The 144,179-nt window shown below is 45.5% G+C and overlaps 2 protein-coding genes across 3 annotated transcripts; one reads left to right on the forward strand and one right to left on the reverse strand.

The window, feature by feature from the left end:
- The first annotated feature begins 40,652 nt into the window (after positions 1–40,652).
- On the forward strand, positions 40,653–88,284 carry PPT1 (palmitoyl-protein thioesterase 1). The gene is made up of 9 exons (XM_077296159.1): positions 40,653–40,809; positions 40,885–40,994; positions 43,574–43,701; positions 58,359–58,429; positions 61,536–61,638; positions 70,941–71,031; positions 74,290–74,388; positions 74,490–74,561; positions 87,815–88,284. Exons 1-9 carry the CDS (start codon positions 40,701–40,703, stop codon positions 87,935–87,937), a joined length of 906 nt encoding a protein of 301 aa, XP_077152274.1. The 5' UTR covers positions 40,653–40,700; the 3' UTR covers positions 87,938–88,284.
- CAP1 (cyclase associated actin cytoskeleton regulatory protein 1) lies at positions 88,239–115,492 on the reverse strand. 2 transcript variants are annotated; one of them, XM_077296157.1, is made up of 13 exons: positions 115,111–115,492; positions 112,785–112,891; positions 112,594–112,694; positions 110,306–110,383; positions 109,265–109,408; positions 106,407–106,492; positions 106,206–106,311; positions 105,909–106,107; positions 101,567–101,757; positions 97,950–98,073; positions 97,779–97,861; positions 89,131–89,274; positions 88,239–88,978 (listed from the first exon to the last, which is right to left on the reverse strand). In XM_077296157.1, exons 2-13 carry the CDS (start codon positions 112,879–112,881, stop codon positions 88,895–88,897), a joined length of 1,437 nt encoding a protein of 478 aa, XP_077152272.1. In that variant the 5' UTR covers positions 112,882–112,891; positions 115,111–115,492; the 3' UTR covers positions 88,239–88,894. The 2 variants fall into 2 exon arrangements, with proteins under 2 accessions (XP_077152272.1, XP_077152273.1); XM_077296158.1 differs by lacking the exon at positions 115,111–115,492 and adding an exon at positions 114,782–115,078.
- Positions 115,493–144,179: the final 28,687 nt, after the last annotated feature.

Below are 144,179 nucleotides of genomic sequence, written 5' to 3' on the forward strand. Positions count from 1 at the left end.
TGGTGTTTTGAAAGGGTTTTCAGCTGACTGTGTAGTTCCCTTTTCTGTCTTCCTACTATCTAGTAAGCGGACCTCAATTTGCTAAACCTATCTTCATACTTCGTATGTCAATTTCCTCTAAAATCACCGACATTATATGTGGGGGCTACTGTCTGCCTTTTGGGGAAAATTTCTCTAGAGGTAAGCCAGGTCTGTATTTTCCTCTGCTAGGGTCAGTCAGTTCTCCGGCTGGCGCTGGGCGTCTAGGGATAAAACGTAGGCACGCTACCCGGCCACTGTTAGTTGTGTGGTAGGTTTAGCTCACAGTCAGCTCGAGTTCCCATCTTCCAAGAGCTAGTCCTTTGTATGCTTTACTACGGTCTCTTGCCATTGAGAACCATGACAGTTTGGCCGGCCAAGGGTTAAAATAATTGGCAGAAGAAAGGAGAGAAAAGAAGTCTGCAGAGAATTTTTTTTTTTTTTTCCCCCTGAGTTTGCTCATTAGTTGATTCACTAGCATCTCTGCTTACTGCAGCCTTCGTCTCTCTCTCCTTCTAATCCTTGAATGGTTCTGATTTCACCTGATGAAAATGGATCCTCAGAGTTTAGCTACAGGTTTGAATAATCTCGCTATGAATGTTCAAAGTTTACAGGATTTTGTAATTCATGCTCCTATATCTGAACCTAGAGTACCTTTGCCTGAATTTTTCTCCGGGGATAGATCTCGCTTCCAGAATTTCAAACATAATTGTAAATTATTTTTGTCTCTGAGATCTCGCTCCGCTGGAGATCCTGCACAGCAGGTCAGGATTGTAATTTCCTTGCTCCGGGGCGACCCTCAGGATTGGGCATTTGCTTTGGCACCAGGGGATCCTGCGTTGCTCAATGTGGATGCGTTTTTCCTGGCTTTGGGGTTGCTTTATGAGGAACCTCATTTAGAGATTCAGGCTGAAAAAGCCTTGATGGCCCTGTCTCAAGGGCAAGATGAGGCTGAAATATACTGCCAAAAATTTCGTAAGTGGTCTGTGCTTACTCAGTGGAATGAGTGCGCCCTGGCGGCGAATTTCAGAGAGGGTCTCTCTGATGCCATTAAAGATGTTATGGTGGGGTTCCCTGTGCCTGCAGGTCTGAATGAGTCCATGACAATGGCTATTCAGATTGATCGGCGTTTGCGGGAGTGCAAACCTGTGCACCATTTGGCGGTGTCTACTGAGAAGGCGCCAGAGATTATGCAATGTGATAGAATTCTGTCCAGAAGCGAACGACAGAATTTTAGGCGAAAAAATGGGTTATGCTTCTATTGTGGCGATTCAACTCATGTTATATCAGCATGCTCTAAACGTACTAAGAAGGTTGATAAGTCTGTTTCAATTGGTACTTTACAGTCCAAGTTTATTCTATCTGTGACCTTGATTTGCTCTTTATCGTCTATTACCGCGGACGCCTATGTCGACTCTGGCGCCGCTTTGAGTCTTATGGATTGGTCCTTTGCCAAACGCTGTGGGTTTAATTTAGAGCCTCTGGAAGTTCCTATACCTCTGAAGGGTATTGACTCCACGCCATTGGCTAGTAATAAACCACAATACTGGACACAAGTAACTATGCGTATTAATCCGGATCACCAGGAGATTATTCGCTTCCTTGTGTTGTATAATCTACATGATGTGTTGGTGCTTGGATTGCCATGGCTGCAATCTCATAACCCAGTCCTCGACTGGAAAGCAATGTCTGTGTTAAGCTGGGGATGTCAGGGGGCTCATGGGGACGTACCTTTGGTTTCCATTTCGTCATCTATTCCCTCTGAGATTCCGGAATTTTTATCTGATTATCGTGACGTTTTTGAGGAGCCTAAACTTGGTTCACTACCTCCGCACAGAGATTGCGATTGTACTATAGATCTGATTCCGGGCAGTAAGTTTCCAAAGGGTCGTTTATTTAATCTATCTGTGCCTGAACATGCTGCTATGCGGGAATATATTAAGGAGTCCTTGGAAAAGGGACATATTCGTCCTTCGTCATCTCCCTTAGGAGCCGGTTTTTTCTTTGTATCTAAAAAAAGATGGCTCTTTGAGGCCGTGTATTTATTATCGGCTTTTGAATAAAATCACGGTTAAATATCAGTATCCTTTGCCACTGCTTACTGATTTGTTTGCTCGAATAAAGGGGGCCAAGTGGTTCTCTGAGATTGATCTTCGTGGGGCGTATAATTTAGTGCGAATTAAGCAGGGGGATGAGTGGAAAACCGCATTTAATACGCCTGAGGGCCATTTTGAGTATTTAGTAATGCCTTTTGGTCTTTCAAATGCCCCTTCAGTCTTTCAGTCTTTTATGCATGACATTTTCCGTGAATATTTGGATAAATTTATGATTGTATATCCGGATGATATTTTGATTTTTTCGGACGACTGGGACTCTCATGTCCAACAGGTCAGGAGGGTTTTTCAGGTTTTGCGCTCTAATTCCTTGTGTGTAAAGGGTTCTAAGTGCGTTTTTGGGGTTCAAAAGATTTAATTTTTGGGGTACATTTTTTCCCCCTCTTCCATTGAGATGGACCCTGTCAAGGTTCAGGCTATTTGTGATTGGACGCAACCCTCTTCTCTTAAGAGCCTTCAGAAGTTTTTGGGCTTTGCTAATTTTTATCGTCGATTTATAACTGGTTTTTCTGATGTTGCTAAACCGTTGACTGATTTGACTAAGAAGGGTGCTGATGTTGCTGATTGGTCCCCTGCTGCTGTGGAGGCCTTTCGGGAGCTTAAGCGCCGATTTTCTTCCGCCCCTGTATTGCGTCAGCCTGATGTTACTCTTCCTTTTCAGGTTGAGGTCGACGCTTCAGAAATCGGAGCTGGGGCGGTTTTGTCGCAGAAAAGTTCCGACTGCTCCGTGATGAGACCTTGCGCGTTCTTTTCTCGTAAATTTTCGCCCGCTGAGCGAAATTATGACATTGGTAATCGGGAGCTCTTGGCTATGAAGTGGGCTTTTGAGGAGTGGCGTCATTGGCTTGAGGGGGCTAGACATCAGGTGGTGGTATTGACCGACCACAAGAATTTGATTTATCTTGAGTCTGCCAGGCGCCTGAATCCTAGACAGGCGCGCTGGTCGTTATTTTTCTCTCGGTTTAATTTTGTGGTTTCTTACCTACCGGGTTCTAAAAATGTGAAGGCGGATGCCCTTTCTAGGAGTTTTGAGCCTGATTCCCCTGGTAATTCTGAACCTACAGGTATCCTTAAGGATGGAGTGATATTATCTGCTGTTTCCCCAGACTTGCGACGGGTCTTGCAGGAGTTTCAGGCGGATAGACCTGATCGTTGCCCGCCTGGTAGAATGTTTGTTCCTGATGATTGGACCAGTAGAGTCATCTCGGAGGTCCATTCTTCTGCGTTAGCTGGTCATCCTGGAATCTTTGGTACCAGGGATTTGGTGGCTAGGTCCTTCTGGTGGCCTTCCCTGTCGCGAGATGTGCGAGGTTTTGTGCAGTCTTGTGATGTTTGTGCTCGGGCCAAGCCTTGTTGTTCTCGGGCTAGTGGATTGTTGTTATCTTTGCCTATTCCGAAGAGGCCTTGGACTCACATCTCCATGGATTTTATTTCTGATCTCCCTGTTTCTCAGAAGATGTCTGTCATCTGGGTGGTGTGTGACCGTTTCTCTAAGATGGTCCATTTGGTCCCCTTGCCTAAATTGCCTTCCTCATCCGAGCTGGTTCCTCTGTTTTTTCAAAATGTGGTTCGCTTGCATGGTATTCCGGAGAATATCGTGTCTGACAGGGGAACCCAATTCGTGTCTAGATTTTGGCTGTTATGACCCCAATGGCGAGGGTCTCAGAGGAACGTGGAAGTCTGCAGAATACAAAAATCCAGCTCATAGGGCAGTGGTAACTGGGTTGACCATATATCTACTCCTAACGCCAACACTAGAAGTAGCCGGGGATCATTCCTACGTTGATTCTAGATGACACGCGCCAGCCGGAGAATCTAGCTACCCCTAGTAGAGGAAAACAAAGACCTTTCTTGCCTCCAGAGAAGGGGACCCCAAAGCTGGATAGAAGCCCCCCACAAATAATGACGGTGAGGTAAGAGGAAATGACAAACACAGAAATGAACCAGGTTTAGCACAGAGAGGCCCGCTTACTGATAGCAGAATAAAGAAAGGTAACTTATATGGTCAACAAAAACCCTATCAAAATCCACACTGGAAATTCAAGAACCCCCGAACCGTCTAACGGTCCGGGGGGAGAACACCAGCCCCCTAGAGCTTCCAGCAAAGGTCAGGATATAGATTTGGAACAAGCTGGACAAAAATACAAAACCAAAACAAATAGCAAAAAGCAAAAGGCAGACTTAGCTGATATAACTGGAACCAGGATCAGTAGACAAGAGCACAGCAGACTAGCTCTGATAACTACGTTGCCAGGCATAGAACTGAAGGTCCAGGGAGCTTATATAGCAACACCCCTAACTAACGACCCAGGTGCGGATAAAAGGAATGACAGAAAAACCAGAGTCAAAAAACTAGTAACCACTAGAGGGAGCAAAAAGCAAATTCACAACATTTGGCGAGCGTTCTGTGCTAGGATGGGCATTGATTTGTCTTTCTCGTCTGCTTTCCATCCTCAGACTAATGGCCAGACCGAGCGAACTAATCAGACCTTGGAGACTTATTTGAGGTGTTTTGTGTCTGCGGATCAGGATGATTGGGTTGCCTTTTTGCCCTTGGCGGAGTTTGCCCTCAATAATCGGGCTAGTTCTGCCACCTTGGTTTCTCCTTTCTTCTGTAATTCGGGGTTTCATCCTCGTTTCTCTTCCGGTCAGGTGGAGTCTTCGGATTGTCCTGGAGTGGATGCTGTGGTGGAGAGGTTGCATCAGATTTGGGGGCATGTGGTGGACAATTTGAAGTTGTCCCAGGAGAAGACTCAGCATTTTGCCAACCGCCGTCGTCGTGTTGGTCCTCGTCTTTGTGTTGGGGACTTGGTGTGGTTGTCTTCTCGTTTTGTCCCTATGAAGGTTTCTTCTCCTAAGTTTAAGCCTCGGTTCATCGGCCCGTACAAGATATTGGAGATTCTTAACCCTGTGTCCTTTCGTTTGGACCTCCCTGCATCTTTTTCTATTCATAATGTCTTCCATCGGTCATTGTTGCGCAGGTATGAGGTACCGGTTGTGCCTTCCGTTGAGCCTCCTGCTCCGGTGTTGGTTGAGGGTGAGTTGGAGTACGTTGTCGAGAAGATCTTGGACTCCCGTGTTTCCAGACGGAGACTTCAGTATCTGGTCAAGTGGAAGGGCTACGGTCAGGAGGATAATTCTTGGGTGACAGCCTCTGATGTTCATGCCTCCGATTTGGTCCGTGCCTTTCATAGGGCTCATCCTGATCGCCCTGGTGGTTCTGGTGAGGGTTCGGTGCCCCCTCCTTGAGGGGGGGGTACTGTTGTGAATTTGGTTTCTGGGCTCCCCCGGTGGTCACTGGTGGTACTGAACTTGTGTGCTTCATCGCCTCTGTTCACCTGTTTCCATCAGGATGTGGGAGTTTCTATTTAGCCTTGCTCCTCAGTCATTTCTATGCCGGCCAACAATGTTACCAGAAGCCTTTCTGTTGCATGTTCCTGCTCCTAGACTACTATCAGCTAAGTTGGACTTGTAGTCCTAAGTTTGTTTTGCATTTTTGTTCCAGTTCTCTGTGTTTGAATATTTCTGAGGCTGGAAGCTCTTGTGAGCTGAAATTGCCACTCTGGTGTCATGAGTTGATATTAGAGTCTTAAAGTAATTTCAGGATGGTGTTTTGAAAGGGTTTTCAGCTGACTGTGAAGTTCCCTTTTCTGTCTTCCTACTATCTAGTAAGCGGACCTCAATTTGCTAAACCTATCTTCATACTTCGTATGTCAATTTCCTCTAAAATCACCGACATTATATGTGGGGGCTACTGTCTGCCTTTTGGGGAAAATTTCTCTAGAGGTAAGCCAGGTCTGTATTTTCCTCTGCTAGGGTCAGTCAGTTCTCCGGCTGGCGCTGGGCGTCTAGGGATAAAACGTAGGCACGCTACCCGGCCACTGTTAGTTGTGTGGTAGGTTTAGCTCACAGTCAGCTCGAGTTCCCATCTTCCAAGAGCTAGTCCTTTGTATGCTTTACTACGGTCTCTTGCCATTGAGAACCATGACAGGGACAGGATGGAGCGACATGGGGCCAGGAATGAGACATGTTGGGGCCAGGAATGAGACATGTCGGGTCCAGAATGAAGTACACATGGTAGCAGTAAGTAGGACATTATTACTGTAGAGGCTAATTATAGGATATTGTTCCTGCTTTGATATATTTTATTTTTGAAGATACTGTTTTCAGTGGTGGGGTGGGAGGTCCTGTTACTGCTCAGGGTGTCACGGTCGCTTTTTTTCTTAATCTGGCATAGTGTAGAAGTTGGAGAAAAATTGGTGAATGATAACTGTGTTATTTTCTGCAGAGATGAGTGCTGGTTGGAAAAAGTGATGGCGGTCTGTGCTGAATGAAGATGAAGGACTTCAACTAGAGACTAGTGATGAGTAAGTGTACTCGTTGCTCGGGTGACTTCCAAGTATTTATGACTGCTCAGAGATTAGTTTTCATTGTGGCAGCTGAATGATTTACAGCTACTAGCCAGCTTGATTACATGTGGGGATTCCCTAGCAACCAGGCATCCCCCACATGTACTCAGCCAGGCTAGTAGCTGTAAATCATTCAGCTGCCGGGATGAAAACTAAATCTCCGAGCACTCATAAATACTTGGAGGTCACCCGAGCGTGCTCTGGAGAAAGCTGCGTTCTAGCCAGCGAAATGAACGTCGGGGTCCGACATCCGGCCGGGGGTCACCATTATATTGCCTCATTAGCATTGGTAAGCCTTTTCTTTTGTATTTATGTATACCACACTTTGTGATTTACTGTTTCACATGTCTATTTATTTGCAATGGCTCCTTTTGGAGGTGATAATCTGACCATGGCCGTACATTGGCAATTGATCTTTTTACCTTTAATGGGTGACCCTTACCTTCTTGTATTGTCTTGAAGGCCATGTCATAGTGTTATATTGTTTTTAAAAAACTTTTTTGATACATAGTAAAAATTAGATTGTATTTTATAAATTATCACCTGGTGCTCCGTTTTCTCCTTATTTCTCATGTATTTTGGAGTGGGTGTAGATCTTTAAGGAAGGGGGGGGAGTTTCAACTCTGTGCCCTCTCCCCTTGCAATGATTATGCAGCTGAATTCATTATTACTTTATATTATATACAATGTTCTTGTGTATAATATCACTGGTGATCACTTTTATTATCTGTACACTATATACTATATGCAGAGCTCCTGTGTATAATGTCACTGATTGAATTACCTGTACACTGACTCTATATACAGAGCTCCTGTGTATAATATCACCAATGATCCCTGTATTGCCTGTACACTGACACTATATACAGAGCTCCTGTTTAAAAAGGTCACTGGTGATCTCTGTATTACCTGTAGACTGACACTCCTGACACTATACACTGTGTACTATGTACACAGCTCCTGTGTATAATGGCACTTATGGTAATATTAGTATTGTGCTTTTTTATTAATGATTGGTATTGTAGTATTTGGTCACTATGTGGTGGTAATATGTGGTCTGGTCATGGTGTGGCAGTATTTGTTCCTTGTATGTTCTGGTAATATATGGCCTGGTCATAGTGTGGTGGTATTTGTTCCTTGTATGTGGTTTTATTCTGTTTCTATGTGGTGGTAATATGTGGCCCAGCCATGGTGTGGTGGTATTTGTCACCTGTATGTAGTATTATTCGGTCACTATGTGGTGGTAACTTGTGGTCTAGCCATGGTATGATGTATTTGTCCATGTATGTGGTATTATTTGGTCACTATGTGGTGGTAATATGTGGTCTGATCATGGTGTGATGGTACTTGTCTCTTGTATCTGGTATTATTGTTCATTTTAAAAAATGTATGTGACATATTCCCTTAAAGAAACATAAATAAAAATATACCTAAAAAGAGTAGGGCCCAGCCAAAATCTACCTTGTCGTGGTGGCGGCGTTCCTGCGCGTTTTTTTCCGCAGCATGTGCACAGCGTTTTCAGTTTCCCATAGGTTTACATTGAACTGTAAACTCATGGGAAACTGCTGCGGACCCGCAGCTGTAGAAACGCTGCGGATCCGCAGCAAAATCCGCAATGTGTGCACCTACCCTTAAGGTGGCCTGAAAATTTTGCCTGTATGGGTCCCTGAAATTCCTGGTGGCAGCTCTGTATACATATAACATACATACACATACATACAGGGGTGGACATACTACATGTGCAGCTAACACTGAGGGCAATCTGGCCTGTTTATCTGGCCCTGAGGCTCCAGGGGGACCCCTGGCCAGATTGCCCTCATGTGCGGCGGGCAGGGAGTGATCCCTGCAGCTCCGCTGCCTACAGGAGAAAATGGCAGCAGAGCGGAGTTGCAGGGATCCGTCCTGCTTCCTACCCACACTTCCTGTCTGACAAAGCAGCGCGGTTGGATGATGTCAGCATTCAGCGCATGCCTGTGTCAGACAGAAAGCTGCTGGCGGCAATGATGATACTGCATCTGCGGGGAACGTGCGGAGAGGTGAGTGGTGTGTGTATGCGGCTGCAGGGCAACGTGTGGAGAGGTGAGTGATGTGTGTCTGTGTGTGCGTGTGTGTGGGTGCGTGGTGGAGAGGGTAATGGTGGGGATGATGGAGAGGGCAATGATGGGGTGGTGGGGGAGAAGGCAATGATGGAGGTGGTGAAAAGGGGCAATGATGGGAGTAGTGAGGGAAAATGCAATAATAGAGGTGATGGAGAGGGCAATGATGGGATGCTGAGGGAGAAAGCAATGATAGAAGTGGTGGAAAGGGCAATCATAGGGGTTGTGGGTGAGAAGGCAATGATGGAGGTGTTGCAAAGGGCAAAGATGGGGGTGGTGGGGGTGAAGGCAATAATGGAGGTGATTGAGAAGGCAATGATGGGTGGTGGGGGAGAAGGCAATGATGGCGATGATGGAGAGGGCAATGATGGAGGAGGTGGTGGAAAAGGCAATGATGGGGGTAGTGGGGGAGAAGGCAATAATGGAGGCGATGGAGAGCAATGATGGGGGTGGTGGGGGAGAAAGCAATTACAGAGATGGTGGAATGTTATGACCTGGTGGTTAGGAGCACCCGAAGTGACCTGATGGTTAAAATAGAAAACCTGGGACAAGCTCTGAGGAAGTGGTAACTCTACTGACCGCAATCCCTAATCCTATCACACACACTAGAAATAGCCGTGGAGCGTACCTAACTCTCCCTAGACGCCTCTTCACAGCCTAAGAGCTAACTACCCCTAAAGATAGAAATAGTAGCCTACCTTGCCTCAGAGAAATTTCCCAAAGTAAAGGTAGCCCCCCACAAATATTAACTGTGAGTTAAGAGGGAAGTGACAAACACAGGAATGAAACAGATTTTAGCAAAGGAGGCCGAATCTTCTCTAGAAAGACAGAGGATAGCAAAGGGAACTATGCGGTCAGTATAAAAAACTACGAAAACCACGCAGAGTGTGCAAAAAGACCTCCACACCGACTCGCGGTGTGGAGGTGCAGCTCTGCACCCCCAGAGCTTCCAGCTAGCAAGGAAATATCATAATAGCAGGCTGGACTGAAACATAGCATGTACTGAAAAATATATTCAAAAACCAATGAACAGCAAATGACTAGCAAGGACTTAGCTTCTGCTGGAGTTGTCAGGTCATCTGAGAATTCCAAGAGAGATCTGAACCAGTACTGAGACATTGACAGCTGGCATGAACTACCGACCTGGGCAGAGTTAAATAGGGAAGCGAGCAGAAGCAATAAACGAGGGCAGCTGAGAAAGCCAACCTCAAAGATCAGCAGTTCCACTCAAAGCCACCAGAGGGTGTCCAAGGACAGAACTCACCAAAGTACCATTCACGACCACAGGAGGGAGCCCGAGAACGGAATTCACAACAGTGGAAAGGGCAATGATGGAGTGGTGGGGAAGAAGACAATGATGGAGGTGGGGGAGAAGGCAATGATGGGGTTCATGGAGAGGGCAATGATGGGGTGGTAGGGGAGAAAGCAATGATATAGGTGATGGAAAGGGCAATGATGGGGTGGTAGGGGAGAAGGCAATGATGGAGGTGGGGGAGAAGGCAATGATTGGGGTGGTGGAGAGGGCAACGTTGGGGGTGATGGAGAGGGCAATGATGGGATGGTGATGAGGGCAATGATGGGGCTGGTTGAGAAGGCAATGATGGAGGTGATGGAGAGGGCAATGATGGGGGAGAGAACAATGATGGGATGCAGGGGGAGAACAATGAGGGATGTTGAGGATTGGGATCGGAGGAAGGGGGACTTATAATGGACTTATGAACAGGAGGAGGGGAGGAGGACATTAGATATGGATGTAAAATGAATTGAGTGGTGGAGGAGGGTGCTTAACCCTGATAGCGTGCTCCTCCATCTCACAATTTATTGTGATGCTATTGGGGACTTAAAATTTATTGGGGAGTGGGAGAGGAGGCAATAAGGTGCATAGGATGCTTTATAATGAACTGAAAGGTGGGAGAAGAAGCTGTCAGGAACTTGTAATAAATTGGGAGGTGCCGGAGGATGCTCAATATTTGATAGCAACTTCTCCCACCATAAAATTCATTATGATGCTATCAAGGACTAATAATGAATGATGGAGACACAGGACAGGAACTAAGGCTATGTGCACATGTGGCGCCCCAGGGTCCTGGTCCTCACAGAGGCATTGCTTTCCTCCAGGGGAGAGTGATGTTATGTTTGGAGGCAAGGAAGGATAACTGCATCCAGGTACCACAAGCATGCAACACATTCACACTAGGCCACCAGGGGGAGCTTTTGATCCTATTTACTAGGTGACTGCCCATATATATATATAACTGGTAGTCTGTAGGGAAAGAGAGAACGTTCCCGACAGCCATCTGAGGAGGACAGAGGGTCCACGGAGCTGTGCATGCCCTAAGAGCTGCAGCTCCCAGAAAGAAACATTTTGAAAGCAGAATTGTATTGCAGTGAGCGTGCAGGAAAGCAAAGCACAGGAGAGGATACCAGAAGGGGACCAGCCAGGAGCAGGCTGCCTCCATCTCAGGCGCAGATAACCGGTAGCCAGAACACCGAGGTAGTAAGGACCTCTATGCCTTACTTCAGAGACCGTCAGGACAGCTAATTACACGTTACCTGTCCGCACCTACACCCAGGAGGCACGGTGGCACCCCTCAGAGGCCGGGGAGAGCTAGAGTCCCTATAAACAGCCTCAAGCCACCAGTCATATGGGGTTTGTCCTATCCGACTACGGGGGACAGGGAGAGAGACACCACATCTGTGAGGCCCTTATTTGAAGCTTATGCAGTAAGGGACTACACCACTACAGTGCAAGGGAAGGCTATTGATTTCCACCTGGAAATGGGGACTCTGGTCTTGCCTCCGAACTGGCCGGACTCTGCCTGCCCTGTGTGTTGTGAATTCCGCTCTTGGGCTCCCTCCGGTGGTTGTAAGTAGCACTTTTGTGAATTCTGCTCTTGGGCTCCCTCCTGTGGTTTTGAGTGGTATAGCTGCTTCTTGGATTTAGTATCAGCAGCTGCTTCCACTGATCTTCTTTCTGCTCGGCTATTTTAGTCTGGCTTTATCCCTCAATCAATGCCAGTTGCCAATTGTTCTTGCCTGGAGGCACGGCTCTTGGATTTCCCTGACACTCTGACCCGTTCAGCAAAGTTAAGTCCTTGCTTGTCCTTTTGCAGTCCACTTGTTGTGGACTTATTGTTCAGCACATTTATGTTTTGTTCATTTGTCCAGCTTATCAGTATGTATCTATTTAGCTAAGCTGGAAGCTCTGGGCTGCAGATTTTGCCCTCCACACATTTAGTCAGGTGTGGAGATTTTTTGCATATCTCTGCGGTGGACTTTTTCTAGTTTTTATTACTGACCGCACAGTGTTTCTTTCCTTACTGTCTATCTAGCTAGAATTGGCCTCCTTTGCTGAATCTTGTTTCATACTAAGTATGTAATTTCCTTCTCCTCTCACAGCCAATATTTGTGGGGGCTGTCCTATCCTTTGGGGATTTTCTCTGAGGCAAGATAGCTTTCCTGTTTCTACCTTTAGGGGTAGCTAGTTCTCCGGCTGTGACGAGATGTCCAGGGAGTGACAGGAACATTCCACGGCTACTGCTAGTGTTGTGTTAAAGATCAGGGACTGCGGTCTGTATAGTTACCACCTGCCCAGAGCTAGTCGCATGTCGCTCCTAAATTACCAGTCCATAACACCTGTGGTCTGGTGCCCTGGATGCTGAAGCCTTCAGTAAAGGTAAAGAGACTGAAACTTTGTGTCCTCGTTCTTCACTGCGCCATTCACCATTCACCATCTACATACTGGGAAGCCCTGGGGATATACTTCACCTGTGGGAAGGTATACCATCTAGCTGCCATAGCATCACCCCAGCAGACCCATTAAAGCAGCATCAGTCACCCTGATCGAATATCACAGGTGGCGTCACGAACATAAACATTATCCCTTTAAAGACCTTTCCCTTTTATACGGACGTCCCAGGGCCACGGACCGGGTCAGCCACCGTGACATCCCCCTGTGAACCGCAGGACCCGGTACCGAGTAACCCCTTGCCCTGACGGGGCGCTCCACACATGTTCAGGATCTGCAGGAGAAAATTCTGCTGCATATCCTAATGTGTTGGCAAAAAGAAAGTTGCGTAAAATACATTAATTTTTTTCCACATTTTTGCTATGCTTTTGTTACGTATGTTCCCCATTAGTATGGGTAAAATATGCTGCAAGAATTGACATTATGCAGATTTTAATCTGCTGCAATGTGCAAGGAAAAAATAAGCAACGTGTGCATGAGACTTCAGGGATCTCATTAACTTTTCCTGTACTGTAAAACCTTGCATACTTTCCATGTGCACATAGCCTTACAGTTAATTGGGGAGAGTCACAGACTGAATAATTTATATTATTGGGAGTCAGAGATTATAGTTAGTGGGGACACAGTGCTGCTTATCACTTTATATTTTTAACGGTGCATGGCTAATGGTGTATTAATGGTGGAATACATATCTGTATTCAGGGGGAGACACATCTATGTATACAATGTATGTGACCTTGTTATTTTCAGGACTGTGACGATCATCGTGAAAAGATGAGTCGTGGCTGAGAGATGTCGACATGATGGTCTGAGCAGATGGAGAAGAAACAGGAGAAAGCGGCTCTAATCAGATGAGACGTCAGCGGTAAGTGCCTGTATGTAGATATTATTCTGTAACTGCACTGTGTGACGTGGAATGATAAAGTCATCTGTAAAATGCCTTATTCTACATTCTCACATTTGTGTCAAGTGTGCATGTGCTTCCAGGTTTTTTTATTGAATGGCACACGGACTCTAGGTGCATTCACACATACATGAAAGTCACGGATCTGAGAATGAGAGCCATGAGGGTCAGAGAATGTTCTGCTATGATCAGATTTTGAGGATCAGAATAGGACATGCTCAATGCGTCTGTAAAAGCAGGCAGCACACCGACACTGCACACAGATACAGGGATGTAGCCTTATTATGCATAGCACAATCCCTTAGTATATAGTGTACTCACTTATTATGTATAGCAGAGTCCCTTAGTAAATAGTGTACTCACTTATTATTTAGAACACCGTCTTATGTTACATAGTTTCCTCTTTTATTATGTATATCACCGTCTCTTATTACGTACCATTCTCTCTACCATTCAAAAGTTTAGGGTCACTTAGAAATTTCCTTATTTTTGAAAGAAAAGCACTGTTTTTTCCAATGAGGCTAACATTAAATGATTCAGAAATGCACTCTATATATTGTTAATATGGTAAATGACTATTCTAGCTGCAAACGTCTGGTTTGTAGTGATGAGCGAGTATACTCGTTACTTGGGTTTCCCCGAGCATGCTCGGGTGGTCTCCAGGTATTTGGATGTGCTTGGAGATTTCGTTTTCTTCTCAACAGCTGCATGATTTGCGACTGCTAGACAGCTTGCATACATGGGATTCCCTAGCAACCAGGCAACCCCCACATGTACTCAGCCTGTCCAGCAGCCGTAAATCATGCAGCTACATTGACAAAATCTAAATCTCCGAGCACTCACAAATACCCGGAGACCACCTGAGCGTGCTCGGGAAAACCCGAGCAACGAGTATACTCGCTCATCACTACTGGCTTGTAATGCAATATCTTCATATGTGTATAGAGGCCCATTTCCAACAACCATCACTCCATTGTTCTTATGGCACTTTGTGTTTGCTAAATGTGTAAGAAGGCTAATGGATGGTTAGACTACCCTTGAAAACCCTTGTGCGAGAATGTATGCACAGCTGAAAACAGTTTGGCTGATTAGAGAACCCATAAACCTGACCTTCCTTTGAGCTAGTTGAGAATCTGGAGCATTACATTTGTTGGTTCCATTAAACTCTCAAAATGGCCAGAAAAAAAATTTCACGTGCAACTCGACAGTCTATTCTTCTTCTTAGAAATGAAGGCTAATCCATGCGAAAAATTGCCAAGAAACTGAAGATTTCCTACAACCGTGCGTACTACTCCCTTCAGAGGAAAGCACAAACAGGCTCTAACCAGAGTAGAAAGAGAAGTGGGAGGCCCCGCTGCACAACTGAGCAACAAGACAAGTACATTAGAGTCTATAGTGTGAGAAATCGACGCCTCACAGGTCCTCATCTGGCAGCTTCATTAAATAGTACACATAAAATGCCAGTGTCAGTGTCTTTAGTGAAGAGGCGTCTCCGGGATGCTGGCCTTCAGGGCAGAATGGCAAAGAAAAAGTCATAACTGAGACTGGATAATAAACGGAAAAGATTAATATGGGCAAAATAACACAGACATTGGACAGAGAAAGATTGGAAAAAAGTGTTATGGACAGACAAATCCAAGTTTGAGGTGTTTCGATCACACAGAAGAACATTTGTGAGACGCAGAACAACTGAAAAGATGCTGGAAGAGTGCCTGATGCCATCTGTCAAGCATGGTGGAGGTAATGTGATGGTCTGGGGTTGCTTTGGTGCTGGTAAAGTGGGAGATTTATACAAGGTAAAAGAGATATTGAATAAGGAAGGCTATCACTCCATTGTGCAATGTCATGCCATACCCTGTGGACAGCGCTTGATTGGAGCCAATTTCATCCTACAACAGGACAATGACCCAAAGCACACCTCCAAATTATGCAAGAACTATTTAGGGAAGAAGCATGCAGCTGGTATTCTATCTGTAATGGAGTGGCCAGCGCAGTCACCAGATCTCAGCCCCATTGAGCAGTTGTGGGAGCAGCTTGACCGCAAGGCACAATTTAGTGCCCATCAAGCCAAACCAACTTGTGGGAGGGGCTTCTGGAAGCATGGGGTGAAATTTCTCCAGATTACCTCAGCAAATTAACTGCTAGAATGCCAAAGGTCTGCAATGCTGTAATTGCTGCAAAGGGAGCATTCTTTGACGAAAGCAAAATTTGAAGGAGAAAATTATTATTTCAAATAAAAATCTTTTTTCCGAACCTTGTCAATGTCTGCACTAGATTTTAAATCTATTTTGGCAACTCATTTGAATAATAAAAGTATGAGTTTTCATGGAAAACACAAAATTGTCTGGGTAACCCTAAACTTTTGAACGGTAGTGTATATGGTGCCGCCCCTTATTGTATAGCTTCCTCTGCTGTTATATACAGTGCTGTCTCTTACATAATTTATTCTTGTTATTTTTGTTATTCACAGCGCCCACTTTTATTACATAGTCCTCTCTCTTGTTAGATATAAAATGACTGCTGATGGAGCAGCCGGTGACCAGACAACCAGTCCATCAGCTCCTCCATTAAAAAAGAAGCTTTCCCATACTCCATTAGCCATCATTGCATAATATATCTAACAAGACAGGACAGTATGTAATAAAGACACGGCTCTATATAATCTAATATGTAAGGGACAGAGTTGTACATAACAAGAGAAGGCACTGTGTAATAAGGGACAGCAATATACATAATAAAGGAGACTATGCAATATACAGTATATACATGTATGTGTGTGGATAAATATATGCTGTACTACCCGGCTTCGCCCGGGGTAATAACTGCTGTTAGCAAAATAGAATGTGTTAACAAAAATTTATTCTGCACAAAAGAAACACAAAACAAATAGAAATGTAATTATTAAAAGGCAAAAACTAAGCTAATAGAAGCATTTTACAACATATATTTCAACACCAGAGATATTCCACACAGATTTAACTAAATTGGCCAAGTAATGTGAAGTAATCTTCTACTACTTATTCGAGAGCCTTTTGATAAACGACATTCTTAGTTTTTCCTTCAGGTGCAAAGACAAACAGATTTTTGGCTGTTCCAACTCTTGAACAGGCCACATAAAGTTGACCATGAGAAAAGCATGGAGATTGTAAATCTAAGCTAGCTGAAGAGCCCGGCGTTGCCTGGGCATAGTAAATATCTGTGGTTAGTTGTAGCACCTCACTTCTCTTATTTTCCCATCACGCCTCTCATTTTCCCCATCACATCTTTCATTTTCCCCCTCACATCTCTCATTTTCTCCCTCACACCTCTCATTTTCCCCCTCACTCCTCTTATTCCCCCCTCACTCCTCTCATTCCCCCTAACACTTGTCATTTCGACCTCACATCTGTCATTTTCCGATCACTCCACTATTTTCCCTCACTCCTCTCATTTTGCACTCACACCTTTTCATTTTCACCTCACACCTCTCATTTTCACCTCAGTATATACATGTTTGTCATCTCCCTTATATATAGTATACACCTGTATGTCATCTCCTGTATATAGTATATACCTGTATGTCATCTCCCCTGTATATAGTATATACCTGCTGTTTGTCATCTCCCCTGTATATAGTATATACCTGTATGTCATCTCCTCCTATATATAGTATATACCTGTATGTAATCTCCTCCTGTATATAGTATATACCTGTGTCATCTCACCTATATATAGTATATATCTGTGTGTCATCTCCTCCTGTATATAGTATATACCTGTATGTCATCTCCTCCTATACATAGCATATACCTGTATGTCATCTCCTCATGTATATACTATATACCTGTAGGTAATCTGCTCCTGTATATAGTATATACCTGTGTGTCATCTCCTTCTGTATATAGTATATACCTGTATGTCATCTCCTGCTCTATGTAGTATGTACCTGTATGTCATCTCCTCCTGTATTAGACCTCATTCACACGTTATTTGGTCAGTATTTTTACCTCAGTATTTGTAAGCTAAATTGGCAGCCTGATAAATCCCCAGCCAACAGTAAGCCCACCTCCTGGCAGTATATATTAGCTCACACATACACATAATAGACTGGTCATGTGACTGACAGCTGCCGGATTCCTATATGGTACATTTGTTGCTCTTGTAGTTTGTCAGCTTATTAATCAGATTTTTATTTTTGAAGGATAATACCAGACTTGTGTGTGTGTTTTAGGGCGAGTTTCGTGTGTCAAGTTGTGTGTGTTGAGTTGCGTGTGGTGACATGCATGTAGCGACTTTTGTGAGATGAGTTTTGTGTGGCGACATGCGTGTAGCAACTTTTTGTGTGTCGAGTTGCATGTGACAGGTTAGTGTAGCAAGTTGTGTGCAGCAAGTTTTGCGCATGGCGAGTTTTGCGCGTGACGAGTTTTATGTGTGGTGCCTTTTGAGTATGTGCAAGTTTTGTGTGAGGCAACTTTTGCATGTGTTGCAACTTTTGTGCATGTGTCAATTTTTCCGCGTGTGCAAGTTTTGCGTGTGGCGAGTTTTCCATGAGGTGAGTTTTGCACGTGTGGAGAGTTTTGCATGTGGAGAGTTTTGCGCGTGGCGAGTTTTGAGCGGCGACTTTTGTGTTTCAACTTTTATGTGGCGAGGTTGGTGTATGTGTGGTGAAATGTGCGCTGAGGGTGGTATATGTGTTCGAGCACGTGGTAGTGTGTGGCGCATTTTGTGTGTGTGTTCATATCCCCATGGTGGTGTGGTGATTATCCCATGTCGGGGCCCCACCTTAGCAACTGTACAGTATATACTCTTTGGCGCCATCGCTCTCATTCTTTAAGTCCCCCTTGTTCACATCTGGCAGCTGTTAATTTGCCTCCAACACTTTTCCTTTCATTTTTTCCCCATTATGTAGATAGGGGCAAAATTGTTTGGTGAATTGGAAAGCGCGGGATTAAAATTTCACCTCACAACATAGCTTTGACGTTCTCAGGGTCCAGATGTGTGACTGTGCAAAATTTTGTGCCTGTAGCTGCGGCGCCTCCAACACTTTTCCTTTCACTTTTTCCCCATTATGTAGATAGGGGCAAAATTGTTTGGTGAATTGGAAAGCGCGGGGTTAAAATTTCACCTCACAACATAGCCTATGACGCTCTCGGGGTCCAGACGTGTGACTGTGCAAAATTTTGTGGCTGTAGCTGCGACGGTTCAGATGCCAATCCCGGACATACACACATACACACATTCAGCTTTATATATTAGATATATATAAATATATGTAGCTTTGTCGCCATAAAATGTGGGGGGCCCAGATACATTTCTTGCACAGGGGCCCCAAACTGTCAGTGTCTGCCCCTGCATACCTACACATATACAATACATACATACATACACCGTACATAGATGCTGCAGCCTGCTGGGACTTGAGCAGTGGAGGGAGCAGGAGATGCACTGTAAGTCCTGCTCTTCCTACATTATTGTCCCCTGTGTGCTGTGCGGCCCGGGCCTCCAGACTACAGGTGAGCACTCACCATTGGGACTCGCCATGCGGGAGCACCATTGGTGGGGAAAGCGTTCATTGGCTGGCATCTCTCTCCCTGCATGACACGCTCCCTTTTTGAAATCCTGCACTCTGCAAACCACTCTCCAGCTCTGGGTATCCACTTGATTACGAGAGGAAGTGAGAGGGGCCCGATGCTGCATGACACCGGGTCCCTCTCACTCCCGCCCGTAATCATGACTGAGTGGCCCCCGTAGCGGCTACATGGTCTACCGCTATGGGCAGTACGCCCTTGCCTGCAAGGGCCCCTTCCACCTCCGGGCCCCGATGCAGTTGCACTGGCTGCACCGACAGTATATCCGACCCTGGATGGCATGATGGCTTTGTAGTTCATTTATTTCTTTATCCATGTGTGAAAAACACTGATAACTAATGGTAAAAACAGACACACGGACCATACACTGATAACAAACTGATCCAAAACACTGAAGACACTGGTACCATTTTTTCACGTACGTGTTTAAATAAAAATGTGTGAATGATGCTTTAGGGCTCATTCACGTAGTTTTTTTTGTGTACGAGTGCTATCCTTGTTTTTCACGGATAGCACTTGTAACTCTAAGGCTGCCGTCACACTATCAGTATTTGGTCAGTATTTTACATCAGTATTTGTAAGCCAAAACCAGGAATGGGTGATAAATGCAGAAGTGGTGCATATGTTTCTATTATACTTTTCCTCTATTTGTTCCACTCCTGGTTTTGGCTTACAAATACTGATGTAAAATACTGACCAAATACTGATAGTGTGACGGCAGCCTAATAGTGAAGAGGGCTGTTCACAAGTCCATGATTTTCTGCGGATCTAGCAGTCCACACAAATTTGTGAAGACATGTCCAATATTGATCGAGTGTCAGATCAAAATCAGCAATACAAGTCCATGGATCCATCAAAAAAACCAGACAACACTCAGATGTCATACAAGTGCAGTCCAATTTTCACTGACTGATAGGAAAAGGTGGAGAAACCTTTTTTCTTCATGTCCGAGAAAAACTGATGACACTCTGACTAAACTCGGACCAAACTCTGATAAAACTCCAATGAAAGTCTGACCAAAATAACTGATGCAAATCAATCAATTTTTTCATACGTAGAAAATACTTGACTTGAAGGATCCTCAACTGCGGGCTCATTCAGACATCAGTGATTTTTAATGTAAGCAAAAATCTGATTTGTTATCAGTCTTTTATTAAATAAATGTATCTATATTAAATCTTGAAAAGGGAATACAAATACAAATGCGAACACTGAGTACTAGTTGTGCCACAAGTAGTAGGTCAAACATGACCACACAACCATAACAATAAACAGTATTTCCAAAATATTTGAAAACAAAATGAAAGAAGTAGATGCAATCCAAGGTAGAGTCGATGGTAGGACATTGGTTCATCATGATTTAGGATATGCAGACGTGGTGAATAGTTACCTTGAGTCGCGGTGATGCGCCCTCTGCTGGATGAACTCATATGAACTTGAGCGTGGGAACTTTTCCCAGGCTCGAGTTCATATGAGGACATCCAGCAGGGGGTGCATCACCGCGACTCAAGGTAACTACAAGACATTCCCCTGCACTCCATTCATTCCAAAAATTTTACAGACAGGAGCACAGCTGCATTGGCAGAGCTCCTGGGTGTAAAATGATTTGACCCCTTCAGATGGATTTACATTGTGGGACGTGACTGAACGACGGAAGGTATGAGATATTGTTGTTTTTTTATTTTGCCTTTGTTACAGAACGAGGGTCTTCAGGTGGATTACCAGTATAATAAAATATTACAACAACCTTTATTTCATTAAAATACTTTTAAATAATGTGTGTGTGTGTGTTTTATTAACCATTTTTGTACTATTGGATTAATAATGGATAGGTGTCATAATTGACGCCTCTCCATTATTAACCTGGCTTAATGTCACCTTACAATAGCAAGGTGACATTAACCCTTCATTACCCCATATCCCACCGCTACACAGGAGTGGGAAGAGAGTGGCCAAGTGCCAGAATAGGCGCATCTTCCAGATGTGCCTTTTCTGGGGTGGCTGGGGGCAGATGTTTTTAGCCGGGGGGGGCAATAACCATGGACCCTCTCTAGGCTATTAATATCTGCTCTCAGTCACTGGCTTTACCACTCTGGCAGAGAAAATTGCGCGGGAGCCCACGCCAATTTTCCCCGCGATTTAACCCTTTATTTTAGCAGCTACAGTGCCCAAATTTTGCACATACACACTACTAACATTAGTAGTGTGGAATATGCAAAAAAAAGGGATATGAGATGGTTTACTGTATGTAAACCATGTCTCATATCATGTCTGGTTTGTGAAGGAGAGAGGAAAAGCCGGCAATTGAATTACCGGCTTTTCTATAGAACACTGCTGCGTATTCCTCGCAAGTCACACGCATGGTCCGTGTGTAATCCGTATTTTTCTCGCCCCCATAAACTTTCATTGGCAATTTTTTTGCGCAATACGGTGACAAACGCAGCATGCTGTGATTTTCTACGGCCGTACAAGACCATATAATACGGATCCGTAAAATACGTCTGATAGGAGCTGGGCCATAATCATTGTACCGTATGCAATCCGTATTTTCTGCACCTCTCATACGTCCGTAAATCATTGTACCGTATGCAATCCGTATTTTCTGCACCCCTCATACGTCCGTAAATCATTGTACCGTATGCAATCCGTATTTTCTGCACCTCTCATACGTCCGTAAAACTCGCTAGTGTGACGCCGGCGTTTTTTCATACATCAGAGTTTTATCAGACTAGCATCAGAGTGTCATCAGAGGTTAGATTTTTATCAGTTATTTTTACTGATGAGAAAAACAAAAACTTTTTCCTCTTTTTCCTTTTTCTCAGTCAGTGGAAAACAAATAGCACACGGATGGCATCTATGGGTCCGATTGTTTTCATGGACCCATAGACTTTCATTGCAGATTTTGAGCACTTTGATCAATATCAGACATATCACAGTGATTTTTCACAAACCAGTCAGGAAAAAAATCACTGACATGTGAACAGCCCCATAGGCTATCATAAGTATGGGTGCTATCTGTGAAAAACACGTCTCAAACACGTGGTATCTGTGGTTTTTCACAGATAGCATTCATACTCATGATAGATAATGGGGCTGTAACATTTTTTCCCTGGGACTGAGTGGTCCATGCAAAATCATGGAGACATATCCAATAGTGTTGGAACAAACTCAGCAACGTAAGTCTATGGGTCCGTGAAAAAAACCCAGAGAGCATTCAGATGCCATCTATGTGCTGTCTGTTTTTCATGGAATGATAGGAGAAGCTGTAAAAATGTTTTTTTCCCCATCAGATAAAAACTGATGAAAATCTGTCCAAACTATAAAGAAACTGATGACACTCTGGTGAAAATCTGATGATGCTCTGATCAAAAGCACTGATGCTACTAGGACCGATTTTCTCGTATATGAAAATAACTGACGTCTCAATGAGCCCTTAGGGTGGGTGTAGATGACCGTATGTTCTAACTCTGAGAAAAACAGTCTGATTATGCTAAACACACTCTGATCAGACTCAGATCATGAGTTTGATCAGAGTGGGATATGTTTTTCTCAGATGTGGAGAATTATTTTTTAAAGATTCTCCATCTTCTTCATTTAGTCTGTCCCTGAAAATCAAACTGCACTGGGATGTATCCGAGTGCGCACCGATGTTTTCCACGACCTATAGACATGAATAGCTGAGTGTCATCCTATACGAGAGGCAAATTGCACATGCTGTGAGTGGTCCAAGGAACAAATCGGACATGTGAACGGCTACGTTAAATAATATTAGTCCGAGTGTTATCTGACGCTTTGACAGATTGTACTCTAAGCGAAACTACGGTCGTCTGAATGTAGCCTTAAGGTACCTTCACACTAAACGATTTACCAACTATCACGACCAGCGATACGACCTGGCCGTGATCGTTGGTAAGTCGTTGTGTGGTCGCTGGGGAGCTGTTACACAGACAGCTCTCCAGCGACCAACGATGCCGAAGTCCCCGGGTAACCAGGGTAAACGTCGGGTTACTAAGCGCAGGGCCGCGCTTAGTAACCCGATGTTTACCCTGGTTACCATTGTAAATGTAAAAACAACCAAACAGTACATACTCACATTCCGGTGTCACCTTCCTCGCCGTCTGCTTCCCGCACTGACTGTGAGTGCCGGCCGTAAAGTAAAAGCAGAGCACAGCGGTGACGTCACCGCTGTGCTCTGCTTTTACTTTACGGCCGGCACTCAGTCAGTGCGGGAAGCTCTGAGCAGCAGCGTGGACGCCGGGGGACGTGACAGACATCAGAGGGTGAGTATGTACTGTTTTTTTTTTTTACTTTTGCAATGGTAACCAGGGTAAATATCGGGTTACTAAGCGCGGCCCTGCGCTTAGTAACCCGATATTTACCCTGGTTACCATTGTAAAACATCGCTGGTATCGTTGCTTTTGCTGTCAAACACAACAATACACGCCGATCTGACGACCAAATAAAGTTCTGGACTTTCAGCAACGACCAGCGATATCACAGCAGGATCCAGATCGCTGCTGCGTGTCAAACACAACGATATCGCTATCCAGGACGCTGCAACGTCACGGATCGCTATCGTTATCGTTGTTAAGTCGCTTAGTGTGAAGGTACCTTAAGTCCAATGTGTATTGGAGCCTTAAGGCAATTAATGTATAGTGTTAGTGTGCACAAGTCAGGCAGTTTCAGGTTTCAAGTATGGAGTAAAAAGTAAGAAGTATAATTAGAAGACAGTCGATGAATCATAAAATGTAGAACAAGGTACAGTCACAGCGGAAGAGGACTGGAGTCATCTGTAGTAGCCATAGCGAAAATGTTAGCGAAAGTGCTTAGAAAATGTATTATAACATAATATACAGGATCTGTGTACACAGATGAACATATCAGAATTACATTTATCTGGGTTGATCAACGATAAGTGCATTTCATTATTCAAAAATTTGCTTACACGAGTATTGTAGAGCACTCCCAGATGGTAACAGGCGTTATGGCGCCCCTGGCATTTAGGACACTCACCTGCATAATGCTGTATTAAGGCCAAGTTCACAGTACTTGGTCAGTATTTTACCTCAGTATTTTACCTCAGTACAGGGCCAGACTGGCCATCGGGCAGTTCTGGCAAATGCCAGAAGGGTCGGTGGCAGTAGTGGGCCACTCGAGTGTGCTGCTGTCGGCACACTCCCCCCCCCCCCCCCCCCCCCCCCCCCCCCCCGCTGTCAGCACACTCCCGGCCCCGCATTCAACTATACCGGCGTCATAGACGCCGGTACAGTTGAATGCAAAGATGGAGGAGAGAGCGTCTGCTGACGCTCTCTCTCCCATCATTCCCCGCTCTGCCTGCAGCTGACACTGCGGGTGCGCGATGACGTCATATCATCGCGCACCTGCTGTGTGACCGGGCAGACTGCAGCTGCTAAGACCGGAGCCAGGAGCAGCACGGGGCAAGAGGAAAGGTGAGTAGAGTGTTTTTTTTTAATTACTATTATTACAGTATATATCAATGACTGAGTGATAACTGGATTGTGGGGCTATGGGGGGGGCTGCATTACATTCTATGGGGCTGGGCTGCATTACATTCTATGGGGCTGGGCTGCATTACATTCTATGGGGCTGTGCTGCATTACATTCTAAGGGGGGCTGTGCTGCATTACATTCTATGGGGGCTGGGCTGCATTACATTCTATGGGGCTGGGCTGCATACATTCTATGGGGCTGGGCTGCATTACATTCTATGGGGACTGGCTGCATTACATTCTATGGGGACTGGCTGCATTACATTCTATGGGGGCTGGCTGCATTACATTCTATGGGGGCTGGCTGCATTACATTCTATGGGGCTGGGCTGCATTACATTCTATGGGGCTGTGCTGCATTATATTGTATGGTGGCTGGGCTGCATTACATTCTATGGGGCTGGGCTGCATTATATTGTATGGTGGCTGGGCTGCATTACATTCTATGGGGACTGGCTGCATTACATTCTGTGGGGACTGGCTGCATTACATTCTATGGGGCTGTGCTACATTACATTCTATGGGGGCTGTGCTGTATTACATTCTATGGGGGCTGTGCTGTATTACATTCTATGGGGACTGGGCTGTATTCATTCTATGGGGCTGTGCTGTATTACATTCTATGGTGACTGGGCTGTATTACATTCTATGGGGCTGTGCTGTATTACATTCTATGGGGACTGAGCTGTAATGCTGGATACAGCTGTAATTATATGTTATATAGTCGTGTTACACTCCCCTCACTTCTTGTAACCTACAAGTGTACAAAGATATTATACAGTTACCATGTGACAAGTGGGCCTGTGTGACTTCAAATGCCAGGACTGAATTTTAGTCCCAGTCCGGCCCTGCCTCAGTATTTATAAGCCAAAATCAAGAGTGGGTGAGAAATACAGAAGTGGTGCATATGTTTCTATTATACTTTTCCTCTCATTGATGCACTCCTGGTTTTGGCTTACAAATACTGATGTACTATACTGACCAAATACTGATGTCAAATACTGAACATATGAATGTGGCCTAATTCTGGAAGTAGTGTAATATACTCTATGCATCATAAACAGGTAGTTAACATTACGATTAGAGGAAACAGATTATGGAAAGTCAATGTATTGTACCGTTCCTCTCTTTGAAGCACCCCATGTCCACCCCCTATTGTTCATATAATGTGGATATAGCTGTAGATGAATTTGGGATTTCTGAATAAGAATTGCATAAAACCTGGAAATTAACTGGATACTAGTTGGTACATGAAAAAGTTAGGGAGAGGGAATGAAAAATGGGGTATCAACACATAGTCTCCAATTTGAGTGGTGAGGGCAAGACCCTTACGTAGTTGAAAATCTGGAAAAGGGTAGGTCAAATTCAGTTTGGGGGACTGGAAACTCATTGAGGCCTCTTTCAAATGTCAGTGTTTGCTCATTTGTTGAAAAAAAAAAAATGATATTGATGTCATCAGTGTTTTGGATCAGAATGCATCATGTTTGGATAAGTAAATAGATATATTACAAATCTTCTCCTATCCTTTGCAATGTTAATCCCGGATAGCACAAGAACTTTACACTGATAGCATCAATGTGCTATACGTGTTTTTCACAGACCAATAGACTTGTATTTGTACTTTACATCTGTGATGGTTTGGTTCGTGGCTCCCTGCATGCTTCAATATTTCAAGGCGTATTAAGTAGATTATTTAGATGTGCCTTCAGGTCCCTTTCTAGATACAAGGTTGTGTTGCAGAAATGTATATTTATTTTATTCTGGATGTTAGAGAGCGGAATACCAATTAAACTTTCTCATGTATTAAAAAAACTTTTTTTTACTCTTGGTTTTTTAAGGTTAATTTTTCTAGAAATAGTTCAGTGGAGCCTGGGGAAAATCCAAGATTGGAGGTCCCCTTTTTTTGAAAATGCTGATAATAAACGTAGAAATATTTTAGAGCCTGGGTATACAGTTATTATTATTGTTATTTATTATTATAGCGCCATTTTTTCCATGGCGCTTTACATGTGACGAGGGGTATATATAATAAAAACAAGTACAATAATCTTGAACGATACAAGTCACAACTGGAACAGGAGGAGAGAGGACCCTGACCGCGAGGGCTCACAATCTACAAGGCATGGGTGAGAACACAGTAGGTGAGGGTAGAGCTGGTCATGCAGCGGTTTGGTTGATCGGTGGTTACTGCAGGTTGTAGGCTTGTCGGAAGAGGTGGGTCTTCAGGTTCTTTTTGAAGGTTTCGATGGTAGGCGAGAGTCTGATATGTTGTGGTAAAGAGTTCCAGAGTAGGGGGGATGCACGAGAGAAATCTTGTATACGATTGTGGGAAGAGGAGATAAGAGGGGAGTAGAGAAGGAGATCTTGTGAGGATCGGAGGTTGCGTGCAGGTAAGTACCGGGAGACGAGGTCACAGATGTATGGAGGAGATGGCTTTGTATGTCATGGTTAGGGTTTTGTACTGGAGTCTCTGGTTAATGGGGAGCCAGTGAAGGGATTGACAGAGGGGAGAGGCCGGGGAATAGCGGGGGGACAGGTGAATTAGTCGGGCAGCAGAGTTTAGAATAGATTGGAGGGGTGCGAGAGTGTTACAGGGGAGGCCACAGAGCAAGAGGTTACAGTAGTCAAGGCGGGAGATGATGAGGGCATGGACTAGGGTTTTTGCAGATTCTTGGTTTAGGAATGTACGGATCCGTGAAATATTTTTGAGTTGGAGGCGGCAGGAAGTGGAAAGGGCTTGGATATGCGGTTTGAAGGAGAGATCAGTGACGAGGATTACCCCAAGACAGCGGGCTTGTGGGACTGGGGAGAGTGGGCAGCCGTTTACTGTAATGGATAGGTTCGTTGGGGAGGTCGTGTGAGATGGGGGAAAGACGATGAATTCTGTTTTGTCCATGTTAAGTTTTAGAAATCTACAGTTGTTTTACTTTAGCTGCTTTGACTTTTATGGATTTCATGCTTTAATTTCGTGAACATAGAATGTAGTTATATTTACTAATTGTTATGTAAAACATTAATGAATACAGCGGCCATGTATTTACAAACTTACTGCCTCTGTCATTATCTGTAGTGTTACTGAGGTTGAATCCTGGGAGGCTTGGGGGCACTTGAGTTCTCGTGTGCAATTTAATATTGCAGTTTTATGTGATAGCCACTAGATGGCAGCATTTACATGTATATAGGGGTGGAGGAGGGGATGATGGACATATTAGGCCGGTGTCACACTCAGCTTAGGGAAATACAGTCCGTATTTTACAGGCGTAATACGCAGAAACGATCCCAAAACAGTGTTCCGTATGTCATCTGTAAGCAGGGTGTGTCTGCGTATTTTATACATGTTATCCTCCGTATGTAATCCATATGGCATCCGTACTGCGTTTTTTTCTCGCAACCTTGCAAAATGGACATATAATGGATCCATGGGCTCAAATATTCGTGAAAACATATATACAGTCTATATATACTGTATATACAGTACAGACCAAAAGTTTGGACACACCTTCTCATTTAAAGATTTTTCTGTATTTTCATGACTATGAAAATTGAACATTCACACTGAAGGCATCAAAACTATGAATTAACACATGTGGAATTATATACTTAACAAAAAAGTGTGAAACAACTGAATTATGTCTTATATTCTCGGTTCTTCAAAGTAGCCACCTTTTGCTTTGATGACTGCTTTGCACACTCTTGGCATTCTCTTGATGAGCTTCAAGAGGTAGTCACTGGGAATGATTCTCACTTCACAGGTGTGCCCTGTCAGGTTTAATAAGTGGGATTTCTTGCCTTATAAATGGGGTTGGGACCATCAGTTGTGTTGAGCAGAAGTCTGGTGGATACACAGCTGATAGTCCTACTGAATAGACTGTTAGAATTTGTATTATGGCAAGAAAAAAGCAGCGAAGTAAAGAAAAACGAGTGGCCATCATTACTTTAAGAAATGAAGGTCAGTCAGTCCGAAAAATTGGGAAATCTTTGAAAGTGTCCCCAAGTGCAGTTGCAAAAACCATCAAGCACTCAAAGAAACTGGATCACATGAGGACCGCCCCAGGAAAGGAAGACAATGAGTCACCTCTGCTTCTGAGGATAAGTTTATCCGAGTCACCAGCCTCAGAAATGGCAGGTTAACAGCAGCTCAGATTAGAGACCAGGTCAATGCCACACAGAGTTCTAGCAGCAGACACATCTCTACAACAACTGTTAAGAGGAGACTTTGTGCAGCAGGCCTTCATGGTAAAATAGCTGCTAGGAAACCACTGCTAAGGACAGGCAACAAGCAGAAGAGACTTGTTTGGGCTAAAGAACACAAGGAATGGACATTAGACCAGTGGAAATCTGTGCTTTGGTCTGATGAGTCCAAATTTGAGATCTTTGGTTCCAACCACCGTGTCTTTGTGCAACGCAGAAAAGGTGAACGGATGGACTCTACATGCCTGGTTCCCACCGTGAAGCATGGAGGAGAAGGTGTGATGGTGTGGGGGTGCTTTGCTGGTGACACTGTTGGGGATTTATTCAAAATTGAAGGCATACTGAACCAGCATGGCTACCACAGCATCTTGCAGCGGCATGCTATTCCATCCAGTTTGTGTTTAGTTGGACCATCATTTATTTTTCAACAGGACAATGTCCCCAAACACACCTCCAGGCTGTGTAAGGGCTATTTGACCAAGAAGGAGAGTGATGGGTTGCTACGCCAGATGACCTGGCCTCCACAGTCACCAGACCTGAACCCAATCGAGATGGTTTGGGGTGAGCTGGACCGCAGAGTGAATCCAAAAGGGCCAACAAGTGCTAAGCATCTCTGGGAACTCCTTCAAGATTGTTGGAAGACCATTGCCGGTGACTACCTCTTGATGCTCATCAAGAGAATGCCAAGAGTGTGCAAAGCAGTCATCAAAGCAAAAGGTGGCTACTTTGAAGAACCTAGAATATAAGACATATTTTCAGTTGTTCCACACTTTTTTGTTAAGTATATAATTCCACATGTGTTAATTCATAGCTTTGATGCCTTCAGTGGGAATTTACAATTTTCCTAGTCATGAAAATACAGAAAAATCTATAAATGAGAAGATGTGTCCAAACTTTTGGTCTGTACTGTGTATGTATGATATATATATGTCATTGAAATATATATATATATATATATATATATATATATATATATACAGCGCTAGATAGCAGAAAAGCCGGTAATTCAATTGCCGGCTTTTGCTATCTCCTTCCCAAACCCGACATGATATGAGACATGGTTACATACAGTAAACCATTTCATATCCTTTTTTTTTTACATATTCCTCACTAATAATGTTAGTAGAGTCTGTGAACAAAATTTGGGGGCTCTAGCTGTTAAAATAAAGGGTTAAATCACGGAAAAAACTGGCGTGGGCTCCCGCTCAATTTTCTCCGCCAGAATCGAAAAGCCAGTGACTGAGGGCAGATATTAATAGCCTAGAGAGGGACCATGCATGGCTATTCCACCCCCCCCCCCTCCGCTAAAAACATCTGCCCCCAGTCACCCCAGAAAAGGCACATCTGTAAGATGCGCCTATTCTGGCACTTAGCCTCTCTCTTCCCACTCCTGAGTAGTGGTGGGATATGGGGTAATAAGGGGTTAATGTCACCTTGCTATTGTGACATTAAGCCTGGTTAATAATGGAGAGGTGTCAATAAGACACCTATCCATTATTAATCCAATAATATTAAAGGGTTAATAATACACTCATTAAGAATAAAGTATTTTATTGAAATAAAACCACACATGGGGTTGTAAAATCTTTATTATACACTTAATCCACCTGAAGACCCTCATCCTGTAAAAAAAAATAAAATAAAAAAACAACAATATCCCATACCTGTCCGTTGTGCAGTCATTTCCCACTCTGTAAATCCATCTGAAGGGGTTAAATAATTTTACAGCTAGGAGCCTGATAATGCAGCTGTGCTCCTGTCTGTAAAAACTGGGGAATTAATTGAAGCAGGGGAACATAGCATCACAGACTTGCGGAGCTGCGCCCCCTGCTGGTATAAACTCATATGAACTCTAGCGTGGGAATTTTTCTGACTATTTTCTCACGCTAGAGTTCATATGAATTTATACCAGCAGGTTGCGGCTTTGCACACTCTTGGCATTCTCTTGATGAGCTTCAATAGCAAGGTGACATTAACCTTTTATTACCCCATATTCCACCACTACTCGGGAGTGGGAAGAGAGAGGCTAAGTGCCAGAATAGGCACATCTTACAGATGCGCCTTTTCTGGGGGGGCTGGGGCAGATGTTTTTAGCCAGGGGGGGACAATAACCATGGTCCCTCTAGGCTATTAATATCTGCCCTCAGTCACTGGCTTTTCCACTCTGGCGGGGAAAATTGCGCGGGAGCCCATGCCAGTTTTCTTCTGTGATTTAACCCTTTATTTTAACAGCTAGAGCCCTGTTGTGAATTCCGCTCTTGGGCTCCCTCCGGTGGTTGTAAGTGGCATTTTTGTGAATTCTGTTCTTGGGCTCCCTCCTGTGGTTTTGAGTGGTATGGCTGCTTCTGGGATTTAGCATCAGCAGCTGTTTTCACTGATCGTCTTTCTGGCTCGGCTATATTAGTCTGGCCTGTTCCCTCATTCAATGCCAGTTGTCAATTGTTCCAGCCTGGAGTCACGGCTCTTTGGATTTCCCTGACACTCTGACCAGTTCAGCAAAGCTAAGTCCTTGCTTGTCCTTTTGCAGTTCACTTGTTGTGGACTTTGTTGTTCAGCACTTTCTATGTTTTGCTCATTTGTCCAGCTTATCAGTATGAACCTATTTAGCTAAGCTGGAAGCTCTGGGCAGCAGAGTTTGCCATCCACACCTTTAGTCAGGTGTGGAGATTTTTGCATTTCTCTGTGGTGGACTTTTTCTAGTTTTTATTACTGACCGCACAGTGTTCTGTCCTGTACTAATTCTATCTAGCTAGAAGTGGCCTCCTTTGCTAAATCTTGTTTCATACTACGTATGTCATTTCCTTCTCCTCTCACAGTCATTATTTGTGGGGGGCTGTCCTATCCTTTGGGGATTTTCTCTGAGGCAAGATAGCTTTCCTGTTTCTACCTTTAGGGGTAGCTAGTTCTCCGGCTGTGACGAGGTGTCCAGGGAGTGACAGGAACATCCCACGGCTACTGCTAGTGTCTGTGTTAAGATCAGGAACTGCGGTCTGTATAGTTACCACCTGCTCAGAGCTAGTCGCATGTTGCTCCTACATCACCAGACCATAACAGTACAACTGGCCAAAAATGAGCTGAATGCATCTCAAAAGAAGGAAAAGAAAAAGAGTTCTGAGCCATTTTTTTTTCTTTAGTCTGTTTTGTCTTTTTCCTTCCTCTTAATCTCTGGGTGGATTTGGGCGCGGACATGGATGTTCAGGGGTTGTTTTCTCGTGTGGATCAGCTTGCTGCAAGAGTACAGAGTATCCAAGATTATGTTGTTCAGACTCCGGCCTTAGAGCCTAGAATTCCTACTCCGGATTTGTTTTACGGGGATAGATCTAAGTTTTTGAACTTTAAAAATAACTGCAAATTTTTTTTTGCTCTGAAACCCCGTTCCTCTGGTGACCCCATTCAGCAAGTTAAAATGTTAAAATAGTTATTTCTCTGCTGCGTGGTGACCCTCAGGACTGGGCATTCTCCCTTGAGTCAGGGGATCCAGCATTGCTTAATGTAGATGCATTTTTTCAATCGCTCGGATTATTGTATGACGAACCTAACTCTGTAGAGCATGCTGAGAAAACACTTTTGGCCCTGTGTCAGGGTCAGGAAGCGGCAGAATTATACTGCCAGAAATTTAGAAAATGGTCTGTGCTCACTAAATGGAATGAGGATGCTCTGGCAGCAATTTTCAGAAAGGGTCTTTCTGAAGCCCTTAAAGATGTTATGGTGGGGTTCCCCACGACTGTTGGTTTGAGCGAATCTATGTCTCTGGCCATTCAGATTGATCGGCGCCTGCGCGAACGCAAAGTGGTGCACCATATGGCAGCGTCCTCTGAACAGAGTCCTGAGCCTATGCAATGTGATAGGATTCTGACTAGAGCGGAACAGAGGGGATACAGACGTCAGAATGGGCTGTGTTTTTTCTGTGGTGATTCTGCTCATGCTATTTCTGATTGCCCTAAGCGTATTAAGAGGGTCGCTAGATCTGTTACCATTAGTACTGTACAGCCTAAGTTTCTCCTGTCTGTGACCCTGATTTGCTCATTGTCATCTTTTTCTGTCATGGCATTTGTGGATTCAGGCGCTGCTCTGAATTTAATGGACTTAGAATTCGCAAGGCGCTGTGGCTTTTCTTTACAGCCTTTGCAGAGTCCTATTCCCTTGAGGGGTATTGATGCTACACCGTTGGCCAAGAATAAACCTCAGTATTGGACTCAGCTGACTATGTGCATGGCTCCAGCACATCAGGAAGATTGCCGTTTTCTGGTGTTGCATAATTTACATGATGTTGTTGTACTGGGTTTTCCATGGTTATAGGTGCACAATCCTGTGCTGGATTAGAAATCGATGTCTGTGACTAGTTGGGGTTGTCAAGGGGTACATAGTGACGTTCCTTTGATGTCAATTTCCTCTTCCCCCTCTTCTGATGTTCCTGAATTTTTGTCAGATTTCCAGGATGTATTCGATGAGCCCAAGTCCAGTTCCCTTCCTCCACATAGGGACTGTGATTGTGCTATTGACTTGATTCCTGGCTGTAAGTTCCCTAAGGGCCGACTTTTCAATCTGTCTGTGCCAGAGCATACCGCCATGCGGAGTTATGTTAAGGAGTCCTTGGAGAAGGGGCATATTCGGCCGTCTTCGTCACCATTGGGAGCGGGATTCTTTTTTGTTGCCAAGAAGCATGGCTCCTTGAGACCCTGTATTGATTATCGCCTTCTTAATAAAATCACGGTCAAATTCCAATACCCTTTACCTTTGCTCTCTGATTTGTTTGCTAGGGGCTAGTTGGTTTACCAAGATTGACCTTCGAGGGGCATATAATCTTGTTCGTATTAAACAGGGTGACGAATGGAAAACTGCATTTAATACGCCCGAAGGCCATTTTGAATACCTGGTGATGCCTTTCGGGCTTTCTAATGCTCCTTCTGTATTTCAGTCCTTTATGCATGATATTTTCTGCAATTATCTTGATAAATTCTTGATTGTGTATTTGGATGATATTTTGATTTTTTCCAATGATTGGGAGTCTCATGTGAAGCAGGTCAGGATGGTATTCCAGATCCTTCGTGATAATGCTCTATTTGTGAAGGGGTCTAAGTGCCTATTTGGAGTTCAGAAGGTCTCTTTTTTGGGGTTTATTTTTTCTCCTTCATCTATAGAAATGGATCCTGTTAAGGTCCAAGCCATTCATGACTGGATTCAACCCACATCTGTGAAGAGCCTTCAGAAGTTTTTGGGCTTTGCTAATTTTTATCGCCGTTTCATTGCTAACTTCTCTAGTGTGGTTAAACCCCTGACCGATTTGACAAAGAAAGGCGCTGATGTGACAAATTGGTCCTCTGAGGCTGTTGAGGCCTTTCAGGAGCTTAAACGCCAATTTACTTCTGCCCCTGTCTTGCGTCAGCCGGATGTTTCTCTTCCTTTTCAGGTTGAGGTTGACGCTTCTGAGATTGGGGCAGGGGCTGTTTTGTCACAGAGGAATTCTGATGGTTCCTTGATGAAGCCATGTGCCTTCTTTTCCCGTAAATTTTCGCCTGCGGAACGCAATTATGATGTCGGCAATCGGGAGTTGTTGGCTATGAAGTGGGCATTTGAGGAGTGGCGACATTGGCTTGAGGGAGCCAAGCACCGCATTGTGGCCTTGACCGATCATAAGAATCTGATTTACCTCGAGTCGGCCAAGCGGCTGAACCCTAGACTGGCTCGGTGGTCCCTGTTTTTCTCCCGTTTTGACTTTGTGGTCTCATATCTTCCGGGATCTAAGAATGTTAAGGCGGATGCCCTCTGTAGGAGTTTTTTGCCTGATTCTCCTGGAGTCTTTGAGCCGGTTGGCATTCTTAGTGAAGGGGTGATTCTGTCTGCCATCTCCCCTGATTTGCGGCAGGCGCTTCAGGAATTTCAGGCTGATAAACCTGACCGCTGTCCTGTGGGGAAGCTGTTTGTTCCTGATAGATGGACAAGTAAGGTAATTTCTGAGGTCCATTGTTCTGTGTTGGCCGGTCATCCTGGGATTTTTGGTACCAGAGATTTGGTTGCTAGGTCCTTTTGGTGGCCTTCCTTGTCGCGGGATGTGCGTTCTTTTGTGCTGTCCTGTGGGACTTGTGCCCGGGCTAAGCCTTGCTGTTCCCGCGCTAGTGGGTTGCTTTTGCCTTTGCCTGTCCCGGAGAGGCCTTGGACGCATATTTCCATGGATTTTATTTCGGACCTTCCTGTGTCCCAGAGGATGTCTGTTATCTGGGTGGTTTGTGACCGGTTCTCTAAAATGGTCCATTTGGTGCCTTTGCCTAAATTGCCTTCCTCCTCTGATTTGGTTCCATTGTTTTTTCAGCATGTGGTTCGTTTGCATGGCATTCCGGAGAATATTGTGTCTGACAGAGGTTCTCAGTTTGTTTCCAGGTTTTGGAGGGCCTTTTGTGCTAAGATGGGCATTAATTTGTCTTTTTCTTCGGCGTTCCATCCTCAGACAAATGGCCAAACTGAGCGAACTAATCAAACCTTGGAAACCTATTTGAGATGCTTTGTGTCTGCTGATCAGGATGATTGGGTGGCTTTCTTGCCGTTGGCCGAGTTTGCCCTTAATAATCGGGCCAGTTCGGCTACTTTGGTTTCGCCTTTCTTTTGTAATTTTGGTTTCCATCCTCGTTTTTCTTCGGGGCAGGTTGAGCCTTCTGATTGTCCTGGTGTAGATTCCGTGATGGACAGGTTACAGCAGATTTGGACTCATGTGGTAGACAATTTGACGTTGTCTCAGGAAAAGGCTCAGCGTTTTGCTAACTGCCGTCGGTGTGTTGGTCCTCGGCTTCGTGTGGGGGATTTGGTCTGGTTATCCTCTCGTCATGTTCCTATGAAGGTTTCTTCCCCTAAGTTCAAGCCTCGGTTTATTGGTCCTTATAAGATTTCTGAGATTATCAATCCAGTGTCTTTTCGTTTGGCCCTTCCAGCCTCTTTTGCCATCCACAATGTTTTCCATAGATCTTTGTTGCGGAGATATGTGGTACCTGTTGTTCCATCTGTTGATCCTCCTGCCCCGGTGTTGGTTGAGGGGGAGTTGGAATATGTGGTTGAAAAAATTTTGGATTCTCGTTTTTCGAGGCGGAGGCTTCAGTATCTTGTCAAGTGGAAGGGTTATGGCCAAGAGGATAATTCTTGGGTGGTTGCCTCCGATGTCCATGCCGCCGATTTGGTTCGTGCTTTTCATTTGGCTCGTCCTGATTAGCCTGGGGGCTCTGGTGAGGGTTCGGTGACCCCTCCTCAAGGGGGGGGGTACTGTTGTGAATTCTGTTCTTGGGCTCCCTCCTGTGGTTTTGAGTGGTATGGCTGCTTCTGGGATTTAGCATCAGCAGCTGTTTTCACTGATCGTCTTTCTGGCTTGGCTATATTAGTCTGGCCTGTTCCCTCATTCAATGCCAGTTGTCAATTGTTCCAGCCTGGAGTCACGGCTCTTTGGATTTCCCTGACACTCTGACCAGTTCAGCAAAGCTAAGTCCTTGGTTGTCCTTTTGCAGTTCACTTGTTGTGGACTTTGTTGTTCAGCACTTTCTATGTTTTGCTCATTTGTCCAGCTTATCAGTATGAACCTATTTAGCTAAGCTGGAAGCTCTGGGCAGCAGAGTTTGCCCTCCACACCTTTAGTCAGGTGTGGAGATTTTTGCATTTCTCTGTGGTGGACTTTTTCTAGTTTTTATTACTGACCGCACAGTGTTCTGTCCTGTACTAATTCTATCTAGCTAGAAGTGGCCTCCTTTGCTAAATCTTGTTTCATACTACGTATGTCATTTCCTTCTCCTCTCACAGTCATTATTTGTGGGGGGCTGTCCTATCCTTTGGGGATTTTCTCTGAGGCAAGATAGCTTTCCTGTTTCTACCTTTAGGGGTAGCTAGTTCTGCGGCTGTGACGAGGTGTCCAGGGAGTGACAGGAACATCCCACGGCTACTGCTAGTGTCTGTGTTAAGATCAGGAACTGCGGTCTGTATAGTTACCACCTGCTCAGAGCTAGTCGCATGTCGCTCCTACATCACCAGACCATAACAGAGCCCCCAAATTTTGCACACAGACTCTACCAACATTATTAGTGAGGAATATGTAAAAAAAAAAGGGATATGAAATGGTTTACTGTATGTAACCATGTCTCATATCCTGTCGGGTTTGGGAAGGAGATAGCAAAAGCCGGCAATTGAATTACCGGCTTTTCTGCTATCTAGCACTGTATGAAATATAAATATATATACTGTATATATATATATATATATATATATATATATATATATATATATATATATATATATGTGTGTCAATTACATATACTGCATAGATATACACTCACCGGCCACTTTATTAGGTACACCTGTCCAACTTCTTGTTAACACTTAATTTCTAATCAGCCAATCACATGGCGGCAACTCAGTGCATTTAGGCATGTAGACATGGTCAAGACAATCTCCTGCAGTTCAAACCGAGCATCAGTATGGGGAAGAAAGGTGATTTGAGTGCCTTTGAACGTGGCATGGTTGTTGGTGCCAGAAGGGCTGGTCTGAGTATTTCAGAAACTGCTGATCTACTGGGATTTTCACGCACAACCATCTCTAGGGTTTACAGAGAATGGTCCGAAAAAGAAAAAAAATCCAGTGAGCGGCAGTTCTGTGGGCGGAAATGCCTTGTTGATGCCAGAGGTCAGAGGAGAATGGGCAGACTGGTTCGAGCTGATAGAAAGGCAACAGTGACTCAAATCGCCACCCGTTACAACCAAGGTAGGCCTAAGAGCATCTCTGAACGCACAGTGCGTCGAACTTTGAGGCAGATGGGCTACAGCAGCAGAAGACCACACCGGGTACCACTCCTTTCAGCTAAGAACAGGAAACTGAGGCTACAATTTGTACAAGCTCATCGAAATTGGACAGTAGAAGATTGGAAAAACGTTGCTTGGTCTGATGAGTCTCGATTTCTGCTGCGACATTCGGATGAAAGGGTCAGAATTTGGCGTAAACAACATGAAAGCATGGATCCATCCTGCCTTGTATGGAGCATCTTTGGGATGTGCAGCCGACAAATCTGCGGCAACTGTGTGATGCCATCATGTCAATATGGACCAAAATCTCTGAGGAATGCTTCCAGCACATTGTTGAATCTATGCCACGAAGAATTGAGGCAGTTCTGAAGGCAAAAGGGGGTCCAACCCGTTACTAGCATGGTGCACCTAATAAAGTGGCCGGTGAGTGTATATATATCTCCCTATACTACGTGTAGACATTTATTTGATGTATTCTATTCTAACCTGTCAGTGTGATTTTACTGTACACCGCACTGAATTACCGGCTTTTCTCTAGAACACCGCTGCGTATTTCTCGCAAGTCACACTGTTGGTCCGTGTGTAATCCGTATTTTTCTCGCACCCATAGACTTTCAGTGGTGCATTTTTTGCGCAATACGCTGACAAATGCAGCATGCTGCAATTTCACTCGCACACTGAAAGCGGCCGACGAAAAAACTGGGGATGTGAGCTGCCCCATATCAGAATACTGGTCCGAGTGCTATGCGATTTTCTACCGCATAGCACTCGTCCGTATTACAGACTAGTGCGACTCCAGCCTCATAGTAATGATATTGTGGCTGTCAATGTTGACTGGAAGTCACTGTGCTGCATTGATGTGGGAACAGATCACTTTGATGAGAGCAGCCTGGCAGGCACTGTTATGGCGTCATGACAGTAGCTCTCATTTTTTGATGTGGTCCGGAGTGTTTTTATTCAGTTATGCAAATCTGTCCTTACATGTATATATAATGCTTGTTGTTTTTAAAGGGAACCTGTCACTCCCAAAATGGAAGATGAGCTAAGCCCACCGGCATCATGGGCTTATCTACAGCATTCTGTAATGCTGTAGATAAGCCCCGATGTAACCTGAAAGAGGAGAAAAACAGGTTAGATTATACTCACCCAGGGGTGGTCCCTCTGTGGTCCGATCCGATGGGCGTCGCGGTCCGGGGCCTCCCATCTTCTTACAATGACGTCCTCTTCTTGTCTTCTTGCTCCGGCGCAGGCATACTTTGTCTGCCCAGTTGAGGGCAGAGCAAAGTACTGCAGTGTGCAGGCGCTGGGCCTCTCTGACCTTTCCCTGCACCTGCGCACTGCAGTACTTTGCTCTGCCCTCAACAGGGCCGGAGCCGCAGCGTGACTACAAGAAGAGGACGTCATCGTAAGAAGATAGGAGGACCCGGACCGGACCACGACTCCCATTGGACCGGACCTCAGCGGGACCGCCCCTGGGTAAGGATAATCTAACCTCTTTTTCTCATCTTTCAGGATACATCGGGGGCTTATCTACAGCATTCCAGAATGCTGCAGATAAGCCCCTGATGCCGGTGGGTTTAGCTCACCTTCCATTTTGGGGCTGACAGGTTCCCTTTAATGGATGTGTGTGTGGGTCCCCATCTTCTACAGAGCCACCATATAACCAAGTGTCAGCGTCAGGAACGGCGGTTATGTGGTCACAAGTAGACGATGTACATACTCCCGACCACAATCCGACTAGTTGGGCGCGGTCTCACTCAATGCTTTTTATACGAATTTTGTTTGTTTTCCTCTAAATGGAACAGACGATTGTAATATGCAAATGGAAACGTGAACAGAGATTTATGAAATCATGTGGCTGCAACTGTTATATAGGCACCCTGCCTGTCACTGTTATATAGGCACCCTGCCTGTCACTGTTATATAGGCACCCTGCCTGTCACTGTTATATAGGCACCCTGCCTGTCCCTGTGGGTGTCACTGTTATATAGGCACCCTGCCTGTCACTGTTATATAGGCACCCTGCCTGTCACTGTCGGTGTCACTGTTATATAGGCACCCTGCCTGTCCCTGTGGGTGTGACTGTTGTATAGGCACCCTGCCTGTCACTGTCGGTGTCACTGTTATATAGGCACCCTACCTGTCACTGTGGGTGTCACTGTTATATAGGCACCCTGTCCATGTGGGTGTCACTGTTATATAGGCACCCTGCCTGTCCCTGTGGGTGTCACTGTTATATAGGCACCCTGCCTGTCACTGTCGGTGTCACTGTTATATAGGCACCCTGCCTGTCCCTGTGGGTGTGACTGTTGTATAGGCACCCTGCCTGTCACTGTCGGTGTCACTGTTATATAGGCACCCTACCTGTCACTGTGGGTGTCACTGTTATATAGGCACCCTGTCCATGTGGGTGTCACTGTTATATAGGCACCCTGCCTGTCCCTGTGGGTGTCACTGTTATATAGGCACCCTGCCTGTCCCTGTGGGTGTCACTGTTATATAGGCACCCTGCCTGTCACTGTGGGTGTCACTGTTATATAGGCACCCTGCCTGTCCCTGTGGGTGTCACTGTTATATAGGCACCCTGCCTGTCCCTGTGGGTGTCACTGTTATATAGGCACCCTGCCTGTCACTGTTATATAGGCACCCTGCCTGTCACTGTCGGTGTCACTGTTATATAGGCACCCTGCCTGTCCCTGTGGGTGTGACTGTTGTATAGGCACCCTGCCTGTCCCTGTGGGTGTCACTGTTATATAGGCACCCTGCCTGTCCCTGTGGGTGTGACTGTTGTATAGGCACCCTGTCACTGTGGGTGTCACTGTTATATAGGCACCCTGCCTGTCCCTGTGGGTGTCACTGTTATATAGGCACCCTGCCTGTCCCTGTGGGTGTCACTGTTATATAGGCACCCTGCCTGTCCCTGTGGGTGTCACTGTTATATAGGCACCCTGCCTGTCCCTGTGGGTGTCACTGTTATATAGGCACCCTGCCTGTCCCTGTGGGTGTCACTGTTATATAGGCACCCTGCCTGTCCCTGTGTGACTGTGTATGTGAGCCCCCCCGGCTGTCACAGTTATGGGAGCTTCTTGACTGTCACTATTATGGAAGTACCCTGGTGTCACTGTTACAGGAACCCCCCGGGCAGTCACAGTTATGGGGGCACCCGTTTATTCTGTGTTATAGGAGGACTCCTGCAGGGCGGCCACTGATAATACGCTGATAGGATAGACGCCTGTGGCCGCTACAGCTGTACACCGATAACCGCCGTCACAGTTCTGTTGACTCTTCCTGCCAGTTACTTTGCCCCGCCCACATAGCACGTGTCAGCATCATGTGACCACAACAGGAAGTGTCGCTAGCGGGCGCTCCGGTAACATGGAGCGGGTGTGGCTGGCGATCTTTGTGCTCGGGATCGTGGTGGTTTGCGGGGAGCCCTTTCAGGATAACAAAGATCCGCTGCCATTGGTGATATGGCACGGAATGGGTAAGATTGTGGGAGTTCTCTGTGGCGCAGGTTCCTCTTCATTACTGCCTTCCTCACCATAACATGTGTTTTCAGGTGACTCTTGCTGCAACCCCTTCAGTATGGGCGGGATTAAGAAGATGGTGGAGCAGCAAGTCCCTGGAATATATGTCCTGTCCCTGAAGATAGGGAACACTATTGCTGAGGTGAGAGGAGTGGTGAGGGTGCCTGTGTGCGCCGCGCCCTGCATTATATGTATGGTGGGTGCTGGTAGGACATGCCGTGTAGCTGGGTGACGGCTCAGGTGTCTTCGCTTCTCATGGTGATGAGTGTGACGGCATCACGATGTCCGATCGTACAGAAGTGGTGGATCTGGGGCAGAGCCCACATGCCCCTTCCAGGACAGCGCCTTCTTATACTGTCTTCACCGGTGTAAAATAAAGGTAAGTGATGCCTCCCCCACCGGCGACATTCCAGCACAGTCAGCTCCTGGGATAGCGAGATGTAATGTCACATGACCGCTGCAGCCAATCAGCAGTCGGCGATGGACAACTTCACTTACACTTTTCTTTAATGAATCTCAGACGTCCAAAGAAGGTGAGCGCACAGCCCATGAGTGGCCGTCGATTGGCTGCAGTGGTCACTTGCCATAAGAATGTCACTGAGGCCTAACAGCACCGTGGCTGGGACAGTGTGCAAGGTGAGTATGTGTTGTTTTACATTGGGGAATGTAGCACGTAAGGAGGGAGTGACTTTGCAGTGTGTGCCCCTTTACAGTGCAATCTGCATCATATACACCACTGCAGGGCCACCGCTGTCCGATTGGTGATCATTGTATGCTACCTAGTGTACAGAGGACCCGTCACATCTCCTGACAGGTCGCTTTCTGTTTATACTCGTATTCCTTATGGAATAAAAATGCCGGAGCGCTTTTTCTTAGAACGTAGATATTCCTCCTGGAAATACATGGGTAAACCGAGACTTAAAAAAAACCTGTCAGATGGTTCAAGGGTAACATGAAATGCCAAAAGGTACTAGTTGGCGTAGATGTTTGCTATGATTTCTGCCATGGTGTATATTTTTGGAAACCTGTTGGGCTTTGGAAGACCCCTACCCCTTCAGGAAGCGACAGCCTCCATCTCTGATGTGAACAGAGCCTTAGACACACTTCTTCTTAAAGTGCAGCGTTCATATGTGCTAGTTATCTACATGATCGCATCTTCTTGACATCATTAAAAAAAAAAAAAGTAAAGAGACCAACAATTAATGCTTAAGTTGGAACTTTACAAACAGATTGCCTGCCTTGAAAAGTGAGCACACTATAACCCTGTATGCTTACTCATAGGGGACTAACCTACCTACTTGGTCATGACTACCTTCCTACCATTTTGTGATGGTGTTTTTTTTTTTTTTTCCAAAAAATATTTGAAAGCTCAAGTGTCTGACTGAAAAAAAAAAAACCTTTCTCCTACATCCACAAAGAACCACTTTAAATCCATTCACCTCATTCCACAATACATACTGCATTCATTATTAAACAGATTTTAGACCTGATGAGGCTGGCAGACTTGCTTTGACCTTACATTCTAGAACGGCTGAATAATCCTTTCTGAAAGCATTTCTGCTGAATAATAACTAGACCTGGACTTAAAAAAATGCTCTTTGTAGTATCCGGAAGATAAATACACTTTGAAAATACATGTCATATTGGATCAGCCTCAGTGGAACTATTTAATAATGTATGCAGTCTACACTGTGAAATCTGGTAACACATACTTTTTAAAGGGAACCTGTTATGTAAAAATAAAAGTAGAGCAGATATGGGATTAATCTGTACTTTAATAGAGTTCTGAAGCCATGGGTCCACTGCACTGAGAGCCTGACTACCGGGAGGAAATTAACTTTATTCCCCCCAGAAGCCTCCAGATTTCAGTCATAAAGGTGCGGCTTCAGTCACCACTCAATACACAGTGAATGATGCATGTGTCCATGCCCTGGCAGGCACTGACACCTGACCCTGTACTGATGCACTGCCATTCTGGCTGTCAGTCAATGCAGAAGAAAGGTTATAACTGCCCACCGCATGTTATGTATCGAGCGATGACTGAAGCCACACCGGCTACTTCTCTGACTGAAAGCCGGAGGCTGCAGGGAAGAATACAATTCATTTCCTCCCTGTAGCCGGGCTTTCAGTGCAATGGCCGCACAGCTTCAGAACACCATTAGTCTGTTCAAACTAAGTCCCACCGCACCGTTCATCATGGTGAGGCCAATTATTTATTTTCCCCTTCTATCTCCACCCCACCTCTTTTTTTTTGATTGACAGCTCTGGCTTCATAGGGCCAGGGAAGGGTGGGAAGATGTATATAAATGACTGGCCATGCCGTGAAGGACCGTGCACCTGTACTTGGTTTAAGAAATCATTCTGTGCTGACAGTCCCTTTTAACCCCATAGCTGCAGGTTAGTAGCAATTTTTTAAATGACAGGTTTCCTTTCTAGTGTGTGAGTAGATCGCACTTCTGACTACAACGATCATCCAAGCTGAGACTTCCACACATAATAAATGACGGTTAGCTAACTTCATACAGGTCTCATGTCTCTACCTAAAAGCGCTTGTTCTCACAAACCCACTTTAGCTTTGTAACATTACTGGTGACACTTTTCCATTTTCTAATACATCATGGAGCCTTTCGCTTGATAAGTGAGCGCTGTCCATTTTCATGATTGCTACGTAACAAAGTAGCCTTTTTCCCAAACTTTACACTTGTTTGCATTTGTCCCCAGGACATGGAGAACAGCTTCTTTCTGAATGTGAATAAACAACTGGAGATGGTTTGTGAGCAGCTGGCAAAGGACCCCGGACTTCAGAATGGTTACAATGGCATGGGTTTCTCACAGGGTGGGCAGTTTCTGTAAGTAATGCTTCTTCAACTTGTAGTGTATTATTTTTGGAATGTGAAGTTTGCCTCCAGGTCCCCTAATGATAAGCAGATCACAAGAGGGCTGGGTTCAGGAACCCTATACCATTATGCCCTAAGATGAGCATGTAAACAACTATACGACACCTTCAAATTTCAGAGACAATCTATGGGTTATGATAAAAATTGACAAAAGATGAAATTGTAAGCTGTTTCTCAAATGTCATTGGCAAATTGGATTATTTCCATTAGTATTACGGCAATGCATGTTTTACTTTCACTTCACTATCGTGAGCTGTGAGATTCTCTTCTCTGGGAGATTCCAACGCTGAGGAGGAAGTGGACTGTATATAGCATCGACATGAAGTGGAGCCTGGTGCCGACATCTTAAAGAATTTTACACATTGCTCCATATAATGGGAGAATATTTCATTTTTCTTACAAATTAATCTAAAGAAAATCAAAATATGGGAAAGTAACTTGCCAGTGTATCTCTAAGCAGTGAATTCTCTAAACAAAAGTCATATTAAAAGTTTCATCCCCCTCCTGCCAGGAGCTTGAATTTATCAAACCATATAATGGCATGTCCCTGTATATCAGGGGTGGGGAATCTGGGGTCATTTATTGCCCGCAATGACCTTTTCTCTGGCCATTGGTTAGAATCTCTGGGATGGCGGTACTCCAATTTCTCCTTGCCTTTCCTTCACTACAGAACACTGCAGCACGTGCCATGAAGGGTTACATCCAGACACTTGCCAGTGCCAGGATGCAGGTTTGTGGATGGAGTTAGCATGCTATGTGCTCCCATCCCCCCCCCCCCCCAAAAAAAAAAAAAAAGCATCCGCAGCCCCATGTCCCCTGTGATGTATATGCCCCATGTCCCCTGTGATGTATAAGCCCCATGTCTCCTGTGATGTATAAGCCCCATGTCTCCTGTGATGTATATGCCCCATGTCCCCTGTGATGTATAAGCCCCATGTCTCCTGTGATGTATAAGCCCCATGTCTCCTGTGATGTATAAGCCCCATGTCTCCTGTGATGTATAAGCCCCATGTCTCCTGTGATGTATAAGCCCCATGTCTCCTGTGATGTATAAGCCCCATGTCTCCTGTGATGTATAAGCCCCATGTCTCCTGTGATGTATAAGCCCCATGTCTCCTGTGATGTATAAGCCCCATGTCTCCTGTGATGTATAAGCCCCATGTCTCCTGTGATGTATAAGCCCCATGTCTCCTGTGATGTATATGCCCCATGTCTCCTGTGATGTATATGCCCCATGTCTCCTGTGATGTATAAGCCCCATGTCTCCTGTGATGTATAAGCCCCATGTCTCCTGTGATGTATATGCCCCATGTCTCCTGTGATGTATAAGCCCCATGTCTCCTGTGATGTATAAGCCCCATGTCTCCTGTGATGTATATGCCCCATGTCTCCTGTGATGTATATGCCCCATGTCTCCTGTGATGTATATGCCCCATGTCTCCTGTGATGTATATGCCCCATGTCTCCTGTGATGTATAAGCCCCATGTCTCCTGTGATGTATAAGCCCCATGTCTCCTGTGATGTATAAGCCCCATGTCTCCTGTGATGTATAAGCCCCATGTCTCCTGTGATGTATAAGCCCCATGTCTCCTGTGATGTATAAGCCCCATGTCTCCTGTGATGTATAAGCCCCATGTCTCCTGTGATGTATAAGCCCCATGTCTCCTGTGATGTATAAGCCCCACGTCCCCTGTGATGTATAAGCCCCACGTCTCCTGTGATGTATAAGCCCCACGTCTCCTGTGATGTATAAGCCCCACGTCTCCTGTGATGTATATGCCCCACGTCTCCTGTGATGTATAAGCCCCACGTCTCCTGTGATGTATATGCCCCATGTCCCCTGTGATGTATAAGCCCCATGTCTCCTGTGATGTATAAGCCCCATGTCTCCTGTGATGTATAAGCCCCATGTCTCCTGTGATGTATAAGCCCCATGTCTCCTGTGATGTATAAGCCCCATGTCTCCTGTGATGTATAAGCCCCATGTCTCCTGTGATGTATAAGCCCCATGTCTCCTGTGATGTATAAGCCCCATGTCTCCTGTGATGTATAAGCCCCATGTCTCCTGTGATGTATAAGCCCCATGTCTCCTGTGATGTATAAGCCCCATGTCTCCTGTGATGTATAAGCCCCATGTCTCCTGTGATGTATAAGCCCCATGTCTCCTGTGATGTATATGCCCCACGTCTCCTGTGATGTATAAGCCCCATGTCTCCTGTGATGTATAAGCCCCACGTCTCCTGTGATGTATAAGCCCCACGTCTCCTGTGATGTATATGCCCCACGTCTCCTGTGATGTATATGCCCCACGTCTCCTGTGATGTATATGCCCCACGTCTCCTGTGATGTATAAGCCCCATGTCTCCTGTGATGTATAAGCCCCACGTCTCCTGTGATGTATAAGCCCCACGTCTCCTGTGATGTATAAGCCCCATGTCTCCTGTGATGTATAAGCCCCACGTCTCCTGTGATGTATAAGCCCCATGTCTCCTGTGATGTATATGCCCCACGTCTCCTGTGATGTATAAGCCCCATGTCTCCTGTGATGTATAAGCCCCACGTCTCCTGTGATGTATAAGCCCCACGTCTCCTGTGATGTATAAGCCCCACGTCTCCTGTGATGTATAAGCCCCATGTCTCCTGTGATGTATAAGCCCCACGTCCCCTGTGATGTATAAGCCCCACGTCTCCTGTGATGTATAAGCCCCACGTCTCCTGTGATGTATAAGCCCCATGTCTCCTGTGATGTATAAGCCCCACGTCTCCTGTGATGTATAAGCCCCATGTCTCCTGTGATGTATAAGCCCCATGTCTCCTGTGATGTATATGCCCCATGTCTCCTGTGATGTATAAGCCCCACGTCTCCTGTGATGTATAAGCCCCATGTCTCCTGTGATGTATAAGCCCCACGTCTCCTGTGATGTATAAGCCCCATGTCTCCTGTGATGTATAAGCCCCACGTCTCCTGTGATGTATAAGCCCCATGTCTCCTGTGATGTATAAGCCCCATGTCTCCTGTGATGTATATGCCCCATGTCTCCTGTGATGTATAAGCCCCACGTCTCCTGTGATGTATAAGCCCCACGTCTCCTGTGATGTATAAGCCCCACGTCTCCTGTGATGTATAAGCCCCATGTCTCCTGTGATGTATAAGCCCCATGTCTCCTGTGATGTATATGCCCCACGTCCCCTGTGATGTATAAGCCCCACGTCTCCTGTGATGTATAAGCCCCACGTCTCCTGTGATGTATATGCCCCATGTCCCCTGTGATGTATAAGCCCCATGTCCCCTGTGATGTATAAGCCCCATGTCTCCTGTGATGTATAAGCCCCATGTCTCCTGTGATGTATAAGCCCCATGTCTCCTGTGATGTATATGCCCCATGTCTCCTGTGATGTATATACTGCATTCCAAATGTCTCCTTTCTCCAGTAAAACCACTGTTACCTGTGTTCAGTGTAGTGATGGGCTTTGATTAGAGCCATATAAGCAGGGATTATTGCCTTACAGGCCTTCAGTAGGTATACTACTGCCACATCCTGAAAACAAAAGTCCTTTTCAGAGCTACATATAGTATTTTCTTTTCCCTATTGATACTGGAAAGTTTGCAGCATATATTGTATACATAATTTTTAAATGCGCAAGGTGTGTATAAGGGAAGGGGAAATAGAAGTGCTGCTAATGGTGCATGCAGAGGCCATAGGCCAGGTGAAAGTGTGCCTGCTGCGGGAGCACAACAAACATGCCCATCCATGAGACCTATCTTCCTGTCACACTTTGCAGAGCGTGAGACACCAATCTTGAAGCCAGAAAAGTGTCAACGGATGCTCGGTTGGATAGCTGATCATGCTTCCAGTATGTTTCCCAGTATAATCCAGTGTCATGGTGCTTAGGCTTTATGAGACTTTGAGTCCTCCTACCTATCAGTTTAAACACAATGTGTATGAGGTCCTCCTTTATGTATAATACAGGATGTATCAGAGTCCCTTCTGCTTTTGGCAATTCTTGTATTGTCCGCATAGGCTTTGTGAGTTTTGAGTCCTTCCTCCATAAATTAAACAGGATGTGCCTGACCATGTCACACACGCCAATATTGCATTTACCAGTGGGTGTAATTTTATTCCTTCTCTGTCATCTACTGTAGTCATAGGCGACTGTGAAATACAGTAAAAGATGGCCCGGCTATTAAGGGGTGGAGGAGGCAATTTTTTAGTTTTTCCTTTTATACAAGTAAAGTATTTCTCAAGTTTACTTTAAGGCCACATGCCGGCGACCCGGTCCGTAGCCCTGGGCGCCCATGTTAAAGGGACGGTCTTTAAAGGGGTTGTGGAAATAAGGAAAGTTCGTGACGCCACCTGTGGTTCTCAGTCAGAGGTGACCGACGCTGCTTAAAGGGGTCCTCTGGGGGCAATGGTGCTGCAGCAAAGATGGTGTCGCTTCCCACAGGTGAAGCGGTGTCCCCAGGGCTCCTGGTGTATTTGGCAGGGATGGTGAATGCCGAAAATAATTGGAGGACACAGGGTTACAGTCTTTACCTGGTTTACTGAGATGGAATTCAGCCTCAGTCCAGGGTACCGGTAACAGGCGTAGCTGGAGTCCAGGCAGCCTGAAGACAGGTGGGAATCCCCTTGACAGGTCAGTTTGGGAGCCTTCCACTATGCGCTGGTCTGTGGTCCCTTGCTGCCTGTAGCTGTCTAACAAGGCCCTCTTTCTTCCCTGTCCAGGGACAGCACCTGCACGGTAGGCAACTTGAGCCTTCTCTTTGGGGTCTCTGTTCACGGTGACTCTGGACTCTTGATTGCTGCTGTACCTCAGGTATTATGTGGGCAAGTCCCTTTTAGTTTCCTGCCCTCCGGTTCTGCTGAGGGGCTTGCAGTCCCCTTCAGCCTCGGGCTCTCGGTACCCGGTTTCTGCGCTCAGCTTAGAGAGGCCCAGTAGCAGTCTTTCTCTAGCTCCTAAGTACCTCTGTGCTCCTTCGCCGTCTGCTACCAACTGTCAACTGTCTGCTTGTCTGCCTAGCAACTGACTCCGCCTCCCGACCAGAGAGAGCAGCTCCCCTCAAGTCAGGTGTAGAGCTCCCCCTTCTGGCCTGGAGTCAGAATATGTTGCATGAAAGGTTACCTGCCAAAGGGATTCCTCCTGTCTCCAGGCATGGCATTACCCTCCCCGAGAGGAAGGCAATACCACTGTGGTACCTGAACTCCTGGGGTGCCACACTCATCACTAGTTGTAATGTATAGTGTTGAACATAGTTTACTGTAGTTTATGTAATTATGTTGGGGTAAGATAGTTAACATTTGGGACTAGCCCATAGCGGGAGGATATTGGTGTTAGGGCAATTGGCTGCTGCCTGTGATCTGTTAGTTGGAGTTTGAGTTTAGAGTGTAACGTGGCACTCGTGTTGACTAATGCTCATTTTTATCCAGTACATGGAAATCCACACAAGATGTTTCAGCCCATCTTAGGTTTTTGTCAATTGTGGAGCAACATTATAAATAAAATTACATCATAATCATTAACATAGGCAGAACATACGCAAACATACAAATACATTTTTGTTGATCACCCATGACTGCACCGTGAGAGAGGGGATCTGCCCACCAAGGACAGGAAACCTACAGGCTAAAAAGGCAGCACCTCTCCCAGGCATCAGTTGGTTTCCTGTCCTTGATGAGGGAATCTAGTACATGCTTCCTGTGATTCTTAGTAGAAATAAGTTTCTTTCCCAGACCTGGCCGGCTGAAGCAGGGATCCCGTCTTTACCTTGGCCAGTGCAGGATTTCTGTAAGGGACACCATGGGTACAAGGGGTCTTTCACTCTTGCAGACACAAGGTGAGCTGTATCCCCTGACTGGTGATGGACGGCTCTGGTGTGGCTCAGGGGTCAGCAAGCGTTTGCAGTGCCTGACCTGTCCTGGATACCCTCCCCGCAACTATGTGTAGTGTGACTGAAGCTGGAAATGTCGTGCTCCTGGATGACTAGGCTAGGAGGCGGTTGGTATGACGAGGCGGTTGGTATGACGAGGCTGGTGATGCAGCCGAAGTCATAGTAAGAACGTGCCCAGAGAGCGATCACACCAGACAGAAAGACACACTGGAGGGTGTGTGGATGATGCGGGGGAGGCACTCTGTCTGAGGGGGTCATGTGGATGACGATGCCAAGATGCTTGTCAAAGATGGACTCGAGCCCATGTGACTCGGAGACTGGGTTACTGAGGAGCACATAAGCCAGTATAAAGGTAAGCTGGCACCTCTGCTCAGGGCTTCCTAGCTCACATGTCCTCTTTAGCATTATGGAGACAGATTTGGAGCAGCAGCAGCTTGCGAAGCCCCGGGAGTGAGTGGAGCGGATGCGTCCCCTTGTCGGTGGATGGGGCAGCTGGTTCACAGAGAGACGGGGGTAGCCAAGAGAGCAGATCCAGTCAACTTCCAGGGATGATGTCGTGGCTGAGACGTGTCCTTCCTTTAAACTGGTATCATTTCATTGCGTCAAGGTGGTAAGTGATCTTCGTGAAAGTTCACTTGGTAATGTAGTTTCACCTTCTTTCTTGTGATTATTTTTTTTTTGCCAAGGAAAGAAGTGTGTGTGACCAAAGCCAATCAGAAGAAATGTGCTTTGTGTAAAACCTTATTGCCAGACTCCTGTCAGAAGATGCTCTGTCAATTCTGTATAGAGCAGACAGTAATGGAAGAGACCCCCTAGCTGTACTATCAACTCAAGGGCCATCATAGAAGCAGAGATTAAGGAGTCCCTTATATCCCTCTCTGAGAACTACAGAAGGGAAGAGAGATAAATGGGTTAGGGAGGTCTCCCCGGCATCAGACATTTCCTCTAAATCGGATTACGGTTATGACTCGGGTGGTTCCTCCTCGTCAACCTTATCTTCAGATAGTGAAGCAGGGTGCCGTTGTTACCCACAAGAAGAGGTGGATAGGCTGGTAAAATCAATCAGATCCATTATGGGCGTTATGGACAGTAGCCCTGAGAAATCAGTGCAGGATATACTGTTTTAAGGCCTAGATCAGAGGTAACGAAGATCCTTCCTTTAGAATGAAGGAATCCAGGCTTTAGTGCAGTGGGAATGGAAGAGGCCAAAAAGGAGGGGCTCTCTGCCCCCTTCTTTCAAGAGAAAGTACCCCTTTGATGAGCTGTCTTTGTCGTTATGGGACAAAGCCCCCTAAACTGGATGTTACAATGACTAAGGTTTCTAAAAGCGCTTCTCTGCCCTTTGATATGGGGGCACTGAGAGATCGACTGGATAGGAAAGCGGACACCTTTCGTAAGGGGACGTGGGAGACATCAGTGGGGGAGCTCTGAATCCGTTAAATCTGCAATAAAATTGCTTTTTCATGGTTGTTTCTGGTGGTAGCCCCTAGGGTCTTCACGAACATTGATGCGGAAGTAATGGCTCATCTCTGGGGGAAAAATGTCTTAATCATCCAATATCTGTATAATTTCCTGATGGTAGGCAAGTCAGTTCATAAATGTAGAAATCAAGAGGTGATGGCTACCCTAGTGGGCCTGGGCTGCTTACTGAATCTAAGAAAATTCAGATCAGTACCCCCTGAAGAATCAGGAGTTTATGTGGCTTATGTTGAACTTGGAAGTATCTATTCCCAATTTCTAAAATAGAAAAGATCCAGTTCCAGGTGTAAAAAGGTTCCCTCCATGTCCCTTGGGAGTGCAACGTCCCTCTTGGGTACTTTGACATAGTGCTTTTCCGGCAGTTCTGTGGGCCCAGTTTCATTCCTGAATTTTGCAGAGGGATGTGTTGTACAACTTATTTTCCCTTGGGAGAGGGGTTGGGTGTTCACCTGGAAGGCAGAATGACTCTATCCCCACAAGCAGTACAATCCCTTCTGTGGTGGTTAAATGGATCAAACCTGTCCGGAGAGTTCCCTCGGTTGTGGCTATCACACGAATTGTGACCACAAATGCGATCCCCATGAGGTGGGGGGCTCATCTAGTAAGGGAGGTGGTCCAAGGGGCCTGGACCGGTAGTGAAAAAGCACGGTCATCAAATGCAAATTAGTTGCTGGTGGTGGAGCATACTGAAAGTAAATTCCTTGTACCCCTACACAAGGCCAGCATGTCAGGATCCTCTTGGACAATTCATTCATTGCCTTATTTAAATCGCCAGGGAGAACCTGTTTCTAGCGGAGGGTCATCTCCTCTTACCTTGTGTGATTTTACGCTGAGTTAAATAGAAGCACAATGGACATGAGTCTTCTATAAATAACATTCACTGTGCTTGTAATATACAACGCAGCACAAATGTGGTGCTTCCAAAACTCTGCTATAACTGATAATGGGCACGCAACCTAACTTGTTTGAATTAGGCAATTGAGTGTCCTTTCACCTTAAAATGAAATGGAAGCGGCAATGAAGTATCACTGCATCTAATAGTGAATACATTATATCCCAATGGTTTGAACAGGGACTACGAAATCAATCGCATTACGTGAATTTAATTGCCGGTTTTCCTCTCTAAACTTTTTATTCTCTTAACATCCCAGATATGTTGATTGAATATGCTTTCTCTCTCCATGAAGTCATACTACATGTTAGTGGACATCAAAATACACTTTTTTGTGGAATTGGAAAATGTATCACTTCTATAAAATCTTTTTTAAACCTGTGAAATAAATGGAAAACCGTATTGATTTATACATTAGAGATATTTAATAATGATTAAATATTAAGTGTATAATTTTTTTTATTTTTTTTTTGGGATACATTTTGTTCACATTTATAAAGATTCAATATATGTATTTGGAGTTTGACAGTGATTTGTTTTATATGTCTGCAGTCTATTCATACTACCACCTACATTAATGAGTTATGATTTCCTTGGTTTTGAGAATATATATATATATATATATATATATATATATATATATATATATATCTATATACTATTCTCACACACACACACCCACACCCACACACCCCCTTCAAGTAAATCAAACTTCTGTGAAATCAAACTGTCCACTTAGGAAGCAACTCTGTTTGACAATCAATTTCACATGCTGTTGTGCAAATGGAATAGACAACAGATGGAAATTGTTGGCAATTATCAAGGCACACTCAATAAAGGAGTGGTTCTGCAGGTGGGGACCACAGACCACATCTCAGTACCAATGCTTTCTGGCTGATGTTTTGGTCACTTTTGAATGTTGGTTGTGCTTTCACACTTGTGATAGCATGAGACGCACTCTACAACCCACACAAGTGGCTCAGGTAGTGCAGCTCATCCAGGATGGAACATTAATACGAGCTGTGGCAAAAAGGTGTGCTGTGTCTGTCGCTGTAGTGTTCAGAGGCTGGAGGTGCTACCAGGAGACTGGCCAGTACACCAGGAGATGTAGAGGGGGGCCTTGGGAGGGCAACAACCCAGCAGCAGGACTGCTACCTCAGCCTTTGTGCAAGAAGGAACAGGAGGAGCACTGCCAGAGCCCTGCAAAATGACCTCCAGCAGGTCACAAATGTGCATGTGTCTGCACAAATGGTTAGAAACCGACTCCATAAGAATGGTCTGAGTGCCCAACGTCCAAAGATGGGGGTTGTGCTTACAGCCCAACACCATGCAGGACGATTGGCACTTGCCACAGAACACCAGGATTGGCAAATTCGCCACTGGTGCCCTGTGCTCTCCACAGATGAAAGCAGGTTCACACTGAGCACCTGTGACATACATGACAGAGTCTGGAGGCGCCGTGGAGAGTCATCTGCCTGCAACATCCTTCAGCATGACCGGTTTGGCAGTGGGTCAGTAATGGTGTGGGGTGGCATTTCTTTGGAGGGCCTCCATGTGCTCGCCAGAGGTAGCCTGTCTGCCATTAGGTACCGAGATGATATCCTCAGACCCCTTGTGAGACCATATGCTGGTGCGGTTGGCCCTGGGTTCCTCCTAATGCAGGACAATGCCAGACCTCATATGGCTGGAGTGTCAGCAGTTCCTGCAAGATGAAGGCATTGAAGCTATGGACTGGCTCGCCCATTCCCAAGACCTGAATCCGATTGAGCACATCTGGGACATCATGTCTCGCACCATCCACCAACGTCACGTTGCACCACAGACTGTCCGGGAGTTGGCGGATGCTTTAGTCCAGGTCTGGGTGGAGATTCTTCAGGACACCATCCGCCGCCTCATCAGGAGCATGTCCAAGTGTTGTAGGGAGGTCATACAGGTACGTGGAGGCCACACAAACACATACACACTATTGAGCATCATTTCCTTGTCTTGAGGACAGCTGCCGAAATACTCATTGCTCCCCGCGGCTGGGACTATGGGCGTGAAGAGCAGTAAGTATTAATTTCTATTTAATAGCAGGGACACTGTTAGCTGCAGCTGCCGGCTTCCAGCAGCGGCTGGGCGATCATGTGTGCCCGCTACTAAAGAGTGAATATTCACTGCTGCCCACACCCATGGGCATGGGGAGCAGTGAATATTCATTCTCTTTAGTAGAGGGCACATGTGATCGCCCAGCCGCTTGCAGGAAGCCAGCAGCTTCGGCTAACAGTGTGTCTGCTCTTACAGAAAAATGAATATTTATTGCTCCCCATGCCCATAGTCTCTCCTAAGTCTCGGCATCGGCTTCACTGTATAGGTGGGAGGAATTATGTGGGTGGGGAGCAGTGAATATTCATTTATCTTTAACAGCGGGCATGGGTGTTAGCTGCAGCAGCCGGCTCCTGTCCGTGACTCTCTCGTCCGCTGCTACCGCTCCCCCACCTCCCCATCCACAGCAGGTATATCCAGACTATAAAACGCACCCCCTATTTTTCTCCAAATGTTTGATGTAAAAAGTGCATCTCATATCAGTTAGATTGCAAAAAAATAAAAACATAGTGGCACTCACTGTTCCTATTAAAGTTCAACACTTTATTCAAGACATCACGTTAAAATTGGCCATGGGAGATTAAAGCACATCAGTCCGTCCCATGTGCTTTACTCTCCCCTGCTAGCAGTTGTAATAAAATGTTGGATTTGAATAGGAACGGTAAGTCCCACCGTGTTTTTTTTCTTTTCTTGCAACTTCCATTGACTTGATTAGTTGAGTACGCGGTACCTCTAGGCTTGATTGCTCTGTCCAATTACGATTATTTACGGAAACACATAGGTTTTTGGTGCCGGCTAAAATTTTCTTTGTTCGTGAGTTATTTATGTTTGACCAAATATAGCAGGGTGATTTTCAAGTTGATAATTTTGTGCGCCCCACCCCGAGCGATGGTGTAAATATCCAAATGGCCCCTTGCTGAAAAAAGGTTCCCCAAACTGTCTGTATAATATGAGGCATAGAAAAGAGGAGGATACAATGGGTTAATCTGCAAAAGGTCATGACTACATTTTAATTGGTTAACCCCTGCACGACCTTGGAGGTATAGGTACTGAAGCCCTGCTATGTGCCTCAAAAGTGATTGGACGATTGCAGCTTCAAGTTTCCTAAGGGTATGTGTCCACGTTCAGGATTTGGTCAGGATTTTTCATCAGTATTTGTAAGCCAAAACCAGGAGTGGGTGATAAATGCAGAAGTGGTGCATATGTTTCTATTATACTTTTCCTCTAATTGTTCCACTCCTGGTTTTGGCTTACAAATACTGATGAAAAATCCTGACCAAATCCTGATGCAATCCTGAACGTGGACACATACCCTTAGGCTACTTTCACACTGATCCGTCGGTACGGGCCCGTCGCAATGCGTCGGGCCAACATACCGACGGACGCTGTGAAATAACTGCAAGACGTGGGCAGCGGATGCAGTTTTACAACGCATCCGCTGCCCATTCTGCGGTCCGGGGAGGAGGGGGCGGAGTTTCGGCCGCACATGCGCCGTCGAAAATGGCGGACGTGATGCACAAAAATGTTACATGGAACTTTTTTTTGTGCCGACGGTCCGCCAAAACACGACGCATCCGTCGCACAACGGATGCGACGTGTGGCAATCTGTCGCAATGCGTCGCTAATGCAAGTCTATGGAGAAAAAACGCATCCTGCGGGCAACTTTGCAGAATGCGTTTTTTCTCCAAAACGACGCATTGCGACGTGCAGCGCCCAACGCTAGTGTGAAAGTAGCCTAAGGGGACTATTGAGGCAAGTAAAAATAAGTTTTCTTTTTGTTTTTTTGAACACACAAGTTCAAGTCCCCCCCCCCCCCCTTCCTTGGTCTGAATTTAAGTGCATTTTTAAAAATGTATCAATTTAAAAAAAAAATCAAGAAAAACTAAATTTGTTTTGGCAATACTTCCAATTCTTTGCCCTGGTATAACTTTGCACTGGGCTAATCTCTGGTTATATGCATTATCTATAAGAAGTGTTACCCACCAGCATAGCGTGTTATTTCTCAATTTAGGACAATATTTGCTGTAATATTAAAATGTAAAAACAATCCGATCTGTAAACTGCGTAACGAGTAAATAATTGAAACGCAAGAATTACTTTTTTTTTTTTTTTTCCCCCTACACAACATTGCAATAACAGGCGATCAAAACATTGTATATACTCCAAAATGGTATTAATAAAAACATCAACTCTTCATGGAAAAAGAGTAAACCCTCACCCAGCTCCAGATCACAAAAATATGAAGATGCTACGAGTCTCTGAAACCGGCGACATAAGCAAAATTATTATTATTTTTTTTTAACTTTGGATTTCCTTTTTTACCACTTAAATGAAAAAGAACCTATACATGTTTGGTATCTGCGTACTTGTACTGACCTGAAGAATCATAGTGGCAGGTCAGTTTTAGCATTAAGTGAACATGGTAATTAACAAAAAAGAAAAGTGGAATTGCAATTATTTTTGCAATTTTGCTGCACTTGGAATGTTTTTTCCCATTTTCCAGTACGCTATATGGTAAATTCAAAGGTACAACTTGTCCCGCAAAAAACCAAGCTCCCATATTGATGGAAAAATTAAAGAAAGTCATGGCTCTGGGAAGGACGGGACTAAAAACAAAAGCACAATAGCGGAAAATTTGCTAGGTGGTGAAGGGGTTAACCTGCAAGAAAGGGGATCTGCAGTTGGAGCCCATAACTACATCTAAAGGCGTTTGAGTCTTGCCTACATACTATACACAAACATCGAAAAGAGGTTGTGACCGGATTTGGCTGAGTTGCTGCTTGTAGTCTCCTCCTGTTGCGCCATAATACACAGGATCCCATCTCACATTGCATCTTTAGAATAACTCAGCATGGCTTAAGAGCAATAGAAGCACTAATCTCCCCTGCTGAATTTGCCCAGTCTTCCCCCTACACATTTGTATCTCCCAGCTCAGAAGCAGGAACTCTTTCATAGCTGTCAAAATAGGACCCCATCAGTCTCCCCTTCTTACAGGGCCGGAGTTCTTATTACCAAATTAGTTAGGATTTTTTTTTTAACGTTTTTCTAATGTATACTGTACGTCTGTTTTTTATTTTTTGTCTTCTTGCATAATGAAGTTTCCCAGGAGGCTATGGGTCCTCTTGAAAGGCTTTGTCCAGTCCCTTTTAAATTTTCACCTAAAGCTTATAACTCAATAAAATAAACTATTATTTTCCTTGCTTGTGTCCTGACCTCCAGTGATGTTTCGACATGGACAAGTAACTAATAATCTGTACCAGACACGACACTGCAACTGCTGTGGTCGCATATCTGTGGCGAAATATCATCACTGGTGGCAGAGATACAAAGACCGGCAGGCGACCCAGAAAGCCTCCCAAGAACGTGAGTATTAGGCTACTTTCACACTAGCGTCGGGAACAACCCGTCACTGTGCGTCGGGCCGCCGTTCCCGACGCTAGCGTGGTCTCCGCCGCACAACGGGGGCAGCGGATGCATTTTTCCCACGCATCCGCTGCCCCATTGTGAGGTGCGGGGAGGTGGGGGCGGAGTTCCGGCCGCGCATGCGCGGTCGGAAAAAGCGGACCGTCGGGAGCAAAAAACGTTACATGTAACGTTTTTTTTCCCGACGGTCCGCTAACACACGCCCAAGCGTCGCAAAACGGACGCGACGTTTTGCAATGCGTCGCTAATGCGTCGCTAATGTTAGTCTATGACGAAAAAACGTATCCAGCAAGAACTTTTGCTGGATGCGTATTTTCGGCAAAACGACGCATTTGCGACGTATTGCAGTTAACGCTAGTGTGAAAGTAGCCTTACTCACTTTACTTTATACACTGAGCTTTTGGATAAAATATTCCAACGTGCTGGACAGCCATTTTTGAAGTCACTGATCCTTCTGAGATCTACCAACAATCCAATTTCTATGTAGAATAAAGATCTAACTTGTTGGACTTATCACAATGATATGCAGCCACAAACCTCCCTGTTTGATGCTTATCTTCACCTCCCTTTTTGTGGATCTGCAGGCTCATCTGAGCCACATTTGTGCTCCTGGTGAGTTTTGGCTGATAACTCAGTCAGATGACCACTCTAAAATAGTTTTTCTTCCACCATATTTATGTCTAGTTGTATAAAGCCAATATGTACTGTTTTAGATAGGGGGAAAAACCAGCACAATTACTAAAAACTGTAGATTTAGTTCGTTACCACATTTATATTGAACATAAGTAATAGAAACGTCTGAACGTTTGTGGCTAAATCTGTTTTTCTTTATTTCTGTGCAGGAGGGCTGTTGCTCAGAGATGTCCTTCACCTCCTATGAAAAATCTTATCTCCTTTGGAGGACAGCACCAAGGTACATAACATAGACACTAGTAAAGTCCCCTATACAAATTTGGTAGCTATTTGGCAAACCTTCATTTTCTGACAGCCCCCATACAGAAGTGCTCAGCATGACCAGGCACTATGTGCTTGTGCCCATGACCGTAAAAATCGAATGAGTGCTAACTATCATTTTGACTGGTAGCACTGGTCTCCATGTTACTTTATGGGCTGTGCATGTGTAAGGTTTTTGGTTTTTTTTTCCTCCCATCTTGCAGTATACACAAGTTTCACCCGATTATCAGATCGCACTCGGCCATTCATATCTATCAGTCATGTGAACCTAGTCCAATAGCTAAAACATTTTTTGAGCAAGTCCATGTTGCAAAACAGTGTTGCGACTTTTCAAAGTGTTTTTCACCAGTTTTCTAGTGTTAACAATTTGATGTAATTGTAAAAATATTGCATTTAAGTTTCAGGTTACAATTTTAGTTCCTGCAGTCATTTTATACTACTTAATCAATTTGCAGCCTGCTCCTAATTTCCGATTTAGCCCATATAGGTGTCCTTTTTTCTTGCTGGATGTGTAGAATGTAAGTCCGCAAGGACAGGGTCCTCTCCCCTCTGTACCAGTCTGTCATTGTAAATTTGTGTACTGTAAATGATATTTATAACTCTGTATGTAACCCCTTTCTCATGTACAGCACCATGAAATTAATGGTGCTATATAAATAATAATAATAATGTGTAATGTGTGATTTGTGAACGCAAAAGTGCTGCTGCCTTTGCTTCATTGAACCTGACTCCGGATGCTCTCCCTGTCTTCTGCAGACCTCATTTGCACTGGGTTGCCTTCTGTAGGAACCCATTCATTCACTCCATCGGCATCTTATTACTTCCTGATCATTCGATGAGCACGAGCGGCGGATACTGTTTGCAGTCCACTCGCCGGCTCACACTCAGATGGCTAGTGTTGGCAGCCGTCTACCATATCTCGATCCAGGAACACTTCATTGCCAATAATTCATTGGATTGTTCAAACTACCTCAAACTTGATAATTACTCCCCAACATCATAAGGTTTCCACGGCAAGAGTATTATTTTGTCCACGGTTCAGACTATTGATTGTTGTCTACCCCCTTTCTAATGTTTTTGGTCCTTCTCTGCCTCTTATTTTTACCTACCATGTATCCTTTCAAACTGTACCGAAATATAACAGAATTTTTTATTAAATACTTTTATATATTCGTCATATCTAGAATGAATGAATATATATATATATATATATATATATATATATATATATATATATATATATATATATATATATATATATATATATATTATACACACACACTCACCGGCCACTTTATTAGGTACACCTGTCCAACTTCTTGTTAACACTTAATTTCTAATCAGCCAATCACATGGCGGCAACTCAGTGCATTTAGGCATGTAGACATGGTCAAGACAATCTCCTGCAGTTCAAACCGAGCATCAGTATGGGGAAGAAAGGTGATTTGAGTGCCTTTGAACGTGGCATGGTTGTTGGTGCCAGAAGGGCTGGTCTGAGTATTTCAGAAACTGCTGATCTACTGGGATTTTCACGCACAACCATCTCTAGGGTTTACAGAGAATGGTCCGAAAAAGAAAAAAAATCCAGTGAGCGGCAGTTCTGTGGGCGGAAATGCCTTGTTGATGCCAGAGGTCAGAGGAGAATGGGCAGACTGGTTCGAGCTGATAGAAAGGCAACAGTGACTCAAATCGCCACCCGTTACAACCAAGGTAGGCCTAAGAGCATCTCTGAACGCACAGTGCGTCGAACTTTGAGGCAGATGGGCTACAGCAGCAGAAGACCACACCGGGTACCACTCCTTTCAGCTAAGAACAGGAAACTGAGGCTACAATTTGTACAAGCTCATCGAAATTGGACAGTAGAAGATTGGAAAAACGTTGCTTGGTCTGATGAGTCTCGATTTCTGCTGTGACATTCGGATGGTAGGGTCAGAATTTGGCGTAAACAACATGAAAGCATGGATCCATCCTGCCTTGTATGGAGCATCTTTGGGATGTGCAGCCGACAAATCTGCGGCAACTGTGTGATGCCATCATGTCAATATGGACCAAAATCTCTGAGGAATGCTTCCAGCACCTTGTTGAATCTATGCCACGAAGAATTGAGGCAGTTCTGAAGGCAAAAGGGGGTCCAACCCGTTACTAGCATGGTGTACCTAATAAAGTGGCCGGTGAGTGTGTGTATATATATATATATATATATATATATATATATATAAAATATATATAATTTTTTTTTTTTTTTTTTTTTCCTGAGGCATATTCGGACTCATTCTTCCGATTACATATTCCCGTGCCCTTTCTCACGGTTCACTCATTCAGGCACCTATCCAATGGCTCACAGCCATATACCTTAGACTTGGTCACTTTAAAGACCAACTCAATACCAGTTCGCATCCTAATTGATGCTTTTTTTCTCAGGCATATGAATCCTGTTTTCCCTGAATGAACTTCTTTTTTTTTTTTTCATCTATTTCTCGTTTTCCTTTTATTTTTCTATATTTTCGGATTTTTTTTTTTTTTTTTTTTAATATAAATTAGAAATCTCAGATGATTTTAATTGTTTTATGCTGTATGTTAATGTTTGTTTTTATTGTTTGATGAACTTTGACATTGTCATTACCCTGTTTGGCAGTTTTTTTAAAAAAAAGCGACCACGTATAAGACAATCAGTTCTGCTATTAGGTTTTTAGGAGGACCTGCATTGACTGCTAAACAGGTTGACTTTAAAAACCTGTCAAATAAAGTTTTCAATGAAAACCATCTGGTCATCAGTCTCCATCGGCAGTAAGTGACACTTCACCCGGATTCTTTTGTGCTGACAATGTGATCTTCCCCCTACTTCCGAGATTGATATCCAAATTTCGGTTGCGGATTTGCTGTAGGAGTGCATGAAAACCCTATTCACATGAACTGAATTAGTTTCTTTTTGTCAGATTTGTCTAATTTGGACACGTGAGCAGAGCCTTATATGGAGCAAAGACCCCAACTTTTGGGGAGACCTGTTGGGAATGTAGAGGTGTGTGTAGATTTATTACCGTAATTACTTTTGGCTTTATATTTAGGTGTATATGGCTTTCCTCGATGTCCTGGAGAAAGCTCCCACATTTGTGATTGGATCCGAGAGACTTTAAATGTTGGTGCCTATACCAAACTTGTACAGGAACAGTGAGTATGAAAAGCTACTTTACTTTTGTGGAAGCTGTAATGGTCATTGTTAGTCTGACATTTACCAGTAAAGGGATATTCGGACAATACCTTGGATAGGCGATAACAAACAACTGATCTGTGGGTCTACCGTTCACCCGAATGGGGCACTTTTATCTGCGTTAGAATAAAACTGAAGTGAAGCGCATGACTGCCGCTCCATTCATTCGCTATGGAACTGCCAGAGTGCAATCACCTTTTCTTGCATTCTCCATGAAATTAATGAGGCAGTGGTCGGGCATGCTTATGTTTTCCAATATATATTGTCTTATAACAAGCAAGAGCTCTTTAACATTTAACAATCAACGGATCAAGAATCTGTATTTCCAGATTATTCAGTGGAAGTGCAGAATAAAAGACAAACTTGTGGATAGATAACTTCTACTTATGGGAATACACCTTTTAAAGGGACTTTTGTAGACTTTAGGACCCTTAAGCTAGGTCATCATTATCAGATTGTGGAGGTCTGACACTTTTTGTAGTTCCTCAATCAACCAGATGTACATAGCTAACAAACCCCTTCAGAAAGCTAGATGCAAAACGCATGTCTGGGTAGGACAAGAGGACACAGCAATAGCTGCTGTCATGGGTAAGCATAAGCACTGCACTTTATACTAGGTACAAAAAAACTGTAGCCGCCATTCAATCATTGCTCCTATTAGTCTATTATATATGACTGTAGTTAAATCATAAAAAATAACTTTTCATTAAATCTATTAAAAGAGCCCTCAGGCCCAAAAGACAAACGTAGAAACCAAAAGCATAACGCACAATATACAAGGGTGAGGGTGACCGACCCTCCTGTGTGATGTGCAATGGACGGCACACACTTTATCCTTTGAAGTGGCTTCTCCCCTGATGACTGAGCCACAAGAAATGCGTCGGGAGTAGTGTTGAGCGATACCTTCTGATACTCAAAGGTATCGGTATCGGATGGGATCGGCCGATATCCAAAAAATATCGGATATCGCCGATACCTATACCCGATGCCAATGCAAGTCAATGGGACACAAGTATCGGAAGCTATCCTGGATGGTTCCCAGGGTCTGAAGGAGAGGAAACTCTCCTTCAGGCCCTGGGATCCTTATTCATGTGTAAAATAAAGAATAAAAATAAAAAATAGGAATATACTCACCCTCTGACGCGCCCTGGTTGTAACCGCTGCAACCGGCAGCCTCCGTTCCTAAGAATGAGTGAGTGAAGGACCTTCGATGACGTCGCGGCTTGTGATTGGTCGCGTGAGCGGTTACGCGACCAATCACAAGACCGCGACGTCATCGCAGGTCCTTCACTCGCTCATTCTTAGGAACGGAGGCTGCCGGTTAACACCGCTAGGTCCAGGGTCCGCCGGAGGGGTGAGTATATCCATATTTTTTATTTTTATTCTTTATTTTTTACATGAATATGGATCCCAGGGCCTGAAGGAGAGTTTTCTCTCCTCCAGACCCTGGGAACCATACACTGGGAACTTCCGATTCCGATTTCACAAAAATATCGGAACTCTGTATCGGAATTCCAATACAGCAAATATCGGCCGATACCCGATACTTGCAGTATCGGAATGCTCAACACTAGTCGGGAGAATTCCTAATGAGGGAGGATGCAATTAATGTTGGGATGAAATCTGGAAGAATGAGGCTTTGAATGGGCACGCAGAGGGCCTCCTCATATGTACGGGCATCTCGAACCATCCCACTCCACGCTGTGAAGCCAGGAACTTACATCTCGGGTGAGATTGTTCCTTTATATATCTAAGCAGTAATTGTTATCTGCTTCTATTTGACCTGCTTTGATGTGAAGCTCATAGTGTATGCAGGCTGTAGGAGCAGTATACCTAAAGGTACTGTGTTTATATGGTGTAAGCTTCCAAAAGGAAAGGTGTCTTTTGTTCACCGTGCTAGAGCTTTGCAGCGCTCGGTAGGAGCGTCTGATAGTATTTGTATATTGTGTGTTATGCTTTTCGTTTCTACGTTTCTCTTTTGGGCCTGAGGGCTCTTTTAATAGATTTAATTAAAAGTTATTTTATTCAGTTGCCATGACAGCACAACGAGAGAGGGAATCCGCCCTTCAGGGACAGGAAACCTACAGACATAAAAAGGGCGGTACCTCTCTCCCACGTCAGTTGGTTTCCTGTCCCTGACAGCGGAACCTCTTCAGACTGACCTCGTGAAGAAGGTCGAAGAATGAAGATCCCACTCCTGACAGACCGGTACAGGTAGCGGGGGTCCCCTACCTCGGCCTGGTCAGGTGAATGGAGGCACCACACGGCAGGGGGACTGTTCGTGTAGGTGACAGCAGGAGGAAGCAGCTCTGGTGTGGATGAGCTGGCTTCTGCGGTGTCCGCGCCTGGTGAGTATATGGTTCTCGTAGGGCCGTGTCTGCTGGAGCCCGGGGTCTGCCGCCGCCTGCGCTGGTGCCGGCATCGGCTGGGGAGTGGGGCCGTCCTTGTCCGGTGCGTCGACTCCCTGCGCCGCAGCCGCGACCGGAAGGGGTGTGTCCGGATGACGCGGCGGGCGGCGCGGGTGTATGACGCGGCCGGGCATGCGCAGTAGCGCTTTCTTCCCGGCTAATGGCGGCGCCCAGCGTTTTTGAAGGGAGTTGGTCCTCCGGGTCTCCGGCACTAGGACACGGCTCGGGCGGTGGACCGGAACCAATCGGCAGGTCCGATCAGCGGACACCTGGAGAATTTCCCTGCTGACCCCCGGCCGGGGGCGGTACCTAGGGGGATTTAAGCCGTGCACATGGGCCACAGCGTGTTCCTGACCGTCTATCCATTATGGAGTCGCCGGAAGGAACAACGCAGAGCGGTGAGCAGCAGCAGCCACTAGAGCAGCCTCAGGCAGAAAAGCCTTTGAGGAGCTCCCAGCGTCGTTCTACTGTTAGTCGTGCTGGTGGAGCTAAAGAGTCCCGATCATCAAAGTCCTCAGGCTGTAAGAGTTCGTCGGCTACGAAGGACCCCCCGAATACGGTACCACTCATTGCTGGCGGGGTAAGTGATCTTCGTGAATGTTCAGTTATTGATCATTGTTCCCCTTATATTCCCTCTCTCCTTATTAGGGGAGAAAGTGTGTATCTAAGACCAAACATAGGCAGTGTGCCGAATGTGCAGAGCCACTTCCGGAGGGGCACGTAAAGAGATTGTGTAAATCCTGTGTTCATCAATTGCTAGAGGAAGAGGCTCCTGATCTGACCTCTACAATAAGGAAGATGGTCAGACAAGAAGTCCGGAGTTCTGTGAGATCCAGGTCTCGTATAACTGAAGTTGAGAAGTTATCCCCTGTTTCAGATGTGGGTTCGGACTCGGGGGAGCTCAGCTCAAGGTCCCTCCCGTCTTCTTCCTCCTCTGAGGAAATGGAATCTGGTCGAGCCTGTCTGTCCCTTGATAGGGTTAACCATCTGGTTAAAGCAGTCAACAGCACAATGGGGATAGAGGACACCCAGTCAGAGTGCTCTATTCAGGACGTTATGTTCAGGGGTATAGAGCGGAAATCCCGAAGGGCCTTTCCTGTGGTGGACAAAATCAAAACATTAATCTCAAAGGAGTGGAAGAAACCTGAGAGAAAGGGGTCACTTCCACCAGCATTTAAAAGGAGATATCCTTTTGAGGAGGAAGCTTCATCCTCATGGGATAAGGTTCCGAAGCTAGATGCGGCAGTTGCTAAGGCGTGCAAAAAAACATCTCTTCCCTTTGATAATTTGGGGAACCTAAAGGACCCTTTAGATAGGAAAGCTGATATCTTCCTCAAAGGGGCCTGGGAGACTTCGGCTGGATCCTTGAGACCAGCTATAGCAGCCACCTGTACGGCTCGGTCCCTGATGGTGTGGTTAGGTCACCTTGAAGATCAGCTCAAGGATAAAGTTCCCAGGGCTGAAATATTATCCTCTATGCCTTTAATCCAAGACGCTGCAGCTTTTCTTTCGGACGCGTCAGCGGATGCAGTCAGGTTAGCCGCCAGATCCTCAGCATTATCCAACGCAGCCCGGAGAGCGCTATGGATTAAGTGTTGGCCAGGGGACTTACAGGCCAGAACAAAATTGTGTAGCATTCCCTGTGATGGAGCTCATTTATTCGGCCCGGTCCTGGATGAACTTTTAGAGAAAGCAGGAGATAACAAAAAACGCTTTCCTTTCCTTGGAAGACCCTTTCACAGACGGGACTACAATAGAGCTTGGTCTAACCGCAGAAGGTCGTATAGAGATTCTAACAGGGAGTCTACTAGATACGACAGCAACAGGAGAAGGGGTAAAGGATTTATCTTTAATCCTTCACGAGATTCTAAAAAACCACAATGACGGGCAGTCCAGGTGGGGGGTAGGCTTTTGGCCTTCTACCCGGCCTGGGTACAGATCACGAACAGTCCGTGGATCTTGAGCATTGTGGAAAAAGGCCTAAGGTTCGATTTTCATCATATTCCTCGGGACAAGTTTATGTTGACACCTGTCCGTTCCTCCTCTACAGAACAGTTGGCGCTGGAGTCAGAGGTCCGGGAACTTCAACAAAAGAAGGTTCTAATCAGGATCCCTACATTCCTATTCCCCTCTATTCCTGATCAAGAAGCCAGACGGCTCATATCGCACTATTATTAATTTGAAAGGCCTGAACAATTTCTTGTTGGTTCCGTCCTTCAAGATGGAATCGGTTAAAACGGCAATAAAATTACTCTTTAACCATTGCTTTATGGTCGTCTTGGACCTCAAAGATGCCTACTACCATGTTCCAATACATGTAGATCATCAAAGATTTCTTAGGGTGGCGGTTTCACTTGCCGGCACGGTAGAGCATTTTCAATATCAGGCACTTCCCTTCGGTGTCGCGGTCGCACCCCGGGTGTTTACAAAAATTATGGTGGAAGTTATGGCACACCTGCATGAACAGGACATATTAATAGTTCCATACCTTGATGATCTACTAATTGTGGGTAATTCAGAGTCACATTGCAGGGACCAGCTAGAGAAGCTGATGGAGGCATTGAACAGGCTAGGCTGGATTATCAACCTTAAGAAATCGCGTCTACAGCCTCTAAAATCTCAGGAGTTTCTGGGGTTTGTTATAGACTCTAGTAGACAGGAATGTCGCCTGCCGGACTCAAAAGTAGCTAAAATCCAGCATCTAGTCTCTAGGGCAATTGACAATCCCTTAGTGTCTGTAAGAACTGTTATGTCTCTCTTGGGTTCCCTCACATCCTGCATCCCGGCGGTTCTCTGGGCTCAGTTTCACACCAGAACACTACAATGGGACGTCTTACGCAATTCCCGTCGTCTAGGAGCTCACCTCAATAGTAAATTTTCACTTTCTACGGAGTCTACGCATTCACTTGTTTGGTGGACACACACTTCAAATCTTCGTAGGGGGGTTCCTTGGATAAATCATGTATCTAGAGTATTGACTACGGATGCCAGCCCTAAGGGATGGGGAGCTCACTTAGGGGAGGATTGGGTTCAGGGGCTATGGTCTCAGTCTGAGCAGGACTCATCCTCCAATCTGAAAGAGCTATTGGCCGTAGATCACGCCTTAAATAGGTTCCTTATACCCCTACAGGGTCGACACGTCAGGCTGTTATCGGACAACCGGGTAACCGTGGCCTACATTAATCGTCAAGGAGGTACGCGATCCAGTTCATTAATGAAGGTCGCAAATCATATTTTTCAGATGGCCGAAGAACATCTTCTCTCCCTGACGGCTCTTCATTTAAAAGGAAGTCTCAACACCAAAGCCGACTATCTAAGCCGCAACATGCTCAGACAGGGAGAGTGGTCGCTGAATCCAGCTATCTTCGAGCAGATCATACAGATGTGGGGTTGTCCAGAAATAGACCTTTTTGCCAGCAGGGAGAACAAAAAATTACAACAGTTCTGCTCCCTAGATCCAAAAGACAACTCATATGCAGTAGACGCTTTTCTGATATCATGGCACTTCAGTCTCGCCTATGCCTTCCCCCCTCTAAACCTAATCCCATTAGTTCTGAGGAAGATTCGGGAGGACAAAGCCCGGGTAATCTTAATAGCCCCATTTTGGCCCAAAAGAGCGTGGTTCCCGTGGCTGAGAAAGATGTCTCTCTGCCAACCATGGATTCTTCCAGAATTGCCAGATCTGCTCTCCCAAGGCCCAATCCTCCATCCGCGAGTAGCCAACTTACATCTAGCGGCGTGGAGTTTGAGAGGTCGTTACTAAGGAGTAAGGGGTTCTCTCAGGATCTAATAAATACACTCCTTAAGAGTAGGAAACCCGCTACAACAAACATCTATGTTAGAGTGTGGAGAAAATTTCTATCTAGTACAGGGGCTCAGATTGACCAAAAACCAGATATAAATCAGGTTCTTGAATTTTTACAGAAAGGTCTAGAAATGGGTCTGGCCACAAGTACTCTGAGTTCAAGTATCCGCTCTGGGGGCGCTATATAATTTTAACTTGGCCAGCAATCACTGGATTTCTAGGTTTTTCAAAGCAGTGACTAGGTCCAGACCAATCACAAAACAAAAGTTAGTCCCATGGGACCTAAATCTGGTACTCTCAGCCTTAACACAAGCCCCATTCGAGCCTATCGATTCTATCCCTATAAAAATCCTTTCGATCAAAACGGCCCTCTTGGTGGCACTCACATCTGCAAGAAGGGCTAGTGATCTGCATGCACTTTCCAGACATCCACCATACATGCAGTTTAGGGAGGATAGAGTAATCATGAGACCTGATCCCCTCTACCTTCCAAAAGTTGCTACAAAATTCCATAGATTACAAGAGGTAGTCCTACCTTCATTTTGCTCTAATCCTGCCAATGATAAAGAACGTAGATTTCATTCCTTAGATGTGAGAAGATGCCTCCTTAGATATATTTCCGTCTCGAATGATTGGAAAAAAGATAACTCCTTGTTTGTAGCTTATCAGGGAGTGAGGAAGGGTCTTGGAGTATCTAAAAACACCTTAGCCAGATGGATCAGGGAGGCGATCTCTCTCGCTTATACCGCAGGTGGCAACGAAGTTCCAGATGGTATAAAAGCACACTCCACGAGGGCCGTAGCATCTTCATGGGCGGAGAGAGCAGAAGTATCGATAGAAGACATATGTAAGGCGGCCACATGGTCTTCTCCATCTACTTTTCTTAAACACTACAGATTAGATCTGGGTAGTTCCTCAGACCTTACGTTTGGAAGAAGGGTACTTGAGGCTGTTATCCCTCCCTAATCTTCTTATTTTCTCTGAAAGTCTCTCGTTGTGCTGTCATGGCGACTGAATAAATACATACGCTACTTACCTGGTAGCAGTGTTTTTTCAGGAGCCCATGACAGCACCCTTATATTCCCTGCCCCATCCTTTCTTTGATGTTGCAACACTTTTTTCGTGGTTTTCCTCTTCCATGTTCACTCATATAATAAAATGTGCATAATTGTATGCTGCATCTATGTTACTAACCAAGGTGGTCCTCTCATGCTCTGGAACCAACTAACGTGGGAGAGAGGTACCGCCCTTTTTATGTCTGTAGGTTTCCTGTTCCTGAAGGGCGGATTCCCTCTCTCGTTGTGCTGTCATGGGCTCCTGAAAAAACACTGCTACCAGGTAAGTAGCGTACGTATTTTTATGATTTAACTACAGTCTTACCTTGCTACATGCACTTTTGAACTGATTGGTGGTACTATTTGACTAGGTCTATTATATATGACTAGTCTGCAGGATACAGCAATATGTCATCTACACCAGTGCACTTTACTACATTCATTTACTATCACTGTTGCTACTATATGGTTATTTTTAGTATAGTATTGCTGTGGACTGCCCTGGCTGCTATATACAGCTCCTTCAAAAATTAAGAGACCACTGCAAAATGTTCAGTTTTTCTGATTTTTCTCTTTATAGGTATATTTTTGAGTGAAATGTAAATTGTTCTTTTAGTCTATAAACTTCTGACATGTCTCCGAATTTCCAAGTAATACATTTTTTTTATTTTTTTTCCTGACAAAGAAAAATGGTAAAAATTAAAAAATAAATAATAAAAATAAAAAATAACCAGTGCTTTTGGACCTCAAATAATGCAAAGAAAACAAGTTCATAATAATTTAAAAACAAATACTAATGTTTTAAGTCAGGAAGAGTTCAGAAATCAATATTGTGTGGAATAACCATGATTTTTAATCACAGCTTTCATGCGTCGTCATGCTTTCCCCCAGTCTTTCACACTGCTTCTGGTGCAAAAATGTAAGCAGATCTTCTTTGTTTGATGGCTTGTGACTATCCATCATCCTCTTGATTATATTCCAGAGGTTTTCAATGGGGTTCAGGTCTGGAGATTAGGCTGCTCATGACAGGGTTTTGATGTGGTGGTCTCTTAATTTTTGCCAGAGCTGTATTTTGGGTTAACAATCATGTAGGCAGTGGTTTGTATATTCATTTATATTTAATCACGTTTTTGATAAATAATCATTGATGCTGCATGTTTACTGCATGACTTGTGTATCCAAACAAAGAGTATGTGCACATGTCCAGTATATACAATATAGCAGAGAAATTTGAAAAATCGGTGGGGTGCTAGGTGACAAACCCCCGATTACTTGATATTGATGACCTAAGTCATGGTTAACACCTTTAAAACTTATCAGCTCCGAGTAGTAAAATGAGTGACAAAAACGTGGTGCAGTTGACCATAATTACAATCAGCTTCTATTTTGTAAGACTGGTTGAACACTGTAAAGCATGACAGGACTGATAACTGTTTGAGGGTATTTGCACACGTTGCAGATTTCCTGTGGATCCGCAGCGTTTTTTTACGCGCAGAATCGTTGCAGATCTGCAAGTGATTTACAGTACAATGTAACTCAATGGGAAAAAAATGCTGTGCTAATGGTGCGGAAAAATCTGCACGGAAAACGCAGCAGATTCAAAAAAGGACCATGTCAATTCCTTTTGCAGATCTGCAGCGTTTCTGCACCCATTCCATAATAGAAATCTGCAGGGGTAAAAAAACGCATGAAATCCGCACAGAATTCGCAAAAAAAAAAGCGCCAAGAAATGCAGAATCTGCACAGAAAACTCCACAGTCAAATCCGCAACGTGTGCATGTAGTCTACATTTGGTATACTAAACAAATAGTAAAATTTATTACAAAAATGCTCAGACTGGTTTTATTCAATGCAATCTCACGGACCCTGTGCTCAGATTACGAGACTGCCTGGACCCCACCAGTATTTGCTTCTTGCTGCAGAGATGTCCCTCTGGCACATGTGACTGCTGCTGCCAATCATTTTGTATGAAAAAAAGTAACCTGTCTTTTCAGTTTGGTACAGGCAGAGTATTGGCATGATCCTCTGAATGAAGAGCACTACAGAAATGGCAGCATTTTCCTAGCGGATATCAACCAGGAGCGTGTGAGTTTTTGTTCTGCCTATTTGAATACATGATCAGGAGCAGTTTATCTGCACTCATTATAAGGGAAATGTCACCATATTCAGGGACATCTTTCATGTATTCCCAGGGGAAAACATAGGCCAATATGGCCTTTTTTTTTTTTTGCAACTTCTTCGCGCCTTGTGTTTTAAAGGCAGTGGACACCTGTGAAATGTACCATTTTAAAAGATGGATCTTGCGCAAGATATAAGGGTTACAAGATTAACCCCTTAGTGACCACCAATACGACTTAAAACTCACCTTAGATATAAGCGAATAGCGTCCCCCGACGGGTAGCAATCCAGTGGCTGTACACTATAGCTGACCCTCTGCTGCATCAGTCACAATAGGTGTTGGCTCCAACCATGGGCGTTTAACTACTTAGATGCTGCAGTCAATATTGACTAGTGCATCTAGATAGTTAAGAGTGTGTGTGTGTGTGTGGGGGGGGGGGGGGCTTTTTCTTTTACCCCATCACCATCCTGAGATAATGACTGTGTGGTCCTAATGGTTCCCATGCCAAATAACGGCCATAGAGTCTGTCAGCTATAGTGACTTGTTCAGAAGTTACTTAAACTCCCCCCGAAAAATGAACTGGAGTTTAAGTGACTAATCCAGAAGTTAGGTGAAAATTGTTATACAGCCAGGGTACCAGGTAAATAAAAGTGAACACTTGAAAAGTGTCTAAAACAGTAGATTTTATGAAATTGCACCAAATAATAACACACAAAATAGTTTAAAAAGCAGGTGCCTCTTGTGTGAGGGATTGCAGAATGAGAGACCAACACACGCAGAAACAATAATTTTGCGCATCCAATAACCCAAGTATGTACGGTGGGCATAAGTAAATTTCATTAAAGGTCATTCATGCATATGAGCAAAGTTGCTCCTAATCTCTTCTACGTTGCAGTGGGCATTGTTAACTGGGACAAAGAGCGGAGTGATATATATGCTATTGAACCCGTTATACGTCCTGGTGGCGAGCATTTATATTGGTATATGGTCAACATCCTGGTATGTGCTGCATCCATCCTGTGCCCTAATCTTGTCATGTGCTGCTACCATCTTGTGCCCCCATCCTGCTCCCTCATCCTGTTTTGTGCACCTCCATCCTGTCATGTGCTGCTCCCATCCTGCGCTCCCATGCTGTCATGTGGTGCTCCCAACCTGTGCCCCCATGCTGTCATGTGGTGCTCCCATCCTGCACCCCCATTCTGTCATGACATACTTCTCGTCGCTGGGCGCCAAGTCCCGCGGGGCCTGAGCAGGCGGGGACACCGGCACGCTATGGGAGTCAGGTGCTGGAGTCGCCGCTGGCTCAGGCCCCCGGCACTTGCGATATTCACCTGTCCCCGTTCCATCACTGCGCGCCGCTCCGTCTTCCAGGTCCTCTGGCTATGACTGTTCAGTGAAAAGGCGCGCACTAGTTACATCATCGCGCCTTCTGACCTGAAAGTCACAGCCGCGGAAGAAAGAGCGGCGCGCAGCGATGGAACGGGGACAGGTGAATATCGCATACTCACCCCCTCCTGGCACGTCCCTGCTACTCCGTCTGAGATCGCAGTATGCGTTCAGTGCTTACGCATAAAACAATCTCCTGGGCTGCGTCACTCTGTGGGGCCCAGACTGCGCAGGCGCTTGCGCAGTCTATAAAGGATTCGGACAGATGTCAAGGCAGGTAAAGTTAAAGTGCAAATGCTTACAGATTATAGCAACATTCTCTACTTATAGCCAACTTGCTATAGACCGTATCAGTACTAGGAGAATTATACAGCCCACAAGCAGAACTATCAAATATCAAATGCCAAGGTAAGATAGGTTAATGTGCAAATGCATAAAGACTTTAGCAGCATCCTCATCATATGAAAGCCAATTGGCTATTTTTTGTGTCAATGCTGGGAGAAGTATGTATCATGGTATAGAAAACTGTATTACCTACGATAGATAGATGGAGCTTATCTTGTGCGAACTGCAGCAAGATCTCTCCCTTTGCCCTCACTCTGTTCAGAAGTTAGCAACATTTAGGTGGTAAAAATAGCATTCCTTTACCGCTTCATTGGCATTAATTCCTGAAAAGCAAGTGAAAGGGTTAATAAACTACCTGACGGCAGTTTTGAATATGTTGAGGTGCTGTTTTTAAAATGTTATCACTTTTGGTGATTTTCCAATATTTAGGAACCCCACAGTCACTTCAAAACTGAATAGGTCCCGAAAAAATAAGTTTTGCAAATTTCTTTAAAAAAATAAAAATAAAATGAAAAATTACTGCTACAATTTACAAAGTAAAAGAACATTTTATAGATGGTGCTGATATAAAGCAGACATGAGGAAAATGCTACTTACTATTTGTTGCAAGACTGAATTATTATCCTTTAATCCAGATAAAGTTGAAAAATTGCTTTTTTTTTTTTTTCTTTTAAGAAATGTTTCTGATATTTTTCTAAATAAACACAACATATCGACCTAAATTTACTGTATAATGTGTGACATAAAAACAATCTCTAAATCACTGGGATATGTTGATACATGTGATCAGTCAGCCGGTGCCCCCATACAAAATAGAATAGAATGTCTGCCAAACCTGTCACTGATATATAGTCTGTTTATGGAGTCCTTTACAGACAGGTAGGAGGAGTGTTCTGGAATCTGTGTACTATGATACGTAGAAGGCAAGCAATCCAACATTCTTACCCTCCACATGTAAATATTAAAATAGTCATGGCCAAAAGTTTTGAGACTCGACAAATTTTGGTTTTCACAGATTTTGCGGTTTCAATCTTTTAGTCAGATGTTTCTGTGGTTACAGAAGTGCATTTATTACCATTTAATGTGTTTTTACACTTTTGATAAATACATCAGGTTTATAAAAAGACTTAATATTTACAGCATTGACCCTTATTTTTAAAGATTTATACAATTTCCCCCGGCATGTTGGATGTCGGCTTCTGGGCCAAATCCTGACTCGTGACAACCCATTCTTACCTAATCAGTGCTGGCAGTGTTTCACAATTTCTGTGTCTGTTTGTCTATTCCTTCTTGAGGATTGATATTGAGTTTGCCTACTCATCTGATCAGTAATACTAACAATGCAGAGTTAATGCAAATTGCCACCATACAAATTGAAGCAGCAAACTTTGACAACCATAACTTGCGTCAGTCTAAAAACTTTTGGCTCCGAATGTAGTTTATTAGTTATTTTAGCTTGCATTTTCCCCCTAATTTATGTTCTATCTTAACAGGGCATAAATGAGAGTTACAGGCGCAATCTTCAAACTCTGGAAAAGTTTGTTATGGTGAAATTCCTCAAGGACTCCATGGTGGATCCTGTAGACTCTGAGGTTCATATTAATTAATAGCCTGAATAATCCTAATGATTTTAATGTCTTAGTCTCAGACCCAGGATAGGAATGTTCATCATGACTGATTCTTCTTCTTCTAGTGGTTCGGATTCTATAGACCCGGACAAAGCAAAGAGACTATTGCATTACAAGAGAGTTCTTTGTATACAGAGGTAATGGTCTAAGTATTTCACCTTCTAAATTTTTGTATAAAACTCTTTAGACTTGTGTTGATATATTCACTTTAAGCCATATTTTAGTTTACTTTGATACAAAACATATTTTCATATATATTTTCTTATGTGGTTATTCCGTGTAAGGATCAATTTACACAAACCGAACAGCAGCACTAAATATTTACTGATTGGCGGTCGTTTAAAAGCCTGTTTACACAGTCTGACCATGCAAAATGATGCTGCCATTCTTCTAGGCAGGACAAGCCTTGTTTACTCAGGACAATGCGCTGTTGAGAACAATGATTTTTAAGAAAGCTGAAAAATCATTTCACCTGACAAACAAAAATTTTGTTTGTTCATCAGATGATCAGCAGTCTGTTTACACTACAAGATTATTGTGAAAGGAGCTTTCATAGGAACGATGGTCTACTAATCTTTCAGACTGTGAGACTTTTAGCTGTAGATGGAGGCACCTGCTTTGGTCAGCAGATATACAATTGTAGGTAGCAGAAACGGGGCTTTTGCTTACTCCTAGCATTGCTGTACTGTAGGAAGGTTACACTGCAATACTTGCATTGTTGTACTTGCCATAAAATAACTTTCTTGTTGAATTAATTGGGGACACAGTACACTAGATATAGGCCCAAGCACCAGGTAGAAAAAAAAACATTGGCTCTGCCCAGTAGACTATACACAGTAGGACAGAAACGTGTAAGTAAGGGGAAGGAAATCCCAAAGAAATCAGGACAACTGACCACCTGAAAGGAAAAGAAATAAGGCTATGTTCACACTAAGCGTTTTTCCCAGCAGGTTTTGGTTTTTTGTCTCTCTTGTTCCACAAAAAACATGGAGCAATATAGTCTGCAGTCAAATATTGAAATACATTTTGTTATATGTCCAGAGAGGACTAGAATTGAGAGTCCTCAGTGGTTGATACCTTTTAATGGCTAACTGAAAAGATGGTAACAAATTGCAAGCTTTCGAGACTACATACGTCTCTTCATCAGGCAAAGACTAAAACAAATTCTGAAGAATCACATATTTATGCACAACATAGTATAGAGAAAAAAAAAAAAAGAGGGGAAAAAAAACCATGGATAAGCCAGGTGACATGAAGCAGAATTACCATGGGTGATAAACAGTTACGTCCATAAATATTGGGCCAATTCTTAGATAAGGATTGTTTTATTGTCCTGTGATTAGGGTCTCTGTTGCTATGACCCCACATGGTCTGATGGGCAAGTTCCTTAATTGATGTAAAAAGACATAAATCCGTGTGACACATTCATTCCTGCAGTTAGTGTCAAAGGTCGTCATCAGTTTATATTCCCAGACTCTCCTGTCTTTCTGCGATTTGAAGTTACCCTTTAATACAAGTAATTTCATGTCCATAACGTTATGATTTGGGAGACAGAAATGTATTGCCACAGGTAGATCCATTCTTTTTTCTCTTATTGTATGGCGATGAGAGTTCATCCTTGTTCTCAGTTTCTGCCCTGTCTCCCCTACATACAGACTCCCAGTTGGACATTTAGTACATATAATTAGGTACACCACATTAGAAGTGACGCAGCTGAAAGTACCTGGGATCTTGTAGTCCTGATGTGAGTTGAGAATCTTTATCTTGTCCATGGTCATTATAAATGGACAGGTTTTACATTTTTTCTGGTTACAAGGAAAGGTACCTGCAGCTGTTGGAGAGGACAGGGAGCTCTTGACAATGATGCTTCTTAGATTTGGGGGCTGCCTAAAACACAGTAGTGGGGGGGTCTGGAAAAATGGATTGTAGTCTGGCATCTTTTTGCAGTAAAGGTTGTAATTTCCATGCAGCTCCCCTTAGCGCCTCCAGATTTGGATTGTAGGTAACTACTAGAGGCACCCAGTTAGTTTCTTCTTTAGTTTTGTAATGTAGCAGGTGATTCCTTGATATTCTGGTGGCTCTTGTGATCTGATTTTCAATTGTTCTTGGATGGTAGCCCTGATTCAGAAAGGTCTTTCTGAGGCAACCCAGGTGTTCATCTCTATCCATTGGGTTGGAACATATACGATTGTATCTGATGGCTTGGCTGTAGACAATGGAGTTTTTTATGTGTTTTGGATGGAAACTGTCCCATTTAAGGTATGTTGGACGGTCGATTGGCTTCTGATACAGGGATGTCTCTATTTTATTGTTCTGCAGCTTAATGATGGTGTCCAAAAAGTTAATTTCAGTGCAGGAGTAGTTGAGTGTCAAGTTGATGGTGGGATGAAATTGATTAAAATGTTCATGGAACGACTTTAGCTGTGGCTCAGACTCTGTCCAGATGATTAAAATGTCATCAATGTAGCGGTAGTAGGCCAGACTAAAACATGGTTTTTTTTCCCCTCCTTTTTTTTTTCTCTATAAAAAACACCAAAAAAGGAACAATTCAAGAAAACACACCAAAAACAGGCAGAGATGCTTACCTGTCTGAATAGGCCTCAATACAAATGCACAAGCAGGGTGCAGCGGACCCAAATAAAATAGCAAATGCACAGGTGCAATACCTAATGAAACAGCCAGCCTTCAATCAGGGATTGGCCGTGTGGTACACCAATGCACTAAGATACATACTCTGTATGTGGCGTGTTCACACAAGGAATGCAAGCATCTGGCTCCAGCCTATTACAGTTTTTATCTTAGTGCATTGGTGTACCACACGGCCAATCCCTGATTGAAGGCTGGCTGTTTCATTAGGTATTGCACCTGTGCATTTGCTATTTTATTTGGGTCCGCTGCACCCTGCTTGTGCATTTGTATTGAGGCCTATTCAGACAGGTAAGCATCTCTGCCTGTTTTTGGTGTGTTTTCTTGAATTGTTCCTTTTTTGGTGTTTTTCATGTTAGTGTAGGACTGGCAAAAAGTAAGGACCCTTGACGTGGGTTGCCAGCTTCCATATTATGGCCAGAATATCAACCAATACCTTACATATATTTATATGTTTTGTTTTGCACGTATATTTTTTTGCAGGGTGCAGTTGGGCCCAAATGGTTCTGTATACTGTGGCTTCTGTTCACACAGGATGCATTTTAGCACTGGGCAGCCCGCCATAGGGCGTCATTAATAGGCTGGAGCCAGATGCTTGCATTTCTTGTGTGAACACGCCACATACAGTTTTTATCTTAGTGCATTGGTGTACCACACGGCCAATCCCTGATTGAAGGCTGGCTGTTTCATTGGGTATTGCACCTGTGCATTTGCTATTTTATTTGGGTCCGCTGCACCCTGCTTGTGCATTTGTATTGAGGCCTATTCAGACAGGTAAGCATCTCTGCCTGTTTTTGGTGTGTTTTTTTCTCTATACTATGTTGTGCATAAATATGTGATTCTTCAGAATTTGTTTTAGTCTTTGCCTGATGAAGAGACGTATGTAGACTCGAAAGCTTGCAATTTGTTACCATCTTTTCAGTTAGCCATTAAAAGGTATCAACCGCTGAGGACTCTCAATTCTAAACATTTTTCTATCTACTGGCTAACACGGTACCAAGATATATTTCTTTCCTGTATCAGAGAGGACTAGGCATAAACATCAAAATGCATAGTACCCCCCAAAAAAAAAATAAAGATACTTGGACACGGGTATAAAAAAAAAACATACTGTCCACAAAATAGTCTTTTTAGTAGGTGGGAAGACAAATGGATAACCAGAGCTTGCATAGAGTGCCAGTGCTTCTATAATCAGTAGCATCATACAACATTAATCCATTGAAATAAACCTCCAATGCCCATGTATCCACTTATATATAATATCATTGAAGAAAATATCATACTAAAGGCAAAGTGGCCTGTTATAACTAAAGGTGTGTAAACCCCTTTAACGATGCATTAAAATCAAAAGTAGTGTGGCTCCACTAAATATTACCCATAGTTCCCACGTAGAACAGTATGTCACCAGCGCCGTGGTATCTCATTGGGGAACCAAGTACCGCGGAACATTCAAAAGTAGTCCCATAGAGCTGGCAAGGAAGTCTGCATTACAGATTTTTCTGTCTGGTGCACAGTGGACTGCTGCACCATACAACTTAAAGACAACCTGTCACGTGAAAAAACCTGAAGTTATGGGGTTAATCTGCAGGTCAATAACGTTATGACACTGCGGCACCTGCTCTTTTAGCCGCGGTGCTGGGAGGAAATCAAATTTATTCCCCCTGGCAATGTACAGCATTTGGCTTTCAGTCACAGGGCGGCGTCAGCATGGTTTGTCACCGCTCTGTGTATAGAAGGTGGCAGCTGTAACCGCGCTCCCCGCACTGACTGACAGCAAACTCTCCATGAAGGCCAGCTGTCAGTCGGCCATGTCAGTTCCCTTTAAGCCTGAAACATCAGATGCCATAGTGTCACCTAGTGAAACTCTGTGAAGGCGAGAACAGAAGCCCATGTGGCAGCTTTGCATGCCTGGGGTATGGAAGCCTAATACCCAACTCTGTCTGCTCCTAGAGTTTCTTGGAAGGGTGGAACTGTACCCTTCACCTTTTAGGCTTCCATAATATCACACCAAGTGCATTATGAAATAACTGCTGAAATGTTGCTGGACCATATTGTGGTCCCCCAGGAGCCATGAAAATAAATTGGAAAGCCAGAAGCTTTATGACAGAAAAATAGAGGGAAAAATGTCCTTGTCAGATCCAGACAATGAAGAGAAAGCTCCAATGGGAGAGAGATTGTGATACAAAGAGTAATTACTTAATAAATGCCAGCTGCAGGAGACCATCTTCTGAAGGAATATGGCACAGATTCTGAGAAGCCCGTGATCTGGTGAATTATTATTATTTTTTTTATAAATGAGGTTCTGAAGGCCCAGCAAAGAGTTGATGCTTCCAGGAATGCAGCCTTAGATGAAGGGAGTTTCAGCAAGATAGTACAAAGGATGGCCTGCCAGATAACTAGGGGAAGGACCCAAGCTTCAATGCAGTGGGCCGAAAGGCCGGTTTCACACGTCAGTATCTCCAGTACGTGTAGTGACAGTTTTCTCATGTACCAGAGACACTGACACATGTAGACCCATTCAGGTGAATGGGTCTATGCACATGTCAGCTTGTTTTGGCAGACATGTCAGTTTTTACCCAGACAGTGTACACTGTCGTCCGTGTACACAGTTGGCCGCCGGGGAAGCAGCGCTACTGTAAGCGCTGTTCCCCTGTGTGTGGTGCTGAACGCAACTTTCATCCATTGTTCCCTGCTCTGCCGGCAGCAGCGCGAGCAGGGGACAATGAATGAAAGAAACAACCGAAGTGGGGTCCTCCCTATATTTTTAAACCCGGCAAAACTCACAGCTACGGGCTGGTGAGGGGCCATACCCCCCCCCCCAACCTAAAAACAACAACCCGCAGCTGCCCAGAAAAGGCACATCTATTAGATGCGCCAATTCTGGAGCTTTGCCTGGTTCTTCCCACTTGCCCTGTAGCAAGTGGGGTAATGAGAGGTTAGTGTCACCTTCCTGTTGTAAGGTGACATTAAGCCGGCTTAGTAATGGAGAGGTATCAATAAGACACCTCTCCGCTACTAATTCTATAATTGTTAAAGGGTTAATAAAACACCACACAATAAGAAGTCTTTTAATGAAATCAAACAAACACAGTTTTGCCATCTTTATTAGTCTGCCAATCTAAGCGAAGCCCTTGATCTCCTATACAAAAACAGTCTGTCCTGATTAGGGCGACCAGGGCCACCGGGGTTTGACGCTGGGGTCCACCTGGTATTATGAAAGGACTTGAAACAAGCCTGGAATTGGCGACGGAAAGGCTGTTTAATCTTTTGCTGTGGGAGAAAATTGCTTTTCCCTCCTGTGGTATCAGAAATGAGCTGATCCAATTTTTCTCCAAATAATCGGCCCCCCTGATATGGGAGAGTTGTAAGGGATTTCTTCGAGGTAGAATCCGCCCGCCATGTTCTCAACCAAAGAGCCTTTCTAATGGCAATTGCGTTTGTGGCAGCTAATGCCACACAGTTCGCTGCATCCAAAGATGCATTGATCAGGTAGCTCCCAGCTAGAGCTATCTGATTTGACATTTCTGTCAACTCTGCTGGTAGATCCCTCTCCTGTAGAACCTTAGTTAAAGATTCTGACCAAGATATCATGGCCTTAGCTACCCAAGTCGTCGCAAAAGAGGGCTGAACCTGAAGCCTCAAAAACTGAACGAGCCAAACTTTCTATGAGCCGATCAGTTGGATCCCTAATAGAGGAGCCGATGGGAAGGGATAACAGCGTGTTATTATTTATTGTTATAACGCCATTTATTCCATAGCGCTTTACATGTAAGGAGGGGTATACATAATAAAAACAAGTGTTAGAGGCCAAACAAGAAACTGGTGGATCTACCGAAGGGGATTCTGACCACTTCTTACGCAACTCGGTGGCGAACGGGTATCTGGCATTTAGGGCCTTTTGTCCCGAGAAACGCCTGTCCGGACTCTCCCTGTGACGTTGGACCGAGTTCTCAAACTCAGGATGAGTGGAGAACACCCTATGAGGCTGCTTGACCCTCTTAAACGAAAGCTTATGACCAGAGGCCAAGGCGGATTCGTCCTCTACTCCCAGAGTCTGGTTGACTGCCTCAATTAGACTGTCTACTGACTCCTGGTAATCAGGTGCCTCTAAATTGAGGGACCCCTCAGAATCGTAGTCTGAACCGTGTTCACTACTCTCCACTGGTGAGGGTAAATGAGAGGCAGAACTCCAAGATGCCGATGCACCTGATGGACCGGGAGACGCTGTGTGGGTTTGTTTCCCCCGCGTCTGCCTAGTATGAGCGTGGCCCCTGAGAGTCAGAGGACCTCTAAGGCAGATGAACCGCTGTCCCTGGCCCCCGCTGGGGTCTGAAGGGACTCAATCGCTTTTGTTAGGGATGCCATAGATTGCGACAAGGACATGACCCATTCTGGGGGAGAAACTACAGTTTCTGGCACGTTCGGAATCGCAGGCCTCAGACAGAATTGCTCTGGGCATGCAGAAAAGCGGACCGACAGACTACACATGCGGTATATAAAACCGTATGAGATTTGGTCCTTCTAGTGCAGCTGTCAGGCTGGGGAGGGTAGCACTTACCCCAGTCCTGTGTCCCCGTTCGTCCTGTGGAACCTGTCACAGAGCGACGCGTCAGCGCTGACCTTCTTTTAAAGAGCGTTTCACTGGTGGCGGTACCGCCGGAAATGGCGGCATTGCGGCCTATAGAAAGCCGAAGCCAGGGCCTAAATTTCTTTTGCAGCTTTCGGCGAGGATGACGCGGCCGGAAGGGGCGGAGCTTCCACCTACTGCCTAGCCTGTCAGAAGCCGGGGACTAGATTAGCCGGCTAGCGGGATATCCGGCGTGGCGCCGCAAGCAGCCGAAAAACCGCGGCGCCGCCAGCAACAGTGAGGCTGCGGCGCCCGCTGCCCTCCAGACGCCCTCTATGATGCGTGCTGCCACTGGAGCCCCCCACGCGAGGATTGTGTCCCCGTCTGTCTTAGAGGGGGCTGTATAAAGGACGGTGCAGGCACCCTAACTCCATCTTCTCTTCAGGGGATGAGGAGAGGGACCGTCTGCCGCCTTCCATCACCGCTGTCTAAGCATTGGTGATGCAGTTGGGGCTGCATGGACTGCACATATGCACTTGTACAGCCAAGGGTTTCGTTACCTTAGGGTGGTCAGGGCTAAGTCCGGCAAGTGGTCCCACGTTGCGAGAAAAGATACGTGGAGACGACACTGCACGTGCTCACTCGTTGATGGTTAGGGGAGATCGGACCCCTTCAAAAGGGTCCATCGCCCCTGTCTCGCTTCCAAGGTGAAGAGAAAAAAATCTGGGAGGTCTGGAAACCAGACCTGTGCCTCCTTCAGACACTAAGACACTTCGCCTGCGGCCAGTGTCAGGGTCTATACGTCGGAGGAGGAGCTAAACTTTTTTTTATGTTTACTTAGTGTCAGCCTCCTGGCGGCATTAGCATACACCCACAGTCCTGTGTCCCCCAATGAGGCGAAGGAAAAAAGATTAGATTACATTAAAGACATTTAGGATTAAATCAATGTCTGTTTTGGATCAACCCCTTTGAGTTTTTGCATCTTCAAAAGGTAAAAAAAAAATGGTACATTCTAGAGATGTTTTTGAGGTCCAAGTGAGGGGATGTAGAGATGAGCGAATATGTTCGGCTCCCTCCTTATTCGGCAAGCTATAGCACTTACCGAATAAGCTGCAGAGGAAACCCCGCTACCTGGATCACTAATGCTGATTAGCTGTTCGACTCTGCAGCTGCATGTTTCACGGCTGTTTCAGTGACAGCACATGCCTGGAGAGCCCAACACCCAGGCTCGCCATGCATGTGTTGTGACACAGCCGTGACACATGCAGCTGCAGCGCTAATCAGCAGGAGCAATCCAGGTTCCCTCTGCAGCTTATTTGATAAGCGCTATAGCTTGCCGAATAAGGAGGGAGCCGAACATATTCGCTCATCTCTAGTAGGGAGTGAAGGAAGAACGTAGTTAAATATAAACCCAAGACAAGTGAACCTGCTGCTTGCGATTACAGTAGACCTATCTAACCTGATACCTGATACTATTCCATGGGTAGGTCATTAGGAGGAAATGCGAGGACTTTGATTTTGGAAAGGTTTAGAGAGAGGGAGGACAAATGTTAAAAACAGCATATAGACAATATATAGAGCCTGATGGCTACTTGAGGTTGAGAGACTCTAAACTGAAAGTAGCTGAGGGTGTATTTATCATGTCCTTAGATCTTATGATCCGTGTAGAATCTAGAATGACTTCTTAACACAAAGTTGGGAACTGACAAGATAGGGAGGGGAGTGATGACCTCAGTGTAGAAGCAACAGGAGCTTTGGCATCTGATAGCACCTATCTTTGTAACAAGGAATTACAGGGGCATTTTCTTTCTCGCTTCATTGGGGGTACACAGGTAACCATGGGGGTGTATGCTGCTGTTGCTAGGAGGCTGACACTATGCAAATAAAGAAGAAATAACTCCTCCCCGACAGTATACACCCTCCGACAGGCACCAGGCAACTCAATTTTTGCTTAGTGTCTGTAGGAGGCGGACTTGGATCTAACACCAGATCCGCATTTATCTTACAGGGATTTGTTGTGTGTTATTAATCATTTCCCTTTCTTTTTCAGATGCTTTCTTCAGGGTAACAGGGTGCAGTTCTCTCACCCTGTTTTCCCCACATTAAGCGACCGAGAGAGCAGTGTGGTATCACCCACATCGCACCCTCTCGGACCCGCTGGGCAGGACTTCGTCCCCTGTCACCCTTACGGGTGTATCAGGGCGACTATCTTGGTGGCCAGTCCTTGTCCTGTCCCCCCTCATCCCTCTCCTCGGAGAGGGCTGAGAGAAAGACAGTGGTCACCTTTGGTGACCTCCCCCCCCCCCCCCTTTCTAAGGGGTTGACACCGTCTTCTGCGTCTGTTGCCGCAGCTCTAGCGTTCCTTTATTAGGGACAGCAGGGGATCCTAGGCAACGGGCGCCCTTTTATTTGAATCATCGCGCTGGTTTTTTGTTTACCAGCGCGCGCCTTTCGGCTCTTCATTTCTGGCACTGCCCATTTGTCGGGCGCATGCGCTGTTCTTTCTTTGGCGGCTTTTTGTCCGAGTCTCCTAAGGTAGACCCGCCTGTATCTAGATTATCCTCACAGACAATTTTGTCTATTCCGGACGCGGCATCTCTTAAGGATCCCACGGACAGACAAATCGAGGCATTATCCAAATCGGCGTTTGAAACTTCTGGAGCCTCCCTCTGTCCTAGTTTCGCCTCTTTATGGGTAGCGAAAGCTGTGTCAGCCTGGTCCAAGACCCTACGCAGAGGCATTTTAGCTTCAGCTCCTGCTGAGGAACTGTCTGATTTGGCGGACCAGATTTCTCTTGTGGGTAAATACCTCATGAATGCCTCCCTGGATGCGGCTGCTTGCTCGGCAAGGGCTAACAGTAACATTGTGGCCATTCGCCGAGTTCTTTGGCTTAAAGTGTGGAACGCTGATCCCGCTTCTAAAAAATCCCTCACTGGCCTGCCCTTCCAGGGCTCCAGACTCTTCGGCACACAGCTGGATCAAATGATCTCGGACGCTACTGGTGGTAAGAGTACCTCCTTACCTCAGTCCAAGCCTAGACGTCCCTTCAACAAGAAGGGCCCCCAGTCCTTTTGCCTCTTTACCTCCTCAGGAAACCCTGCTAGTCAGGACCGGTCTTCCTCCCAAGGAGAACGGAGGAAACCTTCCTTCAGGCCTCCTCCGCACTGGGCATGGAATTCGACACCTTTCAGGCTCAGGTCTTCCTCCCCAAGGAGAAGTTCCTTTCTCTTCGTCGGGGTATCAGAGCACTAAAGGGCCCGAACCCTCTGCCTCTCCATGAGGGTCCGGGGGAAAATGGTCGCTTCCATGGAAGCGGTCCCCTATGCTCAGTTCCACTCTCGCCCTTTCCAGCTGGCCCTTCTGGCTGCCTGGGACAGGAACCCACTTTCCCTGGACCGCCCGCTTCGCCTCTCTCCCAAGGTGAAGCAGTCTCTCACTTGGTGGACGCTATCCACCTCCATTCTGCGCGGGAGGTCATTTCTTCCCCTCCGCTGGCAGGTCATCACCACCGACACCAGCCTCCAGGGGTGGGGAGCGGTCTTTCTCCACCTCATGGCCCAGGGCCGCTGGACTGCTCAAAAGACATGGCTTCCTATCATCCTCTTGGAAATCAGAGCCATCTTTCTAGCCCTTATCCACAGGCAGTCCCTCCTCTCGGGAAAGCCGGTCCGCATCAGATGGACAACGCCACAGCCGTGGCTTACATAAACCATCAGGGAGGGACTCGCAGCAGACAAGTCATGACGGAAGTCGCAAAAATTCTGCGTTGGGCGGAGCGCCACGTTCCCTCTATATCAGCCGTTCACATCCCAGGGGTGGACAATTGGGAAGCCGACTTCCTCAGTCGCCAAGGGCTCATGGCGGGCGAGTTGTCTCTTCTCCCCTCAATCTTCAGCCAGATTTGTCAGAGGTGCGGTGTTCCAGATGTCGACTTAATGGCCTCCCGGGCAAACCACAAGGTTCCCCAGTACGTTTCCAGATCTTAGGATCCAATGGCTGTCGGATGCGACGCTCTCGTGATCTCGTGGGCCCAGTTCCAGATGCCTTATCTGTTCCCACCCCTCCCCTTGATCCCAGGGGTCATAAAAAAGATCAAGACAGAAGGGGTCCCTGTACTCTTGGTAGCTCCAGATTGGCCTCGCAGGGCCTGGTATGCGGAACTAGTGAACATGCTGTCGGACGTTCCATGGAGACTACCGGATCTTCTTTCACAGGCCCCTCTTCCACCCAAATTCTCGGTCTCTGAATTTAATGGTATGGCCGTTGAGGCCGTGGTCCTGAAGGATGCGGGTTTTTCTCACAGCGTCATCCAGACTATGATAAAAGCAAGAAAACCGGCTTCGTCGCGTATCTACCATAGATGTTGGAAGGCCTTTTTCCGATGGTGTGAGGACAACAGTCTGTTTCCCTTCCATCACTTCTCGGTTTCCTTCAAGCGGGTCTTGATTCGGGACTTTCCCTGAGCACCTTGAAGGGTCAGATTTCCGCTCTGTCCATTCTTTTTCAAATGAGACCTGGCATCTCTTCCACAGGTGAGGACCTTTATCCAGGGGGGGTCGCTCATAGTTCCCCCTTATCCTCCTATCGAGCCTTGGGACCTCAACCTCGTGTTAGACGCTCTCCAGTGTGCGCCTTTTGAACCGATTCAGGACATCTTTCTCGTTTCTATCATGGCAGGTGACCCTCTTGGTCGCCATCACCTCGATTAGGAGAGTGTCTGAGCGGGCAGCATTGTCCTGTCGTTTTCCCTTTCTAATCCTGCACCAGGACAAGGTGGTTCTTTGACCGGTTCCTTCCTTTCTACCAAAGGTAGTTTTGGCTTTTCACATCAATGAGGACATCGTCCTCCCTTCCTTTTGCCCTTCTTCTCCTGTTCATCCCTTGGAGAAATCTCTTCACAAGTTGGATGTGGTCAGGGCTATCCGGATTTATCTTTCCAGAACTGCTTCTTTTCGTCAGGCCGATCCTCTGTTTGTTGTCTCGGAAGGACGTCGAAAGGGGCTCCCCGCCTCCAAGTCCACAATTGCTCGTTGGATCCGTTCGGCGGTTCTGGAGGCATACCGTGTCCAAAACAAGCAGCCTCCTTCGGGGGTGAAGGCTCACTCTGCCCGGGCTGTGGGAGCTTCCTGGGCAGTTCGACACCAAACTTCGGTCTCACAGGTTTGCAAGGCCACAACTTGGTCATCTATTCACAACTTTGTAAAATTCTACAAGGTGCATACTCAGGCTTCTGCGGACGCGAGCCTAGGTAGGAAGATACTGCAGGCGGTTTCTCACCGGCCGACCGAACTCCTTTTTTCTGCAGAATGTCCCGCCCTAGGGATTGCTTTTGGACGTCCCCCAATGAAGCCAGAAAGAAAAAGGGATTTTTGGTTCTTACCGTAAAATCTTTCTTGGAGCCTTCATTGGGGGAAACTGCATCCTCCCTTTAGGTTTTACAGTGTTGGCCAACGTGCCGTTGTTGTGGGTTGGTACATAGGTTGAGTTTAATTTTTACTTGTTCCTACTACTGCTTTTGCACCAACTGAGTTGCCTTGTGCCTGTCGGGGAGCAGTTATTTCTTCTTTATTTGCATAGTGTCAGCAGCATACACCCCCATGGTTACCTGTGTCCTCCAATGAAGGCTCTAAGAAAGATTTTACGGTAAGAACCAAAAATCCCTTTTTGTCAGTCATATAGGTTGCCCCCCCCCCCACCAATGAGGTGATGTTTCAACAGGAAGGTGGACTATTAAGGGAAAGGTGGAACTGGCACAAGTCTGCATCATCAGGGGAGTGTCAGATGAACTGGAGGCTTGCATGTTCGGGCCTGCTGACAGCATGGAAGTGTGGGCAAAGAGTTCACTACAGTTAGTGGAGACAAGGGGTCTCTGGAGATCTGTTCCCCCTAACCTCTTGCTAGACGATAGCGTAAATGGCACATAGGGCTGGAATGCCACTGTGAGGTAGAAAAGCAAGCTGAGGTGAAGCTGATCATTCTAGTTTGTAAGTAAAGAGGGTAGCCCCAACACTCCACCCCCCAACTGGTGTCAGTCTCATAGTGGAAGGGCCTATAAAACCTTGCCATTGTGTCTCCCAATGAAGTTAATAAAAACTTGCCTATAGGTATCCCAGTAGTAAAGCAGGAGCTATGCATTTAAATATTTTTCTGATGCCTTATCAATTTTCTTTGTCATAGGATCGTTTGGGTTTGAGAGAAATGGACAAGGCTGGAAAGTTGGTGTTTTTGGCTGCAGATGGAGACCACTTACAGTTTTCAGAAAAATGGTTCAATGAGAACATCATACCATTTATCCGTTGACCTTGTATTGAGACTGTTTTTGGCGAAAAGCCTCTATCAATTGCACTGGAGTCATAATTTTACTATTCAACTGATAGCTATAACAGGCATTAATCTGCAAATAACACTCCCTCTTTTTACACTCTTTACCAGGGAAGTTTTACCCCCCCCCCCCCCCCCCCAATGACATTGTTTTACCTGCTGTGGATGTGATTCTAGCCTTTTGGCTATATGAAATTCCTGGTGAAGAAAGTAAGTTAATAGAGCCATGGTGTTGTATTGTTGGATGCCATCCCCTTTCCCTCAAAAACAAAGCAGACACTTTTTTCCTTTATTTTGAATCTTTAATAAAATGCTTGATTTGTAAACTTGTGTATTCCACAGTCTGTGCAAGGACTGCTTCTGTTCCCTTAATATCAGAGCAGAACCTGCTTACAACATGTTGGAAATGTTCAGTACACATTGGCATTATTAGTTTAGGATCAATACAGAAGTGACAGGCCAGGACAGTAATTCAAAGAGGGAAAACCATTGCATATTTCTGAAAATACTTATGTATAAAAAGTAAACCCTGGAAGTGCTGAAAAGCGTCGGCCAATAGTCAGGAGTTGTATTATTCCCTGTGTATGAAATGAACAAGATCCATTTACAAAGTGCTCATTAGCTATTTAAACTTTGGTCCAATTAACATTTTACCAGTCATCCAGCCACTAACCAGAATTACGTTTATGACAGTCAGAACCTCTCCCTTTTAATTGGCACAGGAGGGGTAGGACAGCAGATTAGCATAAGCAGCTCTCAGTGGACTTCTGGCACTAATTAGGTGTGGTACAGTAGGACATTATCAGAATAGAGCTGTGAGGATCGGGTCTCTACCTACAGCTAGAGTAATCCTCAAGAAAGAAGCAGCAGAGAGAACACAGAGGGCTGGAGAGGACATGGTGTCCAGCCCATGTCACTGCAGGCGGGTAACTGCTTCTACCCTGCTATCTCAGTCACTGTCGTCACCAGCTTCTCACCATTCCAAACAGTCTTGAACTGTTCTGGTACCGGAAACTCACTCTGCAATAAAGCCAAGTGCATAGTTAGGATATATAGAACAGAGGAATTAGTAAACAGACAATGTCCACTAAGAAATCAGACATGCTATATACATCTAAGAAAACCCCCTAAACATTTAATGGCAATGCAATGGACAGGCAAGCCATACTTACAAATTCCCCTCCACGGCCTGGGACCAAAATATTCATTTCTGACGATTTGGCGCTGATGATCTCACAGTTAAGGCTGTCCTTGCTTAGATAGACATGACAGCCATCAGTCTTATTGATGGATATTGTTGGCACTTTACCCAACACCTAAGAGAAAAACCACACAATTGTAAATTATTACACGGTGTATGGTGAATGACGACGTTATACCTGGCCTACTACTCAGATGAGGTGCTAGCAGAATGGAGGAGGTTCACAGGCCTCTGGTCTGGTCCTATGAATCTTTCTGCTCAACTAATGAACACATCTAACAATTGTTTTTATTTTAATAAAGATGGTTTACAAAGTTCATTAATGTACACAGTTCCTCTGCAGAGTGGTGTCTACATAGTTACAGGCTTAAAGAAAAAAGACTCCGTTCCATTTATCCCCTGCTTAGTGCAAACATACACATTCTGTAAATTACCAAAAGTAGGAAATGAATGAAAGTGACCATAGGATTAGCCTACACCAGGTCTTTATGTATTTATAAACCATGGAAACACATTGGCCTGCATAGGAATGTACACACAAAGTAGTATCGTTTCTAATCAAACGTATTTGCACAAGATGCTTATTGTTTATGCATTGGAGCATATACGATATTTTTCTAACTATATGTTGCCCCTGACTAGACACCTCAGATTTACATATCAAAAGAAAAACATTTCCTACAGATACAAATAAGTGGAGAGGTCAATATCATTAATATTAATGCACTCGTTTAGAGTAGGGGCAACATCTATTTTTAATGTTTCTCTGCAGCATATATATTATATAGTTTTACAGCACACGTTATGAACACAAAGATACAAGTGCTTCTCACTAAATTAGAATATCGAAAAGTTAATTTCACTTCAATACAAAAAGTAAAACTTATTATGTAAAGTCATTACAAACAGAGTGATCTATTTCAAGTGTTTATTTCTGACAATGTTGATTATGGCTTACAGCCAATGAAATCCCAAAAGTAATTAACTCAGTAAATTAGAATACTTTACAACACCGGCCTGAAAAATGATTTTAAAATTTGAAATGTTGGCCTACTGCAATTTATATTCAGAAAATGCACTCAATACTTGGGTTGGGGCTCCTTTTGCATCAATTAATGCATCAATCCGGCGTGGCATGGAGGTGATCAGCCTGTGGCACTGCTGAGGTGTTATGGAAGCCCAGGTTGCTTTGATAGCAGCCTTCAGCTAGTCTGCATTGTTGGGTCTGGTGTCTCATCTTCCTCTTGACAATACCCTTATAGATTCTCTATGGGGTTAAGGTCAGGCGAGTTTGCTGGCCAATCAAGCACAGTGATACTGTTTTTAAACCAGGTATTGGTACTTTTGGCAGTGTGGACAGGTGCCAAGTCCTGCTGGCGAATAAAATTTCCATGTCCAAAAAGCTTGTCGACAGAGGGAAGAATGAAGTGCTCTAGAATTTCCTGGTAGACTGCTGCGATTACTTTGGTCTTGATAAAACACAGTGTACCTACAGCGGCAGATGACATAGCTCCCCAAACCATCACGGATTGGGGAAACTTCACACTAGACCTCAAACGGCTTGGATTCTGTGCCTCTCCACTCTTCCTCCAGACTCTGGGACCTTGATTTCCAGATGAAATGCAAAATTTACTTACATCTGAAAACACACCTTGAACCACTGAGCAACAGTCCAGTTCTTTTTCTCCTTGGCCCAGGTAAGACGCTTCTGATGTCGTCTATTGGTCATGAGTGGCTTGACACAAGGAATGTGACACTTGTAGCCCATGTCCTGGATACGTCTGTGTGCAGAGGCTCTTGAAGCAATGACTCCAGCAGCAGTTCACCCCTTGTGAACTCCACGTGTTAAGGCTGTTTAACAGCTGCAAATCATGCAGCCGCAGGGACTCTAACATAATATACGATCACATGCAGATGCTCAGATAAGACGTTATCAAAGCAGGTTCGCTCATCATTCGTGGTGATCTTAAAAGTTAAGTAAATACTACCACATTTTACATACCTTCCAGGTATGTGACCTGAAAGGTCCTCTAATCTTGAGTTGAAGTGCAGGTACTGATACCTTCCTCACTGTCTTGCACTGATCAGTGTTGGGCAGGAGAAGAAAGCCGTGCTACAGCAAATTTCTTTCAGCAATCAGAACGAAGGCTGTGTCAAGATTCTCCTTATTTATAGGAAGCCGTGTCTGGACTATACGACTTGACAGGTCCCTCTCCGCAAGGAGAAACGTTACCTCTTGGATCCCGGTAAGACACCTCTCACCCAGCCAATCCAGATCTCTCACTTTGCACTGATGAGGGGCAGTACCCCGAATCCGTGTCTGTAAATTGAGATTTTGGTTTTGGCTTTTATCCCACATCCTGTGACAAGGCTGTTTAGAGAGTCAATATTGACATTTAGGATTGCTACTTCCTATAAGTGGCACTAGAGTTCTAGTCCTCTTTCTCTCTGAAAAGACACATTGGACTATACGATGCATCCCATTTTTAGCAACAATTTTTCTTGCTGAAAAGTGCATCTAATAGTCAAAAAATTAAGGTAATTTAAATTATTTTCACTACAATTTACTCTTGACCACTGCAGTCTACCACAACTGGGTTAAGCTGCAAAATCTGACAAGTTTTGTGCAAATAAAAGGCAAACTATAAACTTATGATATCACTTTGCAAATAGACTTTTGATACAGTTTAAATGGGGTTGTTCAAGTTTGGGATGAAAGTCTACATTCACAGTGTAACTGCAGACTTCTGAATCCTTACAGTGTGTGCACCACACGCTGTCAGGATGGTCTGGTATGGTATCTGTGGAGAATGCGGGTGGTCAAGTATGTGATTTGCATATTTCCGGCCATATTCCAACTAGATGTGTGCGGCCAGGCTCAATACAACCGAGATTTTCATCTCAAGCCTGGACAATCCCTTTAATAATTTGTTGGGAAATTCATACTTCCTCAAACATAATTACTGATCATGTTCTTCCAACAATACAATTTAAGCAGCAAGTTTTCTCCTCTCAATTCATAACCAAACCACGAACAGATACTAAAGAGAGAAGTATAAACCAAACTGACTTGCTCAATATCTTTAGCTAGTGATGGTCACTAACTCCCATCAGCTAGATGTCACGGGAAACCTAGGTAGGCAAGAGCTAATAACCCGGGCCCCTGCGATTTCCCTCAGACTAGGGAAACCCTGACTGACCCTCTCCCAGAGTTTACACTGATGGTGTGCATGTCTGGGCCTCCATCCTCACCCTGTCTCCTGTTTCAACCCTAGGCTGAAACCACCACCCAGTGAAGAGACCACACACCAATACCCACAGTTAGCACAGACAAGGATAACGGAAAAATATGCACCACGCCGCAGTCACACAGGAATACAATATAAGTGCACAGGGCAAATACAAATATGGAAAGGAGAAAATAAGACAAAAGGGAAATACACCACCAGATACGAAACTCCTTCTCCTAGCTCACCACTCCAGACCGAGATAACCAAGCACAAGACAGAAGCTATAAATCGGCGACGCCCAATGTTCAGCAGAACTATTTAAAGGCAGTGGGCGTGACCCAGCTTCCAATCCGAGCACCAGCTAAATTAACCCCAGACCAGCTAGATAAAATCTAGCCGACGCCACTGAGCGCATAGTGGACAAAAGCGGAATTACCGCTATCTGTCGAACGCCCTAGTATGAACAGCGTCCGACATGACAGTACCCCATCTTCTACGAGGGACCACAGGGCCCTCACGACTTATAGGACCCGGCTTGTCCGGATGGCGGCGGTGAAACATACTGACCAGCCGATCCGCATGAATGTCCGAGGCTGGTACTCAGGCCCATAACCACGCCAGAGTACCAAGTACTGTAAAGTGCCGCGCACTACACGAGAGTCAACCACCTTGGAGACTTCAAATTCCAAATTACCATCCACCAAGACTGGAGAAGGCATCGGTGTCGCGTCCACAAGACGCACCGTCTTTTTTAGCAACGATCTGTGGAACACGTTGTGTATCTTATACACCGTAGGAAGCTCCAATCGGTACGCTACTGGGTTAATGACGGCGGCGACCCTAAATGGACCAATAAACCTTGGACCCAATTTAAGGGATGGTATCTTGAGTCTTGTTTTTTGTGGATAACCACACCCAGTCATCCACACTCAGGTCCGGACCTGGCACACGCCTACTGTCAGCCACACGTTTGTACCTAGCACCCACACTCAACAGGCGCTGTTTAACTCTCCTCCAGACTGATGACAATTGTGCTCCTAACTGGTCTTCCTCCGGGATGCCGGAAGAGCCCCCCTGACTCAAAGTACAAAATTGAGGATGTAGCACGTAAACACAAAAAAAAGGAGACTCCCCAGAAGACCTCCTGGCGGTGATTATTGATGGCAAACTCAGCCAAAGGAAGGAACATCGACCACTCCTCCTGGTTATCAGAAACAAAGCAGCGCAAGTACTGTTCCAAATTTTGGTTCATACGCTCGGTCTGACCGTTTGACTGAGGATGAAACGCCGAAGAATGAGACAACTTGATCCCCAGCCGTGAGCAAAATGCTTTCCAAAATTTTGCCACAAACTGAGACCCCCTATCAGAAACGATGTCAGACGGAACCCCATGAAGTCTGACCACCTCCTGCACAAATACCTGAGCCAGAGTCTTAGCGTTAGGCAACGAAGGCAAAGACACAAAGTGCGACTTTTTTGAGAACCGATCAACAATCACCAAGATGACAGTGTTCCCAGCTGAGGAGGGCAAGTCAGTGATAAAATCCATGGAGATTTCCGTCCATGGCTTACTAGGTACCTCGAGAGGAAGTAGTGGGCCAACAGGACGGGAGCGGGGCGTCTTAGCCCTAGCGCACGTGGTGCAAGCTGACACATATGAGACCACGTCCTGTCGGATTTTGGGCCACCAAAACCAACGTGACACCAACTCCAAGGTACCCCTAACCCCTGGGTGGCCAGCCAGGACAGCATCATGATGCTCCACCAAAACCTTTAAGCGGAGATGAAGCGGTACAAACGATTTGTTGATGGGAAGCTCAGATGGTACCTCCTCCTGAGCCTCGGCAATCTCAGCCTCAACCTCGGTAGTGAGAGCCGAAACCACAACACCCTTTTGGAGGATGGGTACCGGATCTTCCCGAGGTTCTCCCCCCGGAAAACACCTGGACAGAGCATCCGCCTTAGTGTTTTTAGACCCAGGTCTGTAAGTAACAACAAAGTTGAACCGCGTGAAAAACAATGCCCAGCGAGCCTGCCTGGGAGATAGACGCTTGGCAGACTCCAAATAAAGCAAATTCTTATGGTCGGTAATAACAGTAACCTGATGAACTGACCCCTCCAAGAAGTGTCGCCATTCCTCAAAGGCCAACTTGATTGCCAACAACTCCCTGTTACCGATATCGTAGTTACGTTCGGCGGACGACAGTTTCTTGGAGAAATAGGCGCACGGATGCAAATTGCTCAAGGATGAGCCTTGTGACAGCACCACCCCCACACCAACCTCAGACGCATCGACTTCCACAACAAAAGGTTTCGATACGTCTGGCTGCACAAGAATGGGGGCCGAAACAAAACTGTTCTTAAGAAATTCAAATGCGCGCAACAGCAGCCTCAGGCCAAACGGAGAAATTGGTATTCTTTTTAGTCATGTCAGTTAGCGGTTTAGCAATGATAGAAAAATCTTTGATAAACTTCCTATAGTAGTTAGAAAATCCAAGGAACCGCTGAAGTGCTTTTAGGTTATCAGGCCGTTCCCAACGCAACACCGCTTGCACCTTAGCGGCGTCCATTTTAAAACCAGAAGCAGACACAAAATAACCCAAGAATGGCAACTCCTGAACCGAAAATACGCATTTCTCAAGTTTTGCATATAGCTTATTCTCTCTGAGAAGCAGTAACACCTGCCTGACATGATCCAAATGAGTATCATGGTCACAAGAATATATGAGAATGTCATCTACAGTAGGTACACAATAACGAATTTCCCCAAAACATGCGAGAACACATCATTTATGAAATGTTGAAACACTGCAGGTGCGTTTGTCAACCCAAATGGCATCACCAAATTTTCAAAATGACCCTCAGGGGTATTAAAAGCCGTCTTCCACTCATCACCTTGACGGACTCTTATGAGGTTGTACGCCCCCCTGAGGTCAAGCTTGGTAAACCACTTAGCACCTGCCACCTGGTTGAACAAATCCGGTATCAATGGCATAGGGTATGGATCACGAACCGTAATCTGGTTTAACTCCCTGAAATCCAGACACGGGCATAGTCCGCCATCTTTCTTCTTTACGAAGAAGAGCCCCGCTGCCACAGGCGAAGATGAAGGCCTGATGTGCCCTTTGCTCAAACTGTCAGCAATGTAATCCTTTAACGCTTGTCTCTCCGGACCGGAGATGTTAAACATCCTTGCTTTAAGCAATTTGGCCCCTGGTTTAAACCTGATAGTACAGTCATAGGGACGATGTGGTGGCAACTCTGAACAACCCTCCTCAGAGAACACATCCGCAAAATCCAGAAGTGACTCAGGAACGCTTGAAGTCACAGCAGGCACACATGTGGCCAGGCAATTCTACTGGCAGAATTCGCTCCACTGAATTATGTCCTGAGTTTTCCAGTCAATAACCGGGTTGTGCATAGACAACCATGGAAAACCCAAAACCACCTGTGCAGGAAGATTCTTGAGCACCTTACATGTAACCTGCTCGAAATGAAGAACCCCAATGTGGAGTTTCACCTCAGCCACAAACTCAGTAATCTCCCCCTGTGGGAGAGGAGCAGCATTGATGGTAACCACGCGGATAGGATGAGGCAGTTTTTTGATCCTAAAACCGGCAGTGCGCGCAAACTCCTCATCAATGAGATTTGTGGCAGAACCACTATCCACAAAAACAGTGATTGGCAGCTCTCTGCCAGCGACAATAACTTTGGCAGGGAGCATGCATTGAGAAACCACCATGGAGGATATACATAAGCTCAGATTGGCCTCCTCCACACCCTCTGAGCTTAGAAGTTTTCCGCCGTTGCGTTTTTCTTAGACAGCAGAGGACAAATGTTAACAAAATGACCAGTTTTACCACAGTAAAAACAGACTCCCTGCTTCCTGAGCACAGGGGCTCGATGCTTAACATGTGACACCCCTGCAGGAACCGCACGTGAACCTAAACCCTCTCCCATAGGCGGTTCTCATGCTCCCCCTGACGCAAACGGCGATCAATGCGGACAACAAGACTCATAGCAGAATCTAGAGAAGCAGGAGTCTCGTACATCAGGAGGGCTTTTTTAACCCTTCCAGAAACCCCATGAATAAAGTGACTCCGCAGCGCGGGATCATTCCACTGTGTGTCGACCGCCCAGCGGCGAAATTCAGAACAGTAATCCTCTGCAACACGCTCCCCCTGGCGAATAGTGCGTATCTTAGATTCTGCTAGAGCCATTCTGTCAGGATCATCGTAAATGTGTCCAAGAGCAGAAAAAAAAACTCTCCACAGAGTTAAATGCAGCAGAATCAGATGACAAAGAAAACGCCCATGCTTGGGGGTCCCCGTTTAATAATGACAACACCAGGCCCACACGCTGAGCCTCATTACCTGAGGAGACCGGGCGCATACGAAAATATAGTTTGCAAGCTTCACGAAAAGTAACAAATTTACTGCGTTCCCCAGCAAACTTTTCAGGCAAAGGAAACTTAGGCTCAGCAACTCTACCTGTCGCTCCGGCTTGCACATTAGATACTGCTAGTCCCTGTTGCTGCACTGCCCCCCTCAACTCAGTGACCTGTAGGGACAGCGCCTCCAACTGGCGGGTTATGGAAGTCATGGGATCCTTGGAATTCAAATAATGTAGGCCGATTATAATGTCACGGGAAGCCTAGGTACGCAAGAGCTAATAACCCGGGCCCCTGCGATTTCCCTCAGACTAGGGAAACCCTGACTGACCCTCTCCCAGAGTTGACACTGATGGTGTGCATGTCTGGGCCTCCATCCTCACCCTGTCTCCTGTTTCAACCCTAGGCTGAAACCACCACCCAGTGAAGAGACCACACACCAATACCCACAGTTAGCACAGACAAGGATAACGGAAAAATATGCACCACGCCGCAGTCACACAGGAATACAATATAAGTGCACAGGGCAAAAACAAATACAAATATGGGAAGGAGAAAATAACACAAAGGGAAATACACCACCAGATACAAAACTCCTTCTCCTAGCTCACCACTCCAGATCGAGATAACCAAGCACAAGACAGAAGCTATAAATTGGCGACGCCCAATGTTCAGAAGAACTATTTAAAGGCAGTGGGCGTGACCCAGCTTCCAATCCGAGCACCAGCTAAATTAACCCCGGACCAGCTAGATAAAATCTAGCCGACGCCACTGAGCGCATAGTGGACAAAAGCGGAATTACCGCTGTCTGTCGAACGCCCTAGTATGAACAGCGTCCGACATGACACTAGAACAGAGAAAAGTAGCCATCACTTCCAGAGATACAGGACAATCTTAAGTTTGAAAAAGGTCATAAAACTGATGGCCCAGTTTGGCTACTCTTCTCTTCAATAGCCAAAGAACAAACTGAACGATTATGAAAAATATAATAAATCATACCTGCACTTTAACATCACGAGCATTAATGATTTCCACAATACCTACTGCATCTTCAAACACTAAGCCAAGCTTCTTGCAGTTGTCTGCAGGGATTTAACACAGAGGTGTAAGACTAAGAAATAATTAGAACTAAATGTTTTGAGTTTATTTTTTTTTTTTTTGCTTACTTACCTATAGTAATGGAGTTTATCTTTCCCTTGACTTGCAGGGTGCTGTTCACACACTTGTATACATAAACCACCTGCTTAAGCTCAGTGTCACTTATCACCAAATTAGTTGCATTGTCCTGGTTTTCCTGTGAAGGCAAGGTAGTTTGTATGAATGCAAGTGTCAGCCAAAAAGCTTTTCTTCAGTAGATGGATGACTCCATGAGTCTAACACCATTAAGAGATGGTGTGACTTCTGGCAGGCTTTGGGTATGTGCACACGCTGCGGACTGGTGTGCGGATTTTTCTGCACTGATTTTGATAAATCCGCAGGGCAAAAACACTGCGTTTTTGCTGCGGATTTATCGCGGATTTTGTGTGGATTCTTCTGGGGTTTTACACCTGCGGTTTTTTTTTGTTTTTTTTTTTAATATGGAGCAGGTGTAAAATCGCTGCGGAATCCGCACAAAGAATTGACATGCTGCGGACAGTAAACCGCAGCGTTTCCGCGCGGTTTTTCCCGCAGCATGTGCACAGCGGTTTTTGTTTTCCATAGGTTTACATGGTACTGTACACCGCATGGAAAACTGCTGCGGATCCGCAGCAAAAACCGCAACGTGTGCACATACCCTTTACCTGTATTGCAGGCTTCGTCTAAAAGGTGTCCATACACCATAAAGAGATATTGGCCAATCATTGGTTTGTAGAGAGTGCTTTAATGCATTTTTATTTAGGAGAAAGCCTTTGCAAGACACATCTGGCGGCGACTTATGTTTCCAGAGAGTAAAAGAACTGGGCATATCAATTCAATCTGCCTGATCCGCACTCCCCTCACATCTGTCAGGAGTTCCTATATACCTACAATAGACGTACATTTGTATGACTGTAAACCCTTTGGGTTGGTTAATCCTAGTTTGTTTTTTTTTTCCAAGGTTTTATAAAACCTGCTAAGTCAATGAGATTCCTGAATATATCACGCACATGCTGCTTATATTCTTCTTGCAGATTTGAACCAAAGCTTTTTTTCAGATCTGCAGCATGGCATTTTTTTTCCAGAGTTTTTGTTGCAGTTTTCACATGGGAAAAAAAACTAAATGTAAAAAGCATATTTTTTTTTGCATATACTTGTTTTTACAGCAGAAAAATATGCTGCAAATACTAAACTCTCCACTATATATTGATATAGTCTAAGTTTTTCATTTTCACAAGGGCTAATAGGAGAAAATGGATCCCAAAAGTTGTTGCGGAATTTCACTCAAAAGTGGCAATACCCCAAATGTGGTCAAAAACTGCTGTTTGGGCACACAGCGAGGCTCAGAGGTTAAGGAAATGTCGTTTCATTTTTGGAGACCAAATTTTACTGGAATAAATTGTGAACATCAAGTCACATTTCTAGATTTCCCAAAGTGCAAACCCCCCAACAAGTAACCCCATCTTCTAAACTAGACCCCCTCAATGAATTGATATAGGAATGTAGTGATCATTTTGAACCCACCGTTGCTTCCTATTTCAATTTCTCCTAAATCCATGTGTCGTGAGAAAATACCCTTTGGTCCCACAGCACGACGGCAAGGAAGGGGCGACATTTGATACTTGCAATGGAGATTTGCTGAAATAATATTCAGGCGCCATTTGCAGAGACCCTAAGGTGTTGGAAGAGCGAAAAAGTCCCAAAAGTGACCCCGTTTTTTAAGGCTTCTTTCACACTTCCGTCGGTACGGGGCCGTCGCCATGCGTCGGCCCGACGTACGTTGTGAAATAAATGCACAACGGGGGCAGCGGATGCAGTTTTGCAACGCATCCGCTGCCCCATTTTAATGCCCAGGGAGGAGGGGGCGGAGTTTCGGCCGCGCATGTGCGGTCGAAAATGGCAGTCGCGACGCACAAAAAAAGTTACATGGAACATTTTTTTGTGCTGACTGTCCGCCAAAACACGACGCATCCGTTGCACGACGGATGCGACGTGTGGCCATACGTCGCAATGCGTCGCTAATGCAAGTCTATGGAGAAAAAAAGGCATCCTGTGGGCAACTTTGCAGGATGCTGTTTTTCTCCAAAACGACGCATTGTGATGTACGTCACATGACGCAAGTGTGAAAGTAGCCTTACCTAGATCTTTTGCTGAAGTCACCAAATTGTGCAGTGACTATTTTGAACTCGAAAGGCATTTTCCAAAAAGAACTAAAAACCATGCAATGGATTCTACAGAGTTAAAATTGCAAATATTCCAGCTTAGTGCTAAATACATTGGCCCAGATTCATCAAGACTGGTGATTTTCTTGCTGGTTTTGATGATGGGGCATGCTGGAGTCAGACCTCTTCATGAATCTGGATTGTCTGACGAATGGCATGCGCCTCCATTTGCCAATCCAGAAATCGGACTCCAATCAGCAATTAGACTGACATTTCTGGCATTCCAAATACCTCATTTCATCACAGATGAGCTGTGGCGTGGAGCCCCTGTCTGGGCCAGCTCCGCTCATTTTGGTGGAGCTTGGACAAACTTGTGACAATGCCAAAAGTTTGGCTGAGTTGTGCCAAAGTTTTGCGTCTTATCATTAGGTATTTTCTTTTTCTATGTAAAGCACATCAGTTGTATGAAAATGTTTTGATACAAAAACATGCTTTTTGAAGACAATTAAAAACAAGATATCCCCGAAAATACACTGTAGCCATGACACTAGGATGTAAATACAATCCCCAATTGGTTTCCCTCAAATGTGTAAAACTATGCTCATATGAACTCTGTATACATGAATATCCAACTGCATGTTATCGCGGATAGCGCCCCAATGGAAATGCAAGTGTGTATCACTTAGACAATGCAAGAAGGATCTACCATAGAAATGCAAAATCCATGAATAACGATCCTATGTAACAAACAATATAATGTCTATGGGAATAAGCCCACGATATACACAGATATCTAAATATACCGTACATAACCATAAATAAAGCCCTAGTGACAATGCAAATGCGTATCACTTAGAAAGTGCGCAAAGGGTATACCATCAAAGTGTGGAGTCCATAAATAAAGAATCCAGCATGCCAGGCTATATATTGCCAGTGGCGATGAGTCCCATGCATATAGCTGTTATCAAGCAGCTTCATCAGGGCATTATGGCATATGACTGTGTAGTCACCAAAAGTCCAGTTTTAATCTTGGAATAAAAATGCTACGGACCCCTAAGACTGAGGGCCTAGGCAAGTGACCAGTTTGCACCTCCCCCCACACTCCAAATGACTTATATTTCAAAACATAAATCCTATCAAATCAAGCTAGGGCTTATTATTTTGGGGGAAATACAGTGCTATATTCAGCCTCTGCAATGCTGGTTGTCCAACTTGCGTAATCAAGTCCGAGAAAAGAAATTTGGGTCATGCATTCCTGGGATGAGAAGTGGTTTGCTCCATAATTTGTCCACTATTGCCCTTGTCAAGGATTAATCATATTTTGTCACTTTGCTAACAAAGTACAGCAATCCACAGTTTTTAACTGGGCATTAGGCCACAACTCAATCTACTGTAGCTCCATAATACCTGAACGATTCTTTTGCCAACAACTTTTTTCCACATCCTTTTAAATCTAGTTACCACAGACAACACCACGAAATATCTCTGATCACTCCATTGCATACTTACCACCTTCCATTTCTTTCCTTCTAGTTCAAGCACTGGTGGTTCCTTCTTTGGAGCTGGTTTGGATGCAGGAGAACCAATGTTTGTTGGTTTAGGACTTGTGAATGGTTTAGGTCCGCTTCGGATTGGACCGCTCTGAGACTTCAAAGCAGGATTTTTGTGAGTCTTCATATCTTCAGGCACATGTTTCAGAGCTAGAATACATTAAAGAAGCAAATCGTTATGACTGTCACATCACTTACTGAGGAATAATATTGTATGTGCACTGGTATTCTCTGTAGACCAACAATGCTCGCCTCAAGATACACAATGCAGACTCTGCCCTTGTATACCTGCTCATGGCATAAAAGAAAAAAAAAAAACAAAACCTTAAAAATTCAGCATGTTTTATGATAAAAAAATCAAAAAGACCAAAAAAACAACAAACAAACGCCACTGTCTGTAAAATCGAGTAGTCCTGAAATAGGGCCCAGGTGTTAATCAATAACCATCTTGGTATCAGCCACACATCATGATCACGGGTGCTCTTCTGAAAACACGAAAATCCATTGCCATATGCGAGAAGAAAGAAGGCACTCACAGATCTAAAATTCCCAACTTCATTTCATATTAAAATTCCATGGCCGGGGGAGCAAGAAAATTGAGCCCTTGTGAGCAGGGATAGACGACGGTCGTTTCGCGCTGTGCTTGCGCTTCCACGGGTCAGCATGTGTGAGGACGTGATGAAGGAAGAGATATGCCGGCCACAACACACTCGCCCCTGCCAAACTCCTCCCACTTACCACGAAATACAAAACATTAAAAAGCACAAATTAAAACAAATTACACATAATCCTGAATATCTATGATACCTTTCCAGCGAGAGCATTGCGTACACACCTAAATACCCAAAATGAAAGATGTCATCTTTTGTGAATATCAAAGCTCATTAGTAGTTCCAACATTTCAAATTGATTCCTACATTCTATTACCAAGATGTATTTACCCAAGCATAAACCGAGATCATCTCTTACAAAAATATCGACATATCCACCCTGTCATTGAAGCCCAACGGACCCATAGCGCCAGTGCGCATGATCCATTCCGCTTCACGTCTGAGTAACAGGTTACCTAAATTACCTCCTTGCACTGGTAAGCTGACCTTTTCAACCCCTGCAAACGTTAGTACCCCAGGGTTCCTGCTTTGTTCACAAGGGCTCCAATTTTTTACTCCCCCGGCCATGGAATTTTAATATGAAATAAAGTTGGGAATTTTAGATCGGTGAGTGCCTTCTCTTTCTTCTCGCATATGGCAATGTTTTATGATAAAGCATAAATGTGCTGCCTGAGAAGAAAGACATTTGGACTATTAAAGTACACAGTGGGTCTCAATAAGCTGCTGGACCGCCTTTTATTAACAGTGCTTTCAGAGTACACACTTTATAACGGCTAGTTGTGGCCGATAATAGATACAGCATCACCTTTCACGGCTTATATACAGCATTCTATAATGCTGCATATAAGCCCCCGATCTGACCTGTAAGAGAAGAGAAATAACTTATACTCACCTGCGGGACGGTCCGGTCCAATGGATGTCGCAGGTCTTGGTTCGGCGCCTCCCTCCTGCTTGCTTTGTGTGGATGACGTGTCTCCCTAGCATCACCCTCCTGCGCAGGCGTACTTCTCTGCCCCGTTGAGGGCAGAGTAAAAGTACTACAGTACGCAGGTCCCGGGAAAGGTCAAAGAGCCCCGGAGCATGGTCAATGCAGTACTTTGCCTTGCCCTCAACAGGGCAGAGAAGTACGCCTGCACAGGAGCACTATGACGAGGGGACTGTGTGGATGATGACAGGACGTGTCATCCACACGAAGCAAGCAGGAGGACGGGGATCGTAAGAAGGGAGGCGCCGGAGCAAGACCAGCGACGCCTATTGGACCGGACCACCCTGCAAATGAGTATAATAAAAGTTATTTTTCTTCTCTTACGTGTCGGGTTGGAGGCAGGTATACAGTATTATAGAATGCTGTACATCAGCCCTGAAAGGTGATGGCCGTATCTCTTATCATCCAAACCTGGTGGCAGGTTCACTTTAAATGATTATTATGATGCTCCCTCTTCAGAAACACACAGCTCCCCAGTCTCCCAGGCAGTTCTCTTAAATGACTAACAGTTCAGACCAGCAACATTGTCTTGCCGCGGGCCCAAAATGTGTGCTTCTATACTAAAAACAGAGATCATTTACACCTCTGCAGTACTGAAGAAACCTAGGGGCACTTGCAGAATCCAGCCAGCGTCACAGCAGCGATTTCAGGCTTTAGAGCAAAAAGAATGAAAGTGCAACACTCCTTGCCTTGGGAACTCCTGAGACTGCAGAGGTGACAAATAACCTAGGCAACAGGCAGTACAGAACAAAAATAAAAATCCATCCATTCTTGTCAATGGACGGCATTTTTTAAATGAAATAAATAGAAAGTTGTTGATTTTCCAAGCACTTTGCAATTTTTACAGATTTATGATACTAAAACCTTTCACATTTTTGCAATCTTAAATTCTTATATTTAAATTTCTATAGCACCATTATTTCCACAGCCCTGTACAGAATGCAGATCTTGTCCTTGGTGGGATTTGAACTTAGGACTAGTGATGAGCGAATATACTCATTACTCGAGATTTCCCGAGCACGCTCGGGTGACCTCCAAGTATTTGTTAGTGCTTGGAGATTTAGTTTTCAGCACCGCAGCTGAATGATTTACACGTTAGCCAGCATAAGTACATGTGGGGGTTGCCTGGTTGCTAGGGAATCCCCACATGTAATCAAGCAGGCTAGTAGCTGGAAATCATTTAGCTGCCGCGATGTGAAAAAAAAAAAAAAAAAAATCTCCGAGCACTAAAAAATACTCGGAGGACACCTGAGCGTGCTCGGGAAGTCTCGAGTAACGAGTATATTCGCTCATCACTACCTAGGACCCCCAGTGCCGCAAAGCAACCGTGCTATCCACAGCCAACATGCTGCCATTTTTTAAGTCAAAACAGAGTTTTTGACTGAACAGCTGTCCTATTTATATTCCTACACTTTCTGAAAATCAACATGGATACAATTTTTTTTCCCTTTCTCATTCCTTAAGGTCCCCATACATATTAGAAAATTGGTTGAACCCGCAGATTTTGACAGGACTGGCAGACCATCAGTGTACGAGGCCTCCCCAGAGATGTCAGGAGACAAAGATCAGGCCAGTAGAATTTCAACAGCTGATCCATTTGTTCTCATGAAAGAGGAGAGATGTGTGCCAACAGCTCACACAACTCCCAGGATGGGCGCTGATGTGTATGAGAAGTCAGGTGAGACAGCTGTTAGCTAAGCGTTCATTCTACAGGCAGCCATCTCATATGCATGGCTAGCTTTACCAATGATTTAACCAAAGTGCATGCCTTCATTACACTTAGGATGAACAAGATCCATCTTCCTCTCGGGCCTCTTCATTGGATCTGTAACTCAGCTTTTCAATTCATCAAGCCACCAACTATGAAACCTCTCCTCCCTACCTCTAGAGTCGCTCCCACATCTTTCCATTTATCTTGAATTTTGACAGGTAGGTTAGCACTTCCACTGCCTTGAAGGCTAAGAGAAGGTGTACATGGGACTTTTCTGCTGCTAGATTTCAAATATAATGCCAAACAATTTACGCTGTGGATTGTCTCCATAGCGAGTGGATCCAATTTTGTGAAATCTATAAACTGCTGCTACTGTAACATGCAGCAGATTTTCCACCTGTAAAATCCAATGCCTTAGCAACATGTGTGCACCTAACTTAAAAGGGTTCTCCTCTAAAAAGGCGAATTCGGCAGTGGGGTTACAATAATAGATTGCATACTCGCGTACTTTGCTTTCAGCTCCCTCAGTGTCTGCCAAGCATGAAAAAGTATGCATGCTCTTATTGTTTTAACCACCACTGCTGAAATTTACTTATGGATAATTCCTTTAAGTGTATATAAAAATCTTCTACCAGCAATTCCATTATTGGATAGGCTACATACTAAAATGTCCACACTTACAGACTATCACTATAGTACTTCATACTGTAAACTTCTAAGGTCCCCCACCACATACCTCCTCTTTAGCTGTAGCTTTGATTGAAGAAAATCCAGCTTTCAACTGTATTTATATATTCTTAGAATATTGGTATTGTATCATGCAACGATATTGAGGATGATGGCAATATGTAAATTGTAATAGTGTTTATGGCATATGAATTGAACTTTTCCCCATTTTGTACACTTATGTTGCAGGGTCATTCCCAATATTTTTTTCTTCCAACCTGCTGAAATCATCTAGCACGTTATAAAAAAGTAGCCACTGGCTTCTTACCTCTAGTAATATTCTCTCCCTGGTTAAGTTGTGCAAACAGCTGTGAACGAGCCTGAGAATCATCACTTGGAGCGGAGGCTGAGGATGGGGCTGGTGGGGGAGGGGGAGGTGGTCCTCCAGGTGGTGGTGGTGGTGGAGGTCCAACTTTGGGGGCAGATGGAGCACTTGGTGCAGAAGTAGAAGGTCCAGCCTTTGGCCCCTAATAAAAAAGCAAAGACAAAGCACAATTTCTAAGCAATCAAGTAAAGGACTATTCAAATATCATTACAAATTTAAGGAAACAAGAATTACACTTACAGTCTTTCTCCAACTTAAGCCAGTTGTATGATGTTCCTTGATGTACGCCTGCAGCTCCGTCCAGATGTTCAGATATGAGCGGACCCAGTCGACATGTTTCTTATCACTGTCAGAAACCCAGAAAGGTAACCAATACATTACTTCTGTTTCTATGTGTGTCATGTGCTCTGGATCTAGGAAATCACTGAAACAACAACTTACACATCCTTGTATTCCTTTAAGACTCTGTTGGTGTAAAACATAGCTGCATCAGTCATTTCCTTCACATAGGGACCAGGCTTGGGAGCCTTAAAAGTGGAGAAGGGAAAAATAAGATAAAAAGCATGTAGAAGATAAAACTACCAAGTAAAAATTAAGTGGAAATAATGGTAACAACGGGACTTTGCAATAATAAATCACTCATTAGAGAACCGTTCACACTTTCTACCCAACTTAAAGAGAACCAGTCATGTGATTTTTGCTGCCCACCCGAACTGCAGGCAGTCTGAACCACAGTCTGGCTGCACATTTGCACCTCTGCTCCAGTATTTCAGAGAAAGTAGGGTATACTTTGAAGATCTGACCGGGGACCATACCCTGGAGATGAGGCTATGCTGGTTCTGTCCCAGATTCTTCTCAGTGTTGCCTGTGGTGATCAACAGTCTCTTGCTCGCTGTACATTGCAAGAGACTTGTCAATCATCTGTAGCAATGTTAGGAAGAGTCACCTGGGGGCGGGGGGGGGGGGTGAGCCGGACTGGACTATCTGTTGAGCGGCCACTCATTGGCTGCACTAAGCTTGTGAGACAACCAGTTACATCAGTCTCCAGGGACAGCAGTGCCAACATCACTGGAATAGTGCCGCTGCAGGTGGTGGCTAGTTTTTATTTCAACTGGAGCCCTGAAATGATTAAACTAGGATTGCCCAGTAGTGGACAACCCCTTTAAAGTCAGGGACATTTTTCATTTTTGCCCACTGCTTTCTTCTATTCACTTCTTCCTTCTATTCACTTCTTCCATGAGCCAATACTTTATTTTCCTGTCAACATAGAAAATGGATAGTTTTGTCACTTTGCCAAATGAAAGACACTATGTGGATGACATAGAATATGTCATACACACGAATCAAGAATGACGGCGATCATAAGAAGAGGAGGCAGCGGATCAACACCAGAGACGCCCATCGGACCGTGCTGCAGTGTAGGCGAGTATAATAAAAGGTCTTTTTTTGTGTTCTGCAGAGTGCATTATAGAACGCTGTGTATGAGGGTGTACAGGTGTTGGCCCTACTTTATATGGGAAGACCTTGTGACAGGTTCCCTTTAAGTTTGTTGAGTTTAATTCCTTCATGCTCCATGACATGCCATTACATCATGTAGCCTGTAAGGAACTTTGGAGCAGGCTCAGAAGCCGAGCCTACTCCACACACATTGATCTGACAGCAATGATCAGCTCAGTCGATGATTGCCGTTAATAGCTTAAATATGAATTCTATTAATTTGGTATTCCTGCATCTGGTATAGTCTAGTCAAAATATAAAGTTAAATATATTGGTAAACGCTGTAATCAGAAATAAGGGTTAAATGCTACAACTGCATGTTTTTGTTACCCCAATAATGCTAAAAAATGGAACAAGAAGCGATCATAGTACAGCAAGTAACCCAAAATTTGTAGAAGTAAAAACACTGGCTCACTAAGGCCCCTTTCACACATAAATTTTTTGCTATCTGCCTCAATCCGTCAAATTTTGAAAAAACTGATCCAGCGACTGATGCAGTCGGTTCCGTTTTTTTTTTTTCTCATTAGACTTGTATTAGCGACGGATGGCCTCATGTTTCATCCGTCGTTTACCGGATACGTCGAAAACTGTCTGTCCGGCAGCCTGAGACAACAGACAAACTAACGTTTTTTGTGTCTGTTGAAAAAACAAACAGCGACGGATCTATCGCCATCCGTCGTTTGCTAGAATTGAAGCCCATGGGCGCCAGATCCGTCAAATGACGGAATCCATCAACGGATTCCATTTTTTTTTTAAACTGAGCATGCTCTGATTTTTTTAGGATCCAATTAGCCAGATCAGCTAGCCGGATCCGGCGAAAAAACGGATCCGTCGCATCATTTTTTCACAACCTGTGATGGATCTGTTTATTTTTTCAAAACTTGACGGATTGCGACTGATGCCAAAAAACTGATGTGTGAAAGGGGCCTAACCAAAAAACAAGCCCCCCTTTCCCCACAGCTTTATTGATGGTAAGGGAAATTAGTTATGGATCTTAGAAAATGACTATGCAAACTAAAAACAAAATACTCCTGAATGTTTGATAGCCGTATAAATCCTACTGACCTGGAGAATCATGTTCCCAGGTAATTTTGTACTGTACAATGAACTGCAAAAATAACACCCAAGAAACAATGGCAAAAAATGCAGGGTTTTTCCTACCATTTCACTGAACTTAGACTTTTTTTTACATTTTCCCTTACACACTACAATTGTAAAATGAATAGGGTCATTAAAAACTACATCTTGCCTGGCAAAAAAAAAAAAGTTATGGCTACTTCAAGGAAGGAGATGGAAAAATAAAAATGAAAATCTGCAGTGGAAGGAAACCTGGATTTGTGTTGCCATTTTGAGGCCATAACTTTAATTTTCCATTGATGGAGCAGTACAAGTGCCTTTTTTGCATTGGGATTTGCAGTTCTTTTAATTTTTAAAGCCTTTAATTCTTTTACACTTTTTTTGTTTCAGAATTGAATTTGCTGCACTACTGTACTGGCATATATAGTACAACAACAATCTAACAGGAGCACCAAGATGGTGGGATTGAGGGATTTCAGCAAGACCCTGGCTGCCATGGTAACCCACCCCACAACTAAGTCTTTACAGAAATATTTTTTTGTCTCTAAAAGCCCATGTTCTTTATTCTAAGGCAGTGTTTAGAGTAGTTCATTTACACAATGCTAGTCATTCTTTCTAAAGCAATGGGGGACATATAAACACCCACACAAACATTTCTGCACTAGATTTGAATAAATGAAAGGAAAAAGGAAGGATTAGAGAAAAATGAATGCATTGCAACCCACCATTGCCACCCATCCAAGAGCAGGAACACTTTCGCTGATGGCGGAAAGATGATTGAATTGTTTGCTGGTCCTATTTTTCTCTCTGAAGTCTTGAACAGCCTGAATCTGTTTGGACAGAGGAGCTAACAGTGCAGAAAGATCTTTCTATAGGACGCAATCACCAAAAAAAAGGAAAAAGAAAATTAGATTTATTATAGGTTTTTTTCTCCCAATTGTGAAATGTTCTTACTAAAGAGGAAATGACAATTTCACCTTTCACTATAATATCCCTAAATGGAGTTGAAAGGTTCTGCATTATTTAGATGTACAATTAGCAACCAAAAATAAAAACAACTGAATTATTCATTAGGCTTTACTATAGTAGTGGAGTAACAGGACATCAATAAGATTAATTACTACTCAGTGTTATTCCATTTCTATTGAGTGGAGGAAAAAGACATCTGGATCTGGCTAACTATTCGTTAAATGCAAAATTCAAGCATACAACTGTTTTCAGTCAGGAGAGGCTAGAGATCTGCATGACAAAATGGATCTGTCCCCTAAATATGCTGCCCTCGTATCTTGAACTACAACTTTGGTGTATGTACTGAGGAAAGTCCCTGCACACATTTCCACAGATACCCATGCACTCAACAGAAGTCCTCTTGGAATATGATGGTCAGTAGGGTGTGGGAGTAACTTATTTCCCCTCTTTACCATTCAATAAATGGTCGTCTGTTGCCATTACCCATTTTGCCATGTATAAGGACTGACATTTCTTTAATATGTTGCCCTGACATGGGGAAGCATATTAAGGTACCAGATCTGTGAACGTAGGTATGTGATGAGTCAGTCGATGGCACTTAAATTAATTTAGTGTATAGATTCCCATGAAAATTTACAATATGTCAATTTTCCATTCTTAATAGTCGCGCCATTGAAAGCAGAACAATATGTGCAACACTTACGCATACAAGGTTGAGAAACAAGGAACAGAACATGAACACGTAACAGGAAATACTGACATGCAAGACAGGAAATATTGTGCGAAATGTAGCATACCTCGTCTGGCTGCTGAAACTGTGATGCTTTAACCAAGATATCACGCTGTATGTTTAGGCCTGCAAGCAACAAACCAGCCTAAAGGAATAAAAATGGGGAACGTTATCATCCGCCATCATTTCTGGATGTTTATATCAATATGAGCAAAGCTAACAAAAGTACCTGAGTGAGACAATATGCAGGTTGTAGAGTCTATCACAGGTCACCATGAGCAATCCACAGCACATGGCTACAGCATTTTACCATGACAGGAAAATAGAGGTCAACCAAGGGGGCTTAGCGATGTTTCTCTATCAATAACATTTGTTCCCCTAAGTCAACATTTCTGAAGAGGGAGATAGAGATCTTGCCCACTCCCCACAAGTGCATACATCATTATTGATCACTCCACTCATTTCCTCATCTACCCATGAAAATACATCTTGCAAAAGGCATTTCATGAAACAGGCATTCACACACTTATAACATTTACATACTTTAGTTCTTATCCAAAGAAAATATGTTCTATACATATATTGGATATGCGCATAAAAATGAGACCCAAAAGTCCATGTTCAAAAATGCAGCTTTTTTCAGAAGCTGTCTGCACCAAAATACGGAACAGCAATCTGCATTGATAATTTTCTGTCTGCATTTGTTGCAGAAATTTGTGAGGAAAATGGGGGCGAGTATTATAATCCGAATGTAGCTTACCGTGGGGAAAGGTTGGGGTAAGTCACAGGCTAATCTCTTCCCCCGAGATCTCAATCTGAGCATGTGCCGCCTCTGGCGATCATTTTTTTCCCTAAAGCAGACTACTGGGAAATCAATGGGAAGTGTGGAGACTCACGGCCAACATTTTTTGAAAGTCCAGGGCCCTCAGCCTCGCACCACCAGGACAACCCCTCCTCCCAGCCCAGGGCCCGCAGCATCGCCTCATTCCTGCCAGAGCGATTCTGCCTTCTGTGACCTCGCTCCCCCGCCCACCTGTAAATTCATACTATAAGGGCTCATACTCACCTTCGAGAAACACGGATGAGTCTCGCACATCAATACCCGGCCCTGCACCCGGCACTCAGGAGCGGAGCGTGCGGCCGCATAGGAATACATGCGCTGAACACTCCGCTCCTGAGTGCCGGTTATTGACTTGCAAGACTCATCCGAGTTTCTCGCGAGTATGAGCCCTTAGACGGACCACCATTTTATTAAAAAAAATAAATACATTTTTGTCCCCTAAAAGTTTGGCAGTATCTTATAGTCCTCAAAATAAGGTACATGCATTGTTTTCAGAATCCCCATAGAAACCTATATGGGAAAAAAATGTGCAGCATGGCATGAGTTTTCATGAAATCATATTTAATTTGCTTGAACTGCTAAATACAACAGATTTTCTGCACACAACAAAATTCAGTAAATGTCATTTGGGAATATGGCTTTAGGCTATGTTCATATGCAGCATTTTTGTAGATTTTTTCTGCAGAAAATAAACAGAATTTTACAATACCAGCAAAAACTATGAGACTTCAGAAATCTCATGCACGTGAATGTTTTTTTTCCTGACTAAGCACTGCAATATTTTTTAAATCTGAACAATGACAATTCTTTCAGTGTTTTTCACCCATGGAAATCAAATAGAAAGTAAAAAAATACTGCAAAAAAGCAGCAAACAGGTCTGGCTGTGTTTTTGCAATGTTTTCAGTGAATAAAACTAACTTTATTAAACATATACTGTAGACAAATCACATGTAATCCGCACTCCAAAAAATGCTGCAAAAAAATGGAGTAAAAACGCTAAGTGTGTATATAGCTTTAGTGTTCACCCTGACTAATGGAGAATACCCCCATTCATTGCCAACACTGGACTTCTCCCTTCATCTTGGCTGACATACACTATATTTTAATCACATATTTCAGCAGTATTTGGCATCAAGTATTTGTAAGCTAAAACCTGGAGTATGAAGGAGAAATAGAAGATGTGCAAATCTTTCTTTCATTTTTTTTCTCTCTATTGGTTCCACGCTACATTTTGGCTTACAAATAGTAATGCAAACTACTGACACGAGTGTAAGGCTGCCGTCACACTAGCAGTATTTGGTCAGTATTTTACATCAGTATTTGTAAGCCAAAACCAGGAGTGGAACAATTAGAGGAAAAGTATAATAGAAACATATGCACCACTTCTACATTTATCACCCACTCCTGGTTTTGGCTTACAAATACTGATGTAAAATACTGACCAAATACTGATACTGTGACGGCAGCCTAAAAGTGACCCAGGAAACTCTATACATGGTTTCAGTTACACTCACCTGCTTTTCCACATCTCCACCTATTTCCTTGCTGATTTTCAGAAATTCTCCTACTGCTCCACTGATGAGAGCATCATAGGCCTGAACAAACTGTGCAGTGTCTACAGTAAAATCACACAAGAAAGAAAGACGTTAAGCGAATAAGAAGTCTATAAATATTGCATGCCGATAAAACATCAACCTCCTCTCACCTGCGGCACAAGATCCAGCTCCTGATCCTCCTGCGAAAAGCTCCAGCTTTCCCACTGCAGTCTCCAGACGCTGAACTAGGCTTTGCAGGTCCGCCATGATTTACAACCTGATGGAATAATAGCAAGTAGAATAACTGTAAAACAATGGAACACATTAAAAGAAAGAAAATTAAATAGACACTGGGAAAAAAACTGCTTTCCTGAAGATCTACAAGGATGTTTCAAAGACTAGAGTATGTAATACTGAGACTCACTGCTGCTCCGAACAAGGAAGTATTGCAGGCAGTGCTGCAGGCAGCCTATATCAGTACTACAGGAAGTGACTGAGCATGTCCGAGCAGATACAAGGTATTCCACAAATGCAAACACCGCCTTTTACTTTCATGGTTCAAATCAAGTACCATAAGCACTCCCATCATACTGATGATCAGTGACCGTTATATCAAACTCCCTCGTCGCTAAATCGATAATTGGTGCTCTAAAATGGAAACTAATCCTAGAGTACCAAATAGTAGCAGGTACATAAATGGCTGGGATTACCGTACACAACAGTAAGGCTAGGTTCACATTGCGTTAATGGGTTAACGCTAACGGACTGCGTTGCATGGTGAAATTGTCGCAATTAACGCCATGCAACAGGTCCGTTAGCGCACCCATTGACGGCAATGTGAATCTGCTCTAGCGCATCGCTAGTGCATGCCATTTTCGGCACGCGCTAGCGATGTGCTGTCATTTTCTGACGGATCTCGGACGCTGCTTGCAGCGTCCGAGGTGCGCCCGAGGTCCGTTCTTCGCTAGCGCAGATCGGGGATCTGCGCTAGCGGGGTCGGCAAACGTGATCCCTATAGATACATTGCGTTAGCGCACTCCGCTAGCGCTATGCGCTTAACGGATTGCCCTAACGCAATGTGAACCTAGCCTAGCAGAGATCCATCCATGATAATTGCAGATAATCATTGAGCTTATGGACACTTAGTAACGGGAGTAATACACGGGAGGGGATTACTATCCAACTTTAAAGGGAACCTCACACTGGGATTCCTCTATAATCCATTGCCAGCACCTTGTTTGACCTGAAAAGATCTTTACAATGTTGCAGAGATTAGTGAATTGCAGAGCCGCATCAGCTCTGACTTGACCTATGAAACACTCGTGCGTCGCACGCAAAGCATCCGCTTACGTGTCCTGTTAAGTCTGGGGCTACACTGGTCGCCCGTCCAGGTAGCTGTGTGCCGCCACTACACGGCAGCCCAATGCTACTGAGATCGGCTTCTGGTGACCTTGCGCATAGCAATACGATCCAATACACTTGCACTATGCTTCAATGCAGCAGTGGCAGAACCTAACTCGCACCTAAACTCACCACGGAGCCCCCAAACCTTCATAAGAGCCTCCACGGGACTTTTGATTGAAGCGTATTTCACTCTAAGTCATCCATGGATTACACATGTTCCGCAGCAATGCCATAACCTAGCACATACCGTGAGCTTGTCCTAGTGTAAGCAAGGTAACCAAAGTTCTGCACTTGTACAGTGTCTTCCCCATTTATTTGATGACCAGCACAAAAGAATATGGCTACGACGAGGGAGTTTTATTCATACAGTTCACGTGCAGCGCTACAATGGACTAATCTAGAAGTTTAGGAAGATGTGCAGGTTAAACATAGTGGTGGCAATGGTTTAAATGGGAAGTCTTGGAGACAGGCTCCTTCTAAACTACACCCATCAAAAGTGGCCAGTCTTTGCTCTGACACCACTTGCTGTTTGAGTACTCAATTTTATGTTTGTTTGACCATATGGGTCTTTATATTTGGTGCTCATTTTATGGGGGAGCACACTTGGTAATAAAGGCAGATCAGCCTAAACACAGCCCCCCAGAGAATTCTGCAAGCAATGTCCCCTTCATAAAGTCCAGAAAGAATAGCACTAAATAGAAGGGTCCAGATCTCTGGTGCGCTCTCAGGGGAGCAGCGAGAGTAGTGTGAGCACAGTCTGCACCTGGGGACAGCTTCTTTCCAGGAGTGTCAGCCATTAGGGCCAGTATGCCGGGCAATATCTAGGCACACCCAGCCACACCTGCACCGCTACAGAAGTGCCCTGACATGGGGCTGACAGACACACGCTCCTGTCACTCAGGAGTCCGGCAGCAGCAGCCTGTCCCAGAGCACGGAGACGCGGTAATGACAGGCGCTCATTCACACTAATAACGCCGCCACCCTGCGTCCTCCGCGCACACAGCCCGAGACCACCCTAACGGGCACACATACACATGCCCAGGCCATACCGGCAAACCGTACCGGTCACCGCAGGAGCCCCGCCCTGCTCACCTCCGCCGCTGCCTCTCTCTGCCCCACTTCCGGCAGTCACCTCCCAGTACGCGCCGCGGGAAATCACTTCCGTGACACCCTGTGGGCGGGGCCTAGGAGCGCCGTTACCCGCGGCTCTATTCTGCTGCAGTAATGCGGTTTCCGCTCCCTGGAGCAATCCTGAGAGCGAGGCGCTAGCGTTGTCGGTTATCTCAGTGCGTGTGTGGGGTTGTATTGACTGCGGCACAGGACTCTTTACTGGTTGTTATTGCACGTGTCTGTTGCCCAATTTAAAGATGGCGGGTGCGACCGCCTTAGATTCCCGGAATGTGGGCTGTTGCCATAGAGATAAGGAAGATCAAGCCATGACGTGGTCAAGCGGATGACATAATCGGGAGCTCGAGGCTCGTTCTGTTACCAAAGATGGTCACATAAGTGGCAGGCGGGGGCGGGGCCGCTTATCAGTTACAGGTGCTGCGCTCAGGTCTGTGGATGCCTCATAGTTACCTCACATTGTATCACTGAGGGCTCGGGGCCACGCAGGAGAACTGTGCCTGGAGCCCAGACTTGTGTGGGGAGAAAGCCTCTTCTCATGGACTGGTCTGGTCACATTCTGCTGCATCAACATTGGGTTATATACATATAACAAGAGACTGTAGTAGAGACAGAGGCGTAGCTAGGGTTTTGGCTCAGGGGGGGCGAAGCTTCAGAGTGGGCCCCTAACCAGGTAACCTTGATTACAGCTCGGTGACGCCCCCTAATAGTGGAGGAGAACCTCAGCAGATGACCGCGATGTTACTGAAGAGAATCTCTATATAACGACCAATATTGATATTACCGCCATATGGTCAGTGGTAGATACCAGTCCTACAGAACATATAAGAGATCACAGCACATTTACAGATAATGACTTACTGCTGACATTCTTTCTGATGGAATCGTTCATTTTTCCCGTCTTTTCCATCTGGCCCAGACCGACATGACAACTTCTTCCACCCAGGACTGTCTGCAGAGAATACTACATAGACACGTTTCACTTCTCATATTCAAGCCCCATCACCATCTATCCCCAACCTGCACAACCACCTCATCCTGCCGATACCCCAATACTGAGCCGCTGCTACCGTATGTGTCCCTATTACTACACCTGATACCCCAATACTGAGCCGCTGCTACCGTATGTGTCCCTATTACTGCCCCTGATACCCCAATACTGAGCCGCTGCTGCCGTATGTGTCCCTATTACTGCCCCTGATACCCCAATACTGAGCCGCTGCTGCCGTATGTGTCCCTATTACTGCACCTGATACCCCAATATTGAGCCACTGCTGCCGTATGTGTCCCTATTACTGCACCTGATACCCCAATACTGAGCCGCTGCTGCCGTATGTGTCCCTATTACTGCCCCTGATACCCCAATACTGAGCCGCTGCTGCCGTATGTGTCCCTATTACTACACCTGATACCCCAATACTGAGCCGCTGCTGCCGTATGTGTCCCTATTACTGCACCTGATACCCCAATACTGAGCCGCTGCTGCCGTATGTGTCCCTATTACTACACCTGATACCCCAATACTGAGCCGCTGCTGCCGTATGTGTCCCTATTACTGCCCCTGATACCCCAATACTGAGCCGCTGCTGCCGTATGTGTCCCTATTACTGCACCTGATACCCCAATATTGAGCCACTGCTGCCGTATGTGTCCCTATTACTGCACCTGATACCCCAATACTGAGCCGCTGCTGCCGTATGTGTCCCTATTACTGCCCCTGATACCCCAATACTGAGCCGCTGCTGCCGTATGTGTCCCTATTACTGCCCCTGATACCACAATACTGAGCCACTGCTGCCGTATGTCCCTATTACTGCCCCTGATACCACAATACTGAGCCGCTGCTGCCGTATGTGTCCCTATTACTGCCCCTGATACCCCAATACTGAGCCGCTGCTGCCGTATGTGTCCCTATTACTGCCCCTGATATCCCAATACTGAGCCGCTGCTGCCGTATGTGTCCCTATTACTGCCCCTGATACCACAATACTGAGCCGCTGCTGCCGTATGTGTCCCTATTACTGCCCCTGATACCACAATACTGAGCCGCTGCTGCCGTATGTGACCCTATTACTGCACCTGATACCCCAATACTGAGCCGCTGCTGCCGTATGTGTCCCTATTACTGCCCCTGATACCACAATACTGAGCCGCTGCTGCCGTATGTGACCCTATTACTGCACCTGATACCCCAATACCGAGCCGCTGCTGCTGTATGTGACCCTATTACTGCACCTGATACCCCAATACTGAGCCACTGCTGCCGTATGTGTCCCTATTACTGCCCCTGATAACCCAATACTGAGCTGATGCTGCCATATGTGTCCCTATTACTGCCCCTGATACCCCAATACTGAGCCGCTGCTGCTGTATGTGACCCTATTACTGCACCTGATACCCCAATACTGAGCCGCTGCTGCTGTATGTGACCCTATTACTGCACCTGATACCCCAATACTGAGCCACTGCTGCCGTATGTGTCCCTATTACTGCCCCTGATACCCCAATACTGAGCTGATGCTGCCATATGTGTCCCTATTACTGCACCCAATACCCAAATACTGAGCCGCTGCTGCCGTATGTGTCCCTATTACTGCCCCTGATACCCCAATACTGAGCCGCTGCTGCTGTATGTGACCCTATTACTGCACCTGATACCCCAATACTGAGCCACTGCTGCCGTATGTGTCCCTATTACTGCCCCTGATACCCCAATACTGAGCTGATGCTGCCATATGTGTCCCTATTACTGCACCCAATACCCAAATACTGAGCCGCTGCTGCTTGTGACCCTATTAATGCACCTGATATCCCAATCAGTGTCGGACTGTGGTGCCTAGGGCCTACCAGTGGAACTGACTCCAGGGGCCCACTCTAAATTTCAATACCCAGGCTAGGTACATTTTTGTGATGTAGTATTTGTTAGGAGGCTCAATAGTAAGTTTCATCATATTCACTAGTACAGGTACAACATGTATTTCTGCTAAAAAAAATGGACACTAAGGGTATGTGTCCACGTTCAGGAAACGCTGCGTTTTTGACGCAGCGCTGAGCCGCAGCGTCAAAAACGCAGCGTCCAGATGTTACAGCATAGTGGAGGGGATTTAATGAAATCCCGTCTCCACCGTGCAGTAAAAAACGCATGCGTTTTTTCCCGCGAAAACGCACATGCGTTGCGTTTTTTCAGAACGCAGCATGTTGCTACAATGAGCAAAACACGCAGGAACACCGCAGGTGACCTGCCAGTGACCTCAGGTGCATTTTTGGTCAGGATTTTACTTGCATAAAATCCTGACCAAAGCCTCAAGCAAACCTGAACGTGGACACATACCGTCACGGAAACAACAAAGAACTGATTACTGTATTTAATTGATTCTCTCCATCACCATTTTTGTCAATTTTTGACAGATCCATTTCTTTAAGGCTATGGTCACACTATGGCTATGTGCACATGTTGCGGATTTGCCTCTGGAATTTTCTGTGCGGATTCTGCATCTCTTGGCGGAAAACGCAGGTCAAAATCTGGGCGTTTTTCTTGCGGATTTTATGTGGTTTTAGCCCTGCGCATTTCTATAATGGAATGGGTGCAGAAACGCACAAAGAATTTACATGGTCCTTTTTTTAATCCCCTGCGGATTCCATGTGGATTTTTCCGCACCATTAGCACAGCACTTTTATTTTCCCATTGATTTACATTGTACTGTAAATCACTTGCGGTTCTGCAGCGGTTCTGCACGGAAAAAATGCTGCTTATCCGCAGGAAATCCGCAACGTGTGCACACAGCCTATCAGTATTTTACATCAGTTTCTGCAGCAAAACCTGAGTGCTTGGCAGGTTCCACTGCATTTTTGGTGCGTTTTTTCATGCATTTTTTTCCATTCAATTCAATGGGTGAAAAACACTAAAAAACGCTGAAAAAAGTGACATGCACTGCATCCAAAAAAAACATGCAAAGCACAAAATACTGATAAAAAAAATAAACCAATGTGTGTGCATGAGATCTCTGAAATTTCATAGGCTTTGCTGGTACTGTAAAATGCAGGTGAAAATTAGTATAAAAAACGCATTAAAATACAGCAAATCGCCCAGTGTGAACTTAGCCTTAGGCCGGGGTCAAACTTCTGAGTGCTATGCAAGAGACTCGCACGAGTCTCTCGCCTCAATACCCGGCACTGTATTTCTATGCAGCCGCACACTCCGATCCCGAATGCCGATGGCAGTGCCAGGTATTGAGGTGAGAGACTCGTGCGAGTCTCTCGCATTGCACTTGCAAATATGACCCCGGCCTTTTACTTTACCGCTGACCAGGGCCGCCATCAGGGCATTACGGCCGTGACTGGCGTATGGGGCCCGGTGGGCAGAGGGGGCCCGCATCGGGCCCCGTCTCATCTGCCCATCGGGCCCGGGCCCCAGCGGCAGGCTTCATACAGTATACTGAACCTGTGTCTGAGACGCAGGATCAGTGTCCTCTGTTGCTTGTGTGCCCGTCCGGGCCCGCAAGGCAACAGTTAAGGCCGCTGGCCAATCGGAGGCTGTCAGCGACGTCAGCGTGCACGGACGTCATTCGCCGGCGACTCTGCGCTGAAATGCCTGCGATGGACGTCAGCGCTGGAGCCCGGCCAGGTAAGGAGAAAGGGGTTTTTTTTTACTGAATGCGGCAAGCCCGGGGCATGATAAAGACAAGAGGGCAGGATGGGAGACGCGGGGGCAGGAATGTGAGACACGGGGGCAGGAATGTGAGACACGGGGGCAGGAATGTGAGACACGGGGGCAGGAATGTGAGACACGGGGGCAGGAATGTGAGACACGGGGCAGGAATGTGAGACACGGGGCAGGAATGTGAGACACGGGGCAGGAATGTGAGACACAGGGCAGGAATGTGTGTCACACGGGGGCAGGATGGAGACAAATGGGGCAGAAATATAAGGCAGGATGGAGACAGATGGGGCAGGAATATGGGGCAGGATGGAGACAGATGGGGCAAGATGGATACGATGGAGACAGATGGGGCGGCAGGATCATGGGACAGATGGGTCAGGATTATGGGACAGATAGGGCAGGATTCATGGGACAGATGGGGAGATCATATGGGGGCAGAATGTGAGAACATATGGCTGGAGCCAGGAATGAGATACACGGGCCAGGATGCAGGATATTATTACCATAGGGGCTAATTAAGTGATATTATTACTGCAGTAATGTATTTAATTTTTTGAGGATACTGTTGTAAATGGGGGGGCGGTCCTGTTACTGTGTAGAGTGATACTATGTCACCCTTTTTTCTTCATCTGGTATAGTGTAGAAGTTGTGGAAAAAATTAAGCAATGTGTTCTGCAAGAGGAGCTCTAGATAACTGTTATTTCCTGCAGAGACATGTCTTGGCTGGATGACGTGATGGCGGTCTATGCTGGATGAAGATGGAAAGCAAGGCTGAAGGACTTCATCTAGAGACATCACTGGTGAGTCAGTGTGTTACCTGTACACGGACACTGCATACTAAGTACAGATCTCCTGTGTATAATGGCACATATGGTGATATTAGTATTGTGGGTTTTTTTATATTAATGATCAGTATTGCAGCATTCATTTACTATGTGGTGGTAATATGTGGTCTGGTCATGGTGCGGTGGTATTTGTTCCCTGTATGTGGTATTATTCGGTCACTGTGGTGGTAATATGTGGTCTGGTCATGGTGTGGTGGCATTTGTTCCCTGTATGTGGTATTATTGACCACCATGTGGTGGTAATATGTGATTTGGACATGATGAGGTGATATTTGTTCCTTGTATGTGGTATTATTTGGTCACTGTGGTGGTAATATGGTGTCATGGTGCTGTGGTATTTGTCCCTTGTATGTGATATTATTGGTCATTTTAAAAATTGAAAAATAAATAAAAATATAACTAAATTGTATTGCATATTTTAACAAATTTGTAATAGGTTACAGTAGCGTAGGGCCCGGCCAAAAGAGTCTGCCGTGTCATGGTGGCAGATTAGAAAAATCTTTTGGCCAAAGCAAAAGCTGCTGTTATATGTGTGATCTGGTAATGGGAACTGTTAATGTGTGATAGGTGAGAAGTGGAGTTTTTCCAAGAGAGAGCGGTGGGACTGTGGACAGTTGGAGGAGTGGAGCATGGAGGCGGGGCTGGGGTGGAGCCTGGGCGGAGTCTCAAGGGGGCCCCGAAAATTTTGCCAGTATGGGGCCCCGAAATTCCTAGTGGCAGCCCTGCCTCTGACTGTTCCTCTCCTGGTTTTGGCTTACAAATCCTGAGGTAGAATACTGACCAAATACTGATTGCATGATCGCAGCCTTAGTTTAAACCTTTAGCAACAGCCGATACTCATTAAGCTAAGTGTACTTATTTCCTCATTGCCGTTTTAAAATGGCAATCAGGGATAAGGCTGTAGCGTCCCCGAGTCGGAAAATCTCCAGGGTCTTGGCTACCAGGAGTACCCGAGACCCTGGAGAACATGATCAGGGCCGGATTTTCTGCTGTCCGATCATGTGATTGCTGTTATCGCCCCCCAAGATCTGCCAGCCAGTACCCAGCAACAATAGGAAATTTCTCCTATTCTTTCCTTTTGATCACTGTTATAGAGCACCCAATGCGAACTGGAGAGATGGCATTTTTTTTACTGTTATATTTTTGTGATAAATGACATTATCTAATATATAATTGCCTAGAATACTACTTCCTGCAATTTGTGCCAACTTCCGTGGCTTTGTCCGGAGCTAATGTCCGGAGCTAATGTCCGGAGCTAATGTCCGGAGATAAGTGACGTCACCAGTGTCCTACACCCAGGCAGAGCACAGGGGCCCCAGGCAGCATATGGGGCCCCAGGCAGAGCACAGTGGCCCCAGGCAGAGCACAGGGGCCCCAGGCAGCATATGGGGCCCCAGGCAGAGCACAGTGGTCCCAGGCAGAGCACAGGGGCCCCAGGCAGAGCACAGTGGCCCCAGGCAGAGCACAGTGGCCCCAGGCAGAGCACAGGGGCCCCAGGCAGCATATGGGGCCCCAGGCAGAGCACAGGGGCCCCAGGCAGCATATGGGGCCCCAGGCAGAGCACAGTGGCCCCAGGCAGAGCACAGGGGCCCCAGGCAGAACATGGGGCCCCAGGCAGAGCACAGGGGCCCCAGGCAGAGCACAGGGGCCCCAGGCAGCATATGGGGCCCCAGGCAGAGCACAGGGGCCCCAGGCAGCATATGGGGCCCCAGGCAGAGCACAGGGGCCCCAGGCAGCATATGGGGCCCCAGGCAGAGCACAGGGGCCCCAGGCAGAACATGGGGCCCCAGGCAGAGCACAGGGGCCCCAGGCAGCATATGGGGCCCCAGGCAGAGCACAGTGGCCCCAGGCAGCATATGGGGCCCCAGGCAGAGCACAGTGGCCCCAGGCAGAGCACAGGGGCCCCAGGCAGAGCACAGGGGCCCCAGGCAGCATATGGGGCCCCAGGCAGAGCACAGTGGTCCCAGGCAGAGCACAGGGGCCCCAGGCAGCTTATGGGGCCCCAGGCAGAGCACAGTGGCCCCAGGCAGAACATGGGGCCCCAGGCAGAGCACAGGGGCCCCAGGCAGAGCACAGGGGCCCCAGGCAGCATATGGGGCCCCAGGCAGAGCACAGGGGCCCCAGGCAGCATATGGGGCCCCAGGCAGAGCACAGTGGCCCCAGGCAGAGCACAGGGGCCCCAGGCAGCATATGGGGCCCCAGGCAGAGCACAGTGGTCCCAGGCAGAGCACAGGGGCCCCAGGCAGAGCACAGTGGCCCCAGGCAGAACATGGGGCCCCAGGCAGAGCACAGGGGCCCCAGGCAGAGCACAGGGGCCCCAGGCAGCATATGGGGCCCCAGGCAGAGCACAGTGGTCCCAGGTAGAGCACAGGGGCCCCAGGCAGCCTATGGGGCCCCAGGCAGAGCACAGGGGCCCCAGGCAGCATATGGGGCCTCAGGCAGAGCACAGGGGCCCCAGGCAGCATATGGGGCCCCAGGCAGAGCACAGTGGCCCCAGGCAGAGCACAGGAGCCCCAGGCAGAGCACAGGGGCCCCAGGCAGCATATGGGGCCCCAGGCAGAGCACAGGGGCCCCAGGCAGCATATGGGGCCCCAGGCAGAGCACAGCGATATTTTGGACCACTGTGCGGTGTTTTAGACCCCCTGTGTGATGTCTGGGGCCCTGTTCTTAAGTATATTAAAGTAACGTATATTAAAGTATATTATAGATCAAATTTGACACGTTTATGAGCACCATTGAGTGATATACTCAAGAATGACATAATTTTTCAACATTTTATGGTTTCAAACTGTAAACACTCAGAGTTTTTTGTACTTCAACCAGAAAACCTTAACGGTTCATAAAAAACTTGACTGTTCAGGATATGATAAAAGTCATAGTATTCTGAATCTTTAACTTATTATTATTGGTTCCAGAGAGGCTTTCGGCCGATAATCGTACACATGGCTGGTGACAGGACAATACAATATAAACGTTCAAAGGTAAACACTGATAACATTAACCCCTTCACCCCCAAGGGTGGTTTGCACGTTAATGACCGGGCCAATTTTTACAATTCTGACCACTGTCCCTTTATGAGGCTATAACTCTGGAACGCTTTGACGGATCTTGGCGATTCTGACATTGTTTTCTCGTGACATATTGTACTTCATGTTAGTGGTAAAATTTATTCGATATAACTTGCGTTTATTTGTGAAAAAAATGGAAATTTGGCGAAAATTTTGCAATTTTCCAACTTTGAATTTTTATGCCCTTAAATCACAGACATATGTCACGCAAAATACTTAATAAGTAACATTTCCCACATGTCTACTTTACATCAGTACAATTTTGGAACCAAAATTTTTTTTTGTGACGGAGTTATAAGGGTTAAAAGTTGACCAGCAATTTCTCATTTTTACAACACCATTTTTTTTTAGGGACCACATCTCATTTGAAGTCATTTTGAGGGGTCTATATGATGGAAAATACTCAAGTGTGACACCATTCTAAAAACTGCACCCCTCAAGGTGCTCAAAACCACATTCAAGAAGTTTATTAACCCTTCAGGTGTTTCACAGGAATTTTTGGAATGTTTAAATAAAAATGAACATTTAACTTTTTTTCACACACAATTTATTTCAGCTCCAATTTGTTTTATTTTACCAAGGGTAACAGGAGAAAATGGACCCCCAAAGTTGTTGTACAATTTGTCCTGAGTACGCTGATACCCCATATGTGAGGGTAAACCACTGTTTGGGCGTATGGCAGAGCTCGGAAGGAAAGGAGCGCCATTTGACTTTTCAATGCAAAATTGACTGGAATTGAGATGGGACGCCATGTTGCGTTTGGAGAGCCCCTGATGTGCCTAAACACTGAAACCCCCTACAAGTGACACCATTTTGGAAAGTAGACCCCCTAAGGAACTTATCTTGATGTGTGGTGAGCACTTTGACCCACCAAGTGCTTCACAGAAGTTTATAATGCAGAGCCGTAAAAATAAAAAATCATATTTTTTCACAAAAATGATTTTTCGCCCCCAATTTTTTATTTTCCCAAGGGTAAGAGAAGAAATTGGACCCCAAAAAATGTTGTGCAATTTGTCCTGAGTACGCTGATACCCCATATGTGGGTGTAAACCATTGTTTGGGCGCATGGCAGAGCTTGGAAGGGAAGGAGCGCCATTTGACTTTTCAATGCAAAATTGACTGGAATTGAGATGGGACGCCATGTTGCGTTTGGAGAGCCCCTGATGTGCCTAAACATTGAAACTCCCTACAAGTGACACCATTTTGGAAAGTAGACCCCCTAAGGAACTTATCTAGATGTGTGGTGAGCACTTTGACCCACCAAGTGCTTCACAGAAGTTTATAATGCAGAGCCGTAAAAATAAAAAATCATATTTTTTCACAAAAATGATCTTTTTGCCCCCAATTTTTTATTTTCCCAAGGGTAAGAGAAGAAATTGGACCCCAAAAAATGTTGTGCAATTTGTCCTGAGTACGCTGATACCCCATATGTGGGTGTAAACCATTGTTTGGGCGCATGGCAGAGCTTGGAAGGGAAGGAGCGCCATTTGACTTTTCAATGCAAAATTGACTGGAATTGAGATGGGACGCCATGTTGCGTTTGGAGAGCCCCTGATGTGCCTAAACATTGAAACTCCCTACAAGTGACACCATTTTGGAAAGTAGACCCCCTAAGGAACTTATCTAGATGTGTTTTGAGAGCTTTGAACCCCCAAGTGTTTCACTACAGATTATAACGCAGAGCCGTGAAAATAATTTTTATTTTTTTTCTCAAAAATGATTTTTTAGCACCCAGCTTTGTATTTTTACAAGGGTAACAGAATAAATTGGACCCCAAAATTTGTTTTCCAATTTGTCCTGAGTACGCTGATACCCCATATGTGGGGGGGAACCACTGTTTGGGCGCATGACAGAGCTCGGAAGGGAAGGAGCGCCATTTGGAATGCAGACTTAAATGGATTGGTCAGCAGCCGTCACGTTGCATTTGCAGAGCCCCTGATGTACCCAAACAGTACAAACCCCCCACAAGTGACCCCATATTGGAAACTAGACCTCCCAAGGAACGTATCTAGATGTGTTTTGAGAACTTTGAACCCCCAAGTGTTTCACTAAAGTTTATAGCGCAAAGCCGTGAAAATAAAAATTCCTTTTTTTTTTCACAAAAATGATTTTTTAGCCCCCAGTTTTGTATTTTCACAAGGGTAACAGGATAAATTAGACCCCAAAAGTTGTTGTCCAATTTGTCCTGAGTACGCTGATACCCCATATGTGGGGGGGAACCACTGTTTGGGTGCATGACAGAGCTCGGAAGGGAAGGAGCGCCATTTGGAATGCAGCCTTAGGCTACTTTCAGACATAGCGCATTTTTGAGCGCTATTTTGCGGGCGCTTTTCAAAAATGCGCAATGTCATTTTCGTCTGCCGGCAAAGTGAATGAGAAATTCACTTTGCCGTTCAGACACACCGCAAAAAAATGCGGCGCTTTTGTCTGCAAACACGCCGGCGTAAAAAGAATTGACATGTCAATTCTTTACGCAGCGGCGTGTCTGCGTATCCCCATAGGGCCCCATATTACCGTCCACACACAGCGCCTTTGTCCTGGGTGTCGGCGTCTTTGTACGGAGGGGTTGACACCCAGGACCGGACGTGACGTCGGACAGGAAGAGGGAAGCCCCCGCCCCCCAGTGAAGCAGCATGGAGTGTGTGTGTGTGTGTGTGTGTGCGCGCGTGCGCGTGTGCCCCCATGCGACGCTAGTGCCACCATTGTGCTAAGTCGCCGTATGGGACTACTACTCCCATCCGGTATTAGGATGGGAGAGTTGTCCCTGTGTCCGGCGACTTAGCACAGTTGTAAAGTTACACAAAACACACACAATACACATACATGACACACAGTACAGTACATACAACACATAACACAGAGTATATACTCACCAACAGCACACTTGTAGGTGAAGCCCTCGATCCTCCAGGAAAAAATCCAAAAATAATAAACCAAATTCATACTCCCTGTCCGCAGAATCCATAAAACGAGCGTCCCACGCCGATCGGCTGCTCTCCGGCGATACACTGCCAGGAGCGAAGCTCCTAGCAGTGTATCGCGTACTGTTCCGGAGTTCAATGGCTCCGGCGTCTCGGTTAACAGCAGTACAGCTGCGTTGAACTTTCCCACGCAGCACTGCCGTTAAGCGAGAGTGCCGGGGTCAATGACCGCCGGTAAACTCGCTCGCGCATGCGCAATGACACACCGACAGGAACTATGGCTCCTGTCAGTGTGTTGCTGCAGCCGTGGAGAGCAGACATATCTCTGGATGTGTCTGTTCTCCATGGAAAATCTTGATACGTGGCACTTAAATATGTGGCAATTAAATACGTGACACGTGCCACTTATACGTGATACGTGTCACTTAAATACGTGGCACTGAAATACGTGATACGTGTCACTTTGATACGTGGCACGTGTCACTTAAATACGTGGCACGTGGCACTGAAATATGTGGCACGTGGCACTTTGATACGTGGCACGTGTCACTTAAATACGTGGCACGTGGCACTGAAATATGTGGCACGTGGCACTTTGATACGTGGCACGTGTCACTTAAATACATGGCACTGAAATATGTGGCACGTGGCACTGATACGTGGCACGTGTCACTTAAATACGTGGCACGTGGCACTGAAATATGTGGCACGTGGCACTTTGATACGTGGCACGTGGCACTTTGATACGTGGCACTGAAATATGTGGCACGTGGCACTTTGATACGTGGCACGTGTCACTTAAATACGTGGCACGTGGCACTGAAATATGTGGCACGTGGCACTTTGATACGTGGCACGTGGCACTTTGATACGTGGCACTGAAATATGTGGCACGTGGCACTTTGATACATGGCACGTGGCACTGAAATATGTGGCACGTGGCACTTTGATACGTGGCACGTGGCACTTTGATACGTGGCACTGAAATACGTGATACGTGGCACTGAAATACGTGGCACTGAAATACGTGGCACGTGGCACTGAAATACGTGGCACTTAAATACGTGGCACTTAAATACGTGGCACTTAGGCTATGTTCACATTTGCGTTGTGCGCCGCATGCGTCCTTTTTTTGATTGATTTTGGACGCAGCAAAAATGCAACTTGCTGCGTCCTCTGCGGCCGGATGCGTGCGCTGCAGTGACGCATGCGGCGCAAAACGCAAGTGCGACGCATGTCCATGCGCCCCCATGTTAAATATAGGGGCGCATGACGCATGCGGCGCCCGACGCTGCGGCGCAGACCGCAAATGTGAACGTAGACTTAAATAGCTGGATAGAGCTGGATCCGCGGGCTGTGATCTGGCCTACGCTCAGCACTCTGCGGAGCGCTGTCATTCAAAACACGTCCACTCATTTTGGTGTTTAGTCCCAAAATGGAGGATGGAAGAAGAAAAGGGTTGGACAAGGAAATGACATAATTTCTTTTTTTTTTTCCCCCACTGCAGTTAAAGCTTTATTTGTGTCAAACACAGACAGTCTGCAGAGAAAACATCAACATCCGCATCAAAAACCGCATCAAAAACGCACCAAAAACGCACCTGCGCTTTCTGCCAAGAGCTGCGGTTTTTGTCCTGAAAAAAAAGGATTGAAATCAGGATCGTGTGAACATACCCTTACCGTACAGGGTTACGAGGGGGGGCGTCTGACTGACGCCTGCCCTAGTAACCTGGGGTTAGTGACAGTGGGGTTAGTAAACCCCAGCTGATGTCTGTTCCGCTTGCTGAGGCGTCTTTGGCTCAAGGCCATTGCAGCTGGCAGAATCGACATGATGTTAACTCCAGTGTGTATTGTATTCTGAGTCATAAAGACAGGAAATGACCTCAATGACTCTTTTTTTTTCCCCTTTTTTTTTTTTCAAACAAACTTTATTTTCAGTACACAATGCTGAAAAAAACGCAGCTGCAAAAAACGCTGTGTGTGAAAGCAGCTGCGTTTTTTGCCTGCGTAAAAAAACGCAGGTAAAGCAGCAGCAAAATACGCGCGCGTAAAAATACGCAGCAAGTATGCTGTGTGTGAAAGTAGCCTTAAATGGATTGGTCTGCAGGAGTCACGTTGCATTTGCAGAGCCCCTGATGTACCCAAACAGTACAAACCCCCCACAAGTGACCCCATATTGGAAACTAGACCTCCCAAGGAACTTATCTAGATGTGTTGTGAGAACTTTGAACCCCCAAGTGTTTCACTACAGTTTATAACGCAGAGCCGTGAAAATAAAACATCTTTTTTTTCCCACAAAAATGATTTTTAGCCCCCCAAATTTTTATTTTCCTAAGGATAACAAGAGAACTTGGACCCCAGAAGTTGTTGTTCAATTTGTCCCGAGTACGCTGATAACACATATGTTGGGGTAAACCCCTTTTTGGGCGCACGGGAGAGCTCGGAAGGGAAGGAGCACTGTTTTACTTTTTCAACGCAGAATTGGCTGGAATTGAGATTGGACGCCATGTCGCGCTTGGAGAGCCCCTGATGTGCCTGGACAGTGGAAACTCCCCAATTCTACCTGAAACCCTAACCCAAACACACCCCTAACCCTAATCCCAACGGTAACCCTAACCACACCCCTAGCCCTGACACACCCATAATTCTAATCCCAACCCTAATCCAAACGTAAATGTAATCCAAACCCTAACTTTAGCCCCAACCCTAACTTTAGCCCCAACCCTAACTTTAGCCCCAACCCTAACTTTACCTCCAACCCTAGCCCTAACCCTACCCCTAACCCTAAACGTGACTGAAATACGTGGCACTGAAATACGTGGCACTGAAATACGTGGCACTGAAATACGTGATACGTGGCACTTAAATACGTGGCACTGAAACACGTGGCACTGAAATACGTGATACGTGGCACTGAAATACGTGGCACTGAAATACGTGGCACTGAAATACGTGGCACTGAAATACGTGGCACTGAAATACGTGGCACTGAAATATGTGATACGTGGCACTTAAATACGTGGCACTGAAATACGTGGCACTGAAATACGTGGCACTGAAATACGTGGCACTGAAATATGTGATACGTGGCACTTAAATACATGGCACTGAAACACGTGGCACTGAAATATGTGATACGTGGCACTGAAATACGTGGCACTGAAATACGTGGCACTGAAATACGTGATACGTGGCACTTAAATACGTGGCACTGAAACACGTGGCACTGAAATACGTGATACGTGGCACTGAAATACGTGGCACTGAAATACGTGGCACTGAAATACGTGGCACTGAAATATGTGATACGTGGCACTTAAATACATGGCACTGAAACACGTGGCACTGAAATACGTGATACGTGGCACTGAAATACGTGGCACTGAAATACGTGGCACTGAAATACGTGGCACTGAAATACGTAATACGTGGCACTTAAATACGTGGCACTGAAACACGTGGCACTGAAATACGTGATACGTGGCACTGAAATACGTGGCACTGAAATACGTGGCACTGAAATACGTGGCACTGAAATACGTGGCACTGAAATACGTGGCACTTAAATACGTGGCACTGAAATATGTGATACGTGGCACTGAAATAGGTGGCACTGAAATACGTGGCACTGAAATATGTGATATGTGGCACTTAAATACGTGGCACTGAAATACGTGGCACTGAAATACGTGGCACTGAAATATGTGATACGTGGCACTTAAATACATGGCACTGAAACACGTGGCACTGAAATACGTGATACGTGGCACTGAAATACGTGGCACTGAAATACGTGGCACTGAAATACGTGCAACTGAAATACGTGGTACTAAAATATGTGGCACTGAAATACGTGATACGTGGCACTGAAATACGTGATACGTGGCACTGAAATACGTGATACGTGGCACTGAAATACGTGGCACTGAAATACGTGGCACTGAAATACGTGGCACTATGACTGTCAGAAAATGTTCATTAAACGGTTAGGGGTGAGGTTAGGGGTAGAGTTAGGGTTAGGGTTTGGATCCCTTTATCACCTTGATGGTGGTGGGTGGCTTTTCAGTGTGTTTTCTGTTTTTTTTCGAAAAAATGCATGCGTTTTTAACGCAAACAAACGCATGTGCTTAAAAACGCAAGAAAATACTGCAGGTTGTATTTCTGAAAATGAACGCATGCAGAAAAAAAACGCATGCGTTTGAAAACGCGACCAAACGCGTACAAAAAAACCGCATGCGTTTTCAATGTTAAATATAGGGGAAAAAACGCATGCGTTTTTTTGTGCAAAAAACGCTGCAGACAAAAACGCAAGTGTGAAACCAGCGACGCTTTTTATAGCAAAAAAGTTTTTGCGTCTCCACATTTTGAGACCTATAATTTTTCCACATTTTGCTCCACAGAGTCATGTGAGGTCTTGTTTTTTGCGGGACGAGTTGACGTTTTTATTGGTAACATTTTCGGACACGTGACCGTTTTTGATCGCTTTTTATTCCGATTTTTGTGAGGCAGAATGACCAAAAACCAGCTATTCATGAATTTCTTTTGGGGGAGGCGTTTATACCGTTCCGCGTTTGGTAAAATTGATAAAGCAGTTTTATTCTTCGGGTCAGTACGATTACAGCGATATCTCATTTATATCATTTTTTTATGTTTTGGCGCTTTTATACGATAAAAACTAAAATATAGAAAAAATAATTATTTTGGTATCGCTTTATTCTCAGGACTATAACTTTTTTATTTTTTTGCTGATGATGCTGTATGGCGGCTTGTTTTTTGTGGGACAAGATGACGTTTTCAGCGGTACCATGGATATTTAAATCAGTCTTTTTGATCGCGTGTTATTCCACTTTTTGTTCGGCGGTATGGTAATAAAGCGTTGTTTTTTGCCTCGTTTTTTTTTTTTTTTTCTTACGGTGTTTACTGAAGGGGTTAACTAGTGGGGCAGTTTTATAGGTTGTGTCGTTACGGACGCGGCGATACTAAATATGTGTACTTTTATTGTTTTGTTTTTTTATTTAGATAAAGAAATGTATTTATGGGAATAATATATATATATTTTTTATTATTTATTTAGGAATTTTTTTTTATTTTTTTTTACACATGTGGAAAAATTTTTTTTTTACTTTGTCCCAGGGGGGGACATCACAGATCATTGATCTGGCAGTGTGCACAGCACTCTGCCAGATCGACGATCTGCTGTGCAGGGCTGCAGGCTTACCAAGCGTCTGCTCTGAGCAGACACTCGGTAAGCCACCTCCTTCCCTGCAGGACCCGGATGCCGCGGCCATCTTGGATCCGGGACCTGCAGCCAGGAAGGAGGTAGGAGACCCTCGCAGCAACGCGATCACATCGCGTTGCTCCGGGGGTCTCAGGGAAGCCCGCAGGGAGCCCCCTCCCTGCGCGATGCTTCCCTATGCCGCCGGTACACCGCGATCATGTTTGATCGCGGTGTGCCGGGGGTTAATGTGCCGGGGGCGGTCCATGACCGCTCCTGGCACATAGTGCCGGATGTCAGCTGCGATATGCAGCTGACACCCGGCCGCGATCGGCCGCGCTCCCCCCGTGAGCGCCGCTGATCGGTGATGACGTACTATCCCGTCGGCGGTCATACGGGCCCACCCCACCTCGACGGGATAGTACGTCAAATGTCGGGAAGGGGTTAAAATCTAATATATAATTGCCTAGAATACTACTTCCGGCAATTTGTGCCAACTTCCGTGGCTTTGTCTGGAGATAATGTCCGGAGATAAGTGACGTCACCAGCGTCCTACACCCGCTCAGGGTGGACAAAGATATATACCTTCGTGGTGCGCGGCACTTTTCTGATTGGTTGCCGCCTGCCGCGAGCGACCAAACAGAAATGTGCCGTACTGTCAAGAATTGTCAAGAGCTGGTGAGTGCAGCCATTTTTTGTTCTTTCTTACTATTATTTATTAATTGTATTATTCTTACATTTGAATAAATAAAGTATATATGGATTCTAGACTCCCGATTCTTTAGAATCGGGCTGCCATCTAGTATAAATATATTCATTGTTCATTCTGCATATAAAAATGCCAGGTATCTTTTTAAAAGGTACATGTGTTTTGCGGCGCTTTTTAATGTCTGACTATAAACTAAAAATGTCACATGTCTGCACACAGTCACTTATTGACATAAATGCAATGCAGACATACACACTGTACTTCTCTAGATAGTGTACATATTGTGATTTGGGTACACACCTTATACACACACAGAACTAAGATAGGATTTCGGGCAGCAAGTGCCATGAAGAAGATGGGGACACTTGTCACCATCACAGCTGAGCAGTGGGGGAAGGTAAAGTAATATCAACAACTAGAAGGCAGAAAGGGTAGAGGGGGCAGAAAGAGTGCAGCTGTGAGGGGCAAACAGAAAAAAACCCAGCTTTTGTTGGTGTGGAGGCCAGGAGACAGTCAGGACAGAGACATAAACAGGAAGCTCCAGTACTCACTTCAGGTCAGCACTGTGTTCCTCTGGAGCTCCCCCCCCCTCCTGCCTGTGCCGACGACAGAGCTTGGAGCAGTGCAGGAGCCGCAGACACCTCTTCACTTCCATTAGCACTTTGGCTACGTTCACATTTGCGTTGTGTGTTGCGTCGGCGACGCATCGGCGACGCAACGCATGCAAAACGCATTGTTTTGTGACGCATGCGTCCTTTTTTTGCTTGATTTTGGATGCACAAAAAATGCAACTTGCTGCGTCCTCTGCACCCTGACGCGTGTGCCGCAGTGACGCATGCGTCACAAAACGCAAGTGCAACGCATGTCCATGCGTCCCCATGTAAAATATAGGGGCGCATGACGCATGCGGCGCCGCAGCGGCGCCCGACGCTGCATCGCACAACGCTAATGTGAACGTAGCCTTTCATCAGTGCTAGCTTCAGCGACTGCAGTGCACAGCTCTCCTGGCCGCATGTTGCAGCAGCCTGACCCGGTCCATGCTGTTGGGCTCCAGGAGCAGCGTCTGAGTGCAGGTCAGGTAAATGGCTGTGCTGAGCCTCCCTCCTCCCATCCTAGCCAGAGACTCCAGGGAGGGAAGGGATCCAGCCCCCACACTGCTCTCTATGCTACAGTCTGAGGCAACGATCCCCACCATTATACCAGGCATATGCAGGAGCATGGCTTTTCTCTCCTCTTCTGATGGGCGGGGAGAGGCGGAGCTTAAATCGAGCAAGCAGCAATGCTCAGAAGAGACTGTCGGAGGCAGGGGCCCTCCGGGGGATCCACCGATTCCTTGGTGGGCCAGTCCGAGCCTGATCCCAATACTGAGCCGCTGCTGCAGTATGTGTCCCTATTACTGCACCTGCTGTGTGGTTCTCTGTGCCCTCTAAATTCTAAAGCAACCCTCTAGAATATAGTAATGCCGGGTGCAAGTGCCCTAGAAAACAGTGCCCACATTTTGTCCCCTAGAAAGTAATAATGCCCTCTGTGTGTGACCCTTTGATAGTCAAAGTAACCTGAATTCCCCTATAAGAATAAGTGCCCACTTTACATTTAATAAAGTCCCGAGTCCCAGCCCTGTACAGCTCCCCTATACACAGTATGATGCCCCCTCACTGTATATACTGACCCCTTAATATCCCCCAAACTGGCTCCAACACTGTATGATGGCCCCGTCGCTGTAATCTCCACACTGAATGATGGCCCCCTAGATAGCCTCCATATAGCATAATACACCAGATAGTCCTCAATATGGTATAATACATTCCCCATAGGCCTCCATATAGTATCATGCACTCCCCATAGGCAGACTCTATAGTATAATGCACTTCACATAGGAAGACTATAGAGTATAATGCAGCTCCCTATAGGCAGCCTGTATAAGGAAGGCTGTAAATGTGTCCCCAATCCCCTCCGCAAGGCATAAAAATGACCTCTCATTATACTCACCAACGGCGTTCACAAAGGCATAGCTGGTCTTGACTTAAGATCGCCATCCTCCATTACTGCTTTATCTGGATGACACATCCTGCGTCATCCACACAGTGTCACCCATCGCGCTCCTGTGCAGGCGCACTTCTCTCTGAGCTGCTGAAAGCAGAGCCAAGTACTGTAGTGCATATATGCTGGGAAAGGCCAAAGGGCGCTGATTACCTGGAAATAAAACCGGCGCATGCGCACTACAATACTGTGCTCTGACTTCAGCAGGTCAAAGAGAAGTGCGCCTGCACAGGAGTGCGATAGAGGAAACTGAATGCATGATGTAGGACGCATCTTCCACACGAAGAGGGACAGCGATCACTAGAAGAGGGTAGGTGCCGGATCATGACTAGTGACGCCCGGACTGCGCCATCCGTGAGTATAATAAAAGCTCTTTTTTGTGCCTTGCATAGAGGATTGGGGACATAGAGAGCATTCTAGAACACTATGTGAGGGCATACAGATGCTGGCCAGACCTTATATGGCGACAGGATCCCACATGTAAAAGCCATCCTGCAAGATTCCAGCCGCTCGCAAACTTAAGAAAATAATCATTCTCCTTCTCATAAGCTAATCAGCAGTAAATAAATTATGTGCCAAGACACTTATCGATCACATGTCAGTTTTCAGTGTCGGTCCAGATTGCAGGATAAACAAGACATACAAGTTTAAGAACCTTCATTGCTTTATATACTGTGCCTGTATGTATGTATTCAAGGCAACAGATCAGACATATTAAATAGCAAATGACATGTGCCAAGATACTCATCATGCTGTGTGGAGAGTGTCCTCTGGTCCTGGGGGCTGCTCCTCAGGCTCCTCCCAGTCAGATGCAGACATCATGTGTAGGCAGTGAGCTCAGGTCACAGTCAGAGGCAGAGTCCCCCTGCGTCCCAGGCTGCTGCTGCTGGAGCTGATCACTTCTCTGCAGCACAGGAGCTTTGAGCACAGCGCGCTCAGCCGGGATTGGGTGAGCGGTGAGTGACATCCCTTCCCCCTCTCCTCCACGGACTGCAGAAGGGCGATCACATGACTCACTCCCTGCACTCTGATTGGAGGCCTTCTCTTCCATCTCTCTGTTGACCTCCTGTGAGCGTTTGTACCGTGCATGTTACTTTAGCTACATACACAGTACAAACGCAGGGGAAATTAAAGATAAACATTGACCGGAGGCAGGGGCCCCTAACACCGGCCCTGACAGCAGCTCCGGGTGGGCCCCCTCAGAGCACAGGGCCCGGGGCGTCCTTCATACCTCCCAACTTTTGAGAAAGGGAAAGAGGGACAAAGTCAGCGTGGCGCGCCGCGGCAGATTTTAGGCCACACCTCTGACCACACCCATTTCACAACTAGTCACGCCCCAACCACACCCATTTAGCACTTCTGATCACAATGTTTCGTAAACAATAATTGTAAACAAAAAAAAATATGGCCACACATGGCGCTCCATACTGTATAATGGCCGCACATGAATGACGCTCCATACTGTATAATGGCCCCAAATGATGCTGCGTACAGTGTACTGGCCCCACGTGATGCTCCAAATGGGCCCACATGATGCTGCATACAGTATAATGGCCACACATGATGCTCCATACTGTATAATGGCTCAACATGATGCTCCATACTGTATATTGGCCACACAGTGCTCCATACTGTATAATGGCCACACATAATGCTCCATACTGTATAATGGCCATACATGATGCTCCATACTGTATAATGGCCACACATGATGCCCCATACTGTATAATGGCCACATGATGCTCCATACTGTATAATGGCCACACATGATGCTCCATACTGTATAATGGCAATTGGCCACATTCTGCTCCATACTGTATAATAGCCCCACATGATGCTTCGTACTGTATAATGGCCACACATGATGCTGCGTACTGTATAATGGCCACACATGATGCTCCGTACTGTATAATGGCCACACATGATGCTCCTTACTGTATAATGGCTCCACATGATGCTCCATACTGTATAATGGCCACACTGCCCCATACTGTATAATGGCCACACATAATGCTCCATACTGTATAATGGCCACATTATGCTCCATACTGTATAATGGCCCCACATGATGCTGCGTACAGTATACTTTCCCCACGTGATGGTCCATACAGTATAATGGCCCCACATGAGGCTTTGTACAGTATAATGGCCCCACACGATGCTGGGTACAGTATAATGGCCACACATAATGCTGGGTACAGTATAATGGCCCCTCATGATGCTCCATACAGTATAATGACCCCACACAATGCTGGGTGCAGTATAATGGCCACACATGGTTACCCCACCCCCATCATTGCCTTCTCCATCACTACACACGCACACCTTTCACCGCGCTCCCTCGCAGCAGCCGGCAGCTTCCACTCCCACGGCGCTGAATGGTGTCATCCAGCTGCGCCGCTGACTGCTCACGTTGCTGCAGCTGTGATACGCCACTGATAAATACCTCTCCTTGTCTCCTGTGCCAGTCAGTGTCAGAACGAGGAGCAATATCTGCTCCAATCCGACACAGCCAGCGTCCGCTCCGTACACATGCGACTCGGCTCCATACACCTCTGTTGTGATCCGCTTTTTGGCTCCCCTGGTGGTGGCTGGTGGTACTGGAGACTTGTGTGTTCTTTTCTGCCTCAGCTCACCTGCTTCCATCAGTTTTGGGAGTTCCCTATTTAGCCTTGCTCTCCAGTCACTTCCTTGCCGGTCATCATTGTAACCTGAGTCATTCAGTTGCATGTTCCTGCTACTAGTCTGCTGATCAGCTAAGTGGACTCTTGTCCTTATTGTTTTGTTTTTCTTGTCCAGTTTACAGTTTTGTCATTTCCTGTTACTGGAAGCTCTTGTGGACTGAAATTGCCACTCCTGTGTCATGAGTTGACACAGGAGTCTTAAAGTAATTTCAGGATGGGTTTTTTGAAAGGGTTTTTCAGCTGACCGTGAAGTCCTCTTTTGTATCCTTCCTCTATCTAGTAAGTGGACCTCGCTTTGCTAAATCTACCTTCATACTGTGTATGTCTTTTCCTCTGAACTCACCGTTAATATACGTGGGGGCTACTATCATCTTTGGGGAATTTCTCTAGAGGTAAGCCAGGTCTGTTCCTTCCTCTTCCAGGCGTAGTTAGTTCTCCGGCTGGCGCATGGCATCTAGGCAGCCGTAGGAATGCTTCCTGGCTACTGTTAGTTGTGTGGTAGATTTAGGTCACGGTCAGCTTGAGTTTCCATCACCCGAGAGCTAGTCTGTTATTTTTGTGTTTCTGATGTTCCCATGCCATTGGGGAATCATGACAGTATGACCGGCCGCTGTTAAAGTAATTGGCAGAAGAAAGGAGAGTAAAAGAAGTCTGTAGATTTTTTTTTATTTATTTTTTTTCCTCTCATGTTTGCTACTTAGTTGGCTCAGTTGTATTTCTGCTCTATTTACAGCCTTGCCTTTCTCTCCTTCTAATCCTTGAATGGCTCTGATCTCTCCGGTTTAAGGATGGACCCTCAGAGTTTGGCTGCAGGTTTAAATAATCTTGCTACGAAGGTTCAGAATTTACAAGATTATGTTATACATACTCCTATTTCTGAACCTAAGATTCCTACACCAGAGGTATTTTCCGGAGATAGATCTCGGTTTCTGAATTTCAAATGTAATTGTAAATTATTCCTTTCTCTCAGACCTCACTCCTCTGGAGATCCTGTTCAGCAGGTTAAGATTGTGATTTCTTTGCTGCGAGGTGACCCTCAAAATTGGGCATTTTCATTGACACCAGGGAATCCTGCGTTGCTCAATGTGGATGCGTTTTTTCTGGCTTTAGGGTTGCTGTATGAGGAACCTAATTTGGAGATTCAAGCTGAAAAAGCTGTAATAGCCCTGTCTCAAGGGCAAGATGAAGCTGAGATATACTGCCAAAAATTTCGTAAATGGTCTGTGCTTACTCAGTGGAATGAGTGTGCCCTAGCGGCAAATTTCAGAGAGGGCCTTTCTGATGCCGTTAAGGATGTCATGGTGGGGTTTCCTACGCCCACAGGTCTGAATGAGTCCATGACAATGGCGATTCAGATTGATCGGCGTTTGCGGGAGCGCAAACCCGTGCACCATTTGGCGGTATCTTCTGAAGGGACGCCAGAGAAAATGCAATGTGACAGAATTCTGTCAAGAAGCGAGCGGCAGAATTATAGGCGCAAAAATGGCTTGTGCTTCTACTGTGGTGATTCCGCGCATGTTATATCAGCATGCTCTAAACGTACTAGGAAGGTTGACAAGTCTGTTTCTATTGGCACTTTACAGTCTAAATTTCTTCTGTCTGTAACTCTGATTTGTTCATTATCAGTTATTACCGTGGATGCCTATGTGGACTCTGGCGCCGCTCTGAGTCTCATGGATTGGTCCTTCGCCAGGCGCTGTGGGTTTGATTTGGAGCCTCTGGAAGTTCCTATACCTCTGAAGGGTATTGATTCTACACCTCTGGCTTGTAATAGACCACAGTTCTGGACGCAAGTGACTATGCGTATGACTCCAGACCATCAGGAGATGATTCGCTTCCTCGTGTTGTATAATTTACATGATGTTTTAGTGCTTGGATTACCATGGTTACAATCTCATAACCCAGTACTGGACTGGAAAACTATGTCTGTGTTAAGCTGGGGATGTCGGGGGGCTCATGGGGACATACCTTTGGTTCCTATCTCGTCATCTATTCCCTCTGAGATTCCTGCATTTTTGTCGGATTTTGGGGATATTTTTGAAGAGCCTAAAATTGGTTCTCTCCCTCCCCACAGAGAGTGTGATTGCGCCATAGATCTGATTCCAGGCAGTAAATTTCCAAAGGGTCGTTTGTTTAACCTATCTGTACCTGAGCATGCTGCCATGCGAGAATATGTTAAGGAGTCCCTGGAAAAGGGACATATTCGTCCTTCTTCATCACCTTTAGGAGCTGGGTTTTTCTTTGTCTCTAAAAAGGATGGCTCGCTGAGGCCTTGTATTGATTATCGACTCCTGAATAAAATTACTGTCAAATATCAGTATCCGTTGCCGCTGCTTACTGATTTGTTTGCTCGCATAAGGGGGGCTAAGTGGTTCTCCAAGATTGATCTCCGTGGGGCGTATAATTTGGTGCGAATTAAGCAAGGGGATGAGTGGAAAACCGCATTTAATACGCCTGAGGGCCACTTTGAGTATTTAGTAATGCCTTTCGGCCTTTCTAATGCGCCTTCAGTTTTTCAGTCCTTTATGCATGATATTTTCCGTGAATATCTGGATAAATTTATGATTGTGTATTTGGACGATATTTTGATTTTTTCTGAGGACTGGGAGTCTCATGTTCAGCAGGTCAGGAGGGTTTTTCAGGTCTTGCGGGAGAATTCTCTGTGTGTAAAAGGTTCTAAGTGTGTTTTTGGGGTTCAAAAGATTTCCTTTTTGGGGTACATTTTTTCCCCTTCTTCTGTTGAGATGGACCCTGTCAAGGTTCGGGCTATTTGTGACTGGATGCAGCCTACTTCTCTAAAGGGTCTTCAGAAGTTCTTGGGCTTTGCTAATTTTTATCGTCGATTTATAACTGGTTTTTCTGGTGTTGCTAAGCCTCTTACGGATTTGACTAAGAAGGGTGCTGATGTTGCCAATTGGTCCTCTGCCGCTGTGGAGGCCTTTCGGGAACTTAAGCGCCGCTTTTCGTCTGCCCCTGTGTTGCGCCAGCCCGATGTCTCTCTCCCCTTTCAGGTTGAGGTCGATGCTTCCGAGATCGGAGCGGGGGCGGTTTTGTCGCAGAAAAGTTCCGATTGCTCAGTGATGAGACCTTGTGCGTTCTTTTCTCGAAAATTTTCTGCCGCCGAAAGAAATTATGATGTCGGTAATCGGGAGCTTTTGGCCATGAAGTGGGCATTTGAGGAGTGGCGTCATTGGCTTGAGGGTGCTAGACATCAGGTGGTGGTTTTGACTGATCACAAGAATCTGATTTATCTTGAGTCTGCCAGGCGCCTGAATCCTAGACAGGCGCGCTGGTCATTGTTTTTCTCTCGGTTTAATTTTGTGGTCTCATATCTACCAGGTTCTAAGAATGTGAAGGCGGATGCCCTTTCTAGGAGTTTTGAGCCTGATTCCCCTGGTGATTCGGAACCTACAGGTATCCTTATGGATGGGGTGATATTATCCGCTATTTCCCCAGATCTGCGACGTGCTTTGCAAGAGTTTCAGGCGGATAGACCTGATCGCTGTCCACCTGGTAGACTGTTTGTTCCTGATGATTGGACCAGTAGAGTTATCTCGGAGGTTCATTCTTCTACGCTGGCGGGTCATCCTGGAATTTTTGGTACCAGGGATTTGGTGGCTAGATCCTTCTGGTGGCCATCTCTGTCTCGTGATGTGCGTGTTTTTGTGCAGTCTTGTGATGTGTGTGCTCGGGCCAAGCTTTGTTGTTCTAGGGCTAGCGGGTTGTTGTTGCCCTTGCCTATTCCGAAGAGGCCTTGGACGCACATCTCGATGGACTTTATTTCTGATCTTCCTGTCTCTCAGAGGATGTCTGTTATCTGGGTGGTGTGTGACCGTTTTTCTAAGATGGTTCATTTGGTGCCATTGCCGAAGTTGCCTTCCTCGTCTGAGTTGGTTCCTTTGCTTTTTCAAAATGTGGTTCGCTTGCATGGTATTCCTGAAAATATCGTTTCTGATAGGGGTACCCAGTTCGTTTCTAGATTTTGGCGGGCATTCTGTGCCAGGTTGGGCATTGATTTGTCTTTTTCGTCTGCCTTCCATCCTCAGACTAATGGCCAGACGGAGCGAACTAATCAAACTTTGGAGACGTATTTGAGGTGTTTTGTGTCTGCGGATCAGGATGATTGGGTTGCCTTTTTGCCGTTGGCGGAGTTTGCTCTTAATAATCAGGCCAGTTCTGCCACTTTGGTTTCCCCTTTCTTTTGCAATTCGGGGTTTCATCCCCGTTTTTCTTCTGGTCAGGTGGAGTCTTCGGATTGTCCTGGAGTAGATGCTGTGGTGGATCGGTTGTATCGGATTTGGGAACAAGTGGTGGACAATTTGAATTTGTCCCAGGAGAGGACTCAGCGGTTTGCTAACCGCCAGCGTCGGGTTGGTCCTCGCCTTCGTGTTGGGGACTTGGTGTGGTTGTCTTCCCGTTTTGTCCCAATGAGGGTTTCTTCTCCTAAATTTAAGCCTCAGTTCATCGGTCCCTATAGGATTTTGGAGATTATTAACCCTGTTTCCTTTCGTTTGGACCTTCCGGCATCTTTCGCTATCCATAATGTGTTCCATCGGTCGTTGTTGCGGAGATACGAGGTGCCGGTGGTTCCTTCTGCTGGGCCTCCTGCTCCTCTGTTGGTTGAGGGTGAATTGGAGTACGTTATAGAGAAGATCTTGGACTCCCGTATTTCCAGGCGGAGACTCCAGTACCTGGTTAAATGGAAGGGCTATGGTCAGGAAGATAATTCTTGGGTAACTGCCTCTGATGTTCATGCCTCGGATTTGGTTCATGCCTTTCATAGGGCTCATCCAGGTCGCCCTGGCGGTTCTTGTGAGGGTTCGGTGCCCCCTCCTTAAGGGGGGGTACTGTTGTGATCCGCTTTTTGGCTCCCCTGGTGGTGGCTGGTGGTACTGGAGACTTGTGTGTGCTTTTCTGCCTCAGCTCACCTGCTTCCATCAGTTTTGGGAGTTCCCTATTTAGCCTTGCTCTCCAGTCACTTCCTTGCCGGTCATCATTGTAACCTGAGTCATTCAGTTGCATGTTCCTGCTACTAGTCTGCTGATCAGCTAAGTGGACTCTTGTCCTTATTGTTTTGTTTTTCTTGTCCAGTTTACAGTTTTGTCATTTCCTGTTACTGGAAGCTCTTGTGGACTGAAATTGCCACTCCTGTGTCATGAGTTGACACAGGAGTCTTAAAGTAATTTCAGGATGGGTTTTTTGAAAGGGTTTTTCAGCTGACCGTGAAGTCCTCTTTTGTATCCTTCCTCTATCTAGTAAGTGGACCTCGCTTTGCTAAATCTACCTTCATACTGTGTATGTCTTTTCCTCTGAACTCACCGTTAATATACGTGGGGGCTACTATCATCTTTGGGGAATTTCTCTAGAGGTAAGCCAGGTCTGTTCCTTCCTCTTCCAGGCGTAGTTAGTTCTCCGGCTGGCGCATGGCATCTAGGCAGCCGTAGGAATGCTTCCTGGCTACTGTTAGTTGTGTGGTAGATTTAGGTCACGGTCAGCTTGAGTTTCCATCACCCGAGAGCTAGTCTGTTATTTTTGTGTTTCTGATGTTCCCATGCCATTGGGGAATCATGACACACCTCGTACACACACGACTCCGCTCCATACACCTTGCACATGCGGCTCCGCTCCGTACACCTCGTACACACGGCTCCACTCCGTACACCTCATACACACACGGCTCCTCCCCATACACCTCATACACACACGGCTCCATTCCGTACACTTCATACACACACAGCTCCACTCCGTACACCTCATACACACACGGCTCCACACCATACACCTCGCGCACACACACGGCTCCACTCCGTACACCTCGCACACACACGGCTCCACTCTGTACACCTCGTACACACGGCTCCACTCTGTACACCTCGCACACACACGGCTCCACTCCGTACACCTCGCACACACACGGCTCCACTCCGTACACCTCGTACACACGGCTCCACTCTGTACACCTCGTACACACGGCTCCACTCTGTACACCTCGCACACACACGGCTCCACTCTGTACACCTCATACACACGGCTCCACTCTGTACACCTCGTACACACGGCTCCACTCTGTACACCTCGCACACACACGGCTCCACTCCGTACACCTCGCACACACACGGCTCCACTCCGCACACACGGTTCCACTCTGTACACCTCGTACACACACGGCTCTGTTCCATACACATTGCACACGCTGCTCCACTCCATATACCTTGCACACGCTGCTCCGCTCCGTATACCTTGCACACACGGCTCCGCTCCGTACACCTCATACACACATGGCTCCGCTCCATACATCTCGTACACACACGGCACCACTCTGTAACCTAGTACACTCACGGCTCCGCTCCATACACATTGCACACGCTGCTCCGCTCCGTATACCTTGCACACACACGGCTCTGCTCCGTACACCTCATACACATACGGCTCCTCTCCATACACTTCGTACACACACAGCTCCACTCCATACACATTGCAGACGCTGCTCCGCTCCGTATACCTTGCACACACATGGCTCGGCTCCGTACACCTCATACACACACGGCTCCTCCCCATACACCTCGTACACACATGGCTCCACTTCGTATACACACGGCTCCGCTCCATACACCGTATACACACACGACTCCTCCCCATACACTTCATACACACACGGCTCCTCCCCATACACTTCGTACACACACGGCTCCTCCCCATACACCTCGTACACACGGCTCCGCTCCGTACACACACGGCTCCGCTCCTTACACCTCGTACACAAGGCTCCGCTCCGTACACACACGGCTCTGCTCCGTACACCTCGTACACACACGGCTCCGCTCCATACACATTACACACATGGCTCTGCTCCGCACACCTCGTACATACGTGGCTCTGCTCTGTACACCTCGTA

The sequence above is a fragment of the Ranitomeya variabilis genome, chromosome 3, assembly GCF_051348905.1.
Source record: "Ranitomeya variabilis isolate aRanVar5 chromosome 3, aRanVar5.hap1, whole genome shotgun sequence".
NCBI classification, from domain to species: domain Eukaryota; kingdom Metazoa; phylum Chordata; class Amphibia; order Anura; family Dendrobatidae; genus Ranitomeya; species Ranitomeya variabilis.

What these genes read in the sequence shown, in the direction of transcription:
- PPT1 (XM_077296159.1), top strand. Translation starts at nt 40,701, where the DNA reads ATGGAGCGGGTGTGGCTGGCGATCTTTGTGCTCGGGATCGTGGTGGTT. An exon ending in TAGGGAACACTATTGCTGAG is followed by an intron (nt 40,995 to 43,573) that starts GTGAGAGGAGTG and finishes ATTTGTCCCCAG; the next exon opens with GACATGGAGAACAGCTTCTT. An exon ending in TCACAGGGTGGGCAGTTTCT is followed by an intron (nt 43,702 to 58,358) that starts GTAAGTAATGCT and finishes ATTTCTGTGCAG; the next exon opens with GAGGGCTGTTGCTCAGAGAT.
- CAP1 (XM_077296157.1), bottom strand. Translation starts at nt 112,881, where the DNA reads ATGGCGGACCTGCAAAGCCTAGTTCAGCGTCTGGAGACTGCAGTGGGA. An exon ending in GTGGAGATGTGGAAAAGCAG is followed by an intron (nt 110,384 to 112,593) that starts GTGAGTGTAACT and finishes TTATTCCTTTAG; the next exon opens with GCTGGTTTGTTGCTTGCAGG. An exon ending in AAGGAAAGAAATGGAAGGTG is followed by an intron (nt 98,074 to 101,566) that starts GTAAGTATGCAA and finishes TTGCCTTCACAG; the next exon opens with GAAAACCAGGACAATGCAAC.